Genomic DNA, 144,179 nt, shown 5'->3' on the forward strand with positions numbered 1-144,179 from the left:
TGAAATCTTCTCTTAGATAAATCCTGTTTCTTTTTGTTTGCTTACTTCCTCACTATTAAGTTTGAAATATGGAAGAAGATAAAAGATAAAAACTAAGTAGCAATTACCTACAATGTTCTTGAAAGTGCAAATTTAAGCATTAATGAAAATAGGAAATTACCGTTCTTAGTAAGTTAAACTTCAACAGTGACTGAAGTCTGTCACGGAAACAACTTCATTTATAAGAGAGTAAAGGGAAGACAGCACTTTTAAAACTTTTGCTTGATTCTGATTTGACCCTTTGGTGTCTCCTTGTCTCTCACCTCTTTCTGAGGGCAACTGGCTGCCCTTTAGGGAAGCTTAAGTGAGATGAAGTTTCAGTTCTAGCTCTTTGATTAGGAGTGTAGTCCTTGAACTTCAAGACAGAGTTTAAGTTATTTTGCTATTTGATTTTTCCAAGCGGTCTTACAGCGCACATGGTCGCTGTTCTTTTGGTGAGAACTTTTGTGATGTGTATACAGAATATTAAAAAAATAAAACAGGGGCGCCTGGGTGGCTCAGTGGGTTAAAGCCTCTGCCTTCGGCTCAGGTCATGATCTTGGGGTCCTGGGATCAAGCCCCGCATCGGGCTCTCTGCTCCGCGGGGAGCCTGCTTCCTCCTCTCTCTCTGCCTGCCTCTCTGCCTAGTTGTGATTTCTCTCTGTCAAATAAATAAAATATTTAAAAAAATAAAAAAATAAAAATAAATAAAACATTTTGAGTGTGATAATGACAGTGTCACCATTGTCACTATTTTAAGGAATTATACCTGGGAGAGATCAAAGGTGGCTTTTTGATTTGTTACTGTGTAGAAAATTATCTCTCAGAGAAGGTTTTATCTATATTCACTCTGCCAGTGGTATGAAGGAGAAACAAATATATAGTAGGTGAAAAAAAGTACATTTGCTCAGTGTCTATTTTTCATAATTAAGAATGTAATTATAATTAGACATGGTGGTTTTTAAAAGCTTCCACTGATATGTAATATATTCAAGAGTTAAATATGTTTATCCAGCCCAAGGATAGAAAATAAAGATGTAATGCTTATTCATGTATTCACATAAGCATTTAGATAGATGTATGTAGATGTAAATACACATATATATGATATCGTAGTACATGTATGTTACATAAATATCTTATTCCTCTCCACTGAACAATAATTTATTTTTTTCTCTTGGCCAAACTTCATCACTCTTAAGTTTTTCAATCACTAAACTTGAATGTACAGAAAATAATCAACAGTTTTGTGCAAATGTTTTCATACAGCTCTGTTACTAACAATAATGACCTAAGCACAATGCATTTGCAGGGGAATTCATGACTGGGGTTAATGGCCCGAGGCAAAGCCAGCCAGTCATGAATCCCTAAGAAATGCCCCGTGCTTTGATCATTATTGCTTCATTACAACATAAAAATAATCAGCAGCAATTACAGTGGGAACTATGGGAACAGTTGAGTCTTGAAAATTAACTCTTTCAGGCTCGACATTGCTGAATATTTCACTGCTTCCAGTGAATTTAGTATAAACAATCCTGTAACCAAAGAATTGATACAAATGACACTGAAACATAGTGTGATCCTGAGTGGCCAATATTCCAATTGAAATTAGCAATATGCCTGGCTAAACAAAGAAAGCAAAATGAGCCTGTGCAAATAAAACACCAAGCAAGTCAGCCTGAACTAAGAATTTTTAAAGAGATATTTATCTCATGCACTGAAAAAATGAAAAAAAAAAATGGGTACTACAATCATAGCCATATTTTGATGAATTCCAGGAAACCAATAATAAGGAATAAAAAAGAGAACATAATCTGAAAAAAATCTTAAATTCCATTTTTGCATAAATGTTACTAAAATCTGGAGAAAACAAATATAAAATATTTTAGCCACGCATATCACTTTTCAAATTATTCTGTTTGTACATAATGTAAACCTTTTACAAAGCAGTATATATGTTGTTGAATTAAAGGATGCTTGGATAAATTTTTATAAATTTAACATGTATATTTTAACAAAAATCAGATATAAGATATATTTTCCTATTTTATGGCTTCTGCCCCACAAGACTACCTGAACTGTCACTAACAATGTCTTCATCAAGAAATCCTAAAGACTTTTAGCATATTTTCCCCACTCAAAACCCTATGAACATTTGACATAAACTTGTTTTTTTCTTTTCTCTTTCTCTTTTTTTAGATCTCTCTACTCCTTTCAGATTTATAACAAGTATTTCTTCTCTCTGATTACTTCCCCATTCTTTGACTGTTTCCTTTGAACACTCCCATTCTCTCAATATAGATGTTTATCAAGAACTTGTTTTGACATTGTCTTTATCCTTATCAGCACTATCATAATTCTGGAGTATCATTTTCTTCCATAGGTTCAATTATTATCTCTTTATAGATATATTTCAAGCCTATTTCTCTATTTCATTCCTCTCCCAGATTAATTCTTCCTAAGTATCTACTAGATGTGAGACCATATATATACACTTTTGGCAATTCAAGATATTATATTTGAATTGACCTCATCATGTCCTCTTCTGCCTTTTTAAATCTTTCCCTTGTTCAAAAACATCTACCTGAGCATTTTCAGAAGTCACCAGTTGAGTTCTAGTGAACTCCTTACCTAGGTCCAGGAGATCTGATTTCCATACAATTCTAACATTCATTTGTCTCTTTTAATTATAAACGCATCCCTAATTAATTTTTAATCTGAATTATTTCAGAAGACCTTATCTGATCTTGATATTTCTCTACCACAAGTAGTATACTTTTTCCTTGTTTAAAAATTTTTTCTTTCTAAATTTCATTTTAGTTACTTTTTGTTTGTTTCAAGCTTTTACTTAAATTCCAGTTGGTTGACATACAGTGTAATATTAATTTCAGGAGCAGAACTTAGTGATTCATCACCTACCTGTAACACCCAGTGGTCATCACAACAAGTGCTCTAGTAGTGTATTTTTAATAAGATTTTTTCTCATTTGGCCTCCAACCTCCAATTGGATATAAAATTTGGATGGGTGCACATGAACTTTGGCAATATGGGTCTGAATGATGGCTTCGATAGTTACTATATATACAATAGTGGAGAAATTATTTATTCTATAATATTCTCAATATTGACATGAATATTAACCTTATTATATATATTATAATATATAATATTACATAATATTATATAATATTATAAGCTATTATAACATGTAAAACTAGTATTTATAACAAGCCTCTGATTTCACATTGATAACTTTGCTTAAATTTTCACTGGGTCTGACAGTGTATGCATGTGACTAATATACTTTGAATAAAATTAATCGTATTATAGTTGTTTGGGTGTCTGTTCCATTATGACTTCCCTACCTTACTCCCACTACATATACGCAGTAACCTATATGCTACCTCCAGGCAGAGATGGTTTTACCTAGTTTTTTAAAAGTATACACTCTGGGTTTTGGTTTTCACTTGGGATACAGAAAACAGGAAAGAATAACACTCCTACCCTTAAAAATAACAGCAATAAAGCTGACAGATTTCAGTTTCACAACTTTTCCTGAGCCCATCAGAAAGCTGAAGTTGCAGAGTAATTGACTTAAAAAGCAAAAACCAAAATGTGCTGCCAAGGAATAATAATCAGTGGACCATATTCAGGTATGACAGAGACATCAGATAGCAAATTTCAAACAACTACATTTATGACATATTTAAATGTTCCAATGGAAAAGATGGAAGCCTTGCAAAGCTGGATAGGCATTTTCAGTAGAGTGATGAGAACTAGAAGAAATAGTGGACGCAATAGAAATGAAAAATAAAGTAAAAATGAAGAATGCCATCAACAGAGTCCCTAGTAGGTTCGAGACTATCAGGGAATAGGTCAATGGTAGGTGTGTAGAAATCAACCAGACTGAAGCAGAAGGAGCAGGTATAGAAAAAAAGACACAAAACCATGCAGAATAGAATACCCCGGAGTTGTGATGCAGTGTCACGTGTCCTACCATACATGTATTTGGACTTCCAGAAGCTGAAGAGGAGGAACAGAATAGAAAAAAATCTGAAGAAAGAAGAGCTAAGAATTAAACAAAATTAATAATAAATATCAAATTATGTATTTAAGAAGATCAGAGAACAAAAGCAGGATAAAGAAATGAGTAAACTCACACTTCTAGGCATACCATATTTAAACCATTGAAAATCAAAGATAAGGAGAGATTCTTGAAGGCAACCAAGGGGAAAAAAGGACACATTACTTACAAAGGAACAAAGGTAAGAATTAAAAAAGACTTCTTTTGAAACCATGCAAGACAGAACACCATAAGTGACATCTTTTTTTTTTTTTTCCATAAACATATAATGTATTTTTATCCCCGGGGTACGGGTCTGTGAATCACCAGGTTTACACACTTCACAGCATCACCATAGCACATACCCTCCCCAATGTCCATAACCCCCCACCCCCTCTCCCAACCCCACCTCCCCCCAGCAACCCCCAGTTTTGTGAGATTAAGAGTCAATAAGTGACATCTTTTAAATGATGAAAGCAAAAACTGAGCAACAGCAAAAAATACATACACAGCAAGAATATTTCTCATAAGAGAAAGAGAAATGAAGAGGCAAACGAAAACTAAATCATTGCCAGTAGTCCTACACTAAACACCTAAAGCAAATGAAGAAAAGAAATAATAAAGACAGAATCAAAGAAACTGAAACATAAAACAATAGAAAAAGTTAACCAACCAAAGTTTTCTTCTTTGAACAGATCAAGAGCATTTATAAACCTCTAGATTGATTGACTTAAAAAAATAAAAAGTGAAAAATGACAATATATTAAGAACTAAAACGATGCCATTACTACAGAGTTCATGGACCATAAAGTTATAATAAAGGAATAGATGAAAAACACCTAGATGAAATGGACAAATTCTTTAAAAGATAAAGAATACCAGACTTTAACCAAGAAGAAGTAGACAATCTGAAGATTCTTAAAATGATTTAAAATTTCAATTAGTAGTTATAAATCTCCCAATGGTTAAAAAACAAAACAAAACAAAAAAACAACCAAAACCCCTAGATATAGATAGTTTCACTAGTGAAGTTGGTCAAACATTCAAGGAAGAAATAATTCATATCCTGTATAATTTCTTAAATTTATTTAGAAAATAGAAAGGTTTTTTATGATGTCATAATTACCTGTATATCAAAACTGAAGACATTAGAAGAAAAGAAAATCCTAAGCCAATATCATTCATAAGTTTAGATATCAAAATCTTCAAAATTATTATAAAATCAATTCCACCAACATGTGAGTAAAGCATAACACGTTACAAACAAGCAAAGTTCATTCTGTGAATGTAAGACTGGTTTAATATTTGAGTACCAATCAATGCACTTCTTCAGCAGGAGAAATCAAGAGTATTTCAACAAATGCAGGGAAAAAAAACAACCAAATTCCACCTTCTATTACTAATAAAAACCCTCAACCAACTAGGAATAGAAACTTGATAAAGGGCCAATATCACACTTATGATTTATTTCTCCCCCTCAAGATGAGGAACAAGACAAGGACGGCTGCTCTCATCATTCCTAGCCCACTTCACACTGAAAGTTATAGACAATGCAGTAAAACAACAAAAGAAAAGAAAGGTATTCCATTGTAAAGAAGAACCAAAACTTTCTTTGTTAACAGACAATATGATTGTATGTGTATATAGTACTAAAAAGACTACAAAAAAGTCCTAGAGTTAAGTGAGTTTAGCAGTGAAACCAAGTTGAAATATGCAAGGTTGATATAGTAAAAAAAAAAAAATTGTATCTCTCTATAGTAGCAATGAACAATTAGAATTCTAAGTGTAAAATAGAATATATTTTACAACAGCAAAGAAAAATTAAATATTTATATTAAGTCTAACAATGTATTTGCAGAATTAGTATACTGAACTCTATAGAAAAAGAAATCAAAGAAAATCAAAATTAATAGAAACTTGTGCAATTATTATGAATTAGGAGACTCAATAGTATTCTTAATTTTTCTCAAATTGAAATTTAATGTCATTTCAATAGAAATCCTATTCTATAATATGTGAGTTTATAGAAATTGACAGGCTGATTCTAATTCATATGGAAAGGGAAAGACATTAAGATAGTTATACAATTTTATAATGGAAAAACAAAGTTAGACAATTCATATTATTTGATTTCCAGGCTTGTTTTGAATCTACAAATATGAGTGAAATGGGTGAAGGGGATTATGAGTGTAGTTATCATTATAAGCACTGAGTAAAGTTGTATAGAATTGTTGAATCACTGTATTGTGAAACTAATATATAATATTACTGAACATATGGAAACTGAAATAATAGATAATATTACTGAAACATACCTGAAACTAATGTACATTACTTTTGTATAATAATTATATAAAAATATATAAAATATATGTAATACATAACTATATATATTATCATTATAATATAACATTTTATGTTAACTCTATTGGAATTAAAATTAAAAACCAATAAAAAAAGAAAATATCTTTGTAGTCTTAAGTTAGGCAAAGATTTTTTAATACGTTTCTTTTTTAAGATTTTATTCATTTATTTGATAGAGATCACAAATAGGCAGAGAGACAGGGAGAGAGAGAGGAAGGGAAGCAGGCTCCCAGCTGAGCAGAGAGCCCAATGTGGGGCTTGATCTCAGGACCCTGGGATCATGACCTGAGCTGAAGGCAGAGGCTTTAACCCACTGCGGCACCCAGGTGCCCTGGCAAAGATTTTTTTAAAAATCCCCCAAAAGCCTGACTTATAAAAGAAACAATAGATTAAAAAGTGACGTTTATCAAAATTAAAAACTTTTATTCTCTGAACAACAGTGAAATGAAAACACAAACCACAGACCATGAGAAACATTTGCAGATGATTTTTCTGGAGGGAATTATATCTAGAATATGTAGTGACTTGTCTCACTCAATCATGAAGGAACAAAAACCCAATTTTTAAAAAATGGGCAGAAGATTTGAAGAGATATTTTACCATAAAAGATATAGAGGTATAAATAAGAATGTAAAAAGCTGCTTAACATAATGATTCATTAGGGAAGTTGAAATTACATCAACAGTATATTAAATAAAACAACTTACCCACAATATTTATGGTAGCTTTATTGATAATAAGCAAAAGTTGGAAACAGCTCCAACCTCTCTTAACTGGGAGTGCATAAGCCAACTGTGTTACGTCCATACAACAGGAAACTCGACAATAAAAATGGATAAGCTACTTCAGGATTCCACCACATGTTTAAACCCAACTGCATTTTACTAAGTAAAAGAAGTCAGATCCAAAAGGCAACTATACAAATTATTGTATAATTCCACTTGTAAGGCGTCGTGGAAAACATAAAACTGCAGGGATGGAAGACAGATAAAAGTCACTAGGTACTGAGGTTGGGAGTGGGACTTGACTACAAAATGGTAACACAAGAGAATTGTCGGGTGGTGGAAATATTCTGCATCTCAATACTTGTGGTGGATGCAAAAAGATAGGCATTGCTCAAAATCCACAGAACCAGAAAGATTGGACTTTTTTTAGGAGGTTAAATAGTAAATTTTACAAAATCTACAGTGTCTAGAAATATACATTACCAGCAAGTGGTGAGAATTAAATGAATTGAGTTCTGGTGAGATGACAAATAATTCCAAGTACAAAACATTGATAGGTTCTATTGACTAGTATTAGTAAGTATTCCAAGCCAAGGTTTCAAGGCTTCTTTTGACTTAGACCTAAATCTATAGAGATCGTTAAAACCAGGGATATCATTCCGGTTGGCTTTGGAAGTTTTTTGGACCTTCTAAAAAGTAAAAATGGAAGTTCTAGGAAAGTTTTCTGATACTATTGCAATTCTTTCAAAATGCCTGGAAGCATTTGTGAAGATTAATATATTTCTTTAATATAACAAAATGTTTTAATAAATATGAAGTCAACTTATACTTGTGTTTCCCACTATTTCTCAGTAAGTTTCAATGTATTGGTTTCTTATTGCTGCTGTAACAAATTACCTCAAATTTAGTGACTTAAAACAACCCACATTTATTACCTCATACTTTTGAAGATCAAAAGTCTGAAATGGGTTCTTTTGGTTCGTAATCAAAATACTGGCAGGGCTGTGCTCCCCCACAGGCTGGAGGGAAGAATCGGTCTCTTTCCCTTTTCTGCTTCTGGAGTTGACCTGCATTCCTTGGCTGGTCATCTCCTCCTTCATCTTCAAAATCAGCAGAATACCATTTTCAGACTACTCTTTGACCATCTGCTTGTCACATCTCCTTCTGATTCTGACCATTCTGCTTTTCTCTTATAAAAACCCTTGTGACTACATTGGGCCCACACAGATAACTCAGAATAATTTCCCACCCCAACATCATTAATGTAATCACATCTCACATCCCTTTTGCCATGTAAGGTAATATATTAACAGGCTCTTAGTATTAGCATATTGGCATCAATGGCTGGGATAAGGTGGGTGGTGGGGGAACCTGTCAGCCTTGGCGTATGTGCACACACACACACTCATGCGTGCACACACATACACACACACAAATTTATCCATGGCCCTGCCTAGCTGTACAATATTTTACTCAATTTTATGCTCAATTATGAGTAAATCATGAACTTCATATTGTCTTCTTAAATAGGACAGCCTATAACTGAGATATGCTTGCCAGGGAATCAACATACTAGAGACCTCTTTATTATGTATGAGAAAGGATCGAGGACATAAGAGACCCGAGTTTCCTCTGGAGAATTGCCTATTAGAATACAACATCCAGCCTTTGCATGTATGTCTTATCAATAGGCAGCTCAGGCTTTAGCTGATTATAATGTCCCTCAGCAAATAGACAAAAAGAACATCGAAAGCAAAACACAATGTCATCTTTTTCCAAAGGAAAAATGTCAATTAGAAAAAAATATGTAATACATAATGTTTTATCGTATTAAATTATATAAAATTTATATATAAAATATGTTTTTATATGTAAACATTTTTAATAGTTTCTCTGTCTCCCCATTAGGTATTTCACACATATCAGAAAAAAATGTAGCAAGATACAAATGGAAAGAAAAGCTAAGAAATTTTGCAATTTGAATTTTAGAATAACTTTAAAACATTATAAAAAATCAGCAAGAGCAGTTAACCCTTGAAAGAATTCTCGCTTTACTATTTGAAGATCGAATGACTGTGATTATTATATTAGGCATTACCCATTTTAAAATTTTTTAAAAATTTGGTGTAATAGTTTATTTTTATTTTATTTATTTATTTGAGAGAGAATGAGTGAGAGAGCATGAGAGAGGAGAAGGTCAGAGGGAGAAGCAGACTCCCCAAGGAACTGAACTGGGAGCCTGATGCAGGACTCGATCCTGGAAGTCCGGCATCATGACCTGAGCCGAAGGCAGTCGCTCAACCAACTAAGCCACCCAGGCACCCTGGCGTAATAGTTTAAACACTTCTATTCTCTCCTCAAGCTAATCACATTTTATGACACGAGGAAAACCCAAAATGTTATGGTTAAAAAAGGATTCGGTTCTCTCAATAATACTAGTAAAATGTGTAACTAAGAGTAACCCATTAAGGCAGAATGATAAACACTTTGGTTTCCCTCTTTAACACAAAGAGCTAACAAAGTGTGGTAAGATTTGTTTGGTTATTGTGGTTTTCACTGCGGGCTGTGTTCATTTATACTCTAGCAGAAATAAAACAAGCTTCAGTGGTGGGGAGCCTGGGTGGCTCAGTTGGCTGAGCATCCAACTCTTGATTTGGTTCAGGTCATGTTCCCAGGGTTATGAGATCGAGCCTCACATCAGGCTCTGCACCCAGCAGGGAGTTGGCTTGAGGTTCTCTCTGTCCCTCTCCCTCTGCCTCCTGTGCTCTCTCTCTCTCTCTAATGTAAATAAATCTTTTTTTAAAAAGCTAGTCATCATAACTTTTAATAAAACCATCTACTTCAACAAAAATATTCTCTATATATGAATTTTCCCCCCTTACTTGTATTTTAGACATGTACATGATAACTGCTCTTAAGGTTACTGTCATCTGCAAATATTTTTGTTCACTTTCAACATGCACACAAATCTATAATATACATTTTGATTGTAAAAATAAGAATAGCTGAATTTGTTAAACAATCAGGCAATATTTAATTTTTGGTAAATATTATGAGCGTAGTACTGTGAGGAATGAAAAAGAAATACAGATATTGGTTCATGTCCTCTTCAGGCTTAGAATTTCATTGGAGAGACTTGTTTAATACATATAAAACACTAACAGAGTCAGTACATGTGTGATCTTTTAGGTTGACCAAGAAGTAGATGCCCCAAATTTCTATGTGAAGTCACTTCACATCGGTTATATTTATTTATATATTTATTTATATTTATATTTCTTTCTGATCCCAGGGGATGATGAGCGGCTCATCTGGTTGGGACACTGAGGAGAAGGAGCTCAGCCTCCTCCACCTTGGCTTGCCTTGTCCAGTCGGCCTGCGGGTAGAGAGAATGCGCTCCGGGCAGCAATCTGCCAGGTTTTAGGGTATGGATGTCCAGTTCTAGGCTGAAATGAATGTCAAACTCCCTGCAGACTTAGCTTTAGGTAGGTCACAACTTCCAGTTCAGGCTTTCCTCATAATAGAGTTGATATTTCAAGTCCCTTTTTCCTCATTTGGTTTTACAACTGGGTGGGAAAGAGAAGCACTCTTGTTTATCACCCTAAAATGCCATTTTTAATTCCTGATGCTCAGAGAAGTAAGAGAAACTGGAGAACCCCCTGAGGTTTGGCAGGAGGCAGCCTGAAGGAGCTTGCACTGGTCTACGAAGGGTGAATGGAACCCAGTCAGGTCAAGTGTAACAGACAAGGAATTGAAGGCAAATAAATGGCATGAGGGAAAAAAGGACCACAGAACAAGGACAATATTAAGCTCAGGCAGTGAGAAAACTGACCTGGCCCTGGGGGGTAATTCTGGGGCAGTTATAAGATTTGCTACTAAAAATACGAAGGTCTTGAAAACCTGACCAAATAATTTCGACTTGATTTGTCAGGCAATAGAGAAGTATCTTACGCCCTGGAAAAGAGGAATGGAAAGAAATAGCTTTTTCAAGATGATTATGGCCACGATGTAAAGGAGTTGGTCAGGGAGGGCAGGGGGCGTGGGCAGAGAGAGTAAAGACCAGGAATACCAAAAATGTGTAGAGCCCTGGATTGGAATAGTTAGAGCAGGGTGGAAGAAAGAGTGAGCTAATTACACAGAAACTGACCATTTCCCATGGGTATTTTTTATCTGTGAATGTGTAACCTTTCCAAGAGCAGAGACAATTAGGCATATGGACTTTGTCTTTGAAAAGTATTTGTAATCATTTGGAAAGATGATTAGATTGCAATTGTCCTGATTTCCAGCTTTGATTACCAAGCATTAATTTAGAGAAAATAGAATTTAAGAACTTCAGTGTGGTTTTGAGATACTTAGGTCTCACTCTTATAGGTATGGAAACTGAGTCTTCAAGCGAATTGGTTCAGGTTCCATAATTTGTGTGCAGACACGACCCAGCCTGTAAATTTCTGTACCAGTTCTCTGTCCACTCAGTCTTGCTGCCATGAACCACATTTTAGGGAACAAATGCACAAAATATATTGGTGATAAATAACCTGAATAAGTTGTCCCTAGAAATAAGTAAATAGATATAATACAGGAAGTGTTCCATTTCCTCAAAGGTGATGCCAGTGATCTATTGTAACTGACACTGCTCTACAAAGAGATTGATTTTTATCTCTTCCGTAAGAGTCCTTGTCGCCTTGGCCCCTCCACAGATGGTCCCTCATTTAAAAAAGTCTACATTTTGGTGCCGAGAGGAACTGGTCGAGTGGCTTCGGTGGTGGAGTAAGGCTGTCCGAACGAAGCCCCGGCCCCATTTTAGCCATGTGTGCCGTGCGGACCACGGCGAGGGAAACACTCCTACGTAGCTGGGACTGAATGTAAACACGTTTGTGTCATGTTTCCGGACCCCTCCCCAGCAGTGAACTAGACTGCAAACATCCAGCACTCCGCAGCTCCTTTTAGTCATTCCACAAAGAGCTGCTGTGTCTTCGGTTTCAGCGAACAAACAATTTGCTATGGGAACAGCTGAAGCAAGCTGTGTCAACAAGACAGGATGTGAATTATGACATGCTGCTGTGTCTATGAAAGCAGAAGAAGGGAGTACATGATTACGGCCTAGAGCATGTGGTTAGGGAGGGAGTAATGGTTACTTTTTTTCCGGCATCAGTTGGTGATGGAAAACATCTGCTTCCTTCCCTGTCCCCTTGAAACATTCATTCTCCTGGGAAATCGGCCCCCAGTGCTCTCCCTCCGAACCAGGTCATTACCCGCATCAGACTTCCGAGGCAATATTTGAATCTGTTGAGAAATCATTAAAAAATAGTACGCATACACGTTTGATGGGATAAAAGGCGATGTGATAAGGAAATGTGAAAGCTTGCTGCATTCTCAGCCTTAAAATATCCTCTGTGCTTTAGCTCCTAATTTTCACACTTCACAGCTGCTAATGGATCTCAGCGGAACTGAAGGAAGACTGTTGACAGAAAGATATGTCTTTTTGTCATCTCTGTCATGTTCCTTGCTTTATTCTCCTATTGAACGTTCTGATTTGCCTCGAAGTCCCTCGATATCAGCTACGTTGCTTTTCTTTTCCTTTTTTTTCTGACTTGACACTCTCTTTTCTTTTCTCTCTCTCTCTTTTTTTTTTTTAAGTCTTCTGCACCTAACAGAATGATGTAGATAAGAAAAGCTGATGTCTGATATCTGGATGGCTATGAGAGTCACTGGAAACAAAGCACAGTAGGGGATCTGGTGATGTGTCCTGGTACCTGCGACTGAGGCAAATGTTCCAGGCATTGGAGGACCCCATAGGCCCTCAAATCCGGGATGTTTCCAAACAAAACAAGCAACATTCATACCGGCCTCTGAAGATCCTTAACCAGAGCTAGGAAAAGAAAATTCAAGCTGATTCACGGATCACACAAGACGTAAGCAGTAACAGGAGAGAGAAACCGAGTTCATTCTCCTTAAAAGCTCTGATGGCATCTCATAATGCTATCAACTTTCTTAGGAAGTGACAGACTCCAGGGCTCGCTCAGCTGAACCTAGTCTCCACAAAGTTCTGAATTCCTTTGTTCATCATTTCCCTTTAACATTCTGGAGTTAAAATGCCATTCACATACACTGACACAATCTGATTCTCTTTGAAGGTCTCCCATCTAATGACTCCATGGCTGAACTCTTCTCTACTACAGGGTTTTGCTTCCATATGTATTTCTCAGGAATATTCGTAGCTGCTACAGTCAAATACATTTATTTCTGTGACCCAGGTCTTCTTTTTTTTTTTTTTTTCCTTACATGACACTTTTTTGTCTTCTGAAGTTCTCTCAATTTTTTTTTTTTCTATCCTAAGGGTGAGAACAAATTCTATTTGCACAAAGTACAATTGGAAATTTCTATATGACTTAACCTTATTGCCACTGGCTATTTTTCATGTTTTCTGTGAGGTGAACGTTGTAATGTTCCCTTAAAAAAGACCTTATTCCTAAAGCAACAATAGTTTACTCATCTAACCTGAACAGCACTAGCAGATTTGCCGGATGTTCTGCTTTTATTGCTCTGTTGCTGGTCATTAAAGAGATGTTTGTTTGTTTGTTTGTTTTTCCAGTACTTCTGGATTGTCTCTTATAATTAATCATTTGATCTTTAGGGTTCTTTACCAAATAATACAAGCGAGAAACTTCAGTTACGTGGAACTCCACATGTTGAAATGGCACTTTTGGGCAGGAGTAGCACAGGCCAGAAAAGATACTCACTGCCAATAAACATAAATAAATAAATAAGATAAAAATGAGGATCCTTTTCAGAATATAGACTCAAAGTTAGGCATAATATTTACGTATAAATGCTTGACATCATATTAAATCAATTCAATCTTTTTATTTGAAACAATCATTTCACAAGAATTTGGAATCTTCCCAGTATAATAAAAGGATTATAGGCTTTGCCCTCAAACGTGGCTGGATTTGATTAGCTATCTGACCTTGGAGATTTAACTTCTCTGAACCTCAGTTCTCATTTATTAAATGGATTTAACAACAACAACTGCAGAGTGTGGTTTTGAGGACTCAGTGACTTTAGGGGAGCATTCGACACACAACAAACTCTCTAAATATGCAATATTCAGGCACTGTATATATGCAATTGAAATGCATGTCTACTTCCCTCTTTCAAGAAATATTTTTATTTAGTAAAGCACCAGACAGTAGGAATTTTACAATGTAGTTAAAAAAAACACACACAACAGTATTTGTATGAAATACTCAGTGATGGTACAGAGGAAATGTTACCAAAGAAAGAAAAGAGAAGAAAAGAGAAGAGAAGAAAGATACAATAACTAAGGAATGGTCCCTGATGAATTGAGACTTGAGTTTGGGCATGAATAGCAGGTTGAAGTAATAATGTGCAGGCAAGAGGGGAAGGCCAACATGGTGAAGGAAATCCCAGTAAAGACGGTGTGCTGACTGGGGGTCATGGCGTTATGTCATCATTCTGTCATGAAAGCAACACTGTGTGTTGGAATAAAAAACAAGATGGATGCGTAAGTTTGGTCACATTTATGGAGAATTTGAAAACTCTGCACCTGATCTTAGCCAAAAGACCGAGAAGCGATGAGAATTTGAAAACTCTGGAGGAGAATTCAGTATTGATGTGGTGAGTTGATGAAAGCAAATGTCATTCACTAAGCAGAAAGCAATCTGTCGATTGTTTAATTCTTACATTATTGGCCAGTAGGAGGTGAGGTAACACTTGCTTAGAGTAGACAGCTTTAGCTTTAGCTTCTACTGCCAGGGAAGATTTGGAAGTGAGAGATGGGAAACCACAGTGAGGAAATTCCTAGGATTTGTACAGTAGCAATTGTAAACAGAAATAGTTATATGAGAGGCATAGTTGTCAGGCGCTGGGAAGCACAGAGAGGGGAAAACACACAAACCTCTTTTTTATGTGCTGAATTTCTACATATTCCAGATAGATCCGAATGACTTAGAACATATAGGTCCCAGAAGTGGACAAAGTGGAATAGATATAAGAAACAGGATACTGGAAGTTGGAGATATAGAACTAGAACCCAGATACTACTAATAAAGGCCCATGCCAGTACTAATGTGGCACAAATATATTGTCACCAATTGAATTACTTGGTTGTTATGGTTAAGTATAATTGGTTCAATTTAACACGTGTGTGCATATCTGTGTGTGTTGAGAGGGAGAAGGAGAGGCAGGAAGAGAGGAAAGAATGGAAGGAAAATTTATTTAAGAATAAAATACAAGATAAAATGGAATCCCAAGTATGGGAGTCAGGTCAAGGATAAAGTTTTGGAAAATGGGAGTATCATATGTCCTGATAGTCCAAAGGAACAAAAACCAAGTGGGCGTAGGGGGAAGACATTGATTTTGGTGAAAAGATCACCAACAGTGTTCCTCAAAGCAGTTACCACAAATGATGAAACTTAAGGGTCAGAGTCTAAGAATTTACAGTTGTTGAAGAAATTGAAGTAATGACTGCAGACCTGCATTTTATCTCACTAGAATTAACAGTGTGGGGGTTTCCATAGAAAAATATTTTGGGGGGGGTGAAAGGGTATTTGTTTTTTGAGAGAGGAGATCTGAGTAATCTTATAGAAAGAGTGAAAGGAGCTAATGCAAACAATATCGAAAATTTAATGAGGGGATAACTATTGATAAAACTTGCTCTTTTATAGAACCCAGAATGAAAGGAATTAAGCTTGAAATATTAACACTGGAAAACAGGAGAATCATAATTTTCCTCAAAAAAGAGAGGGAATGGGGACAAGAGGTTTAAGAAATTTAAAAAATATATTCGAGTAGCTACTGTAGAGGATAGACTAGGAATAGAACACAAGATGAATATAAGGACTCTTTTATGAGAATGTTTAAGATATCCTACATCTTTTTTATTTTTATGAAAAATTTGGAATTAGCTTGAGAATTCTATTAAAAAAAAACCTGATGGAATCAGGATTGAGATTACACTGAATCTACAATTTAATCTGGAAAGAAGTGACACCTTAACAATACTGAGTCTTCGAATCGATGAACATTGTATGTACCTTCTTTTACTTAGATGTCCTTTAATTTTTGTCAGCAATGTTTTGTATTATTTAGTGTAAAATTTTTGTACTTCTTTTGTTAATTTACTTGTAATATTTTTGCTTTTATTATTCTACTATAAATGAATTTAAAAAAATAGTTTTATTTTCCTATTGTTAGTTACATATATGTATATACACACACATACACACAAAAATAACAGTTATACGCACCATGCATCCAGTGATTCTGCTAAATTCACTCAGTTTTGGTATCTGTTTGATGGACATCTTAATGTATTTTATATTTAAAGAAATCATGTCCATCATGTCAAGCATTTTACTACCTTCTTTCTGATCAGTTTTCTTTCCTTTTTTCTTTGCCTTGCCTTGTTGCATTAGGAAGTAATTCCAATGCAATATTTAATGTAAGTGGTGAAGGCAGACATGTTTGTCTCACCTCTGATCTTATGGGAGAAGTGGTTAGTCTTTGACATTTAAGTATCATATTAGTTGAAGGTATTCAGTATATCTCTTCTAGTTCCCAGAGGATCTCCTCCTCTAGCTTTTCTGAATTCTGGGCCGGGTATATATGCAGCTCTAGGTAAAAGATACCAGCTTCTCCCACATGACATCAAAGTTTCAGATGGTAAGAGAAGCATGAGTTTCAGTTCTCCATTGACTGTTCAAAATGTTATGCCAACTTTGCATTCCTGGTATGATTACCCTCTTGGTCATTATATTGATTTGACATATATTGCTGAATTTGATTTGTTTGTATTTTGTAGAGAATTTTCCCATCTAGTTTCATGAGGGATATTGGTCTGTAATTTTCTTCCCTTGTAATGACTATCTGATTCTTATCAAGGAAATTATTGTTTTATGAAACAAAGTGGAAATGTTTCCTATTTAATTTTAAAATAGTTTGTACATGATTTATATTATGTTTTCCTCAAATATTTGATAGAATTCAACAGTGAATCCATCTGGGGCTGCGGCTTTTCTTGTGAACAAGTTTTTGATGATTAACATAGTTTCCTTAACATATATAGGGATGTTAAAATTTTCTACTAATCTTGTGTAAGCTTTGGTGTGATGATTTCCAAGGAAGTTGTCAATTTCATTGAAAAATGCAAATCATTGCCATAATTTGTGTTGATTGTACTTTTTTCCTAGAATTCCATTTTTATTTAACTATTTGACTTTTACTCCCTCTTTTTGCAATAATTTTTAGTGGTTATTATGTGTTGCAATATGTGTGTTTAACATTTCATGGTTTGCTCAGTGTTAGAAGTGTGCCACTTCATGTAAACTTTAAGAAATTCACAACCATATAGGCCCATTATTCTTTTTTTTTTAAAATTTTTTTGTTTTGTTTTGTTTATTTACAGCATAACAGTGTTCATTGTTTTGGCATCACACCCAGTGCTCCATGCAGTACGTGCCCTCCCTATTACCTACCACCTGGTTCCTCAACCTCCCACCCCCCCCGCCCCTTCAAAACCCTCTGGTTGTTTTTCAGAGTCCATAGTCTCTCATGGTTCATCTCCCCTTCCAGTTTCCCTCAACTCCCTCTCCTCTCCATCTCCCCATGTCCTCCATGTTCTTTGTTATGCTCCACAAATAAGTGAGACCATATGATACTTGACTCTCTCTGCTTGACTTATTTTGCTCAGCATAATTTCTTCCAGTCCCGTCCATGTTGCTACAAAAGTTGGGTATTCATCCTTTCTGATGGAGGCATAATACTCCATTGTGTATATGGACCACATCTTCCTTATCCATTCATCCATTGAAGGGCATCTTGGTTCTTTCCACAGTTTGGCGACCATGGCCATTGCTGCAATAAACATTGGGGTACAGATTAGGCCCATTATTCTTTATCCTTTCTGCTACAGTTGTCTTAAGTGTTACTATTATATAAAGCGCATAATTCAAATTTATGCTTTTTAACAAAATTACATACATATATTAAATATATTAACAAGAAAAATAGTATATATTTACCTTCATATTACTATTTTTAATGATTTCGGTCCCTCCTGAAGACCTGGGTTTCAGTAGAGTATAGTTTCCCTATAGAAGAAATAATTTCCTATGGCATTTCTGTGGTGTAGTTATTCTAATGATGAATTATTTTATTTTATACTTTATCTATAAATTTCTGTATTTCATTTTCCTTTTTGAACATTATTTTCAACAGGCATAAACTTCTGAGTTGACTACTTTTTCTCTCAGCATTTTAAGTGTCTTTTCACTATCTTCTGTCCTTCATGATTTCTCATGAAGAGTTTCCAGTATTTTTTATTTTGAGCTCCCTATTTTTAATGTGTCCTGTTTTTCTTTGGCTAATTTAATATGTTTCTCTTTATATTTAGCTTTCACTAACTTGACTTTCACCAACTTTGGGGAAATTTTTGCCATTATTTCTTAATTTTCTTTCTTTCTTTCTTTTGTGGGTTTTTTTTTTGCCCATTATATATCTTCTTTATTTTGGGAGGTTAATTACACACCTGTTAGACTCACCCAATGCCTCCCTCCAGGAATAGGTTCTTATCCAATTTCTGCCTACTTTTGGTTGTTCTCCAGTGCTTTCAAGTAGTTTTTTTCCCCCCAGAGTTTTTAAGTACCATTATATTTTAAAATGTAAGCAACTAAGCAATAATGTATACGTACTCTCCACAGATTATTTTTCTTTTCAAACACTTAGTATTAACTATGAAGGTAAAAACCATACCCCCAAATGATTAAGTGATTTAAAATATTGTACTAATTGTCCTAGCACTGTGATTTCAGTAATTTCAGGGAGCTTCTCTATGCATGCATATGTGAACATAGGAATAATAATATTATGGACCTCAAAGAGTCATTATTAAACAAAATCCATAGATCTGGGTCTTACCCATGCAGTTCTTAATACAAAGGATATATTATGACCATCACTGTTATTATTTTTGTAAAGCAGTACTAATCTACGTAACTAAGCATAAATTTATACACTTATAATGGATTTCTTTAAAAACATTATATAGTCCCTTGCCATTATTGGAATCCATCATTTATATCTTAGCTTGAATGAATTCATCAAATTCCTCTCTAAAAGCAAGTTCTTCTGGGGTAGATCAGGCAAAGAGGATTAGGTAAATTTTTGGTGTGTGTCAGAAAGGCAAAGTTAAAAGCCAGCGGCAGAAAGCTGGTTTATTTTTCTCTTACTAATATCTATTCTCATTACTGTTGTCCTATGACTCTTTAAGACAGTGTTTTAATGTAACTATCTCTCTGCCCTACACAAATATATGCCTACATGCACACACTCAATGGCTAAAATGCGCCACAGGAAGTGGCTAGCATCAGTGGCAAAGTTTGATCACAGTGATGAGTTGGAGGAAGGTCATCAAACTTCATGATAGATTGCAAGCCAAGGACAAAGGAAAAAGAATGTGCTTTTACACAAAACTTTATCTTATTCAAGTAATCTGGCAGAAACAGCCAGAGTAGACAGAGCCATTAATTTCTTAGTTTAATAGTTTAAGGTGAATTGCTTTAAGGGATGTTCTGTTCCGAATAGAAGCTATTGTATGTCTTTGTAGGCAGCATAATTAAAGGTAGAGTGATTACCTCAGTGATAATAACTGAATCTCGGATATAACAATGAATAAATGATTTTGTGGATTACAATCATCACATGAAAACACAGTTTAAGCAATAACTATTTAGGCTAATGAGTTTATTAATGGTAAATGAAATAAATGACCTGAAACAGGGTGGGGAAATCTAAAGGAATTGGTATTAAATGATGTAGCAGAGAAATAAAGTTAATTTCAGATCCAAAGAGCCTTGAGGTATAATAACTTTTTACCATTTTGTTAGAAGTTATAGACTAGAATGAATGTAACAGTTCAAGTTCATTAAATAAACAAACTGAGCAAAAGTAAGAATTCTTAAAATTAATCTTAACATTAAAATCAAACACTATTATAGAGATGATCATAAAATGTATGAAAGCTTCTCAAAAATTGGAATCCTTTTGTATGTTTTAACAATACACATGTTATGTTTATATTACATTATGACAGGAGTGATTTGTTAGCCCGGTGCAAATTAAGACCATTTTATTTTAGAAACACTCTTTTTGATGCATAGATAAATTTTGGGAGGTGTTACTAAATGTGAAATGCAGAAAAAGTGTCTTTTACTAATTGTCGAAACCCAGGTATATTAAGAGAAGACTATGTAAAGCTTAGCTAGCCCTACTTAGGATTCCAGTAAATAGGTAAAAATATAATTCAGAAATTTATTTACAGATACAACCTCTGTCCATTAGCTTCATATACTTAAACAAAATTGATCTTGTGTTTATATAGAATATTTTACATAGAGTTGGCACCTGATCAAGAAAATTAGTTTTTGTTTTGTTTTGTTGTTGTTGTTGCTTTTAATTTTTATTAACATATAATGTATTATTAGCCCCAGGGGTACAGGTCTGTGAATCGCCAGGTTTACACACTTCACAGCACTCACCATAGCACATACCCTCCCCAAAGTCCATAACCCCACCACCCTCTCCCTACCCCTCTCCCCGCAGCAACCATCAGTTTGTTTTGTGAGATTAAGAGTCTCTTATGGTTTGTCTCCCTCCCAATCCCATCTTGTTTCATTTAAGAGAATTATTTTTAAAAAGTAATGAATGTCAACTTAAAAAAACCTTCTGTCAGCAAGTGATAAAATGAAAGGCTTATGAGTAATAGCAATAAAGCATAGTAAATATTAAATGGCGATGAAGTATTACTGATGAGAAAAATACTACTCTATACCTTGTCCTGTGGATATTTTGGTGGTTCAGAACAGATGTTCTACTATGCAATGATTTACTAAATCCTAAATGTTTTAAAGTTGATCTAATCACGTAATAATAATAATCATTCCTTAATTTTTAAACTTTTTAACACAACATTGAACAGTCATTGCTCACAAAATAAAATGATTAAATAAAAACAAATAACAAAATTATTTACAATTAAATTATAACTTAAGCAAGCCAAGAAAGAGGCCCTTACTAACTCAGAGAAGAAAGCAATTACAAGTATATTTTTTGTTATTGTTGTTATGAAACTTGATAAATAAGATTACTAAAAAGATGTGATTTTTCTGTTAGAAAATAGTCTCCACTTTTGCTGCTCTCCTATACCAAGGTATTAAAAACATTTCCCTTAGGATTCCCAACTGTTGGTGCCAACATATACATTGAAGGCATTAGGACAAGGGGAAGACTCCTTTCTTCAAATATCAAGACAAGGAAAATCTTTAATACCCCAGAGAACTCAGAGAATGTTACTAAAAAGCACAAGATACTTAATGGCCAAGGAAGACAATCTAGAAACAGTATTCATTTTAGAACGAGTACTTATTTTAAGCAATGGAGATTCCAGTTTCCACTAATAAAGTTTTTGAAAAAAAAAATCCTCAAACATACACTAGCAGCAACTATATGAAAAAGATTTTTTTTCCTTCTGAGATTCAATATTGTTCTGATAGTCTGTTGTAGAATGTAGCATAGTTTAGGCTCACAACTTTAAAACAATGCACCATTGTTTTTATGTCTCCAACAGTTATGCTTTAAAAAATGGCATATTTCACCTACAGTTTATCATCAGCTTGTTCTTTTTCTTTTAGACTATGTGAATAGGATGCTGGATAATCCCATCAACATGAGAATATTCATGTTGGATAATTCAAGATTAGCTATCTTTTTCTTTCCTTTCATTTGGAGGGCTTGAGACTGATATTTTCATAGTAAAAAACTTTAATTTTACTTTTTCTTGCATAGACATAGATTATGTCATTGTATTTTAGAAAGGTTTTTTTTGGACTCTCTTAAAAGTCATCCTAGAAATTATTTAGTTATTTTTACGAAGGTATAGCATGGAAACGTTGTAATGGAAATGCAAAATCAGGTGACAGGTACTCAGTAATAATTTATAGAATTAGAGGTTTTATTCTGCCTGAATATCTTTTTATTCTGTCTGAGTTCATATCTTTTGCTCTCTATGTCTAACTCAGGGCACCAACACCAAACCAAACATAGGAATGAACAAAGAAACCCAGGAGGCTTCATGTTCTCATTTTCCCAAATATCTGATCAGAGTGTAGGTTAACTGGTAGATGATAACACAAAGGTGCTTATGCAGGTTAATTGGTGATTAAATAAAACTATTAGAGTGTTTCTTAGTGAATTTCTGTCATTTTCAAAGTATTTTAGGCTGGATGGAATCTTGCCAAGCCTTCAAGCTTATGAAACTACAATTCATGGTTATTAAGAGCAATGCCCTAGAGAGATTAATCTGTGCTATCCCAACAAGCTGACCTTTTCCCAAAGACATAGCAATTTAATTATCTACTTTGAAAAGCACAATTATAGTAAAATTCAAAGCCTGATTTATAGACAGGTTTTACATTCTCATTTATAATGCATGTAAATAAGAGTCTTTGGGTTTCTTTTTTCTAGGGTTATTATGCATGTAGCTAATAAGTACTAAATAGTTCTTGCTTTACAAAACTACAACCTTGTTTTTTCTTCATTATCAGTTATTAGTAAAAATATTTCAAATTATGAATGTTTTATAGTAGGTCCCTCTTTCTACATTTTGCATATCACTTGCACTATTGTGAATAAACAGTTGTTTCTATAGTCTCTGAACCTGAGAAACTTGACCTGGATAGAATTTCTATTTAAGTACAAGCTGATGAAAATGATGTCATCTTTTATGTTCTACTTAATGATTCTGTATTTCCTCTCATGGAAGGATAAACTAGAAACTCATAAATGAACTTTAGATTGGAGCTAACTATAATATGGACTTGAAATAACATAATTTATGTTACACAGTCTCAAATATTTATGGAAGATCCCACTACCCACCATCATAAGCCCTCTTCAATCAGAGGAGAAAGATATTTGAAGGCACACAGAGCATACACATCTCAAAGGACAAAGGCCTCAGATATCAGTCAGTGCTTGTCTGTGTCAGGGCCTTGCTTATACCACAATACTGACTACTAATTGCCAGCCATGTGCAATGTCAATGCCAAAGGGATTCTTGGAATTTTTTTTTTTTTTTCTTTTGTAAGATAGCATTCACATTGCCCAGTAGGAATATAAGAGTGATTGTTTTTTTATAACTGTACCTAATGTAAATGAGAAATTTTAGGACCCTTTGCTTTAATGAAACTCTAGAAATGCATATGTGGCAGTGTAGATAAGAAAAAAGTTGGAGGCTAACAGTAATCAGTGAGAGCAGGCCAAGGAGCTCACTCAATGGAGACCAGATGGCAGACAGTGCTCTCCAAACCCAGAGATGCTGTGGGGAGCAAGGAAGAATGGAGAGAATGATGCCATAGAAATCAGTAAAAAAGAAACATCAGTTTGTGAATCATAGAGCCTAGTAAGTGGCATACTGTAAGCTTGAACTACACTGTGGAGTTAAAAACCAAACCAACACTGACAGAGCACGTGCAAGAGTACCCTTACCAAATGTTAACCTTGATGACCATCAAATACTTTCTCCTTCCATAGTCACCAAAGTGTTGATAAATTAATAACTATCTGTGTCCGTGTATTTCTATACACATGTTTGAAATTAGACTCTGTAGGAAAATGCAGAAATAACAAAGGTAATAAGGTATGTTCTTAGCGCCTTAGAAACCGGTTAGTTCTAAGATACAAATGCAAAAACATATGCAGGTATATACCAAAATTGAACAATGTTACCTGGGAAATACTCTCATCTCAGAGGCATGTAGAAAAAAGTTTTCACATAGAAATCTCTGAATATTGGGAGCATATATTGAGCATCTAATATTGGTGAGAGGTTCCAGGAAGAAAGTCAGGATCTAAGGGTCAGCTTTCTTCCCGAGCTTTACCATATGATACATTCAACAGTACCAACTGGTTGAGAGAGTTTGTGTTGTTTCTAAAAGTTCTGATTTGTAACCCAGTGGTGTGAGAACTCTTTTCCACAGGCATAGATGTAATTTATGAGTTTTTCCCAGAATTTGAGGTTTAAGTATTAGAGGAAAAATTAAAATGTAGTGAAAATACATGAAAGGGTAAAATTTAAAATCGATTTAGTTTGACCTATTTAAAGAAGTTATGTATGAAGTATTTTTAAATGTATATTGAAAAGCTATGAAGGTAGTAATTTTATATATTTTAAAGCATGCTTTAAAAGATGGATAAAATCTCAGTAATTCTGAATTGTTTGGAGATGAGAAAGGCAGAATGTCCATATTTATTTTAAGAAAAAAATACTTTTAGGGTGCCTGGCTGGCTGGATCAGTAGAGCATGAAGCTCTTGATCTTGGGATCATGAGTCCAAGCCCCATATTGAGCCTAGAGCTTACTTTAAAAAAAGAAAGAAAAAAGTACATTCTGAGGAGGTAGTATCATATTATGGCAAGTAACATGGATATATAGAAAAAGAAAGTAAGATATGAATCATCAAATCAGTACATTAAATTTATATCTAGGAGGTATTCTGGAGGAGGAGCATGGAGGTGGGGGGGGGGGCAGGGAAAATGAAGAAAAGGAAATGAGCCAAGAAAAATGGAAGATAGTTTTACAGAGGTGAAGAAAGCAAGGTTCAAACAAAGGTAGGTTCAAAAGAACCTATCAAGTGCTAAGCAAAATAAACCTTCATTGCCTAACACTAGACATGTCATTGTGAGATTATAAAATATTAATGCTAAAGAGAGGTTCTAAAAAGCTTCCAGAGAACAAGAACAGATTACCTCCAAAAAAAGGACATTTAATAGACCAGTGATTAGTGGCAGTAGATTCTAGAAGTCAGTATAACAGTGCTGTCAAAGATTTGAGGAAAACTATGTTGAATCTAAAATTCTGAACCTATGCAAGCCCTTTACAATTTGGGAAATTAACAATTATTTTAGAAACACAAGGAGTCAAAAAAGTGTATCTCCTTTGAATAATTTCTTGGAAATTATTACGGATATTATCCAGAAAAATACAAAAGAAATACTAAAAGAAAAAAAGCATAGTATGTATGGAAAGAGAAGATCTAACCTTTGAAAAGAAAACTTGGAATGACAGCTATTTAGCAGACGTAGAAAAGCTAAAAATCAATTAGTCTAAATTATAGTGAAATCCTACAAATTATAACAAAAGGGCTCAAAAAGTGTGTCTTCAGGAAGGAGGTAAGTTCTATTAAATAAACCTTGTAATTAAGAAGATGCAATATCTTAACAATACAAGGTAGAAATCATATTTTTAAACAAAAGATGAAAACTGTATGAAGTCAAGATAAACATCTCCATCAGAGACTTGGTCCAATATGAAGCAAATTAAATTGGCATTACAATCATATAAAACTAACTTTTCTGAGCTACATTTGATTTTGGTTCTTTAAAAATAAACATGATAGAAGCTTCAAGACACGAAAAAACAGAGACCAGTTAAGTGTATCAGTGTTTCTTCATAAAGCAATGACATGCAAGTCAAAATAGGCTACATATGCTACCATAATAAACCTTCTAGTCTCATGACTTTTAACATGATGAAAGTTTGTGTCTGGTTTTATCACAGATGAATGCTGGTCAAGCTTCCCTTCTGTGTGCTTTCCTGCAAATAGTGAAGCTGAGAACCATCGTGTGGTTCTGCAGTTTCAGAGTTCTTGATTGTTTTTTTAAGAGTTCTTGATTTTGGGGTGCCTGGGTGGCTCAGTGGGTTAAGGCCTCTGCCTTCGGCTTGGGTCATGGTCCCAGGGTCCCGGGATCGAGCCCCGCATCGGGCTCTCTGCTCAGCGGGGAGCCTGCTTCCCTTCCTCTCTCTCTGTCTGCCTCTCTGCCTACCCGTGATCTCTGTCTGTCAAATAAATAAATAAAATCTTAAAAAAAAAAAAGAGTTCTTGATTTTTAAGGATCAATATGGGAAATAGAATGTCCCAAACATTTTAGGGTCCTGTTCTAGAAGGGTCGTCCAACACTTCTGCCCACGTTTCATTCAGTTCCCTGGCCAACCAAACTGTAGGAGCAAAGTGAACTTGACAGTTTCAGCCACAAATGTCAGGCAACATTATGATATTATCTGTATTGTTTGGTATCTTATTATCTAAGGAAAAAAGCACCAAATGGCCAGACTCAGTTGGTCTTAAAGGGACACCAAGGAGTTTGCCCTTAACCTGTCACAAAGCTTTGTGTGACCAGGGAACTCTTTAAAATGGAGAAATTATTATTTTTTTTTAATTTTTATTTATTTGACAGAGAGAAATCACAACTAGGCGGAGAGGCAGGCAGAGAGAGAGGAGGAAGCAGGCTCCCTGTAGAGCAGAGAGCCCGATGTGGGGCTCGATCCCAGGACCCTGGGATCATGACCTTAGCCGAAGGCAGAGGCTTTAATCCACTGAGCCACCCAGGCGCCCCCTTCTCTATTCTTTCATAGGAAATTAAAAAAGACCACAAACATAACATTTGGATAAAATAACGCATTTTACATGAATTCCACATCCTTTTTATCTTATTGGCCTCTCATTACAAAATGTACAATGTTTCTTCTGGAAGGAGGGCAAACAGATTTTACCATGACATATTAAAAAATATATAGTTTTCAGTTCCAATCCAATTTGTTCCCCATGAAAAAGAAAAATATTATTGATTATCACGGGTGTTAGAGAAACTGAATCTCCCAAATCAGCATAATTTTGAGCAATTGTCAGAGTAAATAAATCTATTTGACATTGAAACTTGCAATATTCTCCTTTGAATGGTACAAGAATAGCATATTTTTGTTTTCTGGTCCAATCACTTTATAGTTCTAGTGTATGATGTATTAAAAAAACACCAAATGGAAAGCAGAGTTTACTGAATTTCAATTTTTAGAACCTATAGGCAAAGCACAGAAGAATTCATTACAGCAACAAAATAGAATATAAATACTATAAACTTTGATGATGTACAAGTAAAAAGAAGGAAGTTAAGGTGTTTATTGATTCAAGTGTGAAGGTGGAAAGTAAAGTTAGTTTAAAATTGATGGGACACTAACTACAGATTAGAACTGGAACAGAAGGTAGCAAATAGAATTCGATTTTAACAACTTAAATGGAATATGGGAGCAGGAGACAAATAATAGTTATGAATTCATTATTTTTATTGGAAGGAAAGCAATATGTCTAAGTATAATAAAGACTGTAGACAAGCATATTATTCTGATTTTGGTTAACTAAAAACATTAAACAGTAATGATGAGATCTGACATTGAGGAGATGGGAATGAAGATAAAGGACAGATCATTTCATTTTTGATTAATAATTTGTATTACCTGATTTCTTTTTACCATGTGAATGTCTTACTTCACATGTATTACATTTATGGCAAAAAGTAACTTTGCAATTTTAACTCTATTGGTAAAGTATATAGCACTGTCCTAGACACACAGTCTTGACATGGATTCAAACATGGCCATGAAATGCTACCATTCCAGATTCACATGCAATATTAAAGGCATCTTGTCCAAGCTTCTATCAGATATGTGAATCATTTCTATATTTTTATCATTTTGTAGCCCTGTTTTAATGCCTCTGATAAGAGAAAGCTCACTATATTTTTAAGTATAGCATTTTATCTGGTTTAGCTCTAATTATGAGTAGGTCTTTCTCTATTATACATCAAAAGCTATCTCATTTCAACCTTGCCCATTTATTTTTGAGTTAATTACTGGCAACGTAATATTTGAATTAGAGGAGATGAAATATTAGAAATTCAATTTATAGGAATATTTTTATCTCAAAAGTGGCAATAAAATACATTTATACATACGATAGCAGTTTGTTAGCAATTCACTAAATCCCATTTAACCACTAAAAATGATCACCAAGGGATGCATCAGGTTTGTAATCTGGTAGAATCACTCTCCCCCGTTAACAATAATAGACATTATTAAAGTGTACTGTGATCCGTGAAGAAGTGCCTACAGCTTTTTTTTTTTTAAATTTTATTTATTTATTTGACAGAGAGAAATCACAAGAGAAGCAGGCAGAGAGAGAGGAAGGGAAGCAGGCTCCCTGCTGAGCAGAGAGCCCGACACGGAACTCGATCCCAGGACCCTGAGCTCATGACCTGAGCTGAAGGCAGCGGCTTAACCCACTGAGCCACCCAGGCGCCCCCTACAGCTTATTTTAATTTAATAGAAAATTACCTCTGTTACTACTGTAAGGACGAACAAAACCAAGACAGGACTAATCTAAAGCTCCAACGATTGATAATCCGTGAGCATTTATGAGAGATTTATGTTACCGGGTATTTTGTTTGCAAGCTCTTTCAAAAGCAGTGTCAGTCTTGGGTCTTCTTTGTTATAAATTCGTAATCCTTATTTCCTTGTTGGAAACTTTTGTTGTTGTTGCTTTCTATTTTCATTCCAAAGACAAATGCATATGTCAGACATTTTTATCTGAATACTGCATGTTTACAGATTTTAACACAATTGACCCTTGAACAACACAGGTTTGAACTGTGTAGGTCCACTTATATGTAAACGTTTTTCAATAATAAAGTGCAGTCCTGTAAATGTATTTTCTCTTCTGTATGATTTTCTTCCTAACACTTTTCTCTAGTTTACTTTATTATAAGAATAGAGCATGTAAGACATATACAGAAATACGTATTAATTAACTATGTTACTATAATTCTTTCAGTTAACAATAGGTATTTGTAGTTAAATTTTGGGGGTGTCAAAAGTTATATGTGTGGGTGCCTGGGTGTCAAGTCAGTTAAGCAGCCGACTCGGTTTCCACTCGGGTCCTGATCTCACTATCATGGGATGAGACCTACTTCAGGCTCCATGTTGAACACAGAATCTGCTTGAGATTTTCTCTCCCTCTCCCTCTGTCCCTCCCACTCGTGCTCTCTCTCTCTCTCTCTCAAATTAATAAATGAATCTTTAAAAATAAACAAGTTTACATGTGGATTTTCAACTCTGTGTGAGGTCACCACCTCTAATTCCCATGTTTTTCAAGCATTAACCATGTATCTTTTATAATATACCCATTATAATGTATTTGTAAGGAGAAATCTAAACTGAGGACAATTTATAAAATGATAGCTCACCAAAATCTCCTGTGTTCAAACATATTATATTCCTTCTAGGGTGAAAGAGAGTAAACAAATTTAAGAAATTATGACATAATCCCTTGCCTCAGTATGTAGGTGAGACTGTGCCATGGTATATGTGTCTGAACCTGACCTTGGTTACCACATGGCCCAATATAGCAAGGCAACTCTTGAATGTGATTTCTGCCACCTGAGGAAGTTGTCCTGAGCCCCAGACAAAAGCCTGCTGTCCCACAGGTACTGTGGTCCAATCAGCTGATGCCTGTAGACTCTTACCTTTCAAAAGCAACTAGACAGGGCATGTACACACCTTCAGACACACACGTGAACAATTTCATACATAAAACTTTAAATATCATTAAAAATGTATGGTTGCTGGGGCATCTGGGTGGCTCAGTGGGTTAAGCCCCTGCCTTTGGCTCAGGTCATGATCTCAGGGTCCTGGAATAGAGCCCCTCATCGGGCTCTCTGCTCTGCGGGGAGCCTGCTTCTCCCCACTTCTGCCTGCCTCTCTGCCTGCTTGTGATCTCTCTCTCTGTCAAATAAATAAATAAATAAAAATCTTTAAAAAAAAATTTATGGTCATCAAACTTTACCCCCACATGCTGTCTTTATTTGGACAAGAAAGAATACATCTAAGAAGGAAAATTTCAAAAATAAACAAAGAGATTCTGGGAAGATGGTAACTGTGGAGAGGTAGTTTTCAAATTTCTCTAATACCCTTGTAAAAATAAAGAAAGGGACAACATTTACAACAAAACTAGATGTAGGGTATCTTCACTAATGATAAAAATAAAAGCAAGCAATGCTAAGATTCCAACCCAGGCAACCTCACCCCAAAACCCAACCCCATAAACCCAATGACTTTATGCTACAAAGTGTATGTGAAGCTGCCATTCCAGTGTTTTCATCTTCATGGGTGTGGTTGCTGTTGTGTAATAATGATGTTATGTTGGGAGCAGAAAAGGAATTATTCCCTTCTCAGTGTGTTCTATACACAAAGAAAATTAAGTTTTTTAAAGGCAGCATTCCCTTAAGAATGTCACTTATCTACATTTGTTTGCTCATTTTTGCTGTTCTCCCTCACCTCCAATAATGAGTATTGGAATCAGATCTATAATCCCCTGGAAGGAACTCATGAGACACACACCATTGTATAGCAACTCACTAGATGCCAAGAAAAGGATTGGGTGAAAGTGACTGAATCCAACAATTTAGAATGTGAATTCTATATTTTGCTATACAGAGAATTTGAGCATAATTATCTACAAAATCCATGAAGGAGATACTGTGGACTTCTGGTTAAAAATTTGTGGTAATCTTTTTTTTTAAGATTTTAATTAATTAATTATTTTAAGGAAGAGAGGAAGTGAGCAGGGCAGAGGCAGAGGGAGAGAGAGAATCTCAAGCAGACTCCACACTGAGTACCCAATGTGGGTTTTGAGCTCACATCCCTGATATCATGACGTGAGCTGAGATCAAGAGTCAGTTGCTTAACCAACTTAGCCACCCAGGTGCCTAGGTGATTTTTTATTAGAGAAACTTAACCAATATAGATAAAAGGTTCTGCATCCAATTTTTTTTTCTTCTTCTAGGAACTATATATTCCTCTTTATTGCCTCAAACTTTCGACTCCTTGATTGGTTCTCATTACTAGTTCTTGGTCTGCATTTCAAGATCTTAAATCTCACTAATTATGTTGTTGGAGACGAAAAATTTCCTCTACCCTTTAAGATCCTTCTAGATGGACTAAGAATCAAATTGACATGAGACAGATCAATAAGAGAAAATAAAATTTAATAGCATATATACAGGGACTCCACATAGACATTCCAAAGACATTGAGGGAACCTGATGCTTACATAAGCTAAGGAAAGGTGTAGGGGTCTGGGGATACAAAGGAGGGAAAAACCTTTGGCAAAAAGATGAAAGGAGATGCTTGGAAACCAAAGATTGTCCTATTATGAAGATAAGTTTCTTAGTCAATGAGGAATCTCTCTTAATAGCTCTCTTCCTTGTACAAACAGGAAGTTGAGAGGGAGGTGGAGAGCTTTTCCTGATTCTTTTGGGTTTTGATCGTTTTTAACTCAAAATAATTTTCATGTAAAAGTGCCCCATCTTGGTGCACCTTGCCCTTGTCCCTTACAGTGTCCTGCTTTTTGGTGTGAAAAATCAGCTACTGTCTGCCTACTTTATTATTGCAAGAATGGTACTTTTTCATTTTCAGTTTGAGCCCTCTCTGTCCCTATGTATCCTGACAACAATCTGCCTTCTTTTTGGCCCCAGGAATGTTTTACTCTGGTGTCTTTGGCAGAAAGAGTCACTTACATTTTGGGGCCTAACCTGAACATAGAATCTCTCTTGAGATATTTCCTGTGTTACCCCATTAAACATCCTCCTAGCAACAGTACATTAGGAGCATTATTTTCCAATTTACTCACTCACAAAGCTATTAAGGCAAATGAAAACATCAACATGAGTTTTCAGTACATTGTTTCTTTTCATCAGACATGAGGGGTCTGGATGTAGAGTGTCCTCAGGGACTTAGGCAGTGTAATGACATCAAAAGTTGGAGTTACACATCATGAGACTCTGAGAAACAAATGTCAATGCAACATGCCAGAGGATGCCAGATTGGCAGCAGGTGGATGATCAGATTTTAAATCCATAGTGCAAACCAGCCTAGGCCAAACGATGGCTCCTGGGTTGAAGACAAGCAAGATAAACACCATGAGGACTTAATGGTGGAGAATTTCCAAGAAGACAGTGGTGATGAAGTGGTGATTTCCAAGAAAGAATGTGGACAAAATAGCACACAGCTGTGGGAGCTTGTTATCTGATTCAAAAGTATTTGGGCCTGGGAGATCTAGAAGTGTTTATGCGTGAGCAACAGAATAGAGGTTGTTGTACTTTCCTTTTTCTTTTTGACTCCTTACACAAGGAAGCCATTTCATTAGGAAGATAGCAGGGTGAGACCTTTGCCTTGAGAGTTTAAGTTCTGATTTGGCAAGACTTGAAAAAATATAGTTCTGAAATATGATAAGGTCAATATTAAAGTAAAATGATTTAGCTGTTCCTTTCTTATAAATTACTCTTGGTAAATTGAAAATATGTGTGTATTATGTAAGCTTGCAAATGTTGGTTCTTCGTTTTCAAAAAATAATTTGAGCAATGCAGTTGGGAAGCATTTGTATATCTCCAGAATAGCTTGATGTTTTTCAGATATAGCTAGCATCTTGTGAAAAGAAGAACTTGGGTATTCTCATACCTATATGAAAGCATCACAAGGCATAAATAATTACTTTTTTCTTTACACGGTGGAAAGAGTTGATCTAGTTCTTGGACTCCATCTTGACGTCAAAAATTTCAGCACTTCCCTGAGTCTCAAAAGCAAACATTAGAAGTTTGTTTATATTTTTAAACATGTGCCAGTTATAAAACATTTGCATTTGAATAATAAATTTTAACCTTCTAGAGTCAAGTAAAAAGAGAGCCTTTGAATCAAAGATATTGAAAAAGGTAACTTATAATACATGTTTCCTTTGGCCCGAACACAAGGGGAATAAATTTAGTCACCATAAACATACTCCTTAAGAGTAAATGTTCAATAATAAGATGAAGATTTTATTTTAATTTCAATTTCAAGTCATTCTAAAATTTTATTTATGCAGCAGAAGTAAACATTTTTCGTTGGTTCTGAATTATCACTAAAAAGCTTACTCTCCTCACTAAATCCTCATTAATTTTGCCACCACTCTAATGTCCTCCCGTTCTGCTTCATACAGAACCTAGAAAGCTACCGAGTCTACCAGATGGGACTCGCTTTAATGGTCTGTTGAAGAATGGGCAGCAGTCCTTTCCCTCCAGGATCTGAGCAATCTGCTGCTCTCCGAGGCCTGCCTTTTGACAGCTAGGGAAGGGGGAGGCCAAGATCTGAATTACATATTGAGTGAAAATCGCAGACCTGGCAAGGTGGCACTGAAGGTACCTGCTGAGCTATTTGAGTCAGCTGTCGGCAAACAGTGATGTTGCTGGAAACATGAGTGCTTGACTTTTAATCGGAGCTATCTGTACTGCTTTCAGCAAAAATAAAGACTGCGCTGGTATCTCTCTCTCCCCTGGCCACCTCCCCACCCCTACCCCAGCAAAGGAACAAGAAAGTGTGAAGGTCAAGTACAGAGCAGCATCACCGATTATAAACCAAGGTTTGCAGGTTTACCAGGTAGTAACACCAGAAAACAGAAGAGTACTAGGAAACACTCCTTGTAGATAAAACAATGCTTGTGGGATACCTTGTTGATAAGAAAGAAAATAGTGGATTATTATTATTCTAATGTAATTAGAGTCGCACATATTTCCCAAGGAGATATATGTGTACTCTATCAGCTGGGAAAGAATATTTCTCCTTATAAAAGAACATGTGGTACCGTAAACTAGCATTTGGGCCATAAGTTTGACTTTTCTGGTAATTTGTTAAAAACTTGAAATAATTATTTTAGCACAAATAATAATGCGTGAATCCGAAACCCAAGTATAGTCTTCAGAGGACAGTTACACATTTGTTCAATTTCTATCTACACAGATTTGTGTCACTGTATCCTATAAAAATAAACTTATTTAATTACCAAAAGCTATGGATTGTTTCTAGTGTGTCAAATATAGCTACACAGTTCCCGAGTTTAGTTTTTTTTTTTAAAGATTTTATTTGTTTATTTGACAGAGATTACAAGTAGGCAGAGGCAGGCAGAGAGAGAGGGGAAAGCAGGCTCCCTGCTGAGCAGAAAACCCGATGGGGGCTCGATCCCAGGACCCTGGGACCATGACCCGAGCCAAAGGCAGAGGCTTAACCCACTGAGCCACCCAGGCACCCCCTGAGTTTAGTTCTTATCTAGTGATGATTCATACAGTTGTCTGAGTAATTCGACTAAAGCACGATTAAAAGACAGCAGATATACTGGAAGTTTTCAGACTGAAAAAAGTTAGAAATACCAATGTTAAAATCTTGCTCAACTATTACTTGATGGCAATTCAAGTTACATAGGCTTAATTTCTTCTTTCATAAATTTAGGAATTTTTTTGCCAAGATCTGTGAGAACTAAAATGATAAATTTTAGGTTCCTCACACAGCGAGGGTGCTCAATATACACTTCACGGTGACTATTATTATTTTGGAGTCACAGTGTGGAAGCAGAAGCCCTAATAAGAGGGTGTATTTGTTTTATACTGTTGCTGTTACAATATCATACTCTTAGCAGCTTAAATGACACAATTTTTTAATCTTCTAATTCTGAATATCAGAAATTCAACACAGATTTCATAGGGGTATTATCAAGGTGTTCCTTTCTAGAGGCTCCAAGGGAGGATCCATTCTCTTACTTTTTCCAGCTTCTAATGGATGCCCACATTCCTTGGCTCATGGCCCTCTTCTTCCATCATGTAAGCTGAGTCCCTTTCATGCTACTGTCTCTCTGGCTCTCACTTTTGCCTCCTACTTCCACTTTTAAGTATCATTGTGGTCATATTATGCCCACCCATATAACGTAGGATAATCTCTTTTTTATGTCAGTTTATTAGCAATCTCCATTCTAACTGAAACCTCAGCTAACCCTTTGCCATGGAACTGAACAAATTTACAGCTTTCAAGGATTAGAATATGGACATCTCCAGAGACAAGTATTCTGCCTACTATAGACAGCTATAGATAAAGACAATGCCTAGACTGTACACATACAGAGTCATACATGTGATTCCACTAGTCATACTGATTGTTTATGTTGTCTGAATTACTGTTGAGAAAAACAATTTGATTCAGTTATGGCCTGAAGCCTTATAAAATTAAATTTCTGCTTTCTTCTTTTTGTGACTGAATCATAACTCCACTTTCTAGCGATGTGCCTGTATTTACCATCCATCAATAATAGGTCCATTATAAACATATATACCCACCTAAAACATCTGTCCTTTCTTAGTGTAAATCAATATTAATTTCATTTTGGAGCTATTCACCAGATCAAAAACAGGGGAGGAATACAACTTTTTCCTGCCCCGCCCCCTTTTTTTTGACCTTGACTTAAGCAAGCCTTGGGGAAAAAAGAAATCCGTTTGATTTATATATTTATGACACTTAACAAAGGCTGAATTAAAAGTGAGTCATTTTATTTCTGAGTGGAATGAAAAATAAATTTTAGTTGTTCTTCAAGAAACATAAGACTGGGGGCACCTGGGTGGCTCAGTGGGTTAAGCTGCTGCCTTCGGCTCAGGTCATGATCCCGGAGTCCTGGGATCGAGTCCCGCGTCGGGCTCTCTGCTCAGCAGGGGGCCTGCTTCCCTCTCTCTCTCTCTCTGCCTGCCTATCTACTTGTGATCTCTCTCTGTCAAATAAATAAATAAAATCTTAAAAAAAAAGAAACATAAGACTGTCCTTTCAATATTCAAAATAATCTTCACTAATAGTGATGTGATTCATAAATATAATAAAAAGAATTGAGATTTGTCACAGATTTTGAAAACTAATTGCTTGAAGGATATTATGGAGGCATTCAGTTACAGCTGGGAAATTCCCCTCCAAGAAATTTGTGTCTTCAGGCAACAAGCAACAAGTCCCAATTCTTATTATTGGCCCATTGCAAATACCACCTTGAAGCCTCTCGCTAGGATCTTTTGCAGCTAACTTTTCCTAATAAAGAAAGATCTTTAAGATTGCTTCAACAGATGTCTTAACGATGCAGCCCTAGCCCAGAAATTGATCAAAATCCACAACTCAGTCTTTGGAGTCTGAAAAACTCTATAGTCTAACACAACTACAGACATTTGGGATACTGATTGCTGAGAAATTTTTTCAAGTCCTTCAAATTTATTTGATTTTTCCACTTAGCCATTAAAAGCCAATAACCCAGGGTGAATTAGGTTCAGACATTTTATCATTCTCCTCTGTGGAGTAATGTGATTTAGTAAGATAAATAAGCAGGGTTGTACTTTTGCTTCCTGAGTGGAGAGTTAAGCAATGGATATAGGATTTTTTCATAGAATCCTTTGAGAAAAGGCTTGATGTCTTTAGCTCAGTGCTTATCAAACGTAAATGGGCATATAAATCACCCTGGAATCTTGCTGAAATGCAGTTTCTGTTTCAGTAGGTCTAAAGTGGTACCTGGGATTCTGCATTTCTGACAAACTCATGGGGAAGTTATAGCAGGCCTGCCAGCAATACTACTCAGTCTACCATATCCTCTTCTGTATGGATTTCTCTACTTCTCTTTCTTTACATAACCTTCATGCAATTTTTTCTTCCCCAACTCTCTCTATGACTTCTATAGTCTTATGAGACCTGTTCAATTTTGCTGATGTATTTCATAACATAGTATGGAGTATAACATATGTATTTATCAAATATTTGCTCTTATTAACATGAAGGAAGTGTGACTGGCCTCTCCTCTTCTAAAGAGATGAGTTTTGTTTGTGTGTGTGTGTGTGTGTGTGTGTGTGTGTGTGTGTGTGTGTGTTTTAAATCTGCTCTCCAGGAACTCCTGGCTTCAATCTATAGATTTTTTCAATCTTTAGATTGAAATTCAATCTAAAGATTGAAAAAATCAAATTATTTTTTATCTCTTACTCCGGTAATCATTTTAAACCAGATATATAGTTTTCCTATTTTATTATTTCTAGCTTTATTGAAATATAATTGACATAGACATTTAAATAAAGTTAGGGTATATCGCATGATGATTGGATACATGTATATATTGCTAAATGGTTACCACAATGAGTTTAGTTAACTCCTGTATCACCTCATTTAATTACCATTTGTGTGTCTGGTGAGAACATTTAAGATCTATTCTCTTAATGACTTTCAAATATATGACATAGTATTGTTAACAATAGTTACTATGCTTATACATTAGATGCCCTGAATTTATTCATTATATAACTGGATATTTGTAGCTTTGACCAACATCTTTCTATCCTCCCCAACCAATTCCTGGCAACCACCATTTATTTCCATGAGCTTGTAAGCAATGTAGATTAGAGTATGTGCTTTGTATCATGCATTGTAGTTCACCCCGGGAATAAATAATGAATAAGTCTACTTTATCATTTTTAATGATTTTGCTACCAAACACAAAAAACAGTCATATTTATGAAGATGTGCTTTTTTCCCTAGGCATAAATCTTATAAGCCATTATACAGAAATCAGTTTTTATAACACTACAAATTCCTTCTAGAGTTTAAGGTCTTTATTTCCTTGTTTGCCTTCAAAATCTCTAGAGATATATCCTTGACCTCTTCTAACACTGTACTTGTCAAGTACATACACTCACTAAGCAGGGATACAAGAGTATGGAGATGTAAGATAGCCTAGTGGTAAAACATATGGGTTTTGGATCTGTAGTGTCAAGACTACATATCCGAGCCTCACAATGTACTTTTATATGACATCGGGCAAGTCACTCACTTTTTCTCTCCAATGGAGATGATGACAATAAAAGTTCCTATCACACAGAGTACTTGTGATGATGATTAAGTCACAGAAAGCAGATTGCCTGCATTTTAAAACAGTGCTGGTTATTATCAGGAGACTCCAGGGTAATAGAGGTGGTTATTTTTTCATCTATACATCCTCTATGCTGTCTCTTCATTCCCCTCAATTCTGATTCTTAAAATGCTTAGTGTCTGCTATTCTTTTCCATTCTTTATAAAAAGTCCATTGTATTTGATGACATTTGTGATACAAAGGCAAAGATTTCCATCTTCTTCTCAAGCATAGCAACCAACATATTTAACGCACGCATAGTTATCGTAAGTATAAAGATTCACATTCAAATGAACACTTCTGTTTCTACGCCTATGGTTAGCATTGTCTTTAGCAGGAAATATACTCTATTTGGTTTCCCTTCTTAATTTCTTAAAACAATCCCTTCCCTAATCTGACACAACTAATTATCTCAATTTTCTCCCAAGTTCAATGATATTTTAAAAGCCCTACCCTTCTTAACTATTCTAAAGTTAACTGTGTTTCAGAACAAAACTACAGCTATGAGCAGAATTATACTATGTGACAATCCAACTTCCATTTCCAAGAAATTACCATGATTGCACAAGGCTGCTCAATTCTATGCAGATTATAAACAGAGCAAAAACATAGAAAGACTTAGGCATAATACCTTTTTTTACCTGATTTAGCAAATGCTAGATTCATTTTTCAGAGGCTAGGATATATTTTTCATAAAATAGTGATCTCTATAATTCCTATTCATATACCAACTTCATATCTTAGGAATCTATTAAAAATTACCAAAGATAAGCCATTTCAAAATTTCCTGATCATAGCTTTATGTTCAGGTGTGTGACTAAAACACAAATCAAAGTGAAATTGTTTATTGATGCCATTAATGAAGTCACAAATCACAAGTAGTCAATTATATTGGAAGATATAATGCAATATAAATACTACTAATAAAAAATAAAATAAATCAAGTTCAGAAGCAAACGTGTGTATTAAAAGTGAGGCATATCTTGTTCTATGGTGCTTTGCAAATACTGCATTTTTCACAAATGGAAGGTCTTTGTGCTGGCCCTACGTGGAACAAATCTTTTGGCTCCATTTTTCCAACAGCATTTGTTTTACATGACTCTGTGTCACATTTTGATAATTCTCACAATATTTCAAACTTCTTCATTATTTGTTTCATTATGGTGACCTGTAGTCATTGATCTTTGGTATTACTACTGTAATTCTTTTGAAGCACCACAAACCATGGTCGACAGAGACAGTGAACTTAATCTATAAATGTCGTGCATATTCTGACTGCTCTACTGACCTGCTATTCCTCCACCTCTCTCCCTGTCCTTGGGCTTTCCTGTTCCTGGAGACAAAACAATATTGACTGCAGGCCAATTAATAACCCTATGATGGCCTTAAGTGTTCAAGTGAAAGGAAGAGTTTCATGTCTCTCAGTTTAAATTAAAAATCAGAAATGATTAAACTTAGTGAGGAAGACATGCCAAAAGCCAAGATAGGCTGAAAGTTAGGCCTCTTACACCAGTTAGCCAAGTTGCAAATGCAAAGGAAACCTTCTTGAAAGAAATTAAAAGGGCTACTCCAGTGAACACATGAATGATAAGAAAGCAAAACAGTTTTATTGCTGACATGGAGAAAATTTCAGCTGATCTTTTGGATAAAAGATCAAGCTAGCCACAACATTTTCCATAATCCAAAGAATAATCTAGAGCAAAGCCCAACTCTCTTCAATTCTGTGAAGGCTGAGAGAGGTAAAGATACCACAGAAGAAAAGAAGCTAGCAGAGGTTGGTTCATGAGATTTAAGAAGCCATCTTCATAACACAAAAGTGCAAGCTGGGAACAAGTTATCCAGAAGGTCTAGCTAAAATAATCTAAACCACCACGTTCTGATGTAGATGAAACAGCCTTCTATTGGAAGAAGATGCCATCTGGGACTTTCATAGCTCCAAAGGATAGTCAATGCCTCGCTTCAGATCTTAAAAGGACAGGCTGATTCTCTTATTGGAAGGTAAAGCAGCTGTTGACTCAGTGGAAGCCAATGCTCATTTAACATTTGAAAATCCTAGGCCCTTAAAAGTTAAGCTAAATGTACTCTGCCTGTGCTCTAACATTCCAACAACAAAGATTGCATGACACCACATCTGTTTACACCATGATTTACTGAATATTTTAAACACACTGTTGAGACCTACTCCTCAGGAAAAATATTTCCTTCAAAATATTACTTCTTATTAACCATGTACCTAGTCACTCAAGACCTCTAATGGAAATGTAAAATGAAATTAATGTTGTTTTCATGTCACTAACAGAACATCCACTCTGCAGCCCATGGATTAGGAGTAGTTTTTACTCTCTAATCCTATTGCTTAAGAAATACATTTTGCAAGACTATAGCAGTCATAGATGGTGATTCCGCTGATAGATCTCGGAGAAGTAAATTGAAAACCTCCTGGAAAGGATTCACTATTCTATATGCCATTAAGAAATCAGTGATTCATGGGAAGAGATCACAATATCAACATTAACAGGACTGTGGAAGATGTTGATTCCCACTCTCATGACTTTGAGTGGTTCAAAACTTTAGTGGAGGAAGTAACTACAGATGTGATGGAAACAGCAAGAGAACTAGAATCAGAAGTGAAGCTTGGAGATGGGACTCAATGGCTGCAATCTCGCGATAAAACTTGAACAGTAGAGTAATTGCTTCCTATGGATGGGAAACGAAAGTGTTTTGTTGAGATGGAATCTACTTCTGGTGAAGATGCCATGAAGATTGTTGAATGACAACAAGGGATTTAGAATATGACATAAATTTAGTTGACAAAGCAGTGGGTAGACTCCAATTCTGAAAGAAGTTCTACTGTGGATAAAATGTTATCAAACAGGATCACATGCTACAGGAAAACTGTAAAAGGAAGAGTCAACGAATGTGGCAAACTTCATTGTTGTGCTATTTTAAGAATTATCACAACCATCCCAACCTTCACCACTTATCACCTTCACCTACAACCTTCACCTATCACCGCCGTGCCAAACTTCAGCAGTGATCACCCTGCTCACTAAGCAGCCATCAACACTAAGGCAAGACCTTTCACCACCAAAACGATTATGACTCACTGAAAGCTTGGATGCTTGTTTGCATATTTTAGCAACAAAGTGTTTTTTGATTAAGGCATATCCATTGTTTTTTTGGACATATTGCTATTGCATGCTTAATAGACTATAGTATGGTATAAACATAACTTTTATATGTACCGGGAAATGAAAAAAATAATTTGACTCACTTTATGGTGATATTTGTTTTATTTCGGTAGTCTGGAACTAAACCCACACTATCTCCAAGGTATGCCTGTACACTGACTTTTTTATTTCTTAAATGTTGAATGGAATTTATCATTGAGGCCATGTAAGCATAAAGTTTTATTTATAAGGGAGACTTTTTGTTACAAAATCAGTTTCTTTAATAAATTTGAGGAAACATTTTCTATTTCTTTTTATGTCAGTTATGGTAATTTGTAAATTTATTTCTCTCCATAAATTTGCCCATTTCACCTAATTCACCAAAGTTATTGATAAAAATTATTCATTCCCTTAGTATTTTGAATGGCTCTTGGAACTATGTAATGTTTCCTTTTTTATTACTGATATTGATTCCTGATATTGATTCCCTTTTTTATTCCCGATAAGAACAGTAAATGTTCTTATTTTCTCAGTCTACCTTGAGAATTTTCAGATCTACTTAAAAAATAGATTTTTGTGACCTTTTTAAAAATTAAATTGTACATATAGTGAAGTGCACAAATCTTTGATATATCCCTCATGAACTTTTTTACAAATGAATACATTCATATTGCCGTGGATGTGGTTCAGATATAGAATGTTACCCATAACAAGAAGCCTCTCTTTTAACATTTTCCAGTTGGTATTTCTCCAAAGTTAACCATTCTTTTAACTTCTACCAACTTCAGTTAGTTTTGCCCGGTTTGGAATCTCATGTAAGTGGAATCATACAAAATACACTTTTATTTGCCTGGCTTCTTTAACTACCTATGTATGTGAGATTCATCCATGCTATTATGAATAGCAGTAGTTCAGTTGACTAAGGGAAAAATAATAAGCAAATACATGAAAAATAGCCCCTATGTGTTCATGGATTGTTCTTTCCCACCATCCTCTCACTTATTTTTGTTCAAATATCCAGTTATGTTTTAAAACTCTAGAGGGTGAAGAATATATTCTTTGCCTCCCTCACATTATCTACACAGTCCAGGTCACATGGTTGGTTCTTTTTTGGGAGCTGAATCAACATTCATTGACCAGGTTGGAATACTCAGGATTCTTCAGAATGTTACCACATGAAGAAGTGGAAAGAACACAAGGCTTGGCATTAAAGATCAAAACTGAGTTCCCTCTAGTTATCATCACTGTTTTTAGATAAGTCATTTCATTTCTCTAAGCCTCACTTCTTGCCATAAAGTGGGATTATTATCCTATCCAGAGAAATAGTGGGAACTCAATAAATACACATAAAGGTTCTTTGTCATCAGCAATCCAACAGATTCTTTAAAAATATTTTATTAATAAGTGAAGTGCTGGCTTTTAAGACTCAAATCTTAAAAGGTAACAAAATCCTTGGCTGTGATTTTCTGCCGAATCTATGCCTGAATCCAACTGGGTAGGTGGTAGTATGATCAGGCTAGGCTGAATTCCTCTATAAAGATGTCATTTCCAGGGGCACCTGAGTGGCTCAGTGGGTTAAGGCCTCTGCCTTCGGCTCAGGTCATGATCCCAGGATTCTGGGATCGAGCCCCGCATTGGGCTCTCTGCTTGGCAGGGAGCCTGCTTCCCCCTTCTCTCTCTCTGCCTGCCTCTCTGCCTACTTGTGATCTCTGTCTGTCAAATAAATAAAATCTTTAAAAAAAAAAAAAAAAAAGATGTCATTCCCAAAGAGGTGGAAAGTCCAATATAGAATATGTGTTCGTGAGCTGTTATATTATTATAAAACCCTTTGTCAAGGTACTGATTCAAACATTAGAGATTTATATTTTAATTTTTTTAATTTACATATAATAAAGCACTTTTTCTTGGTATAGAGCTAGTTTTGGTTTCATTAATTTTCTCTATTATTTACTCAGGTTCATTTTTCCACTCTTATCAATATAATTTTCATCTTATTTTTTACTTTTCTCCCTTCCTCCCTCCCTTCCTCTCTTCCTTCTTTCCTTCTTCCCTCCCTTCCTTCCTTCCTTCTTTCCTCCCTTCCTCCTTCCCTCCCTCCTCTATAGAAGTTTAGAACAATGATTTTAGGCATCTTTCTTTATTAATTAAACATTTAAATATATAAATTTCTCCCTGAGCACTACCTTAGCTGTATTCCACAAATTTGATACACTATGTTTGTAATATTTTTCAGTGTAAAATATTTTCTAATTCTCCTTGAGCTTTTTATCAATGCATTTTATAGACTATACTATTTAATTTCTAAATATTTGGGGGATATACATTTTTTATTTGTGTCTAATTTAATTTTTAAGTATTTTTATAAATAGTATTGTTTCCCATGTTTTCATTGCTAGAATATAAAGATTTAGCTGAATTTTATATATTCATCTTTTTTGCTAAATTCAAATGTTTGTTCCAGTGACCTTTTTCCTAGATAAGACTTTCTGTGTTCACATTATGTTTTCCAAAAAGAATGACAGTTTTACTTCATTTTTCCAATTTGTATGTCTTTTATGTATGTGTCATAGAACACTATTGGTATAATTTCTACTCTTTTAAATTTGTGCAGTATGTCTCATGGTCCCATATGTATCTATTTTGGTGAATGTTCCATGTATTTTGTCTTTGTTTGATGGAATATTCTCTGTATATTACTTAGGTCATGTTAGGTAATAATGTTGTTCACATCCTCTAGATTATTTCTGATTTTTTCTTCTACTTGTTCTGTCAGTTACAGAAGGAAAAGTGCTGGAGTCTCTGACTCTAATTGTAGACATGTCTGTTTCTCCTTTTGGGTCTGTCAAGTTTTGCTTCATGTATTTGGAAGCTGTTTTTCCTTGCATATTATTTAGGGTTGTTATGTCTTCTTGATGAATTAATTCTTTTATGCTTATAAAATGTCTGTCTTCTCCCTGGCTATGTTCCTTTTCCTGAAGTTGACTTTGACTGGTATTAATATATTCAGTTCAGCCCTCTTATGTTTAGTGTTTGCATGGTATAGTTTTTTTTGTCCTTTTATTGTTACCTTATTGTGTGTTTGTATTTAGAGTTCATTTTTTCCCTTTCCCTAATGGATACAGTTTTATGTTATTTTCCAATGTCTGAGAACAGCTTTCTTTTAAAATAAATTTTCCCAGCTTTTTATTTGTTAACATTGTATGATATGTCTGGTATCATTATTCCCTCATAGCTAAATTTCATCTATATGTTGTGTATATGGAATTAACGCTATACGCATTGTCACCTTCATGTTAATTTCTACTCTACCTCCAGGCATAATACCTTTGTTATCACTTGGTGATATCCCTTAACACAATGAACATTAGTTTGTATTCAGTTTTATGTTTTTAAGTAAAATGAGTATTGCCTATATATAAACATTTATCATCAGGATGTACTTGTAAAAACTTCTAGGAACTAAAATACATGTCTATCTACATACTTCAAATTATAAGCCACAATATGGATGAAAATCTAAGCTTCTTCAAACCTGAATTGCTGGCAAATGTGGTATAATATTTCTTAAATGTGATAGCACATACCTCCAACACTGAATTTTAGGTTGATCATTTTTTTTTCTTCCAAAGTTTTTTTTTTTTTTAAAGATTTTATTTATTTGACAGATAGAAATCATAAGTAGGGAGAGAGGCAGGCAGAGAGAGAGAGAGGAGGAAGCAGGCTCCCTGCCAAGCAGAGAGCCCGATGCGGGGCTCGATCCCAGGACCCTGGGATCATGACCTGAGCGAAAGGCAGAGGCTTTAACCCACTGAGCCACCCAGGCACCCCATTCCAAAGTTTTATTTAAATTGTAGTTAGTTAACATATAGTATAATATTGGTTTCAGGAGTAGAATTTAGTGATTCATCACTTACATATAACACCCACTGCTCATCATAACAAGTGTGCTCCTTAATACTCGTCACCCATTTAGCCCATCCCATCCATCTCCCTCCATCAAGCTTCAGTGTGTTTTCTGTCAGAGTCCCTTATGTTTGCTTCTCTCTCTCTTTTTGTCTCTTCCCACATGCTCATCTCTTTTGTTTCTTAAATTCCACATTTGAGTGAAACCATATGGTATTTGTCTTTCTCTGAGAAAGACATCCGCATCATTGCGGATTGCAATTGGCAATTGCAAATGGCAAGATTTCATTCTTTTTGAAAGCCGAGTAATATTCCATTGGAGATATGTACCACATCTTCTTTATGCACTCATCAGTTGATAGACACTTGAGTTATTTCCATACTTTGGTTATTGCTGATAATGCTGCTGTGAATCTTGGGGTGCAAATACCCCTTCAAATCTCTATTTTTGTCTTCTTTGGATAAATACCTAAGAGTACAACTGCTAGATCATTGAATAGTTCTATTTTTAACTTTTTCAGGAACTCTGTTCTCTGGAGTGCCTATACCAGTTTGTGTTCCAACTGTGCAAGAGGGCTCCCCTTTCTTCACATCCTAGCCAAGCACTGTTGTTTCTTATGTTGCTAATTTTAGCCATTTTGACTGATGTGAGGTGGTGTCTCATTGTGGTTTTAATTTGTATTTCCCTAACGATGAGTGTGTTGAGCATCTTCTCATGTGTTGTAGCCATATAAATTGATGATTAATTACAATCAATTCCCAAATGGAAAACAAAATTGATTAAGCATACAGTTATGTATCTTGGGCACCTGGGTGGCTCAGTGGGTTAAAGCCGCTGCCTTCAGCTCAGGTCATGATCTCAGGGTCCTGGGATGGAGTCCCACATTGGGCTCTCTGCTCAGCGGGGAGCCTGCTTCCTCCTCTCTCTCTGCCTGCCTCTCTGCCTACTTGTGATCTTTCTCTGTGTGTCAAATAAATAAATAAAATCTTAAAAAAATTTTCTTTTCATATATGATATTCAGGCACACAGAATAAAGTCTCAGATATATAAAGAATCTTATGGACTTTATATTAAAAATCTTGGGGTTACAGGGGTACCCAGGTGGCTCCGTTGGTTGCATATACAACTCTTGGTTTTGACTCAGTTCATGATCTGAGGGTGGCAAGATCAAGCCCCATGTTAGGCTCCATGCTCAGCTTGAGATTCTCTCTCTCCTTCTCCCTCTCCCCCTTCCCTTGCTTGTGTTCTCTCTCTCTCTCTAAAATAAATTTAAAAATCTTTTAAAAAAAAATCTTCTGGTTACAATCTTATTAAAAGGGATAATACAATCACAAATAATTTATAACTTAAAATGTTTTATATCACTGTAATTGGATATATCAAATTTCACTTAAGCATTGAAGTATGATGTCTGTATTTTTTCATTCTTTTTAACTGAGCTATTGAATTTATTCTATAATTTTTAAAAATTTGTACCTTAAACATTACTAACTTAGTTTTATTTTGTTTTGTTTTAATAAGTAGACTCTATAACCAGTGTGGAACTGGAACTCACACCCCTGAGATCAAGAGTCACATATTCTACCAACTGAGCCAGCCAGGCAGAAGGTTTTTTCCAAGTTTAATAAAAGTTCTTAATGATTCCCTAAATGTTAGACATTCTACTGATTTAGTTTTTTTTTCTTCCATCTTCTTTATATATTGATAAACTACTCTCTTAATTATCTTCTTTGTGTACTATATTTTTAAAAGTAAAAGTTGGTTTCTTTCTATCCTAAAACTGATTCCTGGAATATTGCACACAAAAGCCACTGGTTGGCAATGCACATACACATACACACAGATAGATGTGCATTGCCTACACACACATATGGTGAGTGTGTTTATACACACACCCACATCCATAAGTGGATATACATATACATAAATAGATACCAATCATTATTTGATTTCAACCTATGAAATCACACCAAAATGTTACTGAATATAGTTATTACCAAAAAAATGATCTATTGTGAGTTATCTACTATCTACTATCAATGAAAGGAATATGATATAGAAAAACAGGTCATCATAACTAATTAATTCTAATTTCAGGCAAAAGGACTGAAATAGAAATTAATGTAGTTCTCATAGAAAGAAATTTAACTGGTGGGGAAAAAAGTGAGTTTTTTGTAACCTTAAATTTCCTATAAAGGTGTGCCTGGATTTTACCTAGAGCCTCTAATTTTATGGTAAATGATTGGGTGTGTGGGAGTAGGCCAAAAACATTGAGTAAAGTGAATTGACTTTTTAAGACATTTTAAAAGATTTATTTATTTATTCTTAGGGTGTGTGGGCAGTGGGAGAGGGAGAAAGAGAATTCCTTGCTGAGTGTGGAGCCTGACACAGGCTTGATGTCACAACGCTAAGATCGTGACCTGAGCTGAAACCAAGAGTTAGAGGCCTAACGGACTGATCCATTCAGGAATCCCTGACTGAAGAGAATTTCTAAAGAATATTTTTTATTTTAAAATATTTTAAACTAGAGGAAGTTTTAAACATTACAATTACCATAATAAGTATCACCTACTAATTCTTTCAATGTTTTTTCATACTCATATCAGGTTTTTAAATGAACAAAATGCTGAGAAAGACTGAAGCCCTTTATGTAGTCCAAAGGGACTCCATTCACTTTCCTCTCCACTTCCCTAGAGGTAAGCACCTCCTTAATTTTTATTTATAATTCCCATGCAGATTTTTAAAATGTCTGACGTCTTATACAAGTGTCCATAAACAAGTATGTACTCTTTGGGGCATATTTTACAACGTCTATAAATAATATCATACTATATTCATAATTCTACAGCTTTTTTCTTAAAGGCTTATATTTAAATACAATTTAAAAATAATTTAAATTATTTATATAGTTTTTATTAATTTTAATTATTATGTAATATTCTAACTATATGAATATATCACAACATATTCATCCATTGTCCTGTTTCTGGACATTAAAATGGTCTCCAATTTTTCACCATTATAGAAATAGTAAAACAAACATTCTTGGAGGGACCTTCTTGTACCATATCTGGAATATATTTAGACTATATCCTAAAGTGGAATTGTTGTGCCAGGTTATGTCCACCTTCAATATTCCTAAATATAACTAAATTGATTATACAAAAGTACATGATCACCAGGAGTGAAGGAGAATCAATAGGATATTTTTACAGATTAATTTTAACTGAAATACAAAAATCAAATAAATACATTGCTAATCATTTTTGTTGTATGCAGGAACCCAAGTGATATATTTATATTTGTTTTAGGCCTTAGGGATATTTCAGGGAAACTTTGAAACTATTTTATGGTACATGCTATTACAGCAGCTAAATCTTAGTTACCAGCAGCTAATAACTGGCCATATGTTCAGAGTTCTTCTTGAATTCTGGTTTAACCATTTAAGTAAATTATTACAACTCTTTTCTATAGGCTACATTGTTTATACTTCTTCCATAACAGCCTCAATAATAAACATTTCTACTATGCACAGTAAAAATACCCTCGGATCACTTGCATTTTTCATGATAAGTTTTGAAAGCACCAAGTGGAATGTTTCATACTGCTGAACATAGCCTGCTGACTTCTCAGTATCATGCTACATTTCCTTCACACTGGGCTTCACATTTGATTTGTGTTTCTTCTAATCCCAGGTTGCTCATGTGCTATCTTTGGTCTCCTGAGATGGATGCTGTTTTCTCTTTCCACATTACCTTCCTAGTGTGTTAGTTTCGGGTGTTACAAAAGAAACATGATTAGAGAGACCTGAGGGCTTTATTCCCCAATTATGATGCAATCACTTACAGTCACAAATATTTATCTACTTCTTCCAGGTCCTCTCCTGGTCTGATTAATCAGTCATTCCCAAACTTAGACATTTTTAACTGCAAAGGAGATACATATTTGGAAAGTCTTCATCTAGCAGACATTTTCTGAATGGATTTTCTTGAGTTTATTGTCATCTTATATGATATAAAGAAATTAAATATATTATTTATATTAACATAATTGCAATTCAATACTTTGATTTTTTAACTTCCCAAATATTTAAACTAACAAGGATCTTAATAATATCATCAAGATGATTATTATCTCTGTGACCCACACACTCGTCTGTATTAAATACATTAGTCCACAAAGAATTCACTCAACAAAATTTTCACAAGCTGGTGGTTTATACCATCACCCCACACAGAAAAATGTATCAAGTCATTATTAAACTGTTACAATTATCTTATGAAAAAGTCAATAGATACTTAAAAATATCTTTTTGTACAGTTCTGCTGTTTGGACTTTTTAAAATGTTTCCAGATAAATAATCTGTATTTTACAAAATCAAATTCTTAGCCATCGCATTACATATTGGTAGTTTTGATCATGGGCTCTGGAACTTGACTACCTGAAAGGAATTTAGATAATACGAAAACTGCATATCAAGCAATTACCTTCCTATCTAGTGATTCTACTTCTAAGAATCTACCCTGAATATAAGCCTCAGATAATAATATATATACAGTTTTATAAAGAGTTTTATATATACATATATATAGAGAGAGAGTTACATATATAGTTATTCATTCAAATATTGTTTGTAATTATAAAATATTAGAAACTATCTAAATATATATAGAATAGTTGAATACGTTATATTACATTCACAAAATGGAGTACTGTACAAATGTTCTTTGTGAAATGATACAGAGGTAATTTCCATGATACACTGTTAAGTGAAAAAAGTAAATTACAATATATAGCCTGATGCAGGGCTTGATCCCAGGACTTTGGGATCATGACCAGAGCTGAAGGTAGACTCTTATTGAGCCACCCAGGTGCTCCTTATTTTCTCTTTCTGATTATCAAAGTAACACATACGTGATTTTTAATAAAAGAAAAAGAAATAAAAGCATAGAAATGGATTGTATCTTTTTACCAGTTAGTATTGGGAAGGTGAGAGTTGTGTTGCTTGAATCCGTTGGTAACCAGAAACCATAATATTACATTTTGCTTTAAAATCTTGCCCATCTTGGGGCACCTGGGTGGCTCAGTGAGTTAAGCCTCTGCCTTCAGCTCAGGTCATGATCCCAGGGTCCTGGGATCGAGCCCCGCATCGGGCTCTCTGTTCAGCAGGGAGCCTGCTTCTCTCTCTTTCTCTCTGCCTGCCTCTCTGCCTACTTGTGATCTCTGTCTGTTGAATAAATAAATAAAATTTTCCCATCCTAAAATGATCACAACCATTTCAATATTGTGATTTCAACGTGTTCTGCTTCAGTCCAGACCACATGTTTCTGGCCACATATGACTGTGAGAGTTACTTGGGGAATCATCCAAAGGACAAGTGGAGGCAGAATTTTCCTCTGTGTCAACTTCTGCATCTGTGCTCCTGTATGCCATGGCACTATGTGGCGGTGTAACTGCCACCAACTGCCCATAACTCCCAGACTCTTGAGAGAGAAACACATCTCTTTGGCACAAACACATCTCCTCATGTTTACCTCTGGATGTCAATTCATCAGGTGGTAAAAATTAGATAAATTGTTCTGGGCTCTTGAGATCTCAGGCATTAATGACATGGTGGCTGTAGTCTAAAGGAGGAGTCATACAAGGAAAAGACTCATGATTTAATGCAAAAGTTGGGTGAAAGTGGCAGTCAGTTTCCTTAGGGTCTAGATATTTTATGCCAAACATGTAGGCTTTAACTAAACATACTCAGAGAAAGCTTGTTGCCAGACCAAAGGCTACAAAGCAGTAGGAGCACTGTCCCTTAATTTTAATGGCATCTTTAGCAACTATTTCAATCTACTCTGTTTTCACATCTTTCTGGCTGATGTTCTTCCCAAGGAGTAAAACTAACAGAGTTATGGCATCAATTCAAAGAAACACTCTTGAAATCAATTAATTTAATAACACGTGAATATTCGATTCTTGCAATAACGTAATTTACATCATGATTTTAAGAAACTTATTTTACAATACTCAGGCCTAACAAAATGACCTCCTAAAAAGCATTGTGAAGGCTTTTTTCCCCTTCCAAGGACAAATTTCGTCGTCAAAGAGCTTCTAGCATGTCCTTTAGTAATAGACTATCTAAGCTCATATTCTAGGCCTTTTGCTATGGTGTAATATGAAATCAGGTTATTGGAAACTTTTTTTTTAAACTCTATAAAATAAAGTATCTACCTGAACCAGTTAACTGTATCCTAGATGCTTTATATACATTGACTTGAGTAATCCCCCAGTGGTGTTAAACTGTGCTTCCAGAGGTTAAAGATTTGCTCCTCAAGTCGGTCAGAGGAAGAATCCAGACTTTTTTTTTTTTTTAACTACAAAATCTCTTCTCTTACCTTTGCCCATTGTCTTCCATTTTCATAAGCTGTAAACCTGTTGGTTAGTATATTTTTCAAGTGAGACAATGCAAAGAACAAAAGAAAAGCAAATGAGATTATTTCTATGCAAACAGTATCAAGTTCCTCCTTGCTCAGTCCACAACAAACTAGAATGAGTTCTGCTCCATTCCAGAGAGTTGGTCTTTGTTGGAAGGTCCTTAAATCTCTATTACACTGTCACGTCTTCCAGAATCCAGAAAATTTGTGAGAACCTTTTACTGAAATCCAAGAGTAGGTTGTGGCTTTACCAATATACACAAGACGCTCACAGGTGACCAGGATAAACTCGTTTGTAGAATGTATATGGTTCAGCCTAATGTCACAAACTGCTAAAGAAAAATAAAAACAAGGAACAAAGATCTAGGCAAACTTTACTAAAGCTTTGATCCCTTTGCTTTCCATGTATAGCAGCATTTTCCAACAACTGTGGAAGGGTAAGATTATTTAAAGTTACATAATTTTGTCATAATCAGATACATGTGACTCTGCCTTATTTTAATGAAATTCAACACACTTTTTTAGAGGATACTTATAGTTAACTGCTTCTACCTTATGTTGTTTGGATACATTTTCTTTACACAGGATTTTAGTCTAATAAAAGTGCAGGTGGTAAAATAAATCTAATGTTGCAGTAAGTAAATATTTCCTGGGGAATAAGCTGTCCACATCTTTGCAAAGAGTGCTTGCTTACACAAAAACTTCTCTTGGGGTGTCTGGCATCTGGGATGTATTAGTTCATTTAATATGGATATATATACTTTCCAGTCATAGAGGAGACTATACACCACATGACCATCCATAAGAGTTATACTATTCCTTAAAGAGAAATAAATACTTACAATGTTTCATAGAAGATCTTTCTGAGGCAGATATAAATTCTTGATATGTACTGCCAGTTTGAAAGTATGGAAGAAAACCAACAGCTGTGATTATAAGTGTAGATGCACTTAAAATAAACAGAGGCTTGGAGCTGAACTGATGATTTAAAATTTATCAGAACATGATAGGAGTCCTCATTAACCACTCTGAGCTATTTGTAATAAATAAACTCCAGTAATTTCTGTCTGTGTTATGCTTCATCATGTTGCTCTAATTCCTGGCAAATCCTCCTTGATTGTTTTGCTTTGCAAAGTGTTTTATTAATGTCCCTTTTAACATTCTCTACATTGCTGGTAGAAACTTAGACTTACTAAAGAGATTACATTTCCACTTTTAGGTTTTCACAGCAACTTAATATTTGGATTCTAAGAAGATGTCTCCATCTAAATTTGCAACATTGACACCTTTATCTAATCTATCCCATGGAAAAAATCAATCAGCTGAGTTACATTCCTCTTTACAGGAAAATATATTACTAAATTCATGAGACCCCATTGTGTCAGAAGCAACTATATATCATATCTATATCTCTGTATAGATATATCATTTAAAAGCAAATAAGTAGATAATAGACAATATATTCAGAAAATACTGAATGGCTTTGCCTCAAATCTTGTACACTATGGCATAATGAGAATGTAAGGCTGTGTCAGAGATTTTGATACAAATCTCAACTTTATCACTAACAAAGCTTGTAAACAAGGTTTCATTTGTCAGTTTATTTATTTATTTTGCCAATTTAAGCATTAGACTTTCTATCAATGAAAAAATCATTAATATGGTATAATGTATAGGATTGTCAATAGATTTTAAAATGGCAGGAAAAAAAATGTCTAATGCAGTAAAAGGAGCATAATAGAGATTAAATAAGCCTTAGTTCCTCTTTTCTCCCCTTCTGTGAATATGTAGCCTACCAATTTTCCTTGGTGAATACTCAGTAAATACGTTTTCACTTGATTTATCAGTTAAATGTATACAAATAGATCAATTTACTTCAAATAGTTTATAAAGGCCTCTAGAAAATAAGTTTAAAAAATATGATCTTAATGTTTCAGATCAGCTCCCAATATTTAGCCAACAATTAATATATACTGTCAGCAACTGTAGGAGGGAGATGTGTCATATATGACGTTAATATAAAGTAGCATATGTAACACATTTAATATTACATAGTGATACATGCTCACATTTTTTAAATTAAACAAAAAAAAAAATTAAGCTTACCTGAGAGTGAAAAAATGTGCTTAAGGGTGCTTATTATGGTGTTTTGAATAGTAGTGAAAAATAGAAATTGATCCAGGTACACATACACATATCGTCACAGAAAAGAAAGTCAGGATTATTAGAAAGGGGAGGAAACATTTCTTTTACAGTATGCACAAAATAGAATTCATTTATTGCTACATTTGTTAAAAGTAAAGGAATGAAAATATATGTAGAAAACATGTATAAAACAAATAGAAGGGGCGCCTGGGTGGCTCAGTGGATTGGGCCGCTGCCTTCGGCTCAGGTCATGATCTCGGGGTTCTGGGATCGAGCCCCGCATCGGGCTCTCTGCTCCGCAGGGAGCCTTCTTTCATCCTCTCTCTCTGCCTGCCTCTCTGCCTCCTTGTGATCTCTCTCTCTGTCAATTAAATGAATAAAATGTTTAAAAAACAAAACAAAACAAAAAAAACAAAACAAAAAAAAACAAATAGAAATTGAAAACAGCCCTTGGTATGTCAAGGTAGATAATGAGGGAACTTCCCTTCTTATATTATATATTCCTTTAGTGTTTGAACTTTGTTTTATAGAGTATATTTTAATATATGTTAATATCTTACAAGAAAAAAAATAATTTTCTGACTAAAAATAAATAAAATAATTAGGGAGCTTGTCCATAAAAACAAATAAGTTAATTCAGCTCTGTATTTCTCAGTTTTCTCATCTGACAAATGTTTAACCTACTTTATAGAATTGTGCAAGTAATTTGAAATAATTCAGGGGAGACTACTCTGCAATGTGTAGTGCTATCTCATAATTTAAAATCTGAAGAAGAATTTTCTTGGAACTATTGATAAGATTATCTTGCCCACCTCTAATTCCAGGTGGAAGACAGTGCAGTAAATGGCTCTTACAGAGATAAGACACCACCTTCTGTACCAGCCAGATTTAATTCCTTCAGACTCCAGTTATTGTCATCAGTCAGTATTGCAAAAGAAATCACACTTTATAAAAGGAAAGCTCATTTACTATGTTGCTGAAAAGTCTAAAGAATAGTCCCAGGCAACAATAGTCATTTGGTTCTTTGTTTGGTTCTTTGTTCAATCAAATGCTGTCTTATACATATGTAAGACACTTTCATATATTTGTATTGACAAGCTAGAGTACTAAAGCAAGGCAGCATGAACCATACAGTTATGGAATTATCATAAAGTAATCTAGAAGATCATAGCTAAACCATTAAGGACTATGTCAAAGTTGGCTGGCTCTTTTACAATGAATGTTGTTCTTTTCTAGTTTTTCAGCAATGAGAATGAAAAAAATAAGACAGTACGTAGCAGCTTCCTTAGCAACATTTGGCAGATTGAGGCAGGTAGTACCCAATAAAGTAAGTACCATATTACTTGTACTAATATTTGCTGCCCTTCACCCAAAAGAATTTCCATAATTATTATCATGTATTTACATCACCAAATGAAGATTCATATTTGCATTGTGGTTTAAAATGCACACTGATTGTGATTTGATTAGTCATTAGCATACCAAATATGGCATATACAGGCTTTGGAAAGGTTGGAGGCTAAATTTCACTGTCCTCAAGCTCGATGATACATGTACTTTAAAAAAAAAATGTATTTATGATAACCTCCAATGTGTATGTTTCTAAGATTTGCTTCTCCATAAATGACTATCTAGGTATAGACATTGATGTTCTACATTGCATATCAATGAACAGCACTGAAACTTTTATATGTAATATAATTTGTCCATCTTTTAAGTATATATCTCAGTTGCAAGCAGAAAATCAATTACAACTTTCTTGATAAGAAAGTGATGTTTGAAATTCCTTTCTTAATCTAGTAATATTTAGATCCTTAAAATCTTATAATTTGTTTTCCAAGTATTTTTTTAAGGAACAGACAGGAATTAAAAGCAGACTATTTTGGGAAATTTTGAGAAAAAAAATGGCAATTATTAAGATGAAATTATAATTTTTTAATTAAATTCAGTACTGCAGAAAATTTGGATACCAACAATATGGCAACCACATAGAAGTTCACAAAGTTGGTGGGGAGGATCCTTGGCTTTAGGGGGCTATTTGGAGGAGAAATATTATGCAAAAATATTGATAATATAAAAAGCTAAAATGTATTATATACTTATACTTTTTAGTGCTCTTAATATTAATAATTATTTTGAAACTTTCAGAATGCCTTATGCACTAGGCACTATCCAAGACATTTTAAATATTATCCTATTTAACCTGCCCACAAGCCTATGAGGTTACATGCTTTTATCATGGAAGAGAAAACTGCAATTTAGAGATGTTACTTAAGCTAGAAAATGGCAAGATTTTTCCGGTTCCAAGGTTCTATTGAACACAGCAAGTCATAAAATTATAAACAATCTGTACAATACAAGATAAAATATGATACATTATTCAGGAGAATTCAAGCTGTTAAGCAAAATTCAACTCAGTAAATTTTAGAGATCTTATTGGTTCTATTTAGTGATTCATGAATTGGGTAACATCGAATCTAGCAGATAGAAAGGAACTGCAAGGAGCTGTACAAAATGAAAGACTTTTATAGGCAGAGGGGAGCAGGAGCAAGGAAGTTATACAAGACAAAAAAGTGAATCACCTTTGGTAAAATCACTTTCCTTTAGGGGATGGCAGGGCTCTATGAGGCAGATCACCTAACTAGTACTGATTAGACAATTCCTGATTGACTGGTTTAAGATTCCCCTTCTGGGATGCCTGAAAGGGTATTGGTTTGGTGACATGGGTTTTAGCACAAGTGACTCCATTTTGGAGTCTGTTGTCTTGTTTTTACCGAAGCAAAGGTGCCAGGCAGCTTTCTCTGCTTTGTTCACAGATATATGCCAATTCCTAGAACTGTATTCTGTAAATAAGAGATGCTCAATAAACATGTGAGGTATTGAATTATATCTTAGGAAAATAACTTAGCATTTATTAGGTGTGGGGATTAGGATGTGAGTCAGAAAAGGATTCAGCAGAAGTTTTTTGAAGGAAATTTTACTGGTGTCAAGCAGTAGTTAGGTTCCTTCTTGTCAAATGCAGCTTCCCTAATTGCAAGATGAACATCCAAGCTCTCTTTGAACCCTCTTGACATTATGGGAACCTCTAAAAATATTTTCTCAAGGTAGTAATATTTAAAACAGCAAGCTTAGATGCCATACATGACAAACTATAAAATGTCAGTGTTTATGAATTTGAAGGGCTGTATGGTTATGTTGGTGGCTAGGAGAAATCAAGGTACTATAGTCAAAGAGACTGAGTAACCATGAGGTGACTGAATTATTCCATTCAGTCATAAACTTTGCAAAAGACAAGGCAGAGAGTGATGTAGCCCAGGTGCTGAAATCACTGCAGAAAGAGAAAGAATGTCTGGGTGGGTAACCTGGTAAATGATTGTATTAAAGGACAGCAAGCAAACCCTGTTAATATGAACTGAAGAAAAGACAAAGGTGGCCATTTGCAGGGAGCAAGGAATGTGCAAATGTTTTCTGTCACTATGGATTCCTGGGGGAACACATTAGGCAGCCAGATACACTCTGTTTGGAGGGAAGGTAAATAAATGGAAATGGTATTTATAGAAAAGTCTGAGGATAAATTTCTTTGTTTACTGATTAAGTGCCTGCACTATACAGTCCTTACAGGGCCCTATGGATGCAGAAATGTTTCTATTACCAGGACAATAAGCTTTGGCAAGGGGACAGTTAAACAAAGGAACCAGTACAAATCTGATGAGTTTGATGAGAGTAGGAGTGAGCTAGTTGTGATCAAGTAGGGAGGCAGTTTGGGAATGGGCAATAATGAACTGAGGGTAGAGGAAACCATGCATTTAAGAAGTATGATCAGATGGGATGGACGTGTTGCTGTAGTAAATGCAAGTGTAGAATTTAAGGAATATAATAAGAAAAATAATCTTAAGTAAAGATGAGTCAGACTAGTTTAGATATTTGGACAGCTACTAGATATAATCATAAAATTATTAGCTAGCAAATACCTAGAAAAGCACGGGTATTCAACCATAACTTGATATGATTTTATGAAAGTTAATCAACCTGAAACAATGTAATTTCTCCATGACAGCAATGGCTAAAAAAGAGCAAGACATTTAATATATCTAGGCTTTAGCAAGGCCTGACACAGATCTGTATGCCATTTTTACTAAGAAATTCAGAATATTTTGTAAAGTCAATGTATAACTGCAGGAAAGTTTGTACCCATAAATGGTGATCAATGACTATGTGAAAAACTAGGGTCACAAATTGAGAGCTATCTCGCTGGGGTCTGTTCTAAGGCCCAGTATTTTTCAAACACTTAATCAATGATTTGGGAGATAGCTTCAGCCACCAGCCTAATGAGCACATTGTCCATTATCATCTTGGAAGGCTGCCAACACTACAAGACATAAAAATATAATTCAAGTATCCCTGCTTAATTGGGAACTGGTCCATCAAAAGTATGACTTGAAACATAGGGATACACCCTCTAAATTTAGGGAGGAAACACAAGTTCTTTGAGTATAAGCTTTAATACACTAGCATAGCTCCAGTACAAATAACTAAAGGGAATGGAAGTTCTTTTTTGTCCGCAAATCCAATTTATTAAGAATATTCACATGTCTTAATTGGACTATTGCTTCTCTCTCCTCTTTCATTTTAAAAAGGATGCCACAAAGAACATACCCAGCAAATGTTAATTGATGGCATATGAAAATTTAATGTCAGTTTTTTTAATTCTAAATAGTTTCCACATCTTCTTGCTCCATGTTTTGCCAATAGTAAGCATTCAAGTAATATTTGTTGAATGAATTAATGACTTGAAAAAAAGAAACTTTAGAGGCAACAGATAGTGATTGAAGTAAAATTCATTCATTTCTATTAATTTATTCATTTAAATGGCATTTATTGTGTTTTGACTATTTTCCAGCCACACATTGGGCCCTGGGAATACAGTAATGAGTGAGTCATTGAGCTTGCTCAGAAGGAGCAGAAAAAAAAAACAAAACAACAACAACAACAAAAACATAGAAAAGGCAGAGGGAAAAAAAAAGCAGAGGTAAGAAAGAGAGAGAGAGATAAAGAGAGAGAGGAAGGAAGGAAGGAAAGAAGGGAGGGATGCAGGCAGGCAGGAAGGAAATATGTCCAATTATATGTGACAAAAACTATAGGAAATGCATGGCAGGACATTAGAGGAAAACAGAGACTAGAAACCAAATAAACTGATGGTGCTCTAAGGCAAATGTGAATAATATATGAACTGAATTTTCAAGGATGAGTTATTTTTCACTATAGTGTGTGTGAGTGTGTGTGCATGTGTATGTGTGTATGTGTGTGTTTGGGGAAAGGAGGGTTTTTATTTTCTGGCAGAGGAAACAAAATTGATGAAGACATATGAAGGATTATCTAGGGCATTTACATACAATCCCTTCTCTTTCTTTAGAAAAGATAACACTAGAGACAAGATGGCTTAAATAAAATAAAATGGAATTTAACTTAGGCAAGAATTTCTGTCAGTGTTTTAACACGAGAATGAAATAGACCCACAATATTAAAATTTTTCTAGATGTTTTTAAAAATGAAATTTGAAAAAAATTATCTTTGAGACTTTAGCCAGTGGTAAAGTAAGAGATACCACCTTTGTTTCCCCAAGGAACGAGAATGAATCGACAGCTCCCCACAAATGAAAAGAACCCTGGGAGGGCTCAAGAATCCAACTAAGAACCTACAACAAAATCATGGAGTCAAAAATGGAGAATAACAGCATAGAAAGGATAACTGAGGAAATTGGCTTAGCAGAAATGTCTGGAGATAGGTAAAAACAAAGAAGAAAGGCAGAACCAACAGTATCAGCCACACACTAGGTGCCATTGTGGTCTCCAGCGGCCTGCTCTCTGGAGGTCCCTGGCAGTTTTGCCACTGAGAGCTTCAACAACCCCCACAACAGCCATGGACTCCCTATAGCTTTCATTGCAGAGGACCCTGTAGTGTTTGTCAGCATAGCTCTGCAAAGGATATACACAGCCTTTGCAGCTGAAGTAACCAACACCCAGAGCTACTGTAGACTCACAGGAGAGGACGACGCTGCTACCTGCCCCTAGTGGAAGTACAAAACAGCCAGGAAACAATAAAAAAAGATGTCAGTAATACATCTCTACATATCAATAATTACCTTCAATATAAATGAACTATATTCTCCAATCAAAAGACATGGAGTGACTGAATAAATTAAAAACAAAAACAAAAACAAGACCCAACTAAATACTGCCTGTAAGAATTTTTCTTTAACTTTGAGGACATACATAGACTCAAAGTAAAGGGACAGGAAAACATATTCCATGCAAATGGAAACCAAGAGAGAGGAGGAATACCTCTACTCATACCAGACAAAATAGATTTTAAGCCAAAAACAAAGTCATTATATAATGACAAAGGGATCAGTTCTTCAAGAGGACATGTTTTTGAACTAAAGATATTTGAATTAAATCTGATCTTTTCTTAGGAGTAGAGTGATGAGTAGAGAGGCTGGATAGAAACCAGGGTTTTTAAAGGTATAAAATTCGAAGAAGCTTAATTTAAAATTTCCTTCTGTATCAAATAACTATTAAACATTAATTTCATAATTTTAATATAAGTGAATCTGACCTAGAATATGGACAAAGTTCCTTTTAAGTTGTATAAAGATTTAAAATGTAGGGGAAAGGACCACTTGGAAAATGTATTATTGGTTTTGAAAAACTTTCAAATGTTTAAAAAGCAGTTTGCAAATCAATCAGATCCATGTGCAAGTTTTCTCAATCTCACTACTGAAAAATGAAAACAACTGGAAAAATGAATAAATTTCTAAAAACCTACAACTTACCAAGACTGGATGATGAAGAAATAGTAAATATGAATGCATCTATAACTTATAAGGAGATCAAACCAGTAATCAAAAATCTTCCAACAAAGGGGCACCTGGGTGGCTCAGTGGGTTAAAGCCTCTGCCTTCAGCTCAGGTCATGAACCCAGAGTCCTGGGATCAAGTCCCACATCGGGCTCTGTGCTCCGCGGAGAGCCCTCTTCCTCCTCTCTCTCTGCCTGCCTCTCTGCCTACTTGTGATCTCTGTCTGTCAAATAAATGAATAAAATCTTAAAAAAAAAAAATCTTCAACAAAGAAAAGCCCAGAACCAGATGGCTGCATTGATGAATTCTACTAAAACAACAACAAAAAAATAAGTGCCAATCCTCAAATATTTGAATGAGAAGGGTACTTTTGAACTCATTTTATGAAGCCAACATTGCCCTGATACCAGAGCCAGACAGGGACACTACAAAAAAGGAAAACTACCTGCCAATGTCTCTGATGAACATAGATGCAAAAATTCTCAACATAATACTAGAAACCATAGTCAGCAAACACATTAAAATGACTATACACTGTGATCAAGTCAGATTATCCCTGGGGTACAAGGATGGTTCAACATACAGAAATTCAATTTGATACACCACATTAACAAAATGGAGAAAAATTAAATGATTATCTCAGTAGATGCAGAAAAAAATCATTTGACAGAATTCAACTTCCTTTCACCATAAAAACCCTCAACAAACTGGGTATAGAAGGAGCATACCTCAACATAATAAGGCCATTTATGTCAGGCCCACAGATGACATCACGCTCAATGGTAAAAAGCTAAAAGCTTTTCCTCTAAGATCAGAAAAAACAAAACAAAACAAAACAAAACAAGGATGCCCACTCTTGCCACTTGTATTTAACAGAACACTGGAAGTTTTAGCTAGAGCAATTAAATAAGAAAAGAAATAAAATATATCCAAATTGAAAAGGAAAGAGTAAAATTGTCTCTGTCTGCAGATGACATGATCTTATGAATAGAAATCCCCAAACACTTCACCAAATCGATGTTAGAATTAAATGAATTCAGTAAATTGGCAGAATACAAAATTAACATACGAAACTCAGTTGCATTCTATATGCTAATAACAAATGATCTGAAAGAGAAATTAGGAAAAGAGTCGCAATTCTAATAGCATGAAAACATAACAGAAGTCTTGGGAATAAATTTAATCAAGGAGGTGAAAGAACTACATAGTGAAAACTATAAGACTTTGATGAAAGAACCTCACTTATAGTTCAATTAAAAAATTTTCTTTATTGGGGCGCCTGGGTGGCTCAGTGGTTTAAGCCGCTGCCTTCGGCTCAGGTCATGATCTCAAGGTCCTGGGATCGAGTCCCGCATTGGGCTCTCTGCTCGGCAGGGAGCCTGCTTCCCTCTCACTCTCTGCCTGCCTCTCTGCCTACTTGTGATCTCTCTCTGTCAAATAAATAAATAAAATCTTAAAAAAAATTTCTTTATTAATTTATCTGGGGGAAAAAAATATTTTGGACCTGGGGCACATGGGTGATGCAGTGGGTTGAGCCACGGGCTCTTGATTTCAGCTCAGGCAGTGCAGGTAGTGATTTCAGGGTCGTGAGTTGAAGCCCCAGTTGGGGCTCTGCACTCAGTCCAGAATTTTCTTGAGAATCTTTCTCCCACTCCCTGCACCTCCTGTTTGGGCTCTCTCTCTCTCCCAAATAAATAGATAAATCTTTTTTTTTTGTTTGTTTTTTTAAGTATTTAGGACTGGAACTGATATCTAAAGTTTCTTCTTGCTTTGGGAAGAAATCTTTTACTTGGATTATGAAGGAGAAAGCACATTTATTAAGCATTTATTTCATGTCTCCAATGTACTAGGTATTTACACATAGGATACTTATTTCGGTCTTCAAAAATTATCAGTATTTTAATCTTACGAAAGTTTATCTCTCTCACACATAGTCAATTTAGATTGTTAGGGGAATTTACTCACTGTGTTTATATGAAGAGCCAGACTGAAAGAAGTTTTCAAAATCATCTGTAAGAAGGCAACTTAGCAAATTAAGGGCTGGTTCTTTACATATCACTGATGCTCACATTTAGAAGCTAGTCCCATGACCAAAACTAATGTTAATATTAAAAAAAAGAAAAGAAAAGAAAGAAAGAAAAGAAAAGAACAGAACAGAACAATGAAACTATGTAACAAAAAGTGGGAAAACTTTTTTTCAAAAGCTTATTTTCAAATATTTGTTGACCACAAAATGACAATCCAAATTTCTTGATTCTTGATTGGGGGCAATATCTAAATACAATCTAATCAAAATTTTCAAATCTGAGAATTAAAAGGCCAGTGCATTATAAGAAGATTCAAATATTTTCTTAACCACACGAAGATTAAAGATTTTTCTTAATCATAATTTTGTATATTCATTTTTTTTTTGTGAAAGACACAAGGTTATAAAACTCTCCAATGTTTTCTGAACATTGTATGATTGTACACTACTTTTTAACACATTTTCATATCTTCAGCTGGTAAAATGTTAAGAAATATTAACTAGCACAAAATTTTATCTAGACCCATATTCATGGACTTCAGAAGTCATGGGGCAATTATTTATTCAAATTGCTTAATGGGAATGGTTTTTTTAAAAAAAGATTTTACTTATCTGCCAGAGAGAGAGAACACAAGCAGGGGAGTGGCAAACAAGGAGAAGCAGGATCCCCACTGAGTAAGGAGCCTGATGCTGGACTTGATTGCAGGACACTGGGATCATGACCAGAGCCAAAGGCAGGACAAACAGAAACAGGCAGAGATGGAGAGAGAGAGAGAGGGAGAGAGGTGAGTAGGAAGTAGGTTTTTTTTGTTTGTTTTTTGTTTTTGTTTTTTTTGTTTTATATTTTATTTATTTGACAGAGAGAAATCACAACTAGGCAGAGAGACAGGAAGAGAGACGAGGAAGCAGGCTCCCCACAGAGCAGAGAGCCCGATGTGGGGCTCGATCCCAGGACCCTGGGATCATGACCCGAGCCGAAGGCAGAGGCTTTAACCCACTGAGCCACCCAGGTGCCCCAGGAAGCAGGTTTTTAATGAGGGCACGATCTCAAGGAAATAGGGAATTCTGTGTGCTTACAAAGATGAAATTTCATTAGAAGAAATATGACCTTTGCAGAGGATAGTAGTGAAGAGGTACTGCACAGAGCAAGTGTGGGAAACAGGGACAGGAAACCACATGTCAGGATGAGTACCAGACTCTCCTTTGATGTGGTCTGCTTCCGCCCCAGCCACCTTGTCACTGGTTAGCATGGCTTCTCTTTCTGCTTCTTGGAGTCTCTGGGCCTCAGGGCATCACTGAGAGGAGGGAGGAGAAGGAGGAGGTAGAGGAGAAACAAGAGAAGAGAAGATGGAGAATGGGAGGAGAGATGACTTTGCTTCAATTAGGACAGTTTTCTATTTATTAATAAAGCCAAGTGAAACAGGAAGATACTTTGTGGAATCTGGAGGATGAGTAAGTGTAACTTGGTCCCTTGCTGGGGTTCGAATTGCTTTTCACACAGCCTCAACAAGATTATCTCTAAGCATCATAAACATCATTTCATAGGAACAGGGGAGTAAGGAGCTATAACTGGCCAAGTGAGGAATAAAGGGTATTTCATTAAAGTCCAAGTAGGTAAATGAGAAATCCAAGCTTAGACTGGTAAGTCAGAAAATAAGCAAGTTTGCAGCTAACACATTACATCTGTTTCTGACAATCACTACAGTTAAGACTTCAAATTTACTGATGATTAGGTGATGAACTTGTTAGGAGTTAAACACAACAAGTCCTTGTTAGAAAATAGTGATTATTGTCAAGGATCTTATTTCTTTCTCTCTTTATATTCTTAGCTCAAGTAACATTTACCAGCAGCAGCAGCAGCAACAACAACAACATTGCTATTATTTTGTTAAATGTCCCTAATGATAGGACAAAAAATTTCAAAGTGTAATTACTATGCATTATATGCCAGATAGAAATAAGATTTTATATATAGCATAGATATATGCCACACACACACACACATATATATAATACAAATATATATGAAATGTACGTATTGTAAATCTTATTTATGCATACTCATCTATGTATAAATATTCCTGGAAAAATCATGTTCTTGGATAAGTTTTAGAAATATACGAATGTTTTTTCTGAGTTTCAGTTTGTTTCCAGTAATAAGGAAGACAGTGTCTCTGAACTTTCTCTTTTTTTAAAGATTTTATTTATTTATTTGACAGAGAGAGATCAGAAGGAGGCAGAGAGGCAGGCAGGGAAAGAGGAGGAAGCAGGATCCCCGCTGAGCAGATAGCCCAATGCAGTCCTCAATCCCAGGACCCTGGGACCATGATCTGAATGGAGGCTTAACCCACTGAGCCACCCAAGTGCCCCCTTCCCCACCCCACCCCCCAACCAAATTCAGGAGAAAACCATCTTTGATAGCATGTCACAGTGAGTATTCTCATCTGGGAATTCAAGGGACTTATTATTTCTGACATCATATAGTGTAAGAGACAGCAGCTGCTAAATAAAATTATCACAATATCTCCCCAAAAAATCACCAAGGCAATTCTTTCGCCCTACCACCTATATCGCCTTTAAATTGCCTTTCATGTGGCTATACTTTCTTTCTGAAGCTGTCTTGATTTTATCCAAAGCAATTAAAATGTATTTGGGAGTTTGGAAAATGTAATATATAATTTCCCTGGATTCATTACTCTCCATTGATAATAAACTTAAAATTTGGACATAAAGTCTGTCAAAGACATTTTTAATATTTATGGGTTTCTGCAAATGGAAAAATCTCAAAAAGACATTTACATTTTAATAAATCACACGTATTTATATAAGCAATGAACTATCTTTTTTAAAGAATGTAATTATATTCAATTGAAATTGTTCTGTATAATTCAGAACATTCAGTAGTCATGTCTATGGTTGGTTAAATGTTCCAGTTTTAAGGATGGCCTTTGGACAAGGTCATAGAGACTGCATAGATACACAAAAAAGAAAGTTTACTGCTCTAGGTTTATATGTGAGCTTTCCCTTTCACATACTTAACCTTTAACTTTGAAAATGCACGTGTATTTATTTGTGGACATACCCATTTGTCCCTTAGCCGTTGCAATGCTATTCTTGGAACTGAAGCTAGTTTTTCATAGCTGTGACTCTTTGAGTAATTGGGAAAATCACCCTGACAGAAAATCCCTTAGCCTATGTACATCAGCAATTATATCCATGGTGACATGACCCAAGAAATAAAAATTCAGGAGATTAAAGACCGAGTGGTCTTGAATCCTGCTTCCAGCAACTAAGAATCATAATTTGATATCTGGCACAGATTTTTTTTCTCGTGACCTACAGAAAATAGGTTAATGATTTTCATGCCTCAGTTTACTTATTTGTGAAATGTAGTATGAAAATAAATCTGATCCCGGGGGAAGAGGTGTTGCTGGGTTTCCGTGGTGAAGTGTGATGTACATGCTGACTGAATTCTCATTATGCTCATTATGGCCAGATATGTTCATGTTATGTAAAAATGAGCCAATTTGTGGATTCATACAGGTATCATACCTCATATATAAAAGTGAAGGTCAGAAACGTTTTTCAATTGTTATTGTTGAGGATGAGTAAAAACTAAAATTATCTAATGGACAACTTATAATTTTCTGCATTTTTCGGGGTATGCTGCTTTAGGCCAATAACATGAGAAAGTAGCCTGACTTTAATTTATAATAAAATTGGGCTAAATTCACCCAGTTGTTCATTTCTATTATTTATTGCTGTTGTCACATGAATGTATTGATTTTTGTGCCAACCTCTGTACTTGTCACAATTTTTGTCATGCAAATTAGCTTCTCTAAATGCAGTACCCTCAGTATACTTTACAAAATATATTGGCATGACATTACAATTTGACCTTTACATCTTGAGACTGAGGAACCAGGCCATTTCAGGACCAAAAGCCATATTCTGCGCTTCATTTTACCCCATTAATTTTCAGATTTTATTGAGCTTTCCACAAAGTCAGGCATGGATTCTTCATAAAACTTTTTTTGAATGTTATGATTGAACACAGGTAGCTCAAATACAGATTTTACATTTTTATTTATTTATTTATTTATTTATTTTTCAGCGTAACAGTATTCATTCTTTTTGCACAACACCCAGTGCTCCATGCAAAACGTGCCCTCCCCATCACCCACCACCTGTTCCCCCAACCTCCCACCCCTGACCCTTCAAAACCCTCAGGTTGTTTTTCAGAGTCCATAGTCTCTTATGGTTCGCCTCCCCTCCCCAATGTCCATAGCCCGCTCCCCCTCTCCCAATCCCACCTCCCCCCAGCAACCCCCAGTTTGTTTTGTGAGATTAAGAGTCATTTATGGTTTGTCTCCCTCCCAATCCCATCTTGTTTCATTTATTCTTCTCCTATCCCCCTACCCCCCCATGTTGCTTCTCCATGTCCTCATATCAGGGAGATCATATGATAGTTGTCTTTCTCCGATTGACTTATTTCACTAAGCATGATACGCTCTAGTTCCATCCACGTCGTCGCAAATGGCAAGATTTCATTTCTTTTGATGGCTGCATAGTATTCCATTGTGTATATATACCACATCTTCTTGATCCATTCATCTGTTGATGGACATCTAGGTCCTTTCCATAGTCTGGCTATTGTAGACATTGCTGCTATAAACATTCGGGTACACGTGCCCCTTCGGATCACTATGTTTGTATCTTTAGGGTAAATACCCAGTAGTGCAATTGCTGGGTCATAGGGTAGTTCTATTTTCAACATTTTGAGGAACCTCCATGCTGTTTTCCAGAGTGGTTGGACCAGCTTGCATTCCCACCAACAGTGGAGGAGGGTTCCCCTTTCTCCACATCCTCTCCAGCATCTGTCATTTCCTGACTTGTTAATTTTAGCCATTCTGACTGGTGTGAGGTGATATCTCATTGTGGTTTTGATTTGTATTTCCCTGATGCCGAGTGACGTGGAGCACTTTTTCATGTGTCTGTTGGCCATCTGGATGTCTTCTTTGCAGAAATGTCTGTTCATGTCCTCTGCCCATTTCTTGATTGGATTGTTTGTTCTTTGGGTGTTGAGTTTGCTAAGTTCCTTATAGATTTTGGATACTAGCCCTTTATCTGATATGTCGTTTGCAAATATCTTCTCCCATTCTGTCAGCTGTCTTTTGGTTTTGTTAACTGTTTCCTTTGCTGTGCAAAAGCTTTTGATCTTGATGAAATCCCAATAGTTCATTTTTGCCCTTGCTTCCCTTGCCTTTGCCGTTGTTCCTAGGAAGATGTTGCTGCGGCTGAGGTCGAAGAGGTTGCTGCCTGCGTTCTCCTCAAGGATTTTGATGGATTCCTTTCTCACATTGAGGTCCTTCATCCATTTGGAGTCTATTTTCGTGTGTGGTGTAAGGAAGTGGTCCAATTTCATTTTTCTGCATGTGGCTGTCCAATTTTCCCAGCACCATTTATTGAAGAGGCTGTCTTTTTTCCATTGGACATTCTTTCCTGCTTTGTCGAAGATTAGTTGACCATAGAGTTGAGGGTCGATTTCTGGGCTCTCTATTCTGTTCCACTGGTCTATGTGTCTGTTTTTGTGCCAGTACCATGCTGTCTTGATGATGACAGCTTTGTAATAGAGCTTGAAGTCCGGAATTGTGATGCCACCAACTTTGACTTTGTTCTTCAATATTCCTTTGGCTATTCGAGGTCTTTTCTGGTTCCATATAAATTTTAGGATTATTTGTTCCATTTCTTTGAAAAAAATGGATGGTATTTTGATAGGGATTGCATTAAATGTGTAGATTGCTTTAGGTAACATAGACATTTTCACAATATTTATTCTTCCAATCCAGGAGCATGGAACATTTTTCCATTTTTTTGTGTCTTCCTCAATTTCTTTCATGAGTACTTTATAATTTTCTGTGTATAGATTCTTAGTCTCTTTGGTTAGGTTTATTCCTAGGTATCTTATAGTTTTGGGTACAATTGTGAATGGGATTGACTCCTTAATTTCTCTTTCTTCAGTCTTGTTGTTGGTGTACAGAAATGCAACTGATTTCTGTGCATTGATTTTATATCCTGACACTTTACTGAATTCCTGTACAAGTTCTAGCAGTTTTGGAGTGGAGTCTTTTGGGTTTTCCACATATAGTATCATATCATCTGCGAAGAGTGATAGTTTGACTTCTTCTTTACCAATTTGGATGCCTTTAATTTCTTTTTGTTGTCTGATTGCTGAGGCTAGGACTTCTAATACTATGTTGAATAGCAGTGGTGATAATGGACATCCCTGCCGTGTTCCTGACCTTAATGGAAAAGCTTTCAGTTTTTCTCCATTGAGAATGATATTTGCGGTGGGTTTTTCATAGATGGCTTTGATAATATTGAGGTATGTGCCCTCTATCCCTACACTTTGAAGAGTTTTGATCAGGAAGGGATGCTGTACTTTGTCAAATGCTTTTTCAGCATCTATTGAGAGTATCATATGGTTCTTGTTCTTTCTTTTATTAATGTGTTCTATCACATTGATTGATTTGCGGATGTTGAACCAACCCTGCAGCCCTGGAATAAATCCCACTTGATCGTGGTGAATAATCCTTTTAATGTACTGTTGAATCCTATTGGCTAGTATTTTGGCGAGAATTTTTGCGTCTGTGTTCATCAAGGATATTGGTCTGTAGTTCTCTTTTTTGGTGGGATCCTTGTCTGGTTTTGGGATCAAGGTGATGCTGGCCTCATAGAATGAGTTTGGAAGTTTTCCTTCCATTTCTATTTTTTGGAACAGTTTCAGGAGAATAGGAATGAGTTCTTCTTTAAATGTTTGGTAGAATTCCCCTGGGAAGCCGTCTGGCCCTGGGCTTTTGTTTGTTTGGAGATTTTTGATGACTGTTTCAATCTCCTTACTGGTTATGGGCCTGTTCAGGTTTTCTATTTCTTCCTGGTTCAGTTGTGGTAGTTTATATGTCTCTAGGAATGCATCCATTTCTTCCAGATTGGCCAATTTGTTGGCGTAGAGTTGCTCATAGTATGTTCTTATAATTGTCTGTATTTCTTTGGTGTTAGTCGTGATCTCTCCTCTTTCATTCATGATTTTATTGATTTGGGTCCTTTCTCTTTTCTTTTTGATGAGTCTGGCCAGGGGTTTATCAATCCTATTGATTCTTTCAAAGAACCAGCTCCTAGTTTCATTGATTTTTTCTATTGTTTTTTTGGTTTCTATTTCATTGATTTCTGCTCTGATCTTTATGATTTCTCTTCTCCTGCTGGGTTTAGGGTTTCTTTCTTGTTCTTTCTCCAGCTCCTTTACACGTAGGGTTAGGTTGTGTACTTGAGACCTTTCTTGTTTCTTGAGAAAGGCTTGTACCGCTATATATTTTCCTCTCAGGACTGCCTTTGCTTTGTCCCACAGATTTTGAACTGTTGTGTTTTCATTATCATTTGTTTCCATGAATTTTTTCAATTCTTCTTTAATTTCCTGGTTGACCCATTCATTCTTTAGAAGGATGCTGTTTAGTCTCCATGTATTTGGGTTCTTTCCAGCTTTTGTCTTGTGATTGAGTTCTAGCTTCAGAGCATTGTGGTCTGAAAATATGCAGGGAATAATCCTAATCTTTTGATACCGGTTGAGACCTGATTTGTGACCCAGGATGTGATCTATTCTGGAGAAGGTTCCATGTGCACTAGAGAAGAATGTGTATTCTGTTGCTTTGGGATGAAATGTTCTGAATATATCTGTGATGTCCATCTGGTCCAGTGTGTCATTTAAGGCCTTTATTTCCTTGTTGATCTTTTGCTTGGATGATCTGTCCATTTCAGTGAGGGGAGTGTTCAAGTCCCCTACTATTATTGTATTATTATTGATGTGTTTCTTTGATTTTGTTATTAATTGGTTGATATAGTTGGCTGCTCCCACGTTAGGGGCATAGATATTTAAAATTGTTAGATCTTCTTGTTGGACAGACCCTTTGAGTAGGATATAGTGTCCTTCCTCATCTCTTATTATAGTCTTTGGCTTAAAATCTAATTGATCTGATATAAGGATTGCCACCCCAGCTTTCTTCTGATGCCCATTAGCATGGTAAATTGTTTTCCACCCCCTCACTTTAAATCTGGAGGTGTCTTCGCGTCTAAAATGAGTTTCTTGTAGGCAACATACTGATGGGTTTTGTTTTTTTATCCATTCTGATACCCTGTGTCTTTTGATTGGGGCATTTAGCCCATTAACATTCAGGGTAACTATTGAGAGATATGAATTTAGTGCCATTATTAGCCTGTAAGGTGACTGTTACTGTATATTGTCTCTGTACCTTTCTGATCTACTACTTTTAGGCTCTCTCTTTGCTTAGAGGACCCCTTTCAATATTTCCTGGAGAGCTGGTTTGGTGTTTGCAAATTCTTTCAGTTTTTGTTTGTCCTGGAAGCTTTTGATCTCTCCTTCTATTTTCAATGATAGCCTAGCTGGATAGAGTATTCTTGGCTGCATGTTTTTCTCGTTGAGTGCTCTGAATATATCATGCCAGCTCTTTCTGGCCTGCCAGGTCTCTGTGGATAAGTCTGCCGCCAATCTAATATTTTTACCATTGTATGTTACTGATTTCTTTTCTCGGGCTGCTTTCAGGATTTTCTCTTTGTCACTAAGACTTGTAAATTTTACTATTAGGTGACGGGGTGTGGACCTATTCTTGTTGACTTTGAGGGGGGTTCTCTGCATCTCCTGGATTTTAATGCTTGTTCCCTTTGCCATATTAGGGAAATTCTCTCCAATGATTCTCTCCAATAGACCCTCTGCTCCCCTCTCTGTTTCTTCTTCTTCTGGAATCCCAATTATTCTAATGTTGTTTCGTCTTATGGTGTCACTTATCTCTCGAATTCTCCCCTCATGGTCCAGTAGCTGTTTGTCCCTCTTTTGCTCGGCTTCCTTATTCTCTGTCATTTGGTCTTCTATATCACTAATTCTTTCTTCTGCCTCATTGATCCTAGCAGTGAGAGCCTCCATTTTTGATTGCACCTCATTAATAGCTTTTTTGATTTCAACTTGGTTAGACTTTAGTTCTTTAATTTCTCCAGAAAGGGCTTTAATATCTCCAGAGAGGGTTTCTCTAATATCTTCCATGCCTTTTTCAAGCCCGGCTAGAATGTTCAGAATCGTCATTCTGAACTCTTGATCTGACATAGTACCAATGTCTGTGTTGATTAGGTCCCTAGCCTTCGGTACTGTCTCTTGTTCTTTTGTTTGTGGTGATTTTTTCCGCCTTGTCATTTTGTCCAGATAAGAGGATATGAAGGAGCAAATAAACTACTAATAGGGTGGCAAAGACCCTGGAAAAATGCGCTGTAACCAAATCAGAAGAGACCCCAAATTGTGGGGGGGGGGGGGAAGGGGATAAAAAACAGGTTCTGAAAAAAAAGAAAAAAAAATTTTAAAAATAAAACAAATAAAAAAATATAAAAAAGAAAGAAAAAATATATATATTTAGATGAACTAGTCAAAAAACGTTAAAAAAGAAAAGGGTAAAAGTTTTTTTAAAAAAATTTAGCAGAAGAAGAAAAAAGAAAAAAGAAAAAAAAAATTGAAAAAAGAAAAAAAAATAAAAAATTGAAAAAAGAAAAAAAAATTGAAGTAGCTGCAAGACTAAAGAATCATGGGGAGAAAGCCATGAGTTCCGTGCTTTGCTTTCTCCTCCTCTGGAATTGCTCTGCTGTCTTAGGAATTGAATCTGCTTTCTCCTTGATAGATGAACTTCGTCCTGGCTGGATATTTTGTTGATCTTCTGGGGGAGGGGCCTGTTGTAGTGACTCTCAAGTGTCTTTGCCCGAGGCGGGATTGCACCACCTTTACCGGCGGCCGGACTAAGTAATCGGCTCGGGTTCGCTTTTGGGAGCGTCTGTTCCCTGAACGCTTTCCGTAGAGTTCCGGAGGACGGGAATGAAAATGGCGGCCTCCCAGTCTCCGGCCCGGAGGAGCCGAGAGCCTGGGGCCCCACTCCTCAGTGCGCCCCCAGAGGACAGCACCCAATCACTCCCGTATCCCCAGCCTCTAGCCGCGCTCCGAGCTCACCCAGCCCGCGACCAGTTCAAGGTAACCCCGAGCTGAGAGTTCAGTCCTTGGCTCTGTCTTTGCAGCCGGTTTCTCCGTTCTAATACCTGCGAGCTCTCCGACACTCTGACACCCCCGATCCTTCTGTGACCTTGCGGGGCCTGGGGCCACGCTGGCCCCGCGTGGGCTTCACCCCGGTTTAGCCCCTGGAGCAATGTCCCTCAGTGGAACAGACTTTTAAAAGTCCTGATTTTGTGCTCCGTTCCTCCGCCGCTTGCCGGGAGCCGGCCCCTCCCCCCGCGGTCTATCTTCCCGTCGTTTTAGATTCACTTCTCCGCCAGTCCTACCTTTCAGAAAGTGGTTGATTTTCTGTTTCTAGAGTTGCTGTTCTTCTTCTCTTCGCTCTCCCGTTGGATTTGTAGGTGTTTGCTATGTTTAGATAAGCTATCGAGCTGATCTCCTGTTACCTGATGTAGTCTCAGGCTGCTACTTCTCCGCCATCTTCCAGATTTTACATTTTTGAAGCATGGCTAAACTGTCTTTTCCAGCTTGTACATTGATTTAAAGGAAAAGCATGAGTGGAAGAAGAAAAATTGTATCATGAGTAGAATAAAAATTCAGGAAGAGACTTGAAACATAAAAAAGAAAAGAAAAAGAAAAAGCCAAAAACTCTTTGTTACCAATTCAGAGAGACACTGACATGATTTTATTTAAAAATTTTCAGAAATTTAGGGGCACCTGGGTGGCTCAGTTGGTTGGGTGACTGACTCTTGATTTCAGTTCAGGTCATGATCTCAGTGTCCTGAGATCGAGCGCTGCATAGGGCTCCCTGCTCAGTGCAGAATCTGCTCATTCCTCTCCCTCCACTCCTCCCCCCATTTGTTCTCTCCCTCCCTCTCTCTAAAATAAATTAAAAAAAAAATCTTAAGTAAATAAGTAAAGTTTTTCAGAAACTTAATGTCCACAATCTGTGGAACAACATGGCAAACTGAAAGTGCATTTGTGGAGTTTAATAAACTATATTGTGTTTGCCCATGTTGTCCCTGGGTTACTAACTAGCTAGGAAGTACTTGCCTCTAACACAAACCTAGAGATACAGTGTCTCAGTCACCTGGCCCTTCATTCATTTATTTTTTTTTTTTAATTTTATTTATTTGACAGAGAGAGATCACAAGTAGATAGAGAGGCAGGCAGAGAGAGAGAGAGGGAAGCAGGCCCCTGCTGAGCAGAGAGCCCGATGCGGGACTCGATCCCAGGACCCCGAGATCATGACCTGAGCCGAAGGCAGCGGCTTAACCCACTGAGCCACCCAGGCGCCCGGCCCTTCATTCATTTAAAAATATTCATTGAGCACCTTTTATTTGCTAGGCTCTACTTATTTGTTTCTTTATATTATTATTTGTTTATATTTGAATTTTTTATACTTTTAGACCCAGTTTTCTTATTGTTGATGTTTTAGAAGTTTTATAATAAAATAATATTTTTGTTATTTTAGAAGTTTTATAATAATAAAATATTTCCAGAACTTATAGATGGTATTCGTTCATCACAGTAGAGTTTTAAAATAAAAGAATTGATAGGAAGAGTACTTTATGGATAATATTCAACTAATACCATGAAGCTGTTGTTTTCACTTTTTCATCATTTCCTGGAAATTTTATTGCTCATTCTATAAAATCAAACTTGATTATGTTCAAAAGCATGTTTGAATTAAAGAAAATTAGGAAAGATCATAAAAATCAGAAGAGTTTTTCAGAAAGATAGATCTCTGTAAGCATTTAAAAAATACATTTAAGTAGACATTAAAATTATAAGCATTGTTAAGATAAAATTAAAATTATAAGCATCGTTAAGATAAAATAATGTATTATTTATAATATATGCTATGTATTATGATTATATATTATATATTGTGTTATTACATATTATATTATTTAATATATAATGAATTGGTGTTGTCAGGTATGACAACCCATTTTATTTTATTTTTATTTTATTTTATTTTAATTATGTATAGACTCTTATAAACTTCATTTTGAAAATTGTTTAAAGTAGCTTACAACCTCTGAATATTCTATCAAGATCGCTCTCCAAGGAGGTTCTGAATCCACAATCCAAACAAATTGTTTCTCAATTTGTTTCTGATGTCATTTCAGCTGATACTCAGAATAATCCTACTCGTAGAGCAGAGTCTAAGGAACGAGAAGCAGGGTGATGGGTTCTCTATTGAAGCCTGCATTTTATAGTTGCCTTAAAACAAATGATATTAATGAGAAAGTGATACAGGCAAGTTAGTGTTGTAGTCACCAGAATTCTCTGAGTGAAGCAGAACCTAAGGACTCAAAGTATGGAATAAAGAAGAAGAAGAGGGGGAGGTAGAAAGAGACACAGAGCACATAGAATGGATAACACGGGCCGTGTGGGCATTCAGAATCCTATAGACATCATTTCTTATACCTCTTTACATGAAGTCATCATAAAGCAATGTTGGTCCATAAAGCAAAATTGTGCTTTTTAAGATTCCCAGTGGATAAAGTTTTTTTAAAAAAAGATTCCCAGTAGAGTAACTCCTCATCTTTTTGTTCTGTTTTCTCAGAAATCAAGGCAAGTGGTAATGAGAATTAGAAATGATACAGATGAAATACTTCATAGAAAATTCAAATATGTCTTTAATTTGTAGCTCACTGGTAACTATCAATGAATAAAATCTTAGTCAAAGGCCATTTTATAGTCATCATTTTTTAAACTGAGGAAATAAAGTAGATAAATATTCACTTTAGTTTCAGTTAAGAATTGAAAATTGGATTTGGTCAACGGTAATGGAGATGACTATTAATTGTAGTTCTGGAATACAAGATAGGTTACTCTCTTTCTTACACGTGCACACAAACACAGAAGGAAGAGTTAGGAGTCTAGGATTGGATTGGTGGGTCCAGAAAGACATCTAAGTTTGCCCTAGCTTCCACTCCCCAAATCACAAGATGGCTGCTAGTGCACCACCCATCTGTGCAAGAAAGAGTTAACTAAGCAGTCCTGAACTGCTCAAACTTTGCACAGCAGGTCCAACACTGGGCATGTCTGTGAATGGATTGGCCCTTGGCCACTCTTAGCAATTGAGGTCTTGGATGTTCTGATAAACGTGTTTTGTAGGCTTGGAGCCTTTAACCATGCACCACAAGTTTTTCTAGATAAATTTTACAAGTGTGATTTATAGTGAACACCTGCTTTGGGGATCTGGAGGGACTGCAGTTAAGTCCTGCAAGCATTGTATGCCCATGTAGCCAATCCCCATTGAAAGTCCTGGATGCCTAGATTCAGACAGAGGTGAGCTTCCCTGATTGTAAAAAACTTTGCACCTGTTTCCACAAATTGTTGCTAGAGATTAAGCAGATGCTGTGCAACCCCACAGAAAACAGAATCTTGGAAGCTTCAGACTCGTTTCCTCTAGACTTTGTCCCATGAAACTTTTCCTGTTGCTAATTCTGTATTATGTCATTTTGCTGTAATAAACTATAACCATGAAAATCAGGACTCCTGGATCCTGTGAGGCCCTCTAGCAAATCAACAACTCTGAAAGTGGTTTGGGAGCTCTTAACACACTATCATATTCTCATCTGAGGCATTAGAAAGAAAGATGCACAGGGAGAGGGAAAAATCCTGATCTTGAATCTTCACACAACATCTGTTTAAATCTCAGTTTGCTCCCCTATCTTTATTTTCATCTGGGCACAATGCCCAGGGTTCTGTTGGCGAGAAAAGGAGAATGAATATTGGGCAGGCAACCAGCTGCATATTTGCCCATCCAAATATCAACATGCACCTTTTTTCCCCATATAAGGAAGAAACACAACCTTCTCTCAAAGGCAACAACCCCACGGTCTCACAGAATTTCTGCCTAGACCTCAAGGCCCAGGATCTCTGAGTTACCTGAAGAGCCATGCCCATTATGCTGGGTGTGGTTCTTGTGACCTGTAGATTAAAATGCTACAAGAGGAGAATAAGAAATACATAACAGTAAAATGCTACCTAATAAAAATAGCCTTGAGGCCTGGCTTTAGCTGTGGAATTTGTTTCTTAATTGGCCAATCTGATAGGCCCTGATTTATCTCTTGCACACTTATTTTCCTCCAAAGTCCTGACTTTGACCTCTGAGAGAATCTTCCTTGCCCAAGATCTCCTGACCATGACTGTGGTGAGTATTGAACAGTGTGCCCTTTTGGGGGGCTGTATAGAATACATAGCTTGCTTCCTACTGTTACAGTTTTAAAGTCCCAGACATTTATTTGTAAATTTTCAGACCTTCTTGACAGGAACATTTAGGATTTCTTTGGCAGCACAGTTGCCTAAAATTTAGTGTGCTTCTGGTTTATTTTTTCCAATCATCATGACCAGTGTCCATGTGGATTGTTTACTTTGTCATTGTTACTATATTTCATTCATTATTTGTGAAGGTAGCACATCAAAATATTTGTCTCTACCCTTCAGGGGCTTTGAGTCTACTGAGTGAGGTGATACATCAAAAAATGAAGCAGTAAAAAAACCAAAAAGCAGCCTATATTTATATATATACCTAAAGGGAGAAAAAAAGGAGATCAGGCACTAAGTGCTACAAATATAATTCAATAAATACAGGGAGTTTCTGCTTCCTGGAGGAGATGCCAAGGTGATCCCACAAGGACAGGTATTTAAAATAGCTGGAGGGGAAGAGGAAAGACCTGCTAAAGACTTGGAGCAACCCCTGTATAGGATGGCATAGGTAATGAATGGAGAGTATTTCCCTAAGGGAAAAGGAAGCATCATGAGCTGTGGACCTACAGATTAGTCTCAAAGATGTCTGTGTTGAGAGAGTAAATACGAAATGGATGAAGCTTAAAGGATACGCTATCCCAGATGGAGATCTGGCTATGCCTGAACTATTGTTGTTTAAATAAAAGGAGGCATTCTTGGATGGTCCTGGGACACTGAGGCAGGATAGTAGTGAATCAGGTAAGGTGCCCAGACATTTGATAGGAGTAATGGAGCATAGAAGTGACCCGGCTGGTATCTGGATGCTATAACTAAGGTCTAGTACCATGTGGCATCAAACCTAAAGGCAGCCTGCTTTTATCACCACGATCTGTTAATGAGAATTGTCTGGAAATGTTTCACAGGCATTTTTGAGTCTGTTGCAATGAATGCACACTCCATTGCTTCCCCCAACCCTTTCTTTTTTTTTTCTACCTCCTCTTCTTCCTTCATTCTAGGCTTTGTCCTTTCTCTACCTCACTGTCATGTTCCTAGGAACCAATTAGGGCTACTCCTTTTATCCAAGTATAGTTCTTAGCCAAAATAAGTTCCTCTTTGATTATGGGTCTCTGTCCTTTGTTTTCTCTCTGCAGCTAGTTTAAGTAGAAAGAAGTTTATTAGAAAGCTAGAAGAATCTCCAAGAAATCCAGCGACAATAGAAATTAGGAAACATAAGCAGGAGGAAAGGCAGAGGGAGGGGGAGAAGCAGACCACTGCTGAGCAGGGAGCCGGATGTGGGAAGTTGCAAGTTCTGATTAAGAAGTGGATATTCATCACTGAACTCTACTTCTGCAACTAATAATACACCACATGTCAATTGAATTTTAGTAAAATAAAAATTAAAAAGCAAAAGAAATGGATATTCAAAATTCAAGTCCAGAAAGAAAGAATGAGTAGCTATAGACATCTATTTCAGTCAAGAATCTAGGTCTCAGAACATTGGTAAAGGGGAGTGTAAGCCAGTGGACCAGATGGAGTTTGTTTGCTTTCATATAACTGAGGAAAATATTATAGAACCAAATATGTGTGTATGCATATAATGCATATATATATATATATATTTATTTATTTATTTATTTCTGCCAAAGTTTTCTCTAGCCTGGTCTTTAGCCTTTAATTCATCATATTTTCTCTCTTGACATCTCAATAGTTATAACGTTATTTTAGTTTTCAATCTAGAAATCCAAATCACAATGACCTTTTTGTGATCTTTCCTTTTCTTGGTTCAGTTTTCTCTTTCTTTCTTTCTTTCTTCCTTTTTAAGATAGTATTTATTTACTTGACAGAGAGAGAGAGAGACATTGAGAGAGGGAACACAAGCCAGGGGAGAGGGCGAGGGAGAAGCAGGCTTCCTGCTTCCCCAGGACCCTGGGATCATGACCTGAGCTGAAGGCAGATGCTTAGTGACTGAGCCACCCAGGCACCCCTTGGTTCAGTTTTCTTTTCTTTCCACTCTCCAAATTCAGTCCTGTGCGATCTTATGCATATCCATGTACTGATAAGTGATACATGTAAGTTTACACGCCACACAAGAAAGAGTTTTGGAATAGTGTATACACAGCTTTAGATATATATAGTTTAGAACTCATATATTACATATATGCACATATAGTATTTATTTGTGTGCATATATATGCACAGATATGTGTGTGTGTGTATAAATGTGTATGTGTGTGCATTAAGTAGCTAGAATTGGATTTCCTATAGAAGGCTCGCCCTTAGAATGTCCAAAAACTTAATACCCCCTTCCTCACCTGCCGTCATTGCCCCACTCAACAATCTCTCTTCTCTGTACTCAGGAATTGTTAAACAATGCATTCAGTATTCTAACCATTGGAAATAATTCTCCTTATTTATTCTTTCCTTATCCTACACATGCAGTCAGTCTTAAAGTCATCAAAGCTCCATTTCCGAAGGATCATTCCATCCACATCTGTTAACATTCCCTTAGTTCAGACCCTCCCCACTTCATGGATGAATTACCTCAGCAGCCATCTGTCAGGGATTCCTGTCCAAAGACCCCAAACTTCACTTCACTACTCTTCCTAAAGTATTTTTAGCAACTCATATTAATCTCTATTCCCAACTGAGTCTTTATTCCCAACTACTAAGCATTTTGTCTGCAGTGGGGGTGGGAGACAGAAGTACAGAATTGGAGTATGGTTAAGAACTCAGGGCTCAAGTAAACAGTTCTTGTTGATTTAGTGCTTACAATGCACCATAAGATAACGCCTCACATTACCTCATTTTAATCCTTTCAGTATCCCTCTGGACAAAGTAGTATGATTCCCCAAATTTTATAGGTAAATAAACTGACATATGCAGATGTTGGATTTCCCACCCAAGGTCATGTATTTAGTACTTGGAGAGAGAATGGAATCCAGGAAATGCCAGTGCAGGACCGTATTCCTTAGGTCTACATGCAGCCATAAAAATCACAGTAAGTGACACCTTTTGTTTTCCTGGATAAATCTAAAATAGCAAAAATCTGTGCTTTGAAAGACAACTGTACTAATAGAGGGAGTGAGAGGAGCAGTCAGAGATGTAAACAGAACAGAAAAGAATATCCAAAAAAAAAAAAAAATCAAAAAAGGAAAATTTTCATCAGGAAAAGAAAGAGGTGACCCATAGTGTTAAGATTTCTAAAATGGTAACAGACAAGCTATTTCTTAAAAAGCTTTTCAATTTTTCTTAGAAAATAATTTATTATAGTTAGAAATGTAGTATTACTAGAGTGGGGATTGTTTTTAATAACTCTGGGTTTCAACATTTTAGTATTTTATCACAGTTGATAATTTGCAAAAACAAAATAAAAGAAAAAGTTCTCCAAAATTTTCATTGCGGCTTTTTATGCTAACAATAAAACACTTTATTTGCTACTAAAATAGCACAAATAAAAAGAATAGAGAAACTGTGTCATGTTATTTTAATAACGATTGCAATATGAATAGAATAAAACATAATGAAGAACATATGTTTGCTTGGTGCTAATGACATAACATTTTACAGTTTTATAGATAAAGCAAAATGCATAATTTTAACCAGATGTTGAAAAACTTTAGGATTAGTATCTAAGGACAAATATTTCAGAAAATATGTGGAAAGGTTACCACACATTTGCTACTGGGAGTCTTCTATGCGAGTGTCTTTATATTAAACTTTACTCTGTTTCTCAAAATAAAATTGCAATCTGTTCTCAATATCGTATGTATTTTTTAAATCCCTTGGGGGAAGCAGTTAAGCAAAGTGGTTAAGTGCTCAGATTCTGTAGTCACATTTTTGGCTTTATCATTTTCTGGCTATGGGATCTTGTGAAACTTAACCTCTCTGAGCCTGATTCATGATTTGGAAGATGCAAGTGATAATAGTTAAACTTACGTTATAGGAAAATTGTGTTGCTAAGATTAAGATAATACCTGTAAAGTGCTCTCCACTGGAACATAACACTCAATAAAAAGTATCTAGTACCATTGTCATTGTTATTACTATTACTTTTTTCCATTATTACTATTAAGAAAACATTCTGCAAAATTATATACTGTTAGACCATTTTGGTCTCAGGACACCTGGATGGCCCAGTCAGTTAAGCATCAGACTCTTGATTTGGGCTCAGATCGTGATCTCAGAGTTGTGAATGAGATGGAGGCTCGTGTTGGTTGGGCTCCACACTGGGCGTGGAGTCTGCTTAAGATTCCCTCTCCCCCTTTTTCCCCACCACCCCACCAACACTCTCTTTTTCTCTCTAAAAACAAAACAAAACAAAAGCTTTATTTTATTATTTTTAAAAATTTTTATTTATTTGTCAGAGAGAGAGAGAAAGAGAGACCACACAAGCAGAGGGAGAGACAGGCAGAGGGAGAAGCAGGCCCCCAAGGAGTCCGATGCAGGACTTGATTCCAGGACCCTGGGATCATGACCTGAGCCAAAGACAGACGCTTAACCTACTGAGACACTCAGGTGTCCTTAATAGAAAACTTTAATATCATTTTGGTCTCACTCCATGTCAGTATTACTGTTTGTAACCTGACAGTGTATCAGTTAGACTTTTTTAAAGTTCCATGGCACAGAATCACGTTCAGTCACATTAGTTGCCCTCAGATAATCAGGGCTTATTTTTTACAATACACAGGGATGTTTAGAAAAATAGGAGGTGGTCTTAGAAGCCATTCCAGACCTAAAGTACAACTTCTTACTGTTCCTCATATAACTCTGCCTCTGTGAGCCTGGCTATATCTGGACTGCTTCAGAAGCATCTCTACTGGTCATTTCTGCAGACACAGGTACTACCTGGACTTTGGGAAATACTTCTGCTTCTTGGGTACCTAGCTGCTTCTGCTGAGTCTGATAACCCAAACGGAATGTCCATGTGAACGATGTCTAGTTGTTCTAATGTCATTGCCAACAATTTCAATTCAAGCTCATCTTGAAGGAGTACTTTGAGGGTTGGCCACCACAGTCTAGGATAGTGTGTTCCTGATATGTGGGCTTCTCCCCTAGGTCCCTACAGAAACTTCTAGGCAGTCATTCTCTGTTAACTATGTAGCCAGTGGAAAGTGAACAGGATGTGGCAAGACAAGACAGACACATCATTTATTCTGAGGCTTCTCAAATGGATCAGTGTAACTGGGAGATGCGTTGTGTAGTGGGTCAATACTCTTGTTTAACTTGCTGGTTTCTCTAGTAAATCATTTTAGAGTTTTAAAATAAAGTCTTTATATTCATAATGGCTTCCTCTGGGGAAGGAATTTGGCCCCATCTCTGCATGTCCTCTTTGTTTGGGGACTGCCTTTCCTTTCCTACGACTGCCTGGCCAGGGTCAGTCTGGATGGATATTTTGCACAACATGACCTTGACCTCTTACCACGCCAGGCAGGACCATCAGATTCTATTCCCCAAAGACAATCACATAGCCTAGATCTTCATGGCTCACTCCCTAGGAATTTAACACTGAAATTGCAAAAGAAAAATTTGCTGCAGGGTGCAACACGTAAGCCCAGGATTCTTGAGCAGCCATAGCTTGTTGATTTTGCTTTGTGTTCTTTTTTTTTTTTTTTCCTCTTCCTTTTACATTGTGTTTTGATATATTACATGGTCAGGAAAATAAGAATAAGCTTATTTTTGAGAGAGAGAGAATTGAAGCAGGCATAAACCTTCCAGTTCCCAGTCCCAGGTGATTCCTAGGAGCTAACTCTATATCTATTTTCAGTTATGTGAGATACTCTTGCAAAATAGTAAAACTTGCTTAAACTAGTGCCTGTGAATATCTATTACTTGAAACTGAGAGTCCTAATAACTCGTACAAAAATAAAGTTAATTTTTTCCCCAAGGACATAAATTAGGCACTAAGATGGCATAGAGTATACATGAAAATTCCAGAATAAATTTTGCAACTAATTTGTTATCATAAAAAGGGGGAAAGCTTTAATTATAAAGTTATGGGAATAATATGGTTTCTATGACCTCAGCTTCTTACCTTACCTTTTTTTGGTTCTGTCTTTGTTATTGAAATGCTTAGGTTTTAAAATATGTTCTTGGTAACATAAAATTAAAAAATGAATATTCAGTTATCTTGGATCCTCAATTCAAACAGATAACTAATTCTTATTGTTCATATATATAGATATAAATGTAGACAATACAATAGATGATGTGTGGTTTGCACTATATCCAGAATTATCTGAAGATGAGTATCTATTCCTAAATCCAAACCTTGATATGAATTTTTGGGGGGTGCAGAGTCATTTGCTTTTTCCTCTAAATAAGTGTGTGTGTGTGTGTGTGTGTTGTGTTTATGTATTTTATATGTATTTATAATTTTTGTCAGACATATATTTGCATTCCAAGTCACAGACACAGAACTGGCCAAGTGGATGATATTTATTACAACCTGGCCTTAGCCATCCAAAATTGCAGTCATAAAGCCACTCTAAACTCCTTCTAATAACTGTTTATAAATATTAGGGGCTTACTTGTTAGTAATATATCCTGAATGGTTAGATCCAGATAAACCTTGAAGAACTCCTAAAATGATGTGCTTATCTGAGAGTTCCCTTTCCTGAGAATTGTCTTTTTTCCTTTGTATGACTCATATGTTGCCTGAAGAAATTGTTGGAGACTAGAGGAAAGCTTTTTTATTTCCCTCATCCACACTGTCTTTTCTCCAATTGTCCCAGTCACTATTTCCGGAAAACAAACCACCTCTACCTTACTGGACTAAATCAACCACCATCTGACATGTTCACAGGTTCTTTGGGTCAGGCTAAGGTACAACAAATATGTCTGGTCTCTACTCCATGATTCTGGAGCCTTCGCTGAACAGACTCAAATGGATGGGAGTCACTCAAATACTTTGGTGCTAGATTATTCTGGAGTCTTCTTCACTCCCATGTCTGGTGCCTGGGGCAAGAGAATGTAATCCTGGGCTCAGCTGTACTGTTAACTACATACTCTCCTATGGCCTCCCTAAGTGGTTTGTTTTTCTCCCATGAGGACAAGGGGATTCTGAGATACCAAAGAGGAAGCCTCTGGAGAGAGTGTTCAAAGAGAATCAAGTAGAAGACACATGTCATTGTTGTGCTATAGCCTAAGAAGTCATATAGCATCACTTCCCCACTCAGTTCCTCAGGGAAAGGATATAGACACCAACTTTTAATGAAAGGAATACCAAGGAATTTGCAACCATTTTAAATCCAGTCAACTGAAAGCAGACATGAGAAGCCAAATGAAAATCTAAGTATACATTACTGGTGAAACTAAGTTAGAAATACTGCAGGGATATGCTACGTCCTCTTCCTAGTTGAATTTGTGTACCTGGTTGCAGCTAAAATTTCAGAGCATCATCCTCTTCCTCAACTCCCGATTCCATTGCAGGAGAGGATAGATCCCAGGATATGTACACCTTGGAAGAGGAGAGAGAAAAGAACTCATTCTGCTTGAAAGCAGGTAAGGCAGAGAAAAGATTTTGATACACCAATGGTTTACATGGACAAATTTAGTCCTCTAAGACCCAAACTCAGTGAAAGAGGAATCTCAAAGACATTAATTTAATAGTAAAGTAATCCAGTCTTCAATTGGGTTTATTTGTCAAATCAGATGAACTTGAGCTTTGTCATGATCTTATGGGTGTGATTCTCAGGTGACCAAAAAGGTTTACAAACTAAAATAATATATGATAGATGATAAATACAATGCAACAGAATAGAAAATATGAGATTACACCAAATAAGAATTATTTTTGTTGTTTGGGGAAAATTAGTCACAATGTAAAACAAATTTCATATTTTGTGCCATGGTTAAACATTACTAAAAACCACTGCACCAGGTAAACTCCTGAATATAACCAGGAAAAAGTATGAAAGTGTTCAAATATTAGAAAATAATTAGAAAAATAACCAGACACATTCAAACAACTATAAGCAGAAGAATGGTAAATAAATTGTGGTATATCCAGGTAATGAGAAACTATGCAGCAGAGAAAATCATGAATCACAGCTAAAAGGACCAACAGGGGCAATTGTAGGGGCAATTAGTTTAAAAATTCATGCTTCTGAAGAATATTTATAGTATGATTTAATTACTATGCATTAAAACATGCAAAATATTTTAAAAAACAATTAAATAGAAAAACAGATGCAGTAAAACTTCAAAAATGCAACACAAATTTTACACGGCTCAATGGGATATCTTTGCCTACCAACAGGTAGGTAGTCTCATGTCTCCTAACACCAACTACAACTTTCTAATATGACCCTGAAAAGCCAAAATGTTTCCTAGCCCAGTTTTCTAATGCCCTGATCTTAAATTCACCCAATGTGGATGCAATTTCTATGTATTATTTTGTTCCCTAACTGCTAGACTGTGCCTATTTCTTAATGTTCCTCACCAAGAAAGCAAGGTATAAACGTTTGGATGGCCCAAACCTATATTTTCCTTCTTGCCATTTAATGGAGCTTTTTTGTTCCAATAAACACTAAGTACAAAGGGGGAATCAAAATTAAAAAGCCACATCAAAAAGACTCCTTGACCTTACTGTAAATTCTGGAAAAAGGCAATAATTTTTGCAAATTCCATGAATTCTTTGACATGATAGTAAGTATTAATGATATTTTTCCCCTCTAGCTATGATAGAACATGACACCATGATTATCCCTGATATAGTTGTGCCAACTGAGTTTAAGTTCACAGATCTTGGGCTCTGGATAGTTGACCCTGGACACCTAGCACATTAGCAAAAGTAAAAATCAAGATTTCCCTTCTCCACCAACCCTTCATCTCGCAGATATTCTTAGGCCTTTTTCTTTGGCACATTTCTTGTTTCTGGGAACCAAATTTTGCTTGAGTAACTGCTGTATAGTTACATAGTTGTTATCTCATAGACCCAAATCATGAACAGGCAGAGAGAATCAAGAGTATGGTAATCACTATATTATGGAGAAAAATATTTTTCTGGGAAAACTTACTTTAAAGCTCACTCTTTCCCCATATAATGAAAGAAATAGCACCGATCATACTAGCACTTTGATGTTTTATGGATTTATTAGGCATAAAATAGCTTTTAAAAGGAAATTATTAAAGTGATGAGTCAGCTTCAAGAAGTTCAGTGTTTTGGTTCAACTGAGTACAATGACTCACATTTGATAATTCATTATAAATGCCAGGCTCCATATCTCATTTTTCTTCCAACTATTCAGATTTTATGCTCATCCAACAGCTGTATTCAAGGTAAATTTGCCAAATGTGAAAATCAATTTCTATGCTGCGGGTACCAGTTGTTAGGAACGATGCTTCATTGTTTTTCTCTTCAATGGCATCATTAAAACTCCAGTCAGTTAATCATCAAAGGAATTACACAAACAACTTTTTCAATTGCACCCAACATAACAAAGCTTGTCAAATGTATTTTTATACAAAATTTCCATGACAATAATGAAGCAAACACCAATGTCTACCACAGTTTCTGTGTCAGTTTTATATTTATCCTTCCTAAACTTGTCAAAATATCACGACCATCCCCAAGCACATTTATTTGCTTGAGGTTTTTTTATGTACTTTTGCCAAAACAAGATGTTTAAACAATAAGCCTCTCTGGGAATGCTCACACCTATCTGATAAGTAAATACAAAGGGAATATAAATGAGAATGTTCAGTCTTTTAAAAAAACACTTCTCCCTGGGCGTCTGGGTGGCTCAGTCAGTTGAACGACTGATTCTTGGTTTTTGCTCAAGTCATGCTCCTATGAGTCCTGAGATCAAGCGCCATGTTAGGCTCCAGGACAGGCTCCTGGCTCCAGTGCTGAGTGTGCTTAAAGGTTCTCTCCCTCTGCCCCTCCCCCTACTGGCGCGCACGTGCGCTCTCTCTCGCTCTTTTTCTCTCTCTCTCTCAAATAAATAAATAAATAAATCTTGAAAAAATACTTCTCACTTGCATTAATTCTCCAGTATAGTCTCATCAATCACCCATTACTAATTAGATTACAACCTATTTCTCTGATGTTACACTTTAAATGGGCACCTAGACAAAAAGAAAAGGGAAAAGGAAAGTTCAGTGAATTACTTTTCTTCCTTTCTTCCTGGGCCCAGCATTTTCTCAGTTTCTGTGATCCTCATTAGATAGTCTCAGACAGAAGGCTGAAAACCACATAGAACAGGGTCTGAGGTGGTAGCAGGAATCCTAAGTTTAGACATCTTCTGATTTGTGACTCTAGGTTGAGTATACAGGAGGGCATTTGACTATAATAAAGGTCTGTTTATTAACTGGCCCAAAGGCCAAACTACATTGATCTTGGTAAATTACTGCCTTTCTCTACGATTCCAAAGATTATTTCTAGTTTTTTTTCTCTAGTATGAATTAACTCTATAGTACACAGATAGACTTTTTATCAATATGCTTCAAAGAGGTCTTTTTTAAAAAATTTCTTTTTAATATTATTCATCAATGAAATATATTAATAGAGTTTAATACAGACACGTTTCTGTATTTTCCTCTTACTTGCTCTTTAATCCCATTAAAAATTTAAAATATTGAAGAAAAACCTCTTCCTTGAAATAATAAAATTACATTTCCAAATGCATAATAAAGAGAAAAACAGTTCCCTCTAAGTTATTCAAAATAGTGTACTAATAAATCTTAACATTAAAACTAATGTGTTGTAATCAAAATAAATCACAAAATAACACTAATTAAGGCAAAAATGAAATATAGTACCAGAAATTCTAATTAGCTGCTTCATCCTGCTTCAAGATTTCTAAGATAACTAGCAGTGCAAGTCCTAAAGCTTTAACAATTTGGTTAACTTTGCTACTAGCAAATGCTCTGTAGATACATAACGTTCAATAATAAACAAATTCCAATGTGTTCATTCTATTTTGATCTTTTTTTTTTTCCTTTAATGTTCCATATTGTAAGGCATTATTAGGTACATAAACATACTATATGTAAATTATAAACAATGATAATATGACAGTAACATTGAACTCCACCCCCAAACTAGCCCATTTCCAATAACGTGCATCTACCTTTGTGCCATTCCCCTATTCCACTCCCATCGTGTCTTCACTACTCTTCATTCATTCTGTGTTTACCACTTTCTAGATTTGCTAGTTTTATCATGTGCCTGACAGATGAGTTATTGTGGCATTTTGTTTCTTTTGAAGTTCTGTAGTTATCTATGACATTGTGTGTCCTCTGCCAGGACTTGTTAAGTCGCCCTGATATGTTTCCAAAGGTTCATTACTGCAGTCATGACCAGAGGTAGTTTATTTCATTTTACGGTCACATTGTATCCAATTATGTGAATTTGTCCCAGTTTATGCATTCACTTTTTTGTCAATGTGATTTGAATTAGGACAACTTTTGGAGAGGTATGTCTCTCTTTTCCTGTCTCTCTCGTCCTATCCTCACAAACATTGCCTCTGTGTTCTCTAGGGTGCATGTACAAGCTGTTCATGAACTCTATGTTTCCTGTTTATATTGGGCACACAGATGATATTGCTTTGGCATAAGCATGTGACTGAGTTCTAGCCAACGGGATGTGAGACAAAGTATCCAACATCTGGGATGCAGCTTTTAAGAAGTGTGCTTGCCTTTTCTGTATTCTCTTCCCTCTGTACCAACAGGTCACAGAAAAGAAGAGGTTTCAGAAAACGGTGAAGGCTCAGTATGGAAGGAATCTGGGTCCCTGTTAGTTCACCACCTTGAGAGTTCCCAGATGAAATTTGAAACTGTCCTCCATACATGGAGCATTAGGAGAGACCACCAGGGAAAGAGGAAGGCCCCTCCTCACTAGTGGGTGGCAATTTCAGTAAGCAAGGGAATTTACGAATGAGGCTTGCCCTGGTTAGTGGCAAGATGAATTTCCCACCTGCCTTCCAGAATCTTAAAAATTTTCGTAGAGAATTTAACAGGGGTCAGTGGCATATTCGGTTCAGGTGGTCTCAATAATGTATCACTTTTTCAAGGAGACATCTTTGAAATGGCTCCTACTGTGGGAATGATGGGTGCAAGTTACTTTCAAAGGACAGAGGAGAACGTAGGGAGCATTCCAATTGCCTGAATCCAGCTCACATGTCAACAGGCCCTCATGTCCTTTGGATGACCTCCTCCAACAGTCCCTGAACGTCATGTAGAAAAAAACCTTTCATAGCAAGTACTACATACTTGAACTATTACTTGAATAAAAATGAACTTCTGTATTATTGAGCCCATTTACACATTTTGTAATGTACTTGTTAAAACCACTGGTAGTCCTCTCAGTCAGTGTTTCACTGAGTAGGATTTTCCCGCCAGCTCTCCAAGAAGACATTTGAAACATGTGTCAGGTCTGGAACCAGAGCAAGGTGGGATGTGACTGGAGAGGGCATTAAATTTTACACACTAAGCACCTTACTTTTAAGGGCGGTTGCTTGTGGCATCTAATAGGTAAAGGCCAGAGATACTGCTAAACATCCTAAAATCCAGTCTTCCACAATAAAGAACTGTCCTACCCAAAATACCAGTAGTATCAAAGTTGAGAAAACCTGCTCTAATTAATATAAACAAATAACAATTAAGATTTTAATAAATAGTAATGACACTACTAGCTTATAACTACTTCTCAGGTAAATTTCAGTGGCCATCTTATTTTATCCAGTGGTTCACCAATCCAAATGCTCCAACAGTATGCCTGTTAATTAAAAAGAGAATATGTTTTAAATGGATGGTTTTCTATTTTTCAAATGATACAGATGTTCTTACAAAGTTTAGAATTCAAATGCACAGAAAAACACTACTTGTAGGAGAGTTTTGATATATATGTATTTCACCAATCAGCAGATCAAGTGGTAAAATATAAATACTAATCTTTGGTAATCTATAACATGTTTTGATGCTAAAAAATATATTTGGGGGCGCCTGGGTGGCTCAGTGGATTAAGCCTCTGCCTTCGGCTCAGGTCATGATCTCAGGGTCCTGGGATCTAAGCCCCACATCGGGCTCTCTGCTCGGCGGGGAGCCTGCTTCCCCCTCTCTCTCTGCCTGCCTCTCTGCCTACTTGTGACCTCTCTCTCTCTGTCAAATAAATAAATAAAATACTAAAAAAAAAAAATATATATATATATATATTTGAAATTTTTCGACTAAGAAAATTAAAATGGATGGTGCATGCCATAAAAGACAAAAACAACCTGCTATCTCGATCTGCTCCTCTCTCGCCATGTGCTTCCATGTCATTCTAACATGAAGTCCTGGGTCAGCTGAACTCCAACAGTAATCCAATTTATTAATTTCCTTGGCTGGGCTAGACGTTTGGCTCAACACTTAGAGCAATAGTAAGTGCTCAAAACAAAAAGTCAGCTTTATCATAAAAAAAAAGTGCTCAAAAAAACAAAGTCAGCTTTATCAGAAAGGTTTTTTATTGCCTGCCTCATGCTCATCCGTTGGCATTTTCCCGATTCTGATCTGTATACCTGTGTCCTTTATATTTCACTGATTGTTTTATTTCTAGTGAATGGCCTTTCTTCTCTTACTCATCTTCTGTTGTACTATCTGCTATATCTTTTGTTTGCTCGTGTGCTGTGCATATTATTGATTCATTAAACGAATGCCCATTGGGGGCCTACTACGCTCTATTCTGGTTATGGCAGTAAACAGAACAGATGGAATTCCTTGTCTTCTTCATAGACCTTAAGTCCCAGTGGTTGCTCCAGCCATGTTTTAATGCACAAGATGGCAGGTCTCTTGATTTCTTTATAGTTGCTGATCTGATTTACTCATCTGAACTCTTAAATGTAGTGCATTTTTTGGCTATCCTTTAGTGCATTTTTGGCTATGCCTTCTGGCCCCTTCTGCTACAAATGGATAAGAACAGCTGACCAAGTCTTAACATTGGTTCCAGCTTCATGAGCTGTAGAAATCACTGCCCAGAAATGAAAATAAGGAGGTACCAAGAAGTCATTTGCCTGATACTTGAGACAGATTTATTCTACATTTCATCAGAGTTGGGGCAGATAAAAAGTAATAGAGCTAAAAGATCACATCAAAAATATCAAGAAATATCCAGAGGAAAGTTTAGGTTGGGATTCCTGAGCATTTTGAGTTACTGGGATCAAAATGAAAACTTTTTGCATGATATTGGACATAGAGTGTCTGAAGACTTCTTGATCATCCATAGATGTTCTAAGGGCATTCTTAGATTTCTGAAATTGGGGGCGCCTGGGTGGCTCAGTGGTTTAGGCCACTGCCTTCGGCTCAGGTCATGATCTCAGGGTCCTGGGATCGAGTCCCGCATCGGGCTCTCTGCTCGGCAGGGAGCCTGCTTCCCTCTCACTCTCTCTGCTTGCCTCTCTGCGTATTTGTGATCTCTCTCTGTCAAATAAATAAATAAAATCTTTAAAAAAAAAAAGATTTCTGAAATTGTTTTTCTATGTTATTTTTATACGGATGCCAGCACAAATGCCATTTTTTAATTATCTTTTTTAGTGATGCTATCAAATGCAAAAATGGGCTAAATAGACTGTGTGATAAAATGTACCAATTCTAACATAAATTATATTTTATTGAGCATTATTTCAATAATGGAAGGTGGAAATCCTTTGTCATTGCACAGCTATGTAAGAGTTAACTTTATTTCCTATCTTTTGTTCTATGTATTTTAATGTTTTAATTTTAAAAATAACCTTAGGTAAATTACACAGCAGGGTTTAAAAATGAATAATCATGCACTTTCTACAACACGAATATAGGGCCTCAAAGTTATCCTTGAAGCAAGCAGAAGATCTTTAATTCACTACTGACTAAGGCCATATGCCTTTCAGTACACAAGGGAAGGATTGACGATGTGTAGGAACATGTAAACGGAGAAAATCAGTCACAGGTGCTAAAGGCACTGTAATGATTGCTTTCCTATGAAATAATAATCCCGATGTTCTTCAGATAGAAAATGGGGTTCCTCTGGGGAATAAAAAAGCCACGTTTTGTAACAGTTAAAGGCTAGTTTTGTGAAGACATTTTCAAGTGGATTGATGACAGAAGAGCCATGAATGCTTTTGTGATTTATATCAAAACACTTGTGTTACCTTATAAGAATACTGACCATAGAAACCTACTAAGTGAAACTTCTGAATTTTCAGCAGGAAATAGTTAAGTCAAACAACACTGAGCAATAGTGGTTTTTTTTGTTTGCTTGCTTCTGAGGTAAACACCACATACATTTTTGTCATATTTCCATAATTTTTAAGTTAGTTATTTCCATTTATATCTGGAAATTGCTTTCTAAGTTAAAGATATCGCTCAAAACTAGTAATATTTAATAACATTACATTGTCTGATTAAGGTGCAGTACTTTGTAATCTTGTATATCTGAAAGATGGGCAGGCCAAGGATTAGGCAAACTTGCCTCCCTCGTTCGAACTAGTGCAACAAGGAATTGTATCAGTTCTTTATGCAGTGAATTCATGCATTACTGGAAGAATTCAGTCATGTTGGAGTACTTGTCAGCCAAATGGTTGTCTGAGATATGACATAGAAATCTCTTTCTCTGTCAATTACCTAAGTTGTTTTTAAATTATACTATGGACCTGGAAACTGTCTTACAAAGAGCAGTAAAGACACTTCCTCACATCAGAGGCTGCTAACTATGGATTATGTGATTTAGCTTTTAGTAAAAGCAGATACAAGAAGGTGGTACATCCAAAGCTGTTTTTCATTCCATACAGAAAACCATATGAATTTAATCTGGTTTTGGATATTCATGGGAAATTTGAGCAACCTAAGTTACATACAAGCCTATAAATCTATCTTTGAAATAAGAGTCACAATATTTTATTACAAGGACGTGTGAAATTCTAGAACCTTGCCCATCTAGGCCCTGATTTTTGGCTCATTGTGCAGATTTTAAAAGCACCCCTTCCGAATTACCCTTAGATGAACAGGTCTCCCCGCCCAAATGAAAATTATGGATGCAACATCTAAGAGTGTCTCACGACTCTGTATGTTTAGTTAGTGCTTCTGTACTTCGGGTACATTACTCACGTTTTCAATTTTTTTTTTTTTAAAGATTTTATTTATTTATTTGACAGAGAGAGATCACAAGTAGATAGAGAGGCAGGCAGAGAGAGAGAGAGAGGGAAGCAGGCTTCCTGATGAGCAGAGAGCCGGATGCGGGACTTGATCCCAGGACCCTGAGATCATGACCTGAGCCGAAGGCAGCAGCTTAACCCACTGAGCCACCCAGGCGCCCTTCAATTTTTTTAACCAAAAATTTACAAACAAAAAATTTAACAGAGTCCCTTTTTCATTATTTTACTAACTGGCAAGAAAATGGTGATGGAAGGGTTGGTTCCTCAGTTTCATGAACTTTCTTCTCCTTGGTGAAAGATTGGGTAGAAATTATTGTCAATAAAGTGTAAGAGACTGGCTTCATTCAAAAACAGCAGCTGAAGCCAATAAAGTAGTTTAAAATAGAATGAAACTATTGTATCAGCCTCCCATTGCCTTTGATTTGTCTCAATAAAATTTGTATGGAAACATGGTAAGATTAGCTTGCCTTGCTACACTTCATATAAAAAACACCCTCCCCCTTTCAGAGAAAGTTTAATTTCTTTTCCAACTTCTATTTCCATTAGACTTGATTGCTACTGTGCCTGTTGGCATTTTGCAAAAACATTCAGTAGCTATAGTACAAAAGTATATATGTGGTTATCCTAAAGAAAAGGTAAATATTTGCTTCAAAAATACCACACATAGTTTAACTTGTGTTAAATATTTACCTCTCAGTGTAGCAACCAGATGTAACCAAGGTTTAATTTCTACCCAGTATTTAATTTTTAATTAGAATGCTTTCTCTCATATCTTATTATCCATCAAAGTGCACATTTTCCAAATTTAAAATACTAATTTAGATTACCTTGACTGTGTCGTTGATTAAATATGAATTGTTCTGCTAGTGAAGCCATTTTAAAGTAACTACATTGAGTGTTATTACATTATTAGGTTAAAGAAAATCCGTCTTCGGGGCGCCTGGGTGGCTCAGTGGTTTAAGCCTCTGCCTTCGGCTCAGGTCATGATCTCAGGGTCCTGGGATCGAGCCTTACATCGGACTCTCCCTCTCTCTGCCTGCCTCTCTGCCTGCTTGTGACCTCTTTCTCTGTCAGACAAATAAATAAAATATTTAAAAAAAAAAAAAGGAAAATCCTTCTTCAAAGTGAGGCTACTGAGCTCTAATAATCACTTCTCAGATTTAAAAGTTTTTACTAAAAAATTAATAAGTGACCATAATAGTGATATAGCACTTTTCCATTAGAAAATAGTCAACATGTACATAATAAAGACAAACCAAAGCAGATCGATACTGGCAGGTTTTACAAGATTGAACTGTAGAACTGCAGCGTAACTAGAGGAAAAACAAATGTTCAGTAAAATCAGTCATGTACTAGAACCACTTCAATTTTAAGATTTAATAATTATCTTCAATTTCAATTTCCCTTAATAATATTTGGGAACATATTCAATTTTCTTGGAGTTACTTAACCATATTTTTTCCATATTTTGAATGTTAAAGTGATTCCAAATTTACTAGAGTAAAATAAGGGCTTGTGTGGATTACATGAAGCAAAATGGCAAGTTTTCAGCCATTAACTGGTGTTTCCACTTGTGGAAGAAGGGGCAGAGAGTGTAGGAGAGGAATAACTTACCTAGTTTGACTCCACATGACTGAAATAGGATAATTGACAACTTTCCCTTTGTGCCCAGACTGGATCTCAAATCAGTTTAAATCATCCCATGTGGTGAAGTTTATCCATTTATTACACACTTAAATCTGGGAAATCTACAGCTCTGTGGCATTAGCAGCGGGTCAACAGAAAATCACATCCAAAATGCAAAATAAACAAGAAAAAGACCAGTCAATCTTGGGCTTGTTAAGTGCCTTTTTATTGATTGTATTTTCTTCTTTCAGTATGAATCCAAGGGACACAAACGCTCCTGTGGCTACTCTTTCATTATCCCAAACCAGAGAGAAAGGATGGTGTAGAGAATGGGAACATAAAATAGCTATTCCTGCAAAAATGATCACCTTCCTCATAGCTTCATAATTTACTCCCAGTCCATAAGGTCCTCAGTTCCAGTGGTTGGGATGATGGATGACTCTACTTCAGCTACAGCGGGCGCAGATACAGCAATGCATCACTCTGCAGGATATACAATAGAACAAACGAAACAGCAGGATAGAATGGCAAGCAGGAGTGCCCAGGGAATTCTCTACGGTGGAAGAGTAGTCATTCCCCGGAATTATGTAAAAATACAGCTTGTAAATATCGCTACGGTGGCAGACACAGGCATGCGCGTCTTGACAGAAAAGGGCAGCCCTGGCATAGAAGCATGCGAAAATATTCTCCACTTCAGTGCCCGCATTTTCCAGACTCTGCATTAAACGAAGCTCCAAGTCTCTGCCCAGTGAATCGTTGGGAATGTAAATATATCTAAGTATCTGAGGACTGGGAGAAACCACTTATGGTTTTATCAGTGAGATTGGGTTTACTCTGAAGCTTGTTGTTCAGTACTAAAGGAATACCAAATTGTTTGGTAGTACTTGGTTAAATCACCTTTCAAGGAGCATCCCCTATCACTTTAGAAGTCAGTGTTAAATTTGAACTGAAAAAATTAGCAAGTAAAACAATACCCAGCAAATTGTAGCTCTTCGGCTCATTCTGCCATTGGTTAACAAAAGGGGCCTTGAATTTCCAGAATTCACTCCCACCCTTATCCTGGGCAGCATGCATAGGAAAGAAAAATCCTAACTAGCCTTATTTTACACATTCTCACATGATCTGATAGAAATTGTCTCTGTACAGAACGAGGCTAAATGCTTATGTCCTGATAGGACCTTAGCAGCTAAGGCCCCCTCTCAGCAGGCAGTAAGAGTGGTTCTTAGCAGTTCCTGGGAGTTACTAGCTACTAGCTGGAAAAAACTCCTTGCCGGGTTCTTACAGCCAATTCACAGATTGCGTTTGCCAAGTTCTTCTTTATCTCTTACATCTGAAAATTTCTGTTCCATCGGGGACTCAGTTTGCAAGTTTGTTTATTCATAACTTTTACGCAGGAAGCCTGGTCTTCGACTTCCATTGGTGACAGGGACAGGGGCAAAAAAAATGAAGTAAAAGTCATAAAAAGTAACCTAACAGAGTTCTGGGCATTCAGCTCCATACTGTCCTGACACACTTAATATATATAGCCATAAAACAGACTGTGTGTGTGTGTGTGTTAGGGATACAAGATAATCCATAATCTTACCTAAAGTGATTGGCCCTCATGACAGATGCAGTGACCTTTGTAAGCAAATGAAAAGATGTGGCTTTCCTTTTTTTTCCTACTGAAGTTGTCACATTGAATGTTAACTTTTTTTTTTTTTCAGTCTCTTGTGGGTTTTTAATTTTGAGGGGGCTTGGAAAAGGAAAGCAGAAGTAAAGGAGAGAGGTTAATCATGAAATGATATTTTGTATATCTCTTATTCTCAGGAAAGAGATTCAAAACAAGACTTCCTCTTGAGGATGAACAATAAAATTCCTTCTTCAGCTTCTCAGGACATAGGCTATACCCTAAATCAGTGTTTCCCATTGGGTTCTATAAAATGCCATTATTTGAAAAAAAAGGAAAAGTCAAGTAAGTCTGAGACATGCTTGGTAAAATAGTTAAGTAGATATCTGTAGTGTCCAACTTTACAGAGCTTTTCATATGCTCACATGCAACATAAATGTCAAGAAAGGGATATTCTATGCAATTTTTCCCTAGTATATTGGAATTTGAGAACTTTTGTTTTCACTTAAAACCTCCTCATATTCTGGGGAACTTACATTTTGCAAAGCGTATTTTGAAAAATGCTACTCAATGCTGCATCCGTATGTACGACAAAGAAACTTTGGTTGATTGTATATTTTGAGTATTGTCAGTCTTCGGAATCAAATTCAGGACTACAACTTGGGCAAATTTCTCTGTTTATATGTTCTCTTTTCTTTTCCTTATTTTGCTTTACAGAGCCAGAGCCTTGTCCAATTAGTCTACTTCTTTATCAGAAAAACATCTAAGTAGGCTGATGACCATTGGTGACGAAAATGACCTATGTTAACGGAACTAACACCTTTATAACTATGGTGGCATGACTTCATCATCTAGAGCTCTGAGCTGTTTCCAGCCAACTTTGTAAGAGAGGTCATCTTATACAAAAGGTAAAGTCATATATACAGTTGATAGCTTTAATTTCAACTTATCAGAATTCACCTCCTTTTCATTTGATGTTCAGAGACTCAAAATCAGTGAAGAAGTGTTGAATACTACAGTGGAAAGAGCCTTATACCAAGGATCAAGACACCAGACTTTAATCACTAATTACAGTATAATCCCAGACAAGGCATTTTCAGGGCCTCAGTTTCTCATATGTAAGATGAAGAGTGTATGATTCACATCTTAGAATCTTTCATCCTGGGGCACCTGGCTGGCTCAGCGGGTTAAAACCTCTGCCTTCGGCTCAGGTCATGATCCCAGAGTCCTGGGATCGAGCCCCGCATAGGGCTCTCTGCTCGGCGGGGAGCCTGCTTCCTCCTCTCTCTCTGCCTGCCTCTCTGCCTACTTGGGATCACTGTCTGTCAAATAAATAAATAAAATCTTTAAAAAAAAAAAAAAGAATATGTCATCCTGAGCATGGAATGGGAAATCAAAACTTGATAAGTATTAAGTTATGACGGCTACCCCTTTCTTATACATATAAGTCATTGCAAACAGAATTCATTGAAGACTAAAATTATATTTATTTTTTTACTTTTACTTAAAAATATATAAAGAAAAACAGACTGTGATATTCTGTTTCTTTTTTTTTTTTTTTCCCTTTTTATTTATTTTTTTTTTCAGCGTAACAGTATTCATTCTTTTTGCACAACACCCAGTGCTCCATGCAAAACGTGCCCTCCCCATCACCCACCACCTGTTCCCCCAACCTCCCACCCCTGACCCTTCAAAACCCTCAGGTTGTTTTTCAGAGTCCATAGTCTCTTATGGTTCGCCTCCCCTCCCCAATGTCCATAGCCCGCTCCCCCTCTCCCAATCCCACCTCCCCCCAGCAACCCCCAGTTTGTTTTGTGAGATTAAGAGTCATTTATGGTTTGTCTCCCTCCCAATCCCATCTTGTTTCATTTATTCTTCTCCTATCCCCCTACCCCCCCATGTTGCTTCTCCATGTCCTCATATCAGGGAGATCATATGATAGTTGTCTTTCTCCGATTGACTTATTTCACTAAGCATGATACGCTCTAGTTCCATCCACGTCGTCGCAAATGGCAAGATTTCATTTCTTTTGATGGCTGCATAGTATTCCATTGTGTATATATACCACATCTTCTTGATCCATTCATCTGTTGATGGACATCTAGGTTCTTTCCATAGTTTGGCTATTGTAGACATTGCTGCTATAAACATTCGGGTACACGTGCCCCTTCGGATCACTATGTTTGTATCTTTAGGGTAAATACCCAGTAGTGCAATTGCTGGGTCGACCCTCAACTCTATGGTCAACTAATATTCGACAAAGCAGGAAAGAATGTCCAATGGAAAAAAGACAGCCTCTTCAATAAATGGTGCTGGGAAAATTGGACAGCCACATGCAGAAAAATGAAATTGGACCACTTCCTTACACCACACACGAAAATAGACTCCAAATGGATGAAGGACCTCAATGTGAGAAAGGAATCCATCAAAATCCTTGAGGAGAACGCAGGCAGCAACCTCTTCGACCTCAGCCGCAGCAACATCTTCCTAGGAACAACGGCAAAGGCAAGGGAAGCAAGGGCGAAAATGAACTATTGGGATTTCATCAAGATCAAAAGCTTTTGCACAGCAAAGGAAACAGTTAACAAAACCAAAAGACAACTGACAGAATGGGAGAAGATATTTGCAAACGACATATCAGATAAAGGGCTAGTATCCAAAATCTATAAGGAACTTAGCAAACTCAACACCCAAAGAACAAACAATCCAATCAAGAAATGGGCAGAGGACATGAACAGACATTTCTGCAAAGAAGACATCCAGATGGCCAACAGACACATGAAAAAGTGCTCCACGTCACTCGGCATCAGGGAAATACAAATCAAAACCACAATGAGATATCACCTCACACCAGTCAGAATGGCTAAAATTAACAAGTCAGGAAATGACAGATGCTGGAGAGGATGTGGAGAAAGGGGAACCCTCCTCCACTGTTGGTGGGAATGCAAGCTGGTCCAACCACTCTGGAAAACAGCATGGAGGTTCCTCAAAATGTTGAAAATAGAACTACCCTATGTGATATTCTGTTTCTTAATAAAACCTTATACAACAAGGCAACATTTCTACCCTGCTTTTGTTGTCAAATTATAGGTAAAAATATGTGTTGTTTATTATAAATTGGGCAAGGAGATCAGAGACTGTTGTTTTTAGCATCAGTATTAATCTACAGGCTTTTTTTTTTTTCTTAAAAACAACCTTCCGCCTAATAGATTCAGAATTGACTTGCATGTCTTTCAACACGTCAATCTACCAACACAAAGCATTTTTAGTGCCTTTCTGTTTAAAGACGAATGTGTACCTACTTGTTAGAAATCTTGGCACCATTTCTCTTCTGTATGTAGAAGATATAATAGCTTGACATTAAAAGAACTTAGCTTTAACAAAATATACCCATTAAGTGTCACAGCCAATTCTCCTTGGCAAAGAAAAAGGTATGAAAAAAGAAAAATGTGAGTTCGTGAGAAGAACACAAATTGAGCCTTTTAAAATTCCTTTGGTTTAACAACCTACATTTCATCCATTGTTCAGTAAAAGACACTCATTACACTTTTTATGATTCATTGCTATATATTTTTTATTTTAAATGTGTCAATTTTACCCTTATAACATTCACGTGAGATGTTTTATACCATTAAAATATTTTAAGGGAAAACACGACCTTGAAGATTGTTGAGACTGTGCCGCAAAATTTATGCTTAAAAATATATTGTGACCAAAAAAAAAAGATATAAATGTTTACAATTTCCATGATGTGTGAAAGAGGACTTAGAGAAAATATAAATGTAAAAACAATATATCCTCTTGAGGAGAAAAGAAAAAATATTTTCCATAATTTGCTGAGTGAAAACAACAAGTTTTCATTTTGGAAACAGAGGGAAACTGTTCTACTTAATTTGTTGGGCCACCGTAGTATGGATCCATTTGGGTTTTTATTTATCACTTTATTTCTACATCATTGAGGCACCATTGTCAGGATTAGAGACTAAGGTAAGCTCGGTGAAATGAGAGGTGTTTCGTTAGGATTTTAGGGCACGCAGACGGATTCCCAAGAGCCCTGAAACACTGAGCCTTGTTCTACCTGCAGGCGCCAAAGCAGGTTGTGTGCGACCGGTGGGGCTGCTCCAGATGGAACATACCACAGGTGATGCTAATTAAAGAAGCTCAGGGACTGGGAAAGAGCGCGGTTTATTGCTGATGGTGGAGTGCCAAAGGTGAGTGAAAAGCAGGATTGTCTGCTGGCCTGGGAAAGATAAGAATACAAAGGGCACAGAAATGGATTTGAATATAGGCACTTATCAGTGTGCCTTTTAAACTCCATAATGCTGCATATAACGGTGCGCTTTTAGCAGTAAAATTGGGAGTCCTTTTATGAATGGACTAATTTATTAATATCAATTTGTGTCACCGTTTAAGTAGTTATTGTTTTTTTGTGGGTTTGGTTTTTTTTTTTTTGATCATGAAGAAGGAGCATCAAGAAAACATTAGGCCAACTTCAAATAAACTATGATTATAATGAAAATCACATGTCTCATTCCATCATACATAGTTTTATATAGTGCAATGTTACCACAACATTAAGAAAAAAATCTTCTAATTACAGTAACATATGAATTAAATCTCCATCTTTCTGTGATTTACTGGTTATTTTTAAAAATATACTTATTCCCAGCTATTTTAAAAATATATTTTTAAAATAGTTTTAAAATGTATTTATGTTCAGGTGACATAAACACTACATTCTGCAGAACAATGTAAATCCATTTTTGTTGGAATATGATAAAAAGGCTAATTTTGATAACAAACCAGAATTAATTCATGTTAATTTATTCTAGGTAATTTTAAATTTCATAATTTTAAATTAAATTTTAAAATTTATATATGCTACTTCATTATTAATTGCACTACATTTTTAATTATATTAGCTATCAAGAAATATTGCCTAAAGAACAATGACTATTTAAAATACAGAAGACATATAGTGAGAATATTATTTCAGTCTATCTTACCACAGAGCAGCAGCTAGTTGTTGATAAGCTGTGTACAGTCACCTTAAGCGTAATTAGTGATATAATTGGTCATTATGAAATTTAATTAGGGTAAAGTTTGCTTTTGTTATCTATGCTGCTCAACAAATTATCCTAACCCTTAATGGCTTAAAATCAGAATTATTGTATTTGCTCAAGATTCGGTGGTCAGGAATTCCGGGGACAGGTGTACTTTACTGGGCATTACTCATGGCATTTCCTGGGGTTACTCATTTGGCCGCATTTAGAAGGATTATCACCTAGAAACTGAGTTAATTTAGGGCATTGGACTAGCAGGAGCTCAGATGCTCTGGATGAATTCATTCACCTGCATGGTGTCTCTGTTTCAATGGCTGGAATATCTGGGGGCCGCTTGGGCATCTCTCTCTTTCTCTTTCCATGTCATCTCTTCAATAAAGTAGCTAGACCATTTCACCTGGCAGATAAGGACTTCTAAAGAGAGGAATTGGAAGCTGCAGACAAGGCTTGACCTCCAAAGTTACAGTGCCTGCTTCACCTGATTCTTTTGGTCAACACCAACTCACTGGAGTAGATTCAAGGGGAGGGCAAAATAGATCCCAAAGCCTGATTTTGGAGTAGAAGGGGAGATATTATTGTGGGCATCTTCAGACACACAATTTAAATCAGTTTAATATTTTTGGTTTGCTTTATAAAAAAAATGCTATATATTTTATAGAATTAACATTAAAATTATGACAAACGCTACAGACATCTCTGAAAGAGAGGAGAGAAATAATTTGGAAAAGTTCCTTGCTAAGTGCATAAAATTGAAAGCATCCAGGAGAATAGTTCAATAAGGCAAACTCTGTTTCCTGGTTGCCCTAGAGCAGGGCAGAGAGAGCTGTTTCAACAAGAAGCCCATGCTTCATTACAAAACTAAACTCAACACACCTGGCCTCTCAAAGAAATCTAAACTGGAATGAACGAGATAAACTGTTATGCAAGAGAATCTTCATCCACCACTTAAGAAAGGTTTTTATTTAGAAATAAACTACTGACATCTTGTTGGGCCATATTATAGCTTTGCTCATAGCAGTTGAAAGTGATCATTTCAGGGGTTTTCCAGCAAGGTATCATTGAATTCATGGTGACACCAGTATCCTAAAGAACATGAAGCACTAACTTCTATACCCAAGGGGTGAGAAAAGCATTTTTTTTTGTTTGTTTTAAAAAAGAAATTTTTGCAATGCATAGAACTGAAACCGTGAACTCTAATTGATATTTTTTTTCTTTATAGATATCCATTCTTAGTTCTGAAATAAAGGTAGTAAAACAAAATTTATTGCAGGAAGATAATTTGATATTCATTTATTTCAACGCCTTCATTTCAGTGGTTGAAACAGTAAAGCATTGGGAAGTGGAAACTTGCTCAGAGGCTAAAGACCAACAATTCCTTTCCACCTCCCATTCCACCATATTGATTCACGTGACTTGCCTCTGTGACTCTAGATCAGGGCTCAGCAAACTACAACCCAAGGGTTGAGTCCCATGCACTGTTGTCGTAGAGTCCATAATAAGAATGTTTCTTTTCATGTTCAGAAGTTTGAAAAAAATAAAAGAAAAAAAAATTTTGATGTGTCTTTGAACATACAAAGTTTAAATATTAGTGTTTGTAACACTGAATTGGAAAAGAGCCACACCCTTTCACTTATGTATTTCCGGTGGCTGAGTTTATACTATAAAAGCAGGGTTGAAGAGTTGTGACAGAGCTCCATTTTGGTCCAGAAAGCCTGAAATATTTACCCCCTGGCCCTCTAGAGAAAATGTTTCCCTATCCCACCCTAGGCTTTTTCTTCTTTTAATGATCTATTCATCCTTCCCTTCCCTGCCCTTCTTTTTCTCTCTTTCTCAACCTCTCTTTTTCCATTTTTTTCTTTCCAAAATGACACTTAGCCCCATAAGCAGAAGTTTCTTTATCGTATATAAATAGAGAGAGATTCAATCAGCAGTGTTTTCAACAATTGTATAATTCATCTATACTGGAAACATATGAAACGACTCCATTGTTAACTAAAACAACATTACTTAAATTTGCACTCTGGCCCCAAGCATATGCATGGCACAGTTCTTTATCTTCTTCAGGTCTTTGCTTGAATATTTCCCTTTCATCAGTGTTCTCCCTGGCTACTCAATTTAAAGCTTCTGTGGGCACCCCCAATTCCATTTATCCTTCCCTGTTTCCATTTTCTCCACTGAGCATAGATCTGAAACACGTAATTTACTTACTTGTTTTGGCTACATCCCCTACTGCAGGGTGAGCTTCATGAGGTCGGAGATTTGCATCAGTTTTGTTTCCTGACACACCCTCAGTGCCTAGAACAAACTAAGGAGACAATCAGTATTTCTTGAATGAATAAAAGGACGAATCTTGGGCTTTTAAACACATACAACAAAGTCTTAATGAGACAACAACCTTAATTGGTTGGCCAAAATTGAAGTCATAATTTTTCAATTTGAGTAAAGGAAAGTCATTTCCCAAACTGAAAAACTAAATTGTGAGGATTTACCCAGAAGGAGAGGTGCATCTTCTAACTGAAATTCCATTTCTGTTTTCTCTGGTAGAATAGAGTAAAAACTACTGAGTTGTTGTTTTACTATATCTTAAAATATTTAATAGTTTATGTGATAAGACAATGCTTTAAAATCCTTTGACCCATTTTAGATGATGAGAAGTAGTGAAAGCAACTATTAATGGGTGAGAAAAGAAACTTACATAATTTCAAACTTTCAGAGAAATTGAAAGTACAGTAGAAAGAACAATATTTTTCTTAATCAATGGTTCTAAAAAATGTCTTTATAGCACAAAGATCCATTTCAGAATCAGGCATTGAATTTAATTGTCATGGCTTGTTTCCTTCAGTTTGAAATAGCTCTTCAATTTTTCACTGGTTTCTTGACCTTAATATCTTTGAAGTTTACAGACCAGTTATTTTATAGAATATCTCTTCTTGGGTTTGTGGAATTCTTCTTCATGATCAGGGAATAAGGTTATGCATCTTTCACAGAGATATCATAGAAATGATGCTATTTTCTTCTCCACCAAATATCATGTGGTTTCTATTTGTTCCTCTGTTGTTGATGATAAATTTTGATCACTTATTTAAGATGACATCTGTTGGCTTTCTATTATAAAGTTGCACAGCATCCCTTTCTGACTGATAATGGTAAGAACTGGGATGAGAAGTATAGGTACTGTGAAACTGTAAATATTCACATTCCTCATCAAAGTTTCCATTAACTCATTTATTTAATATATTGGTATGGATTTGTGTTTCCTAATGCATTCATTAGGCCATAAGCTATTATTATCATTATTTGTTTCAATATTCAGTGTGTGTCCTATGTGTCCAGAGGGAGGTCTTCTAGTGGGCTTTTGTGGTTGTTTGTTTGTTTGTTTGTTTTGATGTTCTCGTTGTTCTTTGAGTGTGTCATTACTTTCTGGCATAATAGCATATTCCAGGTTCATCTTATACTTCCCTTTGCTGCCCTGGTACATTTCTACATTTCTATCATTCCCATTGGATTATTACAATTTCTAGTTCCTCTCAGTGGTCAGATCTAGGAAATATATGAATGTATATCATGGCTTTCTTTCCTATATGGGCTTCTGCATGCCCACCAGATCTATGTCACTCCATTATTGGGTAACAATTTGTTCTTTTAGAGCATTCACAAGTGCAATTAGTCACTTGCTCTTTCAATAAAAGAGGTGAGTGTCCAATTTCACCTGCAATTAACCAATTACCTCATGGATTCATTGGCCATGCTTGAGCCCAGGTGTTTTTACACATTGTTTGTACAGCATCCAAAACATCCAGAGGAAGGTCAAGGACAATTTTCCAAGCTCTGGATTAATGCATTTGAGGTAGCACACACTTTATCTATAATAGGGACTAAAAAATTAGAAACAGAATAACACAATTAAATTTTTTTCTGGTTATAATGAAATGCAGAATTCTCACATAGTATAGAATTGCAGAATAGAATATCATCAGGTCAGGTCCTGTAAAGCTCACTGGCTTGTGCAAAGGCTCTCATTTCATAGACCATTTGTTGCAATATCTCCACTAAGTCAGCATATTTTAAGAAATGAACAACAGTGCTCCCATTTTTTTTCTTTTCTATTTTTAAGGTAAATATGGACATAGGTGGATAAATGATAGATGTAGGTAGATATAGTTGAAAGGGCATGGCTGCTAGTTTTCAATATTTTTTTCTTAATGCATTTCACTTGCAACTAAAATATTTCTTTTTCAGCGAGAATCCCAAAATTCTACAATTAAAACACCTTACTTCAAATTTAAGATAAGGAAATGATAATTAATTGTGTCTGTGTTTCTCGTTGGTCTCCATCCTTGTGCCCACCATAACCCAACTCATCTCCACCCCTTATCCCTAACCCCTCTCAGTTGCAAGATTTAGATTGTACGATTCCAGTAACTTGTATAATAAAAGTGAGGGAATGATGGCATACAAATGTTTGATTGTGCAGGTAACTCTTGCAAATTGCTGCCTTAGAGGGTAAAGAGTCACCTTGGCCATTTACCATGTGACAGATCTTCCTCCCCCTGAGAAAAATGAGATTTGATCAACTGTTCTAGGAAAGCATGTGAATACATGGCTTGAGATAATCCATTCCCCAGAAATAATTTTTTTAAACATTACAGGAATGGAGAGAAAGAAAGCATGAGATGTTCTTCAAAGTCTTAACACTTAGCTCTATTTCATAAGAATTACAACATGTTAAGATTTTGATTGAAACTATTCAAAACTATTTAACATATTTTTTAAAAGCTTATTCTTATCTCACAATCTCACATTTCATAAAGTCACTAGCACTTCACTAAAAAAAAAAAAAAAAAAGGAAGAGACTTCAGAATTTGCTTGACCCCTTTTAAGTACATAGAAGTTCTGTTTCCAGCTGCTTGCATGGCTGAAGGTGTTGTGCACTCTATCATTTATATCTTTATTGGAAAAGCCCCACTTTCCCATTGATTTAAGTATATCTACAGACTGGAACAGAGTTAAACTAACTTTAGGAAGTCTAAAGTCTAATGAGAGAGGAGGCACATATTCAGTAATTCAGCAAAGCAGATTGTGATCAGTGATAATAAGGTAATTAAACACGTGCATGTACCCATACAAAATAAGAAAAAGAGAATCTGACCAATTTCATAGAGGTATTGTTTAAGACACTGGCATGTAGAGTTGGTAGAAAAGCATTCCTTGAAGGATTAAGAGATATAAAGTCATCCCTTGAAGGATAAATAGAGGAGCAGAACCACAAGGATGTGGGAAATGCAAGAAATGTTTGGAAATGTTAAATAATTATTCACTCAATAATTTTCAAGCACCTCTGCTAAAGACTAAAAACAGGTAACAGATTTTTGACATTCTTTCCCTTGAATCTAAGAAGCCCCTGTTTTGGTTAATAGAATGTCGCAAAATCATATTGTGTTAGTTTCTGGGCCTAGCCTTTAAGAGACTGGCAGCTTCTACTTCCTGTTTTTTGAAATAGCTGCTTTTGAAACTCAGATCCCACAATATAAAGAACTGAAAGCAGCAATGTAGAGAGACCCCTATGGAGAGAAATCAAGGCACAACAACTCCAGCTTAGTTCCAAATTGATGGCCAGTACCCACTTATAAGCCACAGGAATAAACCATGTTTGAAATGTATCCTCATGCCCCAGTCAAATTGCACCAGCTGGTGCCATATGAAGTGGAAACAAGCCAATCTCACCAATTCTTAATCTGCCCATAAAGCATATTCACGAGCAAAATACTGTTTTTGTTTTTAGCCACTACATTTTAGGGTAACATGTTGCAAGATCAATAGATAAGAGGAACAACGGCGTACATACTGGAACCATACAAGTCCCCCATTACGTAAGAGAGAAACTGACAAACCTAAGTCCTGTGTTCTTTGAGCTTACAGTCTGGGGCAGTGCCGCTGGCGTGTAGGTAAGAAAGAGAGTGTAATGTGGTGAACAAGAGTTGAGAAAAATAAGTTTATTTGTGATTATATGGAGAATGTAGGGAACCTTAAAATGTAGTATAAGAACATAAAACACTGAAATCAAACCTACCATTTAGACCAAACCCATGTTCCTCTTCTGCACTCCATGCCTCTCATCCAAAGATCCAAGTATTGTTTTAAAAAAAGATAAAAAGGGATGCATCATTTGACTGTGTGTCTGTCCCAAGTGAGTTTACTTTTTTTTTTTTTTTAAGATTTTATTTATTTAGATGAGAGCGAGAAAGTGAGTGAGAGGGAACATGAGCAGGGGGAGGTCTTAGAGGGTGAAGCAGGCTCTCCACTGAGCAGGGAGCCTGATGCAGGGCTCCATCCCAGGACCCTGAGATCATGACCTGAGCCGTAGGCAGACACTTAACAGACTGAGCTACCAGGGCGCCTCCCCCCCCCAAGTGAGTTTACTGATGAGCACTACCTTAGGGTCTTTGTACCTTTGTACATGCCTAGGATAATCTGAACTACATGTAATGGCTCACTCTCCCGGACATCTATATTTTGATGCTGTGTAGTTCCTTTGCTTTTTTTCTCTTAATATATTCCAGAAAATGTATTTGTATGTGATTCTACAGTAGAAAATATGATGAATAAATATGAAGAAACTTTTATTCACACTCTTCAAAGAGAAAAAGTACTAAAAAGGTACAACAATAAACAAAATAAGAGTGAATAGAAGGATCACATACCTGGTACTATAAAATATATTTTGTAATAGAAGCCTCATTCTTAAGCCAAAATATTTCTTTCTTCATCCAATTTACCTGTCAGTACATTTGATGTTGGATGACTAAAAGATAATAATCTTGTGTTTCCAAATATATGTATGAGTGTTACTATGGGATCTATATTCACTGACTTCTGAAAATGCTACATAATTAAAGTGACAAAAAAAGTAATTTGCTAAAAAGAATTGGGAAACTAACCAATTGTTCTTTGGTCATACTTACCTGTTATGTGGTATGAGTCGTGAAAATGAAAGAAATCAACAAAGAAAAATAAATAGGAAAATGATGTGTTTATTTTTTAATTTAATAATGAACCGCCAAAAGAATATATGGAAATTCATTGGATATTATCTGATGTTTGGGAATTATTGACATTACACATATTTTATTTGTAGACAATTGATTTGTTTTGCATCAATATATTCAAATTTATCTAAAACAAAAATAAAAAATAAAATATACTTTATCCATTATTTGGAAAAAACAATTGGTAGCTAATCTCCCAAATATAGCTTCTTATTTTTAAAAAAGTAATTAAAACTATAACATCTTATTTTAAAACATTTCAAAATAACAGTTTGATGAAATTTTATGTCTTTCTATTTTTTATAAAAGTAGGCATACACATATTTTTAGCTTTCAGATGTCATGAGGGAATCTGTACTGTGTCTGGAAGCCATATGCCAACAATGTTCAGTTATTATTAATTTATCTATGCATAAAGCATTGAAAATGATATTTCATGTCATAATTCATCTAAATGTTCATTCCTTTGGAACATTGCTTTCACAGATAGTAACAGGACTTGGAACAAAATAAAATAGCAGTATTATACACATTTTCTATTTCTACATTTTTCCATCTCTGGAAATGGTCATAGGATCATTTTGTGACAGATTAATATCATCCATGATCCTAAATCGCTAAGAATAAAAGTGCTAGATTCTTTTGGTAAAGTTGCCATAAGGACCAAATTTATTTTTTAACCAATTCCTTGGAGTATCAACTGATTTTTAGTTTTACAGCATATGTATCTCATCTCCAACCATTTTGCCCCAATTCTAGTTCTTTTTATCCTTCAATAGTGAGGATGAGAAAACCTGGATGCATATGGATATGGTTGATTTGAAAACTACTCTTTAAACATTTGGAAGTTTTTCAAAACCAAAAACATATTTGCCAAGTGATCTTTTCCCCCCACATTTTAAACCCATGTGCAACTTAAAAGAAACTTTGTCCATATGCTAGTTCAGATTCACTTATATTAAAATCATGAAAATTGTGTTTAATAGCTGCTTGACACACAAGGAGCTTTTAAATTAAGCTTCTCTTAATTTTATCTTTCAAAACATACTCTGTTCCCTATCCATCCTCCCCACTCCTCACTACTCTCCAAGAAAAGATCAGATTTAATTCAGGAGCTATAAAATAGATGCTTTCAATCTATCAACAGTGATTACATAATACAGAAAAACGCATTCGGTTTTTTTTCTTTTTCTATAGATTCTTGTTTAAATATCTCCATACAAGTTTTGAAAGGCTTGACTATCAAGATCAATAAACTGAGGAATAAGGTAAGTGTTTGTATTTGTGATTTGATAACTTCCTTCACAGTACATTAGAGACATGAGCATTTTAGCACTTTTGGTATTTTGTTACAAATAATACGTGAGCCTTGTATCCGCACAAATGTGGTAAAATTGTACAAAGAGAAAAGTAATCTCTTTTCCTTTATCTTCTGCCTCCTTGAATCCTCCCTACACTAAGATAATCAGTGTTAATGGTTCTCTGTCTATCCCTCCACAATTCTAATAGATGGATTTGTGTAGTATAATTCTTTTGCAGGCATAACTACATGTGAAAAAAAACTATGTTGTTTAGAACCCAAGATTGGGAAATTAAGTAGTGAAGGAAGGGGAGGGGAAATGAACAGTTAAGTACCCCGAACTAATGGTAGAATGGAGTCTCCACTCCGTGTGACATCTGAAGTCCTAACCACTGGGAAATAATGAATAAAATAATAATAATGATGATAGTAGTGATGAATAGACAAGTGCTTTGAAAATCCTACAGTGCGAATGACAGGTGATCATCTGCTTGTTCCTATCATATCATTTCATTCTTTGGTTTTCCCAAAGAAGTGTAAATCAAAGTGATACTTTAAGTTGTTCGTATCCGTTAACAAAATATTGGTGAATTTATAAGTTGGTAAAATCTGACAAATTTTCAATGTCTTACAAATAACAGTCAGGTCCATATGATGCATAGTGTTCCTGAATTCTTTCAGGAACAGTGTGAATAACTCACTGACTGCCAATGATTATACTAATTAAACATTCTGTGTCAGGTGTAAGGATATTGATTGACTATGAGGTTTTCGGGGGAGAGGTTGGTAGAAGAGATTTGTGTTGATTTGTAAAGACAATATTTTGAGAAAAGACTGTAAAGGGATATACATATTTTTTAAAAATGGGAGTCTCATACTATAATTTAATCAGAGCACCTCCTTCCTGTTTATAAAAAGTCTATTCTGTGTTGCCAAATAATAATAATAATAATAATAATAGTAATCAACTTATATGAAGTCAGTTTACAGACTAGAGAAATTCAGATTTGCAATAACAAACAAGTTTTTTTCAGCTACAGAAATTTTAATAATATAGGTTCTTATTTGTAGTTGTAAAGGTATACTTATAAAATCTAACTATGAATAAGCCCATCCCATGTTTGATTACGTTAGGTGTTACCTGAAAGTAATGGCCTTTCTTTTGTTCTTACAGGTAGTATTATCATTGGTACAATGCCTCATGCACATTCTCATTATTTCTATCACCCAGTGTGATGACTGATAAGGCACAAAGCCAGGCTCAAACTGCCATCAGTGTGCACAGCGTAGCATTTATCCCAAGGTAGACTATATACTGGGCTTCTTAATTTACAAATCTTTATTCCCAGTGCACAATCTGTAAAGTGTTGCTGTTGGAAAAATGTCTGAATGGCTACTGAATCCCTGTCTAATTCCCTCCCTTCAATGCACACACCATTTTTTTGACTCATTGTTATAACTGTTCTTTGATTTTTGATGAACTTAAACTAATCTACATTTGCATCCTTTAGTCTGATGCCAAAACTGTTGGTTAAAACTCTTGTTTTGGTTCTTTTTATTTCCTTTTTTTTCTCTTATTTCCTCAAACAAATGTAGTTTGTTTATTTGTTTGTTGTTTAAGCAAATCTTTTTCCGAGCCTCTATGGTACAAATATGAGAACAGTAGTAAATTTAAAGACTTGTTCATTCACGGTAGATTTGGAGAATGCCTGGAACCTACTTTCCTCTATGCATAAGGCAAAGTAATCACTCCAAGTCTTTGTTAGGGAAAAAAAATATCTTTCCACATTTTGTTAGAAATTTGAATATTCATTTCCAAACTGATGGAGGCTGGCTGTTTCTGAAGACCCAGAGGGGTTCCAAAGGATCAGCCAAGAGTGCCCTTGGCTTTGCATAGGATGGAAATGAAACTTGAGCCCAGAGGAAATAAGGGTAGAATTTATTGAAGACCTAGAGATAGTGTAGATAGAGACAGAGCATCTGGGAGACAGAGGAGTGGAAGGGAGGGGAGGAGAAAGGAAGGAACGGGGGCTAAAGTGGCAGGGAGAGGGAAAGAAATCTTATCTTTGCTTGGGGGCTACAGGTGAGAGAGTGCATATGTCTTCTCAGTAATCTAGGAACAAAGACGAGTGTTCAGATGTCTTCCATGTCACTTAGCTCTGGAGCCCTGGGGTCTTGATGAGTCCTTTGTCTTAGAAAACATTCAGGATGACCTCATTTGGTCACTTCCTCGATGTTATCTCTTGTGCTGGAAGACTCCAAAGAAATCATTAAATCCTTGGCCTTTACAAGGACATACATGACTCTTCTATTTTGTGTGTATAGAAGGTGGGAGTGTGGTTCCTAGCAAGAATGGAAGCAGGAAAAGGAGGGAATAAAGCAGCTTTTCATGGAGTCTCTTTAGTTTCCCTGTTTCGAAACAATCCCTAGATGTTTTGAAAAATGGTAAAACAAAACTTCAATGATCAAAACATCACTATTATTTTACTAAAAGTGAAAAACTCAGCCACAATTTTAGCCAAACCAGCTGGAACAGGATTTTCCCTTTGTAACTTAGTTTTCACTGCTGGATACCCGCTGGGCCATTCCCTAGATCAGGTATCTCCTCTGAGGACCTATACCTGAAAATGAGGTGAATATTCGTTGTGTGAAGATACTGAAGAGTCTAGAGCAAGACAAACATTCTGTCATTCTGAATTCTCAGGCTACCACCTTTTCCCCAGCCATCAGATTTAGCAATATGGTGAAAAATAGTCAACATTTGTTGAGTACGGTTATTGAGAACTTAGTATGTTCCAGATGCGGCATTAAGAACTTTACCTTCAACATTTAATTGAATGCTCAACACCACTCTGGGATAGAGGCGTTATTGTTTTAATCACATTTACATAAAGGGATTAAGACAGAGAGAGGGAGTATCTTGACTAAGATGGCATGGCTAATGATGTTAGGTTGGAACCATGAACTTCAAAATTCCTGCTTTTATCCACCACCCACCCTCCTTTCTTGGAAGTGGTCAACCTCTGTATATACACCATAAGATGTTTCTCTTATTGAATGGTCCTGTAACATTTGATTAAAAAACAAAACAAAACAAAACTAAGAAATCTGTTTCAATAAAGTACAGACTTAAGTCAATGTAATATATCAATATTGATTCTTTAGTGTGGCAAAGTTACCCTATCAAATGTCAGTTGTTTACAAGAGAGGAAACTGGGTGTGGGGGAAATGGGAGTTCTCTGCACTATATTATAACTTTTCTGTTATTCCAAAACAATTCTAAACCAAAATTTTATCTGAAAAAAATGATTCCATATATATTCGAAATTAGTGTTTAAAATAAGCCATTTGACCACCCATAGACATCTTCCATTACACTTTTATTATGTTTTTTGGTAAAGAGGGACATAATAATCTACTCAGAAATGGGAAAAGCTGGTTTCATTAAATCCATTCTTCTTGATGCCAGAAGCCTTTATCCCATGGCTCACAATCCATGATATTGCAAGGATCATGAAAAAATAGAAAACCAAATTAAAGTAGTCAAAGGAAAATTGTTTACAAAAATGTTATTAATAAAACAATCCATCTACACAAATGTGAACCTATTTTAATATCCTTGGATAGGGCAGGAAGTGTTGCAACGTAAAAAGATTTACAAGTGCGAAAGCTGAGGGAGAAGGTTTCAACTTCAAGCATTAAGGTCTTAGTTCATAAATCTGAAGGGAAATAGGTAGAAAATAAAAGCATTAGAAGATAGAATAAAATGTAGAAGAATAAATGTCTCTTTCATGAATCTTTGTGAATATATAGGCAACGCATAAGCTACAGAAAACCAGTTTACTATTTAAATGATGAATGCTAGTTCGGTGTTATCAACATGAAATTTTCAAGTCAATGGAAAATAAACTCATATTGTTTATGCAATAAATTATAGGATCCTGGTTAAATTAAAAAGGATTCTAGAACAAAATTTTCCCTGCCGAAACACATTTTGCTGCTTTAAAAATGCAAGGTGTTTTGAGAACAGATTGGAAGATTATCAAATATATACTAATAAATCACAAACATTTATCCTAAAATCAAATTAAAACCTATTACAGAGTTTATTGAGGAGTATTTGTTCCCTTGCTCTAAGTGGAATGTGTGACTGATTAAGATTTAAATCGTATTAATTTTAAAATGTGCTTTGGATGTAAACTAAAATTAATACATACAAAGTTTTTATTTTCCTATTCAATTCAATAGGAATTCCAAAAGACCGCTTTCTTTTCAGAGAGAAACTTGTTGAAATAATTACCTATTAAGGACTAAAAATCCCAAAGGATTAGTTATGGATATAGGGCTTTCAAGTTTCTAGGCCTCTGAATGGAATCTGAAACCAAACCCGCAGGGACTACAGAGCATTACCGGGAAAGGCTGTTAAATGACCTTTATCATATGGTCTCAGTGAGAGACAGGTGTCCGCTGTTGTTGACCATCTGGGTTAAGAAGCAAGAACATAAAAGGGTATGATTACCCCTTAAGATGATCACCAGAGATTCAGTTTAGGCAAAACATTGAGAGTGGGCAAGTCTATGCACAATGAGTTAACATAATCTCTCTCTCTCCACACACATACATTACACACATGTACATACATGCACACATACACAAACACACTCAGCATAAACTTAATGAAAAGATTTTATTATGAAATGATTCAGGGAAATGAGGAAGTGTTATTTTTGCCTTGAAAGGGAAAAAAATAAATTTTCTCAAGAGGTATTCGAAATGGATAAATAAACAGAAAAGAATATGTCAAAGTCTTAACATAGGAAAAAGGAAAATGTGTGTATTAATGACACAGGTTTTGGAATTATGAAGACAAGTCCAAAACCTATTACAAAATAGTTACCAAATGCAGTTTCATAAGTTGATTTTCTCCGGTCTGGGAAATTTTGAGCCATTGTGAAGGTATATCTTTAAAAAGCTTTGGTGGGTAGAAAAAAGGTTCTACAATGCACGATTGGCGAGAGTTATGAGAACAGTGGAACACACACAAAATGAAGGATGAAATTGGATCAAATGCATTTCATTTGTTACTGTAAAAATTGTTTTCATAATCAGAAATGAAATCGAATCTTTATGTTTGCATTCGAGGATGAATAGTGATGAGATTCACGGGGTAATGTTGGAGAGTGGGGTAGTCTTTACCACTCGCCTCACCTCCCCAAGAGAAAGAGCAAATCCAATACATACTCTCTGTTACTTATTTTGGCCACAATCAGTGTGGAAACTTGTGTCTGGTATTCAAATCATCTTTCTACGTAGCATACTAATTTTAGCTAAGCTCCTTCTTTGAAAAATGTGCTTAAAAAAAAAAATTGGAGCTGTGATACAAAGACTTGAGAATGAAATGGGGAAAGAGAGCCCGTGGTTGATGAAATGCAAATGAGGCTTGGCTCCGACAGCTGGCTGCTTTGGGATGACATGGGTGATAAATGGTTCTTAAAACATGAGCAGGCATCAGGCTCCCAATTCAGTGTCAGACTGGCAAAAACAGCAGTATTACTAGATGCTTCCTTTAATTAATGCGGCACTACAGCATTAGTCCGGACACTGCCGATAAATGGGAAAGAAGTGATATCAGAGGTAATATCAGAAATCTTTCAACCTTGAAGCTGGGATGTGTTGGCCAAAAGCTGCAGTATCCTAAGAGGTTTAATTGTATTTGTAATGTACCAGTGCACCATGACAAAAATGGGGAGATAGTGTAGTCAGGACCTGGAAAGGCCGTGATGAATGAGAGAGAACGAGTCATTCAGAAGCCGGAGGACTGTAAAAACAGACAAAGGACAAGCAATGGAAAGGAGGATTTAGCCACCACTGCAGTCTGAACAGTAAGAACTCAGAGGAACTTTGAAGTGGACAGAATGGTGGTATTTGGTCCTTCAGGGCTAAGGGACGCATATAACGCAGTGCTCCTACATATGGTCAGGCAGCATATACCTTGTAATAAATCATACACTTTCATCCAGATTCAAATATTAGATATGTACCATTGGGACAATGTCTGAGACATCACTTTAAAACACACACACATACACACACCCACGTACACATGATATTTTAAAGAGAATACAATCTATAACGGGCTACCTTTCAAGGTCTCCTTAGTGTTGGCTCAGATTTCCAGCCGGATAGCAAATAAAATCTTTCCGATGACACCAGCATTGTAAGCATGTTGCCACAAAATAAGCTTTTATTAAAGAAAGTAAGCCAAGGAATAATTTTCTGCCACAAGCAAATGACAGAAGAATTGGCCTCAAATTTGACCATAGACCTGCTCAGAATTCCCTGAAATCACTTCTTCTTTCCTATTTTTTTAACTACAATCACTACGGCCACAATCACAACCGCAGCCATACGTACAAGCTGCCATCTCTCAACACCCTTAGCGCCATTCCCTACCCTGGTGCCACGTCTTCCAGCCTTGCCCTCCTATGGCACGTTAGAGCAAGAGTCCGTAAGCTCTTTCTGAAACCAGCCAGATAGTAAATATTTTCAATTTGGGGAGCCATAAGAAATGTCTCAACTACTCAGGTATGCTTATAGAACAATAGTAACCCTAGGCAATAAGAAATGAATGTCTCTGACTGTATTACAGTAAAATTTTACTTGTAAAAACAGAGTGTGAGTTCATGGGTCCATGGGCTACAGTTTGCCAATCCCTGATGGAACATCCAAACTATCCGTGGTTATTTAAAATACAAAGGGGAGTCTGGTCAGTGATTATACCTCTCCCAGCAGTGTTTCTGAGGATAGTGTGAGACCGGTTAGGGATACTTTCTTTTAATGCGTGTACACACACTCAGGAGTGTACTGGGAAATCATTGTATTACATTGTGGGGTGGTATCCTTCCCTTCCTTCTACTTCTGAACTTTTGCCCTAGACTTTTACTAGAGGTCACTAAGAACTATTTTCAGTTGAAAAAATTAAATCTGTCATGTGCACCCGGTCTTTCTGCCTCTTTTTTTTTTTTAAATCCTTATTGAGGTATAATTGACAAATAGAATTGTAAGATATTTAAAGTATACATGAGGATTTGTTATATACCATGAAAGGATTTCTTCCATCAAGTTAATTAACACATCCATCACTTTACATATTTATCTTTTTTTTTTTTTTGGATGAAAACCCTTAAGTTGTAATCTCTTAGCAAATTTCTATTATACAATATGTTATCAACAATGGTCACCTGTTATACATTAGATACAGAAGTTACTCATATTCTAACTGAAATTTGTACTGTTTACCATCCTCTCACTGTTTCCCTCCACACCCTAGCCCCATGACAACTACCATTACACTATTTCTATTCATTTGACTTTTTTTTTCTTTTTTAGATGTCACATATAAGTGATACCACATAATATTTGTCTTTGTCTGGCTTATTTCACTTAGTATAATGTTTTCCAGTGTCATTCATGTTGTTGCAAAAGGCAGTTTCCTTTTTTTTTTTTTTTTTTAAGGTTGAACAATGTTATATATAAATTCTAGATCCATTCATCCATTGATGAATACTTACATTGTTTCCAGGCCTTGGCTATTATGAGTAGTGCTGCAGTGAATATGGGAGTATAGAGAACACTTTGAGATACTGATTTTGTTTCTTTCGGATGTAAAACCAGAAGGGGGCCTTTGAATTATATGGTAGTTCTGTTTTTAATTTTTTGAAGAACCTCCATATCATTTTCCACAGTGGCTGTACCAATTACATTCCCACCAAGAATGTGCAAAGAATCCCTCTCCCCACATTCTTCCTGACATTTCTTTTTTTTTGTTTGTTTGTTTTCTTTTTTGTTTGATGATAGCCATCCTAACAGGAGGCAAATGCTATCTAATTTTGGTTTTGATAGGTATTTCCCTAATGACTGATGAAAGTGAGCACCTTTTTATGTATGTATTCACCATTTGTATTTAGTCTTTGAAAAAATGTCTGATTAAGTCCTTTGCCTATTTTTAATTTTTTAAAATTTTTGCTATTATGTTGTAAGAGTTTCTTGTATATTTTGGATTTTAACTGCTTTTCAGATATGTGGTTTACAATATTTTTTCCCCATTCCATAGACTGTCTTTTAATTTCAGAAGCTTTTCAGTTTGATGTAGACCCGTTTGTTTATTTTTTTATTTTGTTTTGCTTTTTTTACTTTGCTTTTAGTATCAAGTACAAAAAAATCATTACCAAGAACAATATCAGGAACCTTATCTCCCAGGTTTTTTTCATAGGAGTTTGATGGTTTCAGGTCTTATGTTTAAAGCTTTAATTGATTTTGAGTTGATTTTTGGGTTATCTCGTAAGATAGAGGCCCAGTTTCATTTTTGTGCATGTGGTTATCCACTTCCCCAACACCATTATTGAAGAGACTGTTTTTTCCTCATTGCCCACTCTTGGTTCCACTGTCATAAATTGATTGACCATATATGGGTGTCCTTCAGGACTCTTTTCTGTTCTGTTAATCTATGTGTCTGTTTTTATCCATTCTGTTTTGATTACTATAGCTTGAAATAGTTTGAAATCCAAAAGTCTGATGCTTCTAGCTTTGTTTCTTTTTTTCAAGATACCTCTGGCTATTTGGGATCTTTTATGGGTCCCTATAAATTTTAGGATTGTTTTTCCTATATCTGAAAAAAATGCCAGTGCAACTTTGATAGGGTTTACATTGAATCTGCCGGTTGCATTGGGTAGTATGGACATTTTAACAATATCAATTCTTCCAGTTTATCAACATGGAATATCTTTACATGTATTTGTTTCTTCAATTTTTTTCATTATTGTCTTATAGATTTCCAGTGTACAGATCTTTCACCTTTTTGATGGAATTTATTTCTAAATATTATTCCTTTTAATGCTATTTTATGTATATGGCATTGGTTTAATATCTCTTTCCGACAGTTCATAAAATGACTTTGGAAGTGTTTCTTTTATGTTTTGGAAAAGTTTGAGGGAAAACTGGCATTTGTTCTTCATTAAACTTTTAGTTCAGTAAAATTGGTAAATTGGTAATTGACCAGTTAAGCCATCTGGTCCTGGACTTTTCTTTGCTGGGACATTTTTGATTACTGACTCAACAGCCTTACTAGTAATTCGTCTATTTAGATTTTCTATTTCTTCATGATCTAGTCTTGGTAGGTTATATGTTGCCAGGAATTTATCCATTTCTTCTAGTTTGTCCAGTTTGTGGATGTATAATTGTTCATAGTAGTCTCATGATTCTCAGTATTTCTGTGTTATCAGCTATAATGTCTCCTCCTTAATTTCTGATTTTAGTTATTTGAATCTTTTTAGACACAGTTGATCTAGGCTAAACTTAGCTGGGTTGAATGGACTTACCCATCTGCAATTTGCTCGTCCAAGAGAGTTCTATTCTTTACTGGCTTACTTTAGGCAGCTTAACTAGGGAGGTTATGCATGCTCCTCATGTCTCTCTTTTTCTTCCTGGAACCAGAAGGCTGAATGAAATATATATTATTCTGTGGCAATGGTGGAGACCCAAAAGGTCAAGTCCCATTGTGTAACTCAATTCAAGCCTTGCTTGTATCATGCCTGCTAAAATTCCATTGATCAAAGCAAGTTCCTTCGATAAATTCAGGCCACCAAACATTATAAAAAGATTTAGAAAGAGGGTGGATTCAGGGAAGTATGAGGATTTTACCTCAGATATGCAATCTTCCCAAAATTGAAAATTAGGCAAAATTTAGGTATAACTGGCTTTCAGTCAAATTCCATCTATTTGATCCTGTGTTTTCAACTGTAAAGCAAGGAAGGTGATACCTACCATGAAAGATCATCTGTGTGATTGTGAGGATTAAATGAGATAATGTGAAATGTGTGCAGGGTGTCACACAAAGCTGATCAGTAAATGTTCTGTCATCTACAAAATACTGGGCTCTAGAAGAGATCCTTTCTCAGCTTTTAAAAATTATTCTAGTAAAACGAAAACTATAGATGTCAACAAGGATAAGCAAACAGTGATCTAGAATGCTCTGCTGTGTATAACACCAAATTTAGAGTAATTAAATCCACAAGTTAAGAAAATCTAATTTTCTTCAACACAGTTTTCAGAGTTGACAACTTGAAAATTTACTCCTTTGAGAAAGATACACATGCACAATAACAACTCTGATATCTACTAAATAATTCCATTAGTTTAGAAGGTGATTCTGTAATCTTTATAGAAGTATTAATATATTATTATTGAGTCAACCACTGATTCTTTCCCAACAACTTTTAATTTTCAGGGTTAAGCTACAAAGTTCCTTCCCTGTGATTTGAAAGCAAAATATTTGAATTATCATATACATTTCATGTAATTATAAAGTGTTCAATAAGGCCTGGACAAATGATATATTATCCTTAATTCTTTGGCTTGTAATGACCATGATTAATTAAATATTTGAAAAAATGTATTAACCGTCTTTCTCCAGGCTTAAGTCTCACATCTATCTCTTGGATTTCAATCAATAGCACTGATTTTAGAATTGAATACATTATTCCTAATGTAAAATCATTAGTCTCTAACTTAGAAATTTTTTCACCTGCCTCTAACTGAGATCAAGCAGCCTTGCTATTCCTTCAGAACTTCCTTATGCAACTTTAGAATTTATTTCAAGGAGTTAGAATAACTAAAATACCAAGGATTTCAGCACACCCCACCCCCTTAACTGGCTCCTCAGGGAAGATGGATTGGACTGCGATGGGTTATAATTCTTTTTTCTACAATGTTCATGACATGCACTAATGAAAATGTTCACCTTTATGTTCCTCTTGATTATAACCAAGGAATTTTTGATGCTACATAGGCATAAATTTTTGTTTCTTGATCGGAAGAGGACAGGCTGGTTGTGGAAGCTAATTGCTGAAAAGATGAAATTTGAGAACTAGAGGTCATTCTGAAGTTATAATTCTTTCTCACATCCTGACAAATAACCAGAATTCCATTTTTTAAAAAATTTGAAGTAAAATTTTATTTTCTTAGGTTGCCTCACGCATTAACACTTTTAAAGGCAACTATCTTGTGTCTAGTGAACCCCAGTAGTTAACTCATCTTCCAACATAAATGTAAACATACATGTGTAAATTGGCTGCAGAGTACCTTTCTGAGGTCTATAGCAGTAGACAACCGGGGGGAGTGAGGCGAGTTTCTTTTGACTCTTGCACCATTAAAAATAATGCATTAATTAACAGAAGGCCGTAGTGATTGGTTAGAAACTCAGAAAGACGACTGGTGTCTGATTTGTCTCCTTTGTCCAGAATGTGACGTGTGACATTCAGGTGCAGGTGAGGATTAGGAATAACTGTAACCAATACCGAATCAGTTATATAAGAAAAACAGCTTTATGACTGTATTTTATTGGTTTCTATTGAAACAGAATATATATCTTCCTTGTAATATTAGAAAATTTCCAAATTTTCAGGGCATCTGAGTGGCTCAGTGTGTTAAGTATCTGCCTTCAGCTCAGGTGGTGATCCCCGGGTGCTAGGATTGAACCCTCTTTTGGGCTCCCTGCTCAATGGGGATCCTGCTTTTCCCTCTGCCCCTCCCTCTGGTTCATTCTCTCTCTCTCTAATAAATAAATAAAAGCTTTAAAAAAAAGTCCCAAACTTTCAATTCTCTAAACTTCAAATCCTTGAAAGAATCTATTCAGCGATCAATTAATCTATGTATCTGTCTATTTCGTGTATATGGAATAAAAATTTTCTTCATCTATGACTTGTTCAAAATATAATAATGGTTATTCAGCACTCAACCTGCTAGGGCAGGTGACTTGGAGGTTGGTTGTGTCCCTAATCTATAAACAAAGGAAAAGTAAATCTTTAGCTTTCTCATTTCTCAGGCTTATTCTGGGGCTCACATGAGATAATGAAGAACAGCAATACTTTGTTAGCTGTGAGATCTGAGGTACTATGACATCAAGGAAATATTTGTGATATATTTTTTAATATTTGTGATCTAGTGGAAAGAGGGCAGTACAGGTCCTGGCATTAAATAGTTCCCACTGGTTCCTTCATCTATGAAATGGAAAGAAAAATATTTGGGTTTAAAGTTTTTGGAAAGCATCTAATACCTTTTCTGAGATACAGCACAGGCTCGAAAGTGGTGAGTATTACTATTATTAATATAACAAAATGGATGAAGTTCTAATCTAAATGAGGAGGCTCAGTAGCAGGCCATTTCTAGGTATGTGCACTACTCAGACAAGTTCACACGACATTGCCACAACTGTGTGTTGAGAAACAGGACCACGGGCAATAGGTAGAAAAATATGAAGAAAAGTATAGCCTCTTAATAGGGAAGGAAGTGGCAAGATTGGGGGGCGGTCAAGGAAAGTTTTTTGTAAGAAAGGAATCAAAACAAGGTTAAAGACAGTCACAGTGAATGCGTGTGTATAACTGGGATTAAGGGGAAGACAATGTTGAGATATCTGTGGTCATGTCTCTTTCTATAGTTCAGTCGAGTTGCCATCATCATGTGGCAAAAAAACAAATTTACTGAATGACAATGGCATCCGTAATTTTACATCATCATATCGATACGTGTTATGGACATTTAGAACACGCATACTCATATGCAATGTATTTGAACTTTATTTCCAGTTTTAAAGCTTTTTATATTTCAAAGTCCATTATTATCACCACCTGGTATTACTTATTTTTGGCTAGAGTCAGGCTAACTACCTGCTGTCATCTGCATGAATCCAGGCCTTTATGCTCGACATCCACCTGTACTGAATACCTGCCCCCCACCTCTTCGTTTTCCCATTCAATTCCTCCCATCTTGTAAGCTTCCACTGAGGTTTGAGTTCCTACATGAAACTTCCTCTGAATTCTCCATGATACTCTAATCTCCCTTTTTTCCCCCTGATCTTCTATTGAACTTAAGCCATAACACTCCGTTGAGCACATGTCCCATGTCTAATTTTGTCACATTATGTTAATCCTGTCATTCCCCTAAGCTTGTGAAACCCTTGTGAGCACAGACGATGGGAAGAGTGAGAATTGGTTCTCTCAACCTCCATTCTACCTCCTTTCAAGCTGAAGAAATCAGAAAGCTAAAAACATCCCTAGACTTCCTGACCACTGAGATTCCAGAAGAGAATGAGGTTCTGCTAGCTGGATTTACTTTTGAGAAGAACTGGAGAGCAGGAATGAAGCAGAAGCCACGTTCTTTGCACCTCTTTGATTACACTACTGTGCAATGTTATTAGCCATGTGCTGTTTCCTGCAGGAACATTCTTGGGTCCATTTTCCATCTTACCAGACAGACACGCCTCCGTGGAAGCAGCACTAAGTATGGGGGTGGCTTTTTTACCCCATCTGCCTCATTCAGCAACAAGCATGTGTTTTTTTTTAACTCCTGGCACTGCAAAATCAAATCAAATCAAATCAAAATCAGTAGCTCCTGAAGGTCTTGCCTTGACCATGCACTTGAAGCTTTCCAAAGCATTTCTAAGCACCTATTTCCTTCTGTTAAAACTCTTGCAGTTGCTAATTCCTACAGTGATTTCTTAAAGATTTTTATTTTTTTATTTATTTATTTGACAGACAGAGATCACAAGTAGGCAGAGAGGCAGGCAGAGAGAGAGAGGAGGAAGCAGGCTTCCCGCCGAGCAGAGAGCCCGATGTGGGGCTCGATCCCAAGACCCTGGGATCATGACCTGAGCCAAAGGCAGAGGCTTTAACCCACTGAGCCACCCAGGTGCCCCCCTACAGTGATTTCTAAGTTCAACATTGAGTCCTGATTGATAGAGTGGTCAGATACTATGTTTCATTATCTCTGACAGCTTCTTATACAAAGTAGAAGATCTAGTAAGATATCAATAAACACTTAGATGATTGTATTAGCTATTTGTTCCTATGTAATAAATTACATGCAAAACTTGACAGCTTTATACAGAAAAACATTTATTTTATCACAGTTTCTGAGAAGGGAAGTCAGGCAGCCAGGAGTGGTTTAGCTGGGTGGTTCTGGCATCTCTCGTGAGGTTGTAGTCAATGTTTAGGCCGAAGTCAGCAGAAAGCTTGACTGAGACTGGAGGACAAATTTCAAGCACATTTATGTGGCTGTTGATAGCAGCCTTCATTTTCTCACTGGGGGTTGCTCCGAGGCCCCAGTTCCCTCAACACATGGACCCCTCTGTTATGCTGCTCATGACATGACAGCTAAATTTCCCAGAACAAAATGATCTAAGGGAAGCAGTAAGTGAGAAACACACAGAGAGAGAGAGAGAGACAGACCAGCAAAATGAAAGGCATAGTATCTAATGTAATCTATGTTAGAAGTAAAGCACCATTGGGGCACCTGGGTGGCTCAGCTGGTTAAGCAGTGGGCTCTTGATTTTGGCTCAGGTCATGATCTCAGTGTCCTGGGATCCAGTCCTGAGTGTGTGGAACATGCTTCAGGACTCTCTCTCTCTCCCTCTGTCCTTCCCCTGCTCTCTCAAATAAATAAATAAATTTTTAAAAAGAAGAAGAAGGAGGAGGAGGAGGAGGAGGAGATGTAGTCAACAGCAGCAGCAGCAGCACCATTCCTTCTAAAAATTTCTCACTTAGCCCAACCTTGTTACAATGTGGGATGGGACTACAGTACAGTCTGAATTCCAGGCCATGGGGGCTATCTTGGAGGCAGTCTGCCCTCTCCACCAATAATTCATGTCTATCCTATATGCAAAATATTCTCACCCTTCTCCAAGGCCACTGAGTCTAATCCCATTACAGCCTCAGTGTGATATCCAGAATCTTGTCATCTCATTGGGTCCAGGTACAGGGAGGTCTACTTATACGTAATTCCTTAAGAAAATTTCTTGGGTCCGATCCTTTCAATTTGGAGTCCTCTGAACTAAAGAGACACATGATCCTGTCCCCCATGCACAAGTCCCCCCCCCCCCAACATACAATGGTGGTGCAGGCCCAGGAGAACTACTCTAAGAACTCCTATTCAAAAATTGGAGAAACTGGAGACACACTCACTGATCCACATCTGCTCGAAAATCCATCCAGGTGAGCAATGAAAATTCCCTCATTAAGACTCAGTTCAATTTACGTGCTTGTAAATTACTGACTGACTCTGGTTCTGGGGTCCACCCTCTGGGATCTTCATTCTGTGCAGAGTTATCCTTTATGTTCCACAAAAGGAAATGTGTGTTTGCAGCTGCTTCCTGTTTGTAGAAGCTTGAAAATCCAAAGGCTTTCATTTTCTACCCCCTTTCAGTCAAGCCTTCCGTGATTCTTCAAATGTAATTTTCTTTAAAAAATATTTTGGTCTCCTTGAATTCTATGAAAGTTCATTCCATTAAACAAAAACTGCAGTCACCAATCACTTCAAAGTAAGTCCTCACCTAAGCTGCTAAAATCTCTGAGGGAAACTCCCTTAAACTTCTTCAAGGCCCTATTGTTTGAAGGGATTTGTGAGTCATATTCTTAACATTTTCAGAAAACCCTTTATCTGACTCAGTAGTACTCTGAAATTTCAACTAATGGTACACCGTCTACTTTATCTGAAGACTTCTTTCTTTCCACTTATGGTGACTGAATATTCACTCTTCTTTGGGAAGCCGTCTCTTCACTGTAGCATTGTTTGTCGCCTGGAAAGCCTCTGAGCTTTCCAGAACATCAGTCAAGTAAGTTCCTGTTCTTTCCTGTTCAGCACTTTTTCTTAGTTTATCTTTTTCTTCCTCCATTTTACAATAAGCTCAGAAACATACCAGGCAGCATCTTCAACATTTTGGCTGGAGTTCTCTTGATTTAAATTACGCTGTTCAGTAGGTCTGTTTTCTACTTTCCACTTTACTGAAAGCAATAGTGTTGCTAAACTTTCTGCCAGTATAGAACAATGGATTCCCTTTTTACTAGTTTCCAGTAAGATAGTCATCCCTCCTTTAGGCCATCACTGTCAGCCTTTGAAGGCCATGAGATGCATTAAACTTTCCAAAATGTTCTCCTCAAAGTCTGTCCAGCTTCTGTCCACTTCCCAGTTTCCAAGCCACCCATAAAAATAAATTTTTAGGTATTTATTACATAGCAACATATAACTGATAGCAAAATCCATATTAGTTATCTATTATTGTGTAACAGTTTACCCAAAAGTGTCAGCAGCTTAAAACCCATATATTTATCATCTAAAATTTTCAGAGGGTCAGGAATTCAGGAGCAGCTTAACTGGATGATTCTGTCTCAGAACATCTCATAATGTTGCAGTCGTGAAGTTCATCTGGGATGAGGTCATCTGAAACCTTGAATGGGGTTGAAAAATAAACTCCCAAGGTTTCTATCATGGCTATTGGCAGGAACTCAACGTTTCTTTTCTTTCTTTCTTTTAATATCTTATTTACTTATCTGAGAGAGAGAGCATGGGACAGGGGAAGATCAGTGGGAGAAGCAGGCTCCCCACTGGGCAGGGAGCCCGATGCAGGGCTCGATCCCAGGACCCTGAGATCATGACCTGAGCAGAAGGCAGTCACTTAACCAACTGTGCCACCCAAGTCCATCCAAGTTGCCCCAGGAACTCAAAGTTTCTCACTGGCTATTGGACAGAGGCCTCTGCTACTCTCCACAAAGGTATCCCCATAAGGACTGCTCACAATTCTCAGACAAAATGATCTGGGGTAGAGACAGAGGCAGTCAAAATGGGAGATGCAGTAACATAATCTCAGAAGTAACATACTGCTGCTTTTTCTGTGTTCTGTTAGTTATACAGAATAACCCTAATACAATGTGGGAGGATACTACACAGAGACATGAATACCATTAGGAATCTGGGATCATTTGGATCCATTTTAGAATCTGTTTACCCTAATGGTTGAAAGATTCCCAGATAATGTGTCATGTTTTTCTTGTTAAATGTTGTAGCCTAAGAGTTTATTGGGTACCTGTATCTGCCATCAATTTTTAAATGTAAATATATTTAATTATATTTATATTTATATTACATAATATAATTATATTTAATTCATAACATTTTATGAGTCATATGTATTAGAGTTCTCCAGGGAGAGAGAGCTGATAGAATATGTTGTGTGTATGAGCATGGGCGTGTGTGTGTGTGTGTGTGTGTGTGTGTGTCTGTGTGTGTGTGTGTGGAGAGAGATACAGAGAAAGAGAGAGAGAGAAAGAAAGAAAAAAGGAACAAAGGGAGAAAGGGAGAAAGAGAAGGAAAGAAAGAAAGAAAGGAAGGGAGGTAGGGAGGGAGGGAGAGAAATTTATTTTAAGGAATTGACTCACATGATTTTGGACACTGGCAACTCAAAAGTCTTAAGATTAAGATGGGCCAACTGTCCGGAGACCCACATGAGAGCCAATGTTGTAAGATCAAGTCCAAAGACTGTCAGACTAGAGATCTAGAAAGAAAAGAGAGTCACCATTTAAGACAGAAAGCAATGTGCTGGAGAATCCCCTTGCTCTAGAGAGATCAGTTCCTTTGTTCCATTTAGACTTTCAGTTGATTGGATGAGGCCCACGACATTAAAACCAGCAATCTGCTTTACTCGAAGTGCATTATCCAAAAACACCCTCGTAGAGGCAATCCAGAATAGTGTTTGACTAAATATTTGCACAGTGTGGCCCGGCCAAGTTGATGCGTAAGATTAACCATCTCATAACGTAAGTACTATACTCATATTTAAACAAGGAGCTGAGGTATAGTATTTTGGCATAATGAGTTAAAATATTCTTTCCACAACAATATCTATCTGTGCTCACTGAGTTGTCATTCTACTGAGGCTCAGTTTCAGTTCAGAGGTGGTGGGGAGGTAATTTCTTAGTTAGTTCTCACCAGTGGGTAGAAAGGTAGTTTTCCATGTCCTCTCTTGGGGTTCAGACATTTGTTATGAATATCAGATTGGGGTGAGGTAACAGAAACAGTATTTCAAGAAAGGCCATAGGGGCTCCCATGGGAAAATTATCCAAAGAGAAATAAGAACCTGTACTATTAGCTATCTTACCTATAAGTCCTGGGCATCTAGAAGAGCATGGTGGACTCAGGTACAATGAGGGGGCAGGCACAATAATCTATTACAATACGACCTTCTGATGGCATTGTCGACCCTGGGGAGAAAAAGCACTGAGTGAGTGAATAGAAAAGGCTTTTATTTTGGTACTCTAGGAACTCAACTGCAAGAACATCAAAAGAAAGTGAGATGTATTATTTTGCTCTTTCAAGAGACTGCCATGCTGTATGGAGGGAGGGAGAAATTGGAAGCTGATAGCATTCAATAAGGGGGTTAATAGAGCAAGGAAAGCCCTCCATTGGTGCCCCAAGGGAGAGATTGTGTGTCTGGAACACCATATGAGTAGAAGCTTAGACTGGTTTGTAGTCAACATGAAGAATACAGGCAACACTAATAGGGAATTGCATAGAGGTAAGAACTTCTGAGTGAGCAATTGGGAGCTGGCAGCTAGTTGCAGTATATACTGCACTATATACTGAAGTATATAGTGTTCTTCTTCTTTTAAAAAAGCAGCAGTTTATACCCATCCAGTATCCACTTTCCTTATCCTCATTTGAGAGAGAAGAAAAGATTATATAGAAAAAAAATGTACACTGGGTAATAAGTAGAGAGAGCTCTGGTCCTCCCATGTACATTATACAAATACTTTCACCCAATTTTTTAGAACCTCAGTTTCTACTGCTGTAAAATGGGAATATTAATCCTATCTTTGAGTTATAGGCTAAGGAATTTAAAAGAGAACTCTTTGTGAAAGACTTAGGTTGAGAGCTCTATATTAACACACTGAAGCATACTTACCCGATTTGGTTATGATTATTTGATTGAAGAACTATCCCCAGTCAAGAACCAAACAAAATTCTACCTCCCAGTTCATGCCTTTAAGTACAACAGTCTGTAACTGAGTACAAAGATATGATTTATATGTTTAATAATTTCATTGGCATTTATTCTTTTTAAAATTATTATTATTATTCCATTGGCACTTATTCCTAACCAAACATCGTGATCATCTTTGCTTTCAAGGTGTGACTTGATTTACTTGATGCTAAATAATTCTGCAACCCAACTACTAATGGTTAGACAATAGGCTCTAGTCCTACAAATCCTTGGCCAACTCTAATAAGGTGTCCCTTCTAAGCAAAAAGGCTAAAAAAAAGGGCCAGATAGTATGTATTTTAGGCCTTATAGGTAATATGGTCTCTATTGTAATGGCCCAGCTCTGCCACTGTATCTGGAAAGAAACAATAGATAATACGCTAACAATGGCTCTTTTCCAATATACATTATTTATGTAAGTAGGCATCAGGCAAGACCTGGCACAAAAGTTCAACTTTGCTGGCCCCTGGTTTAAACAATTACTAGAGTACATTTTGGTGAGTTTATGTGTATAGTCTAAAGAGATCTACTTCTTGTCTTCAGATATACTTCTTTTACAAGTTAAAAAAAAATTCAAATGCATAGATAGAGCATAGATAGATGATAGATAAACAAAAACAAACCGTGTATCTCACTTCCCATAATAAAGACCTGTTATTATTTTATATTTCTGGATTTTTAAATTTATTTTTTATTTTTTTTGGGGGGGTTTAAAAAAAGATGTGTAAATTATGGATAAAATAAAGCTTTTTTTTTTTTTTTTTAACCACCCAAAGTCAACTTCCCTTTATACTCTCTCTTCTTGAGGAAATCATTGTGATCATTTGGATGGATTTTTGGATTTAAAAAATATTTATATGTACATAAGCATATATAGAACAAACCCATAAACAAAATATAGATTATATTTATATATATGAGCATGGCCATGTGTCATTTGTTTATTACCTATACCAGTGTATATCAGTGGTATATAAATACATTGTTTTCCCACATCCTAGTGAATATTTGATATTGTCATATTTTTAATTTTGGGGAGTTCAAGGAATTAAAACATACCAATTTTTAATCTTTGCCATTTCCAATAGATTCAATTCAGTCACTTCATTGTTTTAATCTACATCCTCTGATTATGAATGAATTTAACTTAATATCATATTTTTATTGCTGTGGTAGACTGAATAATGCCCTCCTCATATCCAGACACCAATCTCAAGAACCTATGAATATGTTACCTTATATGGAAAAAGAAACTTTGCATATTAAAATTAAAGATTTTGATGTGGAAGGATCATCCTGGATTATCTGAATTCTCCCAATCCAATCCCATGAGCTCCTAAAAGCATAAAAGATGGAAGAAGAGTCAAAGAAAACCAATCTGAGGATTCCACCTACCATTGCTGGCTTTAAAAAACGGAGGAAGGGGATGTTTTCAAGGAATGTGGCATCCTCTAGAACCTGGGAGTGACTCAGTTTATAGCTTGCAGGAAAATGAGGACCTTGGTACTGTGACCTCAAGAAACAGAATACTGAGGGGCGCCTGGGTGGCATAGCCCTTAAACAGTTGCCTTCAGCTCAGGTCATAATCCCAGGGTCCTGGGATCGAGCCTTGTATCTGGTTCCTTGCTCAGCAGGAAGCCTGCTTCTCCCTCTCCCACTACCCCTGCTTGTGTTCCTTCTCTTGCTGTCAAATAAATAAATAAAATCTTAAAACAACAACAACAACACCAACAACCAAAAAACAGAATACTGCCAATAACCCAAAGGTATGGGAAACAGGGTCTCCCAAAGAGCTTCCAGAAAGAACTACAGCCTGTTGATGATTTGATTTTAATGCTTTGAGAACTGTGTCAGAATTCTGACCTCAAGAACTATGACAATAAATTTATGTTATTTAAGCCACTGACTTTATAGTAATTTATTATGGCAACTATAGAATTAGACATTAATATTTATTCTTTTGTGCTTACTGTTCTTATCCCTTGCCCATTTTTCTATGAGTTTGCTGGGTTTGCTTATTAATTTTTAGTTTTTGTACATTTTGTTTAATAATCCCTTATTATAGGCTCTACTATACGAGTTACAAAACTCTTCTTTAGGTCTGTTGCTTATCTTTTAACTTTGTTTATGGTTATATAGATATACACATGACTTTAATTAAGTGTAGTAAAATTTACCAAAATATGTCTGATAAGTTTTTGCTTTTATTGTCTTAAGAAAGCAGTCTTGGGGCACCTGACTGGCTCATGTCAGTAAAGCATGTGACTCTTGATCTCAGGGTTGCAAGTTCAAGCCCCATGTTGGGTGTAGAGATTACTTAAAGATATAATCCTAAAAAAAGAAAAAAACAAAACAAGGCAGTCTTTTTTTCATTATTAAAAGACAACTAGACTATTTGCTGACTTTATCAGTAAGCTAATTTCTAGGTTGAGTGCAGATAATGTAAATGGGCTTCTTTGAGTTACATGTAATAAGACACAAAAAAAAAGAGTAGGAAAAAGAGATAAAAAGAAAATGTGAAATTTCAGTTTGTAGTTGTTATCCACTATGACATTTAGTTTCCATTTTATTATTTTAAACAGTATAAAACTGACTGTTTTGAGTTTAAACAGTGTAATATTGGCCATTTCACACAATTTGACATATATATTCTTATACAACCTGGCAAAATTTAGTTTTTACTTAGGTCATGATAAATGCTCATTTCATTCAGATAATTCAAATTCCTACAATAGATTTTAACTTTTATAGGGTATTAGAAAGTTGATAAATAGCAATTTTAAAGCTACCATTAAAGGATACACAAGAAATACTCAACACTATCAGGCCAGATGTTTCTTTCCTTGGCCTTAATTCTCAGAGCTTAGAATTGAAGATTAGACCCGCAGACCACCAGAAAAGCATTTTGCCTGGCCTGACTTTCTCACTTAAATCCTATTTATAGATTATGACTGTTATGCAATCCAATAATTTCCCATAGCAGATTTACCCAGGTTTCCAGTTCACTTTTCAGCTTATACCCTTCCAGACAGGTATTTTTGTCTGCCTTGCATGGATTTGAAAGATCGCCAGAGCAGATGTTACCATAGTTTTCAGTTGGCACATCTTTGCTTTCTTGCAGAAATGCAAGCTATCATTACTTGAAAACTGGATTTGAAATGTTTTGTGTCATTGCTATTGTTGCTGTTGTTTCTTTTTAATTGAAATCAGGCAGAGAAGGGAGTCAAATCCAAATACTAGTCCTTGTTGGCTGATGGATAGAGTGACCTCAAGTCTCTCTCACACAACATGCTATGCAACTTTACGGATTTGATAACGGAAATATAATTTCTGTATCTAGTGAAAGCTTTTATACATTAAACCAGTCGGAGGCAGAGGGTATAGAGAGCTTTCTATAGTTAATGAAGTTCTTTATTATCTAGGGATGTGATTCAAGAAATACCTAATGCAATTTCTTCAAAGTCCAAATTTTGTGGTGGCAGATGGAATTAGTCGAAGTAAACCCAAAAGCCAATTCTCTTTCTGAAGAAATAAAAATAATGATGATAAATATTGTTACTATGATGATTTCTTTCATCAGGGATCCAAGTATTTTATTAACCAGAGGTACAGTCTGGTATAATTTCAGGGAAAAAATAAAGCTCCTTTTCCCCCCTCTTTCTTACAAAGATTTTTAGGTTAAAATTAAAGCACATTTTCATAATGACTTTCTTCTACAGGTTAGATGAAATTAACCAGAATTTAGATAAAAGCAGTAAATGATTCATTTATCTGAGATTGCTTAACACTTTCAGACCAGTTAAATACCATTTACTCTATTTATTAGTAACTATCAGTACACCATGACCATCTTAAGGACTTAGTGGGTGAATTGAGGTAGCATTTACATCAGTTTTCTTAAGTATGGTCTTCAGATCCCTACTTCATAAGATGCTCTAAGAAGACAAAATAGATTCATTTGAAAACTGATCCCTCTATATATTTATTTTGTGTGTGTATTATTTATACATGTGTGTATATATATTTTATATATATATATAAATAACACATATTTATATATATAACAGCCTAAATTGACATTTTAATGTTTGTGAGAAATACTGCAGTTAGGAAACTTGCCTGGCTTATTTAAACTAGTTTTTCCCAAATATATTTGCCAACAGAGCTTTTGTCTTAAGTAATGCCTGTCGATACCTTTAAAAACAACATTTCCAGAAAACACACGTTGTGAAACTTTGATTACTGATGAGATCAGAATCCTAAATATACAAATTCTTGTTTTGAAGACTTTTTTAAAAATATAGTTGATCCTTGAACAACATGGCAGTTAGGGAGGCTGAACCCTGTGTAGTCAGAAACCTTCGATCTCCCAAGGACTTAACTACTAACAGACTACTATTGACCAGCCTTACCGATAACATAAACAGTCCATTACCAGATATTCTATATGTAAATTTTTATAGTAAAGTAAGCTAGAGGAAAGAAAATGTTATTAATAAAATCATAAGGGAGAGGAAATATACTTATAGTACCGTATTATATTGAAAAAAAAAAAAAAAAAAACGCATAGGCAGACCCACACAATTCAAACCCGTGTTGTCCAAGGGTCAACTGTATTTTATTTTAAACCCTGGCTGTGACCTTCACAGAATGAGGATACTATACATCCAAATATTTTGCTTCATCTCTTTCTACTCCAAAAAGTGAAATTGGCCACATCTGTTACACTGCTCTCAACCACTTCAAGCTGAGAAGAACATGACCTTTTCTTCTTTAAAAACAAAACAAAAGAAGTGCATAATATTCCTCCTCATCTGTTTACCAATTAACCATAACGGTGAGTCATCATTTTTTTCTTGTGAATAGCAGAATTACTAATGTTTAAACACAAACTATGTCTGTTTTTAATCAGGAATCTTGAACTCTTTGTCAGAATATTTTCAGATATATTTTTTATCATTGTTATGGCCAGGCTGCAGATGTTAGAATATATGTTGTAGCCATCTAGCTATCCCTTTTTTAAATATTAGATTTTAAATTCCACTTGAGCAGATGCCAAACACTAAAAGAGATTGATTATATGCAAGACTATCCTAAGCCATATACAGAAACTACCTATCTGCAAATTACAGAGAGGATGAGCTCAATTAGGGAGGAAATTATGATTTCACTTTTTCAGTGAATTAAGTCATTTTTTAAAAGAGTTCAAGAACATTACACATAAGGAGTCAATAAAGAAAATTGCTTTTTTTTATTCATTTAAAAAGTATTTGTTAAAGAATGGGCATAAATATAAGACAGTATATTAAGCATTAGCTGAATGCCTAAGAAAGACAAAGATGGTTAAATCTCAGATTTTTAAAATCATCAAGCAACTGTAAGGATCCAGGTAGTTCCCAATGAGTATCATTACGTGAAACACCCTTCAGAATAAAACAGGGTATTGACAGGTTTTCACTGAAATTTCTTGGTGCTTTCCTACTCTAGCACTATTTGTGAGCTGAAATTGGAGCCCAGAAAGAGACGAACATCCCCAGTCCCCAAAATCATTTTGATCCTCAAAATGTCACCATTTAATGAGTAATAGTCATGAAAAGAAAGAAGAAGAAGAAGAAGAAAGAAGAAGAAGAAGAAGAAGAAGAAGAAGAAGAAGAAGAAGAAGAAGAAGAAGAAGAAGAAGAAGAAGAAGAAGAAGAAAATAGCATTTTTGCACAAAATTCAAAGAAGACCTAACCTAACCAATCTACTTCCTGCCTCCTTCTCTCTGGATCTCTGATAATGCTGGTAGGTCTTTATTCCAAGCATCTGAGTTCATTGTGGTTTGAAGATCACCCCCAAAATGGGAGATTGTCCATCCACATTTCCAAGAGTTCCAAGAGAAAAGAGTAACCAAAGAAGTGTTTCACACAGAAAAATGACCACTTGATGTGGAAGGCCCCCTAATTTCTTAGTCTAAAGACTCTGTAATCTATCATTATAGTCTATTTATGTCCTTGAAGCTGGAATTATAAGTGGAGATGTGGACAGTCATTGAATTCCCCCAAGAGGTTATATGTATGTGTACACATTTAGGGAGCTTATATTCTAAGAGTAGTTTGTGGCTGTCAAATAAGGCTATACTTTAGACTATAAATAAAAATGTATCCCAGGCCCCACTCCAGACATCCTTTTTTTTTTTCCAACACTCCTAGGTGATTTCTAATATTGCTTTCTTTTCTATAGATAGTCATTGATTGCCTTTAGTAAACAACTGCCTTTAGTAAACTACAATGACAGTAACCATTCAAGGAGTATAGAGAATTATCTTTACCACCTGGCTTATATTCAAAAGTCAGGTGGATGAGCTGTCTTTATCAAGGAATATGTTTACAATGCTGGGGGCTAGAGTAAAGTCACAGCATCCCTTCAGAAGTGGAGAAAGAATTTATTAGCACAAACCAAGCAAAGAAGCCAGCCCTTAGGTACAGGGTTAAGGTTCAGAACAAAAACTTAATACTGAACAGAGTTTTTTAAAGATTATTCAGGTAGGGGTATGGAAGGAGGCAAAAAATAATACAATTCACTAATTCAAAAACTGTACTGAGCATAATTTAAGCTTTCACTCATAATTAACGTCCTCTGAATCCTCCGTATGAGCATCAATTCTTACAGGTGTGGCAAAGTGGTAATAAAATTTCAGGGTAGTGAAATAAAAAATAATTTCCATTCCCCAACCTGCCTCTTCCCATGACAGATACATATAGTATAAGCCTGCATATAACAGAAAACTTAGAGATCTACGTATCTGTGGATAAGAGTACATGTGAGAGAATATACAATTGACTCATAATTCTATATATTTTTACTCTCTAACATAGAAAGGAAAAAGGAATTTCTGAAATATAATTTAAACATTATATGTATATAAAATACAGCATATATGTAATATAGTATATACACACAAGCACACACTGTTTGTTTAGAGAATTTTAGACAATGCTTTTGAGGTACCAGAGTAAATCTATAAGTTTGCTGGGTGTAACGGCACTTCAGGGTAGGAAATACAGCTTACAGAGGGGAAATTTCTTAAACATTTGATGTTACTATAAGTGATTCTATAGCATGCCGCTAAATGAAAAAACCTAGTATCTTTTGACTCAAATTTAAGTGACAAAATTTTAGGAGCATTATGGGCCTGTGTATAAATGCATGTGATGATTTTTAATAGGAAAAATATTAGTTCACGTAGTTCATCCAGAAAGAAAGTCGACAATGAGCTACCATGGGAAAATACTCCAGCAATGATTCAAAACTGGAGCAAGTTCACAGATGTTTGGTCTCTGATAAGAATGAGGTGCCAGTTATAATTTGCCTGTGGTGACCTTTTAAAATAATGTCAAGTCCCAAAGAACTACCACCATCTGGATGGTTGCTGGCTGTATGATGTGGATCTAAATTAGGCATAGAAAGTAAACCAGGATTATCTTAAACAATGACAAACTGATCTTAATTTGTAATAGGCCTTTGTTGGCTTCCTGATTTAGTCCATTACTCCCTCTGTGTCGTTTCTAATTTCCTGGGTAATAATAAGCATCAACCTTTACAGTTACTCTCATGACAAGCCTATTACACAAAGTATATGAATGGGCCACTGTCTCTTTTCCACTCCCTTCTAGATAGAGGTGCTCACCAGTAGAATAGGACACAGGATGTGTGACAGGTAATCACATGATTAATTGTCTACACCTGATTCTAGCAAAGTTATTGAGAGAAACAATGAGTCTGTACTCTATCTGGGAACTCTTTCAAGCACGTAGGCTCAAAATAACTCTTTTACATATAATAAATTCTAACCCACAATGCAAAAGCTTTTCCCAAATCTTCTGCTGGCATTCCACAACAGATGAACTAGCTAGATAATTTTTGGCTCTGCTATTAATTACTATTTACTAATTACTATTTACTTAATTTAGTTAAAATAGCTATGAACAAACTTACACCATATTTCCAAACCATTAAAACATAATTGCATTTCACAATTGACTAAATCTAGAATATAAAAAAACAATGAGGGATAATATCAAGCTATGATAGGCTTAATAATGGCCCCCAAATTTGTTGACATTTGGCCCCTGAAACCTGAAAATATGTTACCTTATATAGCAAAAGAGATTTTGTAGATATGATTCAGTAAGGAATAGTAAGATGAGGAGATTATTCTGGATTATCACAATCACAAGTGTCTATAAGTGGGAGGCAGAGGTCCACCCGACAAAGGAGGTGATGTGAAAACAGAAGTAGAAATGGGGGCTAGTGGGCTTCAGCAGCCTCTATAAATTGGAAGATTCACAAAACAGATTCTTTCCTAGAGCTTCTGGAAGGAACCAGGCCAGCTGATTCCTTGATTTTAGCTAAGAAAGACCCATTCTGGACTTCTGACCCTCAGAATTGTTATAAAATAAATGTGTTATTTTAAACTACTGATTTAGCTGTGATTTATTAGAACTGTCGTATGACGTGAATGTAGATTTTGACAGTCAGGAGGGGTGCTGCTGTAAAAATACACAAAAGTGTGAAAGTGGTTTTGCAATTGGGTAATGGGCATAGGATGGAAAAATTACAAGAAGCATGATAGGAAAAATATCTTCCTGGGGCAGAGAGAGAGAGAGTTTAGAGGGAGAATCCTAAGCAGGTTCCATGCCCGGTGTGGAACCATCACAGGGCTCAATCCCATGACCCTGAGATCATGACTCTGAGCCAAAATCAAGAGTTGGACACTTAACCGGTTGAGCCAACCTGGTACCCATGTCTCCTATTTCTTGAACAGTGCGTTGCACTTACTAGGCTGTCAAGGAATATGTGTTGATTAAACAAATATATTTTTTTTAGATTTTTATTTATTCATTTGACAGAGAGAGATCACAAGTAGGCAGAGAGGCAGGCAGAGAGAGAGAAGGGGGGGGAAGCAGGCTCCCTGCTGAGCAGAGAGCCTGATGCAGGACTTGTTCCCAGGACCCTGAGATCATGACCTGAGCCAAAGGCAGAGACTTAACTCACTGAGCCTCCCAGGTGTCCCTAAATAAATAATTTTTGAAAGTATTTCAAAATGAGGGCATTTGGGTGGTCCAGTTGGTTGAGCATTTTGCTCAAGACATGTTCCTAGGGTCCTGAGATGGAGCCCCACATCAGACTCCCTGCTCAGTGGGGAGTTTGCTTCTCCCTCTGCCCCTCCCCTCTACTTTTGCTCTCTCTCTCTCTCTTAAATAAATAAAATCTTTTTAAAAAAACATTTCAAAATGAAATTTTTAAAAATGTAAACTGAATTAAGGAGACTGTTATAGAAATAGAGATATTAATGACTCTGCTAGAGAGAGCTCAGAAGGAAGGAAGGGGCACAATAAAGCCTATTTTAAAGAATATTTAAAACGTCATAAACAGACCACTGATAGAAATATGGAGGGTGAAGGTGCTGCTTGTGAGATCTTGTAAGGAAAAGAGGAAGAATATATCATCAGAACTGGAGGAAAAGGTATCTTTATAATATTATAGAGTGGCAGAAAACTTTGCAAAACTGTATTCTATAGATATGTAGAAAACAGAACTTAAAAGTGATGAACTTGGGAATTTAGCTGAGGAAATTTCCAAGGAATGTGTTGGAGGTGCAGCCGGGTTTATTCTTGCTAATGCTAATGAAATGCAAGTGGAGAGAGATAGGTTGAGATAATGACTATCAAGCAAAGAAGACCTAGGATTAATGACTGGGAGAATTCTTAGCCTATCCGGATTCCTCAAAAATGCTGTAGTGGAGTTGCTGTCAGGAAGCATGCTCCGGAGAGAAAGCCAATTTTGTGGTTGATAACCTTCTGCTATTGCCTCTGAAGGATCAAAAAGCAAATTGTTCTGTGACACAAAGGGGCTTTGAAGATAGTAAGGGTGTGACTCATGGATTCCCTTCAGTCGTCTTAGCAGTAACTACCTTCTGATTTCGAAAGATTCTTGTTCACCTCATATGCAAAATACATTCACTTCATCCAGGGTCTTTCAATTTCTCAACCCATTACATCAGTTCAAGTTCTGACTTCCATATAAGCCTTACCAGCTGAAAATTCCCAAACCTCATCATCTAAATTAAGGATGAGGGGCAGTCTAGAAATAATTCACCCTGGGGCAAAAATCTTCTCCACTTGTGGACCTGTGGGGACCATTTTGGACACGTGACCTTCAGAACCGTAACAGAATAAATATGTCTTGTTTTAAGGCACTAACTTTGTATTAATATTTGGTATAGCAACAATTTAAAAAAACGAATAATCCAGTTTTAAAACTTTAAAAAACTTTAGTGCTTGTGGTTGTTACCTCTCCAAACAATAAATAATATTTCAATGGAAACTTGTCAAAAAAGTTATCAACATTTTCTAGGATTTTTTTTTTCTGACAACAAAGTGGAAAATTTATAGGTTAGTAGGAAGTCAGTAAAGACATCCTGTCTAACATGATATATTTTCACCCCTGTTTGAATGAGAATTAAGATATTCTTTTAACTCTAACCTCACTAAATTCCCTTAGGTCAGCAGCCTTTGGCAAGTTAACTTCTCTGAAGCTCAGATTGCAAATGTATAAAGGAAGGAAAATAATACCTAATTTATGGGATAACTATGGGGGTTAAAGGACAATGGTTGTAAATTCTAAAGTAATGGCAATCTTAATCTTTATTATTTTCACCTTACTTGATTGTTTTATTATTATTTTAATATCTGTTTAAATCTCTGTTGACCAAGGAAGGAAAAAAAGAAAAAATATTTAATTTTACTTAGGGATTTTTTTTTAAATATCTAGAATTACAAATTATAAAATCAAAGGTTTTTTGTTTTGCTTTGTTCAAAATTGCTTCAAATTTTAATAAGTGAAATATTTTTAAAGTGAATTTTAATTTGTGTGTGAACTGAGAACAATTAAGAATAGACTATCAGGTATTCCTTATTTTTAAGGAAATCTGGTTTACAACAAATTAGACTTACAGAATAGATTAGGGATTTAGTATTTATTTGAAAGAAATCACCTAACAACTTCTTTGAATAACCACCAACAGGAAAGACTTATTCATATAAAATGTCTACAATACATTTTAAAAAAATAAGCTGGAAGAACGGGACATTCTTCAGAAAAAAAACAAATTTTTTTCCATATGTACGTATTTCTTTTAACTTTAGAACAAAGTCCCTCCACGCAGACAAGGGCTTATTTTTAGCTCATTATGAATATTCATGAGAATGCATGCTATTAATAATCTTGGAATTGTTTGCTTTTATACTTGTGAGTTTTCTTTACAGATAAGTTTCAAAATCAAGAACTCTTTTCATGCATTTCCTGTCTTTTTTTTTTTTTTGCATTTCCTGTCTTAATTAGGAAAAATGTATTTTAAGATAAAATGATGTTATCAGTTTAGTTTCAATTAAAAACAAATATATTAGGGGCGCTTGGGTGGCTCAGTGGGTTAAGTCGCTGCCTTCGGCTCAGGTCATGATCTCAGGGTCCTGGGATCGAGTCCCGCATCAGGCTCTCCGCTCGGCGGCGAGCCTGCTTCCCTCTCTCTCTCTCTGCCTGTCTCTCTGTCTACTTGTGGTCTCTCTCTGTCAAATAAATAAATAAATAAATAAAATCTTTAAAAACAAATATATTAAGATATATTAATATCTTAATATAATATAATTATATTATATATATATAATATATATAAAATATATTTAAAAACAAATATATTAAAAACAAATATATAGGATAGCACATATAAGGTACCTATTCAAATGCCTAATACACTATAGATATTTAAGAAATAGAAAGAGCTAGAATAAAATAAAAAATTATAACTATGTGGCATTATTATAGTATCACTATTGTAATCAATTTAGAAAAGGCCAAAGTGTTACACACACATCTTCACATAAATTCACACAGAGTAAGACTCACATCTATGCAAACACACTTTATAAGAGTGTGTTTATAAAGAATGACTTTATAATCCAGTCAGAGAAACTGTTAAAGTTCTGAGGGAACAACTTAATTGTTTTATGTGATATTTTAATTTAACCAAACATATTTGGTTTTCTTTTTAAGCTAGTTAAACAGTTTTTTTAATTAATTAATTAATTATGTATTTTTAAAGATTTTTGTTTATTTATTTGACAGACAGAGATCACAAGTAGGCAGAGAGGCAGGCAGAGAGAGAGAGGAAGGGAAGCAGGCTCCCTGTTGAGCAGAGAGCCTGATGCGGGGCTCGATTCCAGGACCCTGGGATCATGACGTGAGGCGAAGGCAGAGGCTTTAACCCACTGAGCCACCCAGGCACCCCAGTTTTTTTTTTAATTGTTATTTAGGTACTTATGATACATACAAAACTGAAAGAAAATTACAATTATGTTTTCTTTTCTCTGATAGCATAGGAGTCTTTCTCCTTCCCACCTTTTTGATGGGCTAAGTAATATGTACATATTATCATTATATAATGTCCACTTAGATACTGAACTTGAATTGACATTGAGATTTAGCACTATTAGAATCAGAATCAGAAATAATCAGAACAGAAATCAGATCATCAAATGAGAATACAAAAATAAAATCAGTATCGGATTCCAAAATCAGAAATGATCAGAATAACACAATAACACTAGAAATCATGTATGTCTAACTTTATTACCACAATCTTGCTATTAAATATTGCTAGATTACTTCTTAACCTTAGAATAGAACTAAAAGTACAAACACTGTTTTAAAGGATTATAAACTTCTTTCTTATCATTTTCATTAATTACATATAATTTCATCACTCCTGTATCACTCCTGTATCTTAAGTAATTTTGATATTAACATAGCAAAATATCCTATATTTAGTCTCACTATGCCCTCACTTTTATTCATGTTTATAGTGGAACATCTGTTTGGTTGACATTTTAAAAGTGTCTGTACCGAAGTAAGGCTAACAAATGTTATGTTATTTGACACCTCATATAACTAAAAGTAATAAATCTAAAAATGTGCAACAATAAGACAAGGTGATATTTACATCATTAAAAAAACTAATAAGTGCTATAAACATAATTCACCTTTAAACATTTTTATGTGACAAAGAAATACATTCAGCCAATCATAGTGCTTAGATATAAAAATGATCCATTTTTAATATACATACCAAAAAGTGACTCTAGAAGAAAGCATATCTTATGGTATGAAATAAGAATATGGCCAATAAATAAGAGTTAATGGTATGTGTAGAAAAAAAGAAACAGTTTAAATTCCAGCTTCCTGTAAAGTAATGCAAATACAATCGAAAGCAATGTCATACATATTTTCAATGTGTATTTGCCTATTTACACATATAAAGAATTCTTACATAACGACACACATTTTTGCTACATTGTTTGTTTGTCAACACATTTTCATATGCATTTAACTTTGACCTTATAGTACACTTTAAGGTAGACAAGCAGACATTTGAGCCGCATTTTATGGAGTACAGAACTGAGACTTGGAGTGCTTGAGTTCCAAACTACTCCATTGCAGAAACGTGGTAGCTGTAGCTTGAATTCAGTTGTTTTTTAAGCCCAATTCTGAAAGTCTTGAGTTTGGGATGATTATTAATAGCTATTAGAATCCATATATACTAATTGTGAAGAGGAAACAACCCATTTCCTGAAAGAACTAGTTTTCTGGGGTTCTCTGAAGGAATGATGATGATGAATAAGGTTTGAGCTCAAAGATCAGCCCAGTCAATATTACTTCTCTTCTCTGCCAAAGTATGAAACAACTGAGAAGACAAAAAGATTACAAAGGTGGGAATCAAAATGTTATTTTATTGCTACTAAACTTGGAACGGTAGAATGTGGCGTGGACAAATGATGAGGACAGACTTTCTACCATTGATCCCAGAAAATCAGAAAGACATAACCTCCCACCCGCCCACAGCCCTGGACCACCACAAGTCTTTCTGTGTGGCAGAGCCTTTGCTTTTAGGTTGACCCCTTAACCAAGAGCCTCAGACTTCTGTAGGCAAGCAGACCCCACAAAAGAGAGAAAGGGCTAAGTTTCTCATGCCCAGCTTTTTTCCAGTACTTGCAATTAGGCAGATGAGGAGATGAAGAGGGGCAGGAGTGTTAAAATAGTGGAGCTTGACCCACGTGAAAGAAATCCTAAAAACAGGAGTTAAATAGTCATTTAGAGAAGAAATATAAGTGAATACTATTTAGATTTTCTAGAAGATTTTTTTTTTAAATTACAAAGTGTCAATATTTTGTACAAAGGTATACAAAGAATTGGTTAATGAAAGGACATACTATCCAGATAAATGATTTTATTTAAATGAGACATTATGGCATCCCCCTCCCACCACTCATGTTAGACCTGCAGTCCCCATTGGGCAATTTAAAAAATTACCCATAAAAACGGGGCATACCTGATTTTTCCTGCAATCTCTTAAACTGACTAAGAAAGGATGTGGGTCCTCCTAGCAGAAGGAAAGTTACACTGAATTTATTTACCTTAACCCACAGTTTTGAATTTCTGGAAAGTATTAACTCTTATACCTCAGTCACTCCCACTTTACCCCCAGACTGGATTTTTAACTATCAACCAAGTTCTGCATTTCTTTATCCTTATAATGGGGTAGCGCAGATTTTTGGCCCCTGACATCGACTTTTGCTGGAGTTATGACTAGAGATAGTCAAACTCCTTGATCACTCTCCATGTCATTTTGGATGAACTTGTGGTGTCAGGAGCCTTGGTTTTTGCTTGTGTCACTTCTTACTTGGTATCATTCCAGTTCTTTGCCAACCTGGTCTGTTCTGTCTATGTCCTTGCCTTGAGGACAAGCTGCATGATGTCACAAGAAGCATACAACTAAATTGAAATGCATTTGGGAACAGTTCAGCCCTTCCAAATTTTCTAATGTTAAATTCACATAAATTGCAGTGACAGGCTATGTTTTTGTGTTCATAGGGAAATCAACAAGTACAAGTAAATTTAGAAAAATAAAAAGTTACAGTTGGGGGGTGGGAAGTTGAATGGGGGGAATAATGCACATTCTTCTTTTTTTTTCTTCTGCCAAAAAGAAAAGCTCTGATAGTTATTGGACTAATCCACCACTACTCAGAGTGTGGTCTATACACCCCAGCAATATTGCCTGGGGACTTCCTAGAAAGACAGAATTTCAGACCCCACCTCAGACCTACTTAATTAGCATCTGTATTTTAACAAGACCCAATATGGAGAAAGCACTCTATTATTCCATGAATACAACTGTTCAAAGAGCACTTGGAGCCCAAAGCATGTTGGGATTTCTTTCTTTCTTTCTTTCTTTTTTTTTTTTTTCCGTTAAGAAATCTCTGAGAAATCAGATAGAAATTATTGCCTTGTCCTTGTTCAAAACAATGGAGAAGCCACACCTGGAAAATTCCCTTGATCCACCTCAAGAAATAATGGACTTGAGGAACGTCTGGAGAACTATAAACTGAAATTACTGAAGGGAAGCGGAGCCTGCCACATGTGGAAGGACTAAAGACTCATTCAGCTCGCAAACATGAAAGATGAAGCAACAGTGACCAAAGTTTACAAAATCATGAAAGGCACGGAGAGCATGTTCACTGATATTAGTGTCAAGGAGCTGCCTCTGCTGGAGAAATATGTCCGTCCTCTACCCCGGCAAATGTAGATTAAGTGTCTGCTACTCAGGCAGCCAAGCAGCTGTTAGTGGTTACCACATTTACTTCCAAGCCAGGTTTCGTCCGGACTGAAACTCAACCAAGTGAGGGGAATGTAAAAATGGTGGAGGCCAAGACAGTGCGTTGGCTCTGTGTCAAAATTCTTCTTTGCTTCACGCCCCTCCCTAATTACCTTTCCTTTTCACCCTTCCGAAGAGGGTCTCTCCAATTATTTTTGCTTCCTGCCAGTGGTTTCACATT

The sequence above is a fragment of the Meles meles genome, chromosome 4 (genome assembly GCF_922984935.1).
Source record: "Meles meles chromosome 4, mMelMel3.1 paternal haplotype, whole genome shotgun sequence".
Classification (NCBI taxonomy): domain Eukaryota; kingdom Metazoa; phylum Chordata; class Mammalia; order Carnivora; family Mustelidae; genus Meles; species Meles meles.